Source organism: Homo sapiens, chromosome 3, assembly GCF_000001405.40.
Source record: "Homo sapiens chromosome 3, GRCh38.p14 Primary Assembly".
Classification (NCBI taxonomy): Eukaryota; Metazoa; Chordata; class Mammalia; order Primates; family Hominidae; genus Homo; species Homo sapiens.
The window spans coordinates 148,776,955-148,898,850 of NC_000003.12; the positions used below are offsets into that span (position 1 = coordinate 148,776,955).

The 121,896-nt window shown below is 37.5% G+C and overlaps 2 protein-coding genes and 1 pseudogene across 2 annotated transcripts, besides 1 other annotated feature; 2 read left to right on the plus strand and 1 right to left on the minus strand.

Moving 5' to 3' along the window:
* Positions 3,968 to 4,118: a silencer, noted in NCBI's record as "fragment chr3:148498709-148498859 (GRCh37/hg19 assembly coordinates)". NCBI's record gives its function as "represses an EF-1alpha promoter that drives an FKBP-Casp9 reporter gene in an ReSE screen in phorbol 12-myristate 13-acetate-treated (for megakaryocytic differentiation) K562 erythroleukemia cells {active_cell/tissue: K562(+PMA)}" and the evidence as "EXISTENCE:reporter gene assay evidence [ECO:0000049][PMID:32094911]".
* HMGB1P30 (high mobility group box 1 pseudogene 30) lies at positions 47,828 to 48,433 on the minus strand (annotated as a pseudogene).
* CPB1 (carboxypeptidase B1) lies at positions 50,857 to 83,233 on the plus strand. Its single transcript, NM_001871.3, has 11 exons — positions 50,857 to 50,940; positions 51,048 to 51,123; positions 57,544 to 57,668; positions 63,732 to 63,831; positions 63,920 to 64,021; positions 64,869 to 64,970; positions 67,524 to 67,634; positions 67,723 to 67,813; positions 68,470 to 68,672; positions 80,503 to 80,587; positions 82,861 to 83,233. The coding sequence occupies exons 1-11, from the start codon at positions 50,870 to 50,872 to the stop codon at positions 83,046 to 83,048; spliced, it is 1,254 nt and encodes a 417-aa protein (NP_001862.2). The 5' UTR covers positions 50,857 to 50,869; the 3' UTR covers positions 83,049 to 83,233.
* Positions 83,234 to 88,341: 5,108 nt separating this feature from the next.
* CPA3 (carboxypeptidase A3) lies at positions 88,342 to 120,249 on the plus strand. Its single transcript, NM_001870.4, has 11 exons — positions 88,342 to 88,421; positions 88,519 to 88,594; positions 91,961 to 92,085; positions 101,487 to 101,589; positions 101,693 to 101,794; positions 102,834 to 102,935; positions 104,568 to 104,678; positions 105,551 to 105,641; positions 106,659 to 106,861; positions 109,139 to 109,223; positions 119,566 to 120,249. The coding sequence occupies exons 1-11, from the start codon at positions 88,354 to 88,356 to the stop codon at positions 119,751 to 119,753; spliced, it is 1,254 nt and encodes a 417-aa protein (NP_001861.2). The 5' UTR covers positions 88,342 to 88,353; the 3' UTR covers positions 119,754 to 120,249.
* Positions 120,250 to 121,896: the final 1,647 nt, after the last annotated feature.

Below are 121,896 nucleotides of genomic sequence, written 5' to 3' on the forward strand. Positions count from 1 at the left end.
CTATAGTAGGACTTCTCAGCCTCCATAATTGTGTGAGCCAATTCCTCTATAAATATACCATTGGTTCTGCTTCTCTGGAGAACCCTGACTAATATAGCAACTCACAAACAAGCATCCAGTTATCCCAGAAAAGCCATGCTCATTCATTTATAAACATTGATGAAGACAAATGTCACGTAGGGGATAACCATTTTTAAAAGCTAGATGCATTTGAGGGTTTGATTACTTAAACAATTTTATAAAATGTAAGCATTGATTCACTTAACCAAGAATTTTTAAAGCATTAATAAGGACAAAGATGGCTGAGGCCTATGGTAACTTTGAGACCCCATAGACAAAATCCTCATGAAATAGAGACAAGGTGTAATAACCCAAAGCTTCCCAATGTGCATGCTGTTGTATAGGTGTGTCAACAGGAGACAGGTGATCTGAGATAGTGTCTCCGCAGCCTTGGGGCTACTGGAGCAAGCAACCTGGCCTGTTTATCCACGTATAAAAATAGTGCCATTTTCTATGTGTAAAAAAAAGATAGGAAAGCACTAAAAGAGGCTATAAAATAATATTAGTAAAGATGGACAAAGAACGTTATTGATTTCAAACAGATAAGTGGAAAAGTCTTGAAAAACCATTTCAAATTATTATGGAGATGTAGTCAATTCAAAATAACATAATATTAAAAATATGAGTTATAGTTGTGTGCATTTCTGGACAAGATAATGGAGTTAAGAGTTAAATAGTGAAATAAATACATTAAATGCTCTAGTGATGGTAAAGTGTCAGAAATACTATTTTATTATAAAATATGCTTCTGGGATACATGCACAGAAAAATAACTAAATGCTCTGTTTTCATTTTGTTTTCTTTTGTCTGATTTTCTTAAAGCTGTACAACTCAAAATTGCACTCTCTTCAGTGTAGTCTAAGATTTTATCATTAACTAGACATAGTTATTCAGCTTTCAATTACACAGCCAGATTTTAAAAGGCATTATTTCTTATTGGTTAACTATAAGAATTTGCTTAAATGCAAATATATATGTTTTTCCAGGTACTGATAATTAGTAGTATTTCTTCTTTCAGGAGGTATAAAATTTGAAATTTAGTCCTTAGGGCACAAAGGAAAATAAGTGATTGTCAAAGTTACAGAGAATTTTATTTAAACTTAATTCAGATAATTATGTGAAGGTTGCTTGGTATTAATACTCAAAGTGATAAAAATCCTTTTGAGAATGCTCATAATGGCTTGAAATCAAAGTACCTTTTTCATTTTCAGGAAATTTTATTCAATCTCAAATATAGGGAAAAAAAAGTTACAATTTAATCTCCTAGAAACTGCTTTTACTTTTAAGGCCCAGTCAATCAAGAGGTAAAGTCTTCACAGTTCTTGAACACTCTATGCATTTCCTTCATTGTTTGTTTTAAAACAACATCAAAACTGAAAGAATGAGTTAGTTCTCAAATCACAATTTTAAATGCTTAGTTTTCCCTAATACCCAACTTTCAAGTATTTTATTTCAACCAATATCCAGATAATTAGCTAATATTAGACTTACAAACCACCACTGGGATTGTTATTGTTATTATTTGGGGAACGCTATGATTTATAAATGTTTGTTAAAGTTATTTTTCTTTTATCTCTACCAATAATGAAATTAACTCAATAATAATCCCATAACCCAAAGAGAGCTACTCTTAATATTATAGTATATTCTTATAGACACTTTTCTATATACATGCTATTTTCATTTTTTTACATAATTAACATTCTATAATTTTGTATCATGCTTTCTAACCTAATATGTCACAAGCATATACTATCTACTTTATTATATTTCAACTACATTTTTATAATAATTACATATTATTTCACCCTACAACTACGTTATAATTTATTTCAGCAGTCAACTATTGTTAAACATTTTAATTACTTGCAGTGTTTCATTACTAGAAACAATATACTTCTCTGGTCAAAACATTAAAATGTGCTCTGAAGTACAACTAAAAAATCAAAATTTAAAAAGAAAACTGTTTTAATACATAGTCCAGTGCAAAACACATTAGGGAAGTTTCTAGGTGCCAGAACAAAGAGAAAATGAAAAGTCTTAAGTAGAAGTAGAAGATGAAACCTTTCACCAGGGGTGTTAAAGTCAAATATATGCTGTAAGGGCTGGAGGCTGAGAATAACAGAAGTTGGAAGATGGAGAAGTCATGCCTATGAGTCAGAACTAAACTGCACAAAACAAGGAGACACAAAAGGGTCTGCATTCTAATCTGCAGGCTCTGCTTGCTATCCTGGAAAAGCTGCAAGGAAGCTAGCCACGCGCGTACAGAAGGTGAAAACAAGTCACCTGTAAAGCAGAATGCTAAGCCTGTGCCACTCGTCCTTCTAAGGGTCATATTCCCTGGGTGTGGACATCTCAACATGAGAAGCTAACAGAATAGCTTTCCAAATCAGTAAAACTCACAAATACTTGGCTGAGGCAAATACAAAATTATTCTATAGGAGTGACTCCACAGGGACCAGTCTACAACCCAAGACACTGGGATTTCTCTGGTAAACAATCCCTCTTGAAAAATTACCCACAGTAAAAAAATTATAAGCCCTACATAGAAATGAGCCACGTTGAAGCACAGTGAGTGGATGCAACTAATGGGATCTTTTGAACCCCAAGAACTGAAGATGGTAGAGCGGTCTAAAAAAATACTTGCAAATATAAGAGTTTAAATTGATTAAAGAAATGGGAAAAGAGTAGAAACTGTGTCAAGAACAGAAAATTAAATTAAAATGTGTTTTTGTTAAAAGAGAAAGAAATTTTTGAAATAAATATATGATCAATGTAATTTTTAAAAACTCGAATGTTTCAGTTCAAAAGTCATTAGGTAGAGTTGAGCAAGGTGATTGTCTGGTCAAGGTCAGGGAAGAGGAAGTATAGCTACAATGAGAAATGGGGTACATCCAGGTGGGACTAATGCAATAAATAAATATACTGAGGATAATGAGAGCCAGTTTCCCCACTGTTTGAGAAAACAGTGGCAAATATGAAAAGAGAAAAAATAAAATAGATTAGAACTGTGGAACTCATGGTAGTCAATATAGACAAATCTGGAAGTAAATATAAAAATATATATGTATATATTTATGTATATGTAGATAGATGATAGATACATGCCTTGGTGCAATAGTAATGATTACATTCAACACCCAGATCTTAATTTCTAAATAACCCCTCACCACTAAAAGGAACCAGTGTTCCTTGGTGAAATGGCTGCTTCCAGGGCTGGGGCAGGAAAAGCATAAGGTGACCCTAGAACATCTTTGGGACAGAAAGTAAGAAAATACTCAAAGAATTGTGGGAATGTGTCAAAGACACTATTGTAAAGAAACTTCTAGCCAAATTTTGGACAATTTGAGCATCAAAATAATTATAGCAACAAATTATAATCTGTTGAATAAAAATGTGTAAGTCTATAATGATATAAATAAATTATTATCTAAATCTAGAAAAAGGAAAGCTTTTTCTTACAGTTAACTGCCAAATGATAAATGTAAACAGAATAAAGCAGTTAGAAAATCACAATATGACAACCATCTGAGTAGTAATTAATTCAGCCACCAAACATGAAGGGATACTAAAGCTACTTAGGAAAGGTTTAATGAAGAATGTTGATATTTACATAGTTTCTTTTTTATTATTATTATTATACTTTAAGTTCTAGGGTACATGTGCACAACTGTGCAGGTTTGTTACATATGTATACATGTGTCTTGTTGGTGTGCTGCACACATTAACTCGTCATTCACATTAGGTATATCTCCTAATGCTATCGCTCCCCACTCCCCCAACCCCATGACAGGCCCCTGTGTGTGATGTTCCCCTTCCTGTGTCCAAGTGTTCTCATTGTTCAATTCCCACCTGTAAGTGAGAACATGCGGTGTTTGGTTTTCTGTCCTTGTGATAGTTGGCTGAGAATGATGGTTTCCAGCTTCATCCATGTCCCTACAAAGGACATGAACTCATCATTTTTTATGGCTGCATAGTATTCCATGGTGTATATGTGCCACATTTTCTTAATCCAGTCTATTATTGATGGATGTTTGGGTTGATTCCAAGTCTTTGCTATTGTGAATAGTGCCACAATAAACATATGTGTGCATGTGTCTTTATAGCAGCATGATTTATAATCCTTTGGGTATATACCTAGTGATGGGATGGCTGGGTCAAATGATATTTCCAGTTCTAGATCCTTGAGGAATCGCCACACTGTCTTCCACAATGGTTGAACTAGTTTACAGTCCCACCAACAGTGTAAAAGTGTTCCTATTTCTCCACATCCTCTCCAGCACCTGTTGTTTCCTGACTTTTTAATGATCACCATTCTAACTGGTGTGAGATGGTATCTCATTGTGGTTTTTATTTGCATTTCTCTGATGGCCAGAGATGATGAGCGTTTTCTCATGTGTCTGTTGGCCGCATAAATGTCTTCTTTTGAGAAGTGTCTGTTCACATCATTTGCCCATTTTTTGATGGGGTCGTTTGATTTTTGTTGTAAATTTGTTTGAGTTCTTTGTAGATTCTAGATATTAGCCCTGTGTCAGATGGGTAGATTGTAAACATTTTCTCCCATTCTGTAGGTTGCCTGTTCACTCTGATGACAGTTTCTTTTGCTGTGCTCTTTAGTTTAATTAGATCCCATTTGTCAATTTTGGCTTTTGTTGCCATTGCTTTTGGTGTTTTAGTCATGAAGTCCTTGCCCATGCCTATGTCCTGAGTGGTATTGCCTAGGTTTTCTTCTAGGGTTTTTATGGTTTTAGGTCTTACATTTAAGTCTTTAATCCATCTTGAATTAATTTTTGTATAAGGTGTAAGGAAGGGATCCAGTTTCAGCTTTATACATATGGCTAGCCAGTTTTCCCGGCACCATTTATTAAATAGGGAATCCTTTCCCCATTTCTTGTCTTTGTCAGGTTTGTCAAAGATCAGATGGCCGTAGATGTGTGGTATTATTTCTGAGGGCTCTGTTCTATTCCATTGGTCTACTTCTCTGTTTTGGTACCAGTACTATGCTGTTTTGGTTACTATAGCCTTGTAGTATAGATTGAAGTCAGGTAGCATGATGCCTCCAGCTTTGTTCTTTTGGCTTAGGGTTGTCTTGGCAATGCAGCCTCTTTTTTGGTTCCATATGAACTTTAAAGTAGTTTTTTCCAATTCTGTGAAGAAAGTCATTGGTAGCTTCATGGGGATGGCATTGAATCTATAAATTACCTTGGGCAGTATGGCCATTTTCACGATATTGATTCTTCCTATCCATGAGCATGGAAAGTTCTTCCATTTGTTTGTGTCTTCTTTTATTTTGTTAAGCAGTGGTTTGTAGTTCTCCTTGAAGAGGTCCTTCACATCCTTTGTAAGTTGGATTCCTAGGTATTTTATTCTCTTTGAAGCAATGTGAATGGGAGTTCACTCATGATTTGGCTCTCTGTTTGTCTGTTATTTGTGTATAGGAATGCTTGTGATTTTTGCACATTGATTTTGTATCCTGAGACTTTGCTGAAGTTGTTTATCAGCTTAAGGAGATTTTGGGCTGAGACAATGGGGTTTCCTAAATACACAATCATGTCATCTGCAAACAGGGACAATTTGACTTCCCCTTTTCCTAATTGAATACTTTATTTCTTTCTCCTGCCTGATTGTCCTGGCCAGAACTTCCAACACTATGTTGAATAGGACTGGTGAGAGAGGGCATCCCTGTCTTGTGCCAGTTTTCAAAGGGAATGCTTCCAGTTTTTGCCCATTCAGTATGATATTGGCTGTAGGTTTGTCATAAATAGCTCTTATTATTTTGAGACACATACCATCAGTACCTAGTTTATTGAGAGTTTTTAGCATGAAGGGCTGTTGCATTTTGTCAAAGGCCTTTTCTGCATCTATTGAGATAATCATGTGATTTTTGTCTTTGGTTCTGTTTATATGATGGATTATGTTTATTGATTTGCATATATTGAACCAGTCTTGCACCCCAGGGATGAAGCCAACTTGATCGTGGTGGATAAGCTTTTTGATGTGCTGCTGGATTCGGTTTGCCAGTATTTTATTGAGGATTTTTGTGTCCATGTTCATCAGGGATATTAGTCTAAAATTCTCTTTTATTGTTGTGTCTCTGCCAGGCTTTGGTATCAGGATGATGCTGGCCTCATAAAATGAGTTAGGGAGGATTCCCTCTTTTTCTGTTGATTGGAATAGTTTCAGAAGGAATGCTACCAGCTCCTCGTTGTACCTCTGGTAGAATTCAGCTGTGAATCTATCTGGTCCTGGACTTTTTTTGGTTGGTAGGCTATTAATTATTGCCTCAATTTCAGAACCTGTTATTGGTCTATCCAGCGATTCAACTTCTTCCTGGTTTAGTCTTGGGAGGGTGTATGTGTCGAGGAATTTATCCATTTCTTCCAGATTTTCTAGTTTATTTGCATAGAGGTGTTTATAGTATTCTCTGATGGTAATTAGTATTTCTGTGGGATCGGTGGTGATATCCCCATTATCATTTTTTATGGAATCTATTTGATTCTTCTGTCTTTTCTTCTTTATTAGTCTTGCTAGTGGTCTATCAATTTTGTTGATCTTTTCAAAAACCACCTCCAGGATTCATTGATTTTTTGAAGGGATTTTTGTGTCTCTGTCTCCTTCAGTTCTGCTCTGATTTTAGTTATTTCTTGCCTTCTGCTAGCTTTTGAATGTGTTTGCTCTTGCTTCTCTAGTTCTTTTAATTGTGATGTTAGGACATCAATTTTAGATCTTTCCTGCTTTCTCTTGTGGGCATTCAGTGCTATAAATTTCCCTCTACACACTGCTTTAAATGTGTCCCAGAGATTCTGTTATGTTGTGTCTTTGTTCTCATTGGTTTCAAAGAACATCTTTATTTCTGCCTTCATTTCATTATGTGCCCAGTAGTCATTCAGAAGCAGGTTGTTCAGTTTCCATGTAGTTGAGCGGTTTTGAGTGAGTTTCTTAATCCTGAGTTCTAGTTTGATTGCACTGTGGTCTGAGAGACAGTTTGTTGTAATTTCTGTTCTTTTACATTTGCTGAGGAGTGCTTTACTTCCAACTATGTGGTCAATTTTGGAATAAGAGTGATGTGGTGCTGAGAAGAATGCATATTCTGTTGATTTGGGGTGGAGAGTTCTGTAGATGTCTATTAGGTCCACCTGGTGCAGAGCTGAGTTCAATTCCTGGATATCCTTGTTAACATTCTATCTCACTGATCTGTCTAATGTTGACAGTGGGGTGTTAAAGTCTCCCATTATTATGGTGTGGGAGTCTAAGTCTTTTGTAGGTCTCTAAGGACTTGCTTTATGAATCTGGGTGCTCCTGTATTGGGTGCATATATATTTAGGATAGTTAGCTCTTCTTGTTGAATTGATCCCTTTACCATTATGTAATCGCCTTCTTAGTCTCCTTTGATCTTTGTTGGTTTAAAGTCTGTTTTATCAGAGAGTAGGATTGCAACCCCTGCTTTTTTTTGTTTTCCATTTGCTTGGTAGATCTTCCTCCATCCCTTTATTTTGAGCCTATGTGTGTCTCTGCACATGAGATGCGTCTCCTGAATACAGCACACTGATGGGTCTTCACTCTTTATCCAATTTGCCAGTCTGTGTCTTTTAATTGGAACATTAGGCCCATTTACATTTAAGGTTAATATTGTTATGTGTGAATTTGATCCTGTCATTATGCTTTTAGCTAGTTATTTTGCTCATTAGTTGATGCAGTTTCTTCCTAGCATCAATGGTCTTTACAATTTGGCATGTTTTTGCAGTGGCTGGTACCAGTTGTTCCTTTCCATGTTTTAGTGCCTCCTTCAGGAGCTCTTGTAAGGCAGGCCTGGTGGTGACAAAATCTCTCAGCATTTGCTTGTCTGTAAAGGATTTTATTTCTCCTTCACTTATGAAGCTTAGTTTGGCTGGATATGAAATTCTGGGTTGAAAATTCTTGTCTTTAAAAATGTTGAATATTGGCCCCCTCTCTCTTCTGGCTTGTAGAATTTCTGCCAAGAGATCAGCTGTTAGTCTAATGGGCTTCCCTTTGTGGGTAACCGACCTTTGTCTCTGGCTGCCCTTAACATTTTTTCCTTCATTTCAACTTTGGTGAATCTGACAATTATGTATCTTGGAGTTGCTCTTCTCAAGGAGTATCTTTGTGGCTTTCTCTGTATTTCCTGAATTTCAATGTTGGCCTGCCTTGCTAAGTTGGGGAAGTTCTCCTAGATAATACCCTTGAAGAGTGTTTTGCAACTTGGTTTCATTCTCCCCGTCACTTTCAGTTACGCCAATCAGACGTAGATTTGGTCTTTTCACATAGTTCCATATTTCTTGGAGGCTTTGTTCGTTTCTTTTTACTCTTTTTTCTCCAAATTTCTCTTCTCGCTTCATTTCATTCATTTGATCTTCAATCACTAATACCCTTTCTTCCACTTGATTGAATTGGCTACTGAAGCTTGTGCATGTGTCACGTAGTTCTTGTGCCATGGTTTTCAGCTCCATCAGGTCATTTAAGGTCTTCTCTATGCCGTTTATTCTAGTTAGCCATTCATCTAATCTTTTTTCAAGGTTTTTAGCTTCTTTGCAATGGGTTCAAACATCCTCCTTTAGCTTGGAGAAGTTTGTTATTACCAATCGTCTGAAGCCTTCTTCTCTCAACTCGTCAAAGTCATTCTCTGTCCAGCTTTGTTCCGTTGCTGGCAAGGAGCTGCTTTCCTTTGGAGGAGAAGAGGCACTCTGATTTTTAGAATTTTCAGCTTTTCTGCTCTGGTTTCTCCCCATCTTTGTGGTTTTATCTACCTTTGGTCTTTGATGATTGTGACGTACAGAGGGGTTTTTGATGTGGATGTCCTTTCTGTTTGTTAGTTTTCCTTCTAACAGTCAGGACCCTCAGCTGCAGGTCTGTTGGAGTTTGCTGGAGGTCCACTCCAGACGCTGTTTGCCTGGGTATTACCAGCAGAGGCTGCAGAACAGCAAATATTGCAGAACAGCAAATGCTGCTGCCTGATCCTTCCTCTGGAAGCTTCGTCTCAGAGGGGCACCCGGCTGTATGAGGTGTCAGTCGGCCCCTACTGGGAGGTGTCTCCCACTTAGGCTACTCGGGGGTCAGGGACCCACTTGAGGAGGCAGTCTGTCCATACTCAGATCTCAATCTCTGTGCTGAGAGAACCACTACTCTCTTCAAAGCTGTCAGAGAGGGATGTTTAAGTCTACAGAAGTTTCTGCTGCCTTTTGTTCAGCTATGCCCTGCCCCCAGAGGTGGAGTCTACAGAGGCAGGCAGGCCTCCTTGAGCTATGGTGGGCTCCATTCAGTTCGAGCTTCCCAGCTGCTTTGTTTACCTACTCAAGCCTCAGCAATTGCGGGCACCCCTCCCCCAGCCTCGCTGCCACCTTGCAGTTCGATCTCAGACTGCTATGCTAGCAATGAGCAAGGCTCCATGGGCGTGGGACCCTCCGAGCCATGCACGGGATATAATCTCCTGGTGTGCCATTTGCTAAGACTGTTGGAAAAGCGCAGTATTAGGGTGAGAGTGTCCCGATTTTCCAGGTACCATCTGTCATGGCTTCCCTTGGCTAGGAAAGGGAATTCCCTGACCCCTTGCATTCCCAGGTGAGGCAATGCCCTGCCCTGCTTTGGCTCACACTCCATGGGCTGCACCCACTGTCCGACAAGCCCCAGTGGGATGAACCTGGTACCTCAGTTGGAAATGCAGAAATTATCCATCTTCTGCATCGCTCATGCTGGGGGATATAGACTGGAGCTGTTCCTATTCAGCCATCCTGGAACTTCCCCCCACCAAATATTTATATAATTTCAATACATAAGGATTTTATCCCTACAAAATCCTTATTAATTACAAAGGGATAAAGAGAATCTTCACAGTGGAAAAACCTGACTGTACCACTTTAATAATGGTCATGATTACCAGTAGTGGGACAAATCAACACTGAGTCCCACCTGATAGGATTCAATGAGAATACGGTATCACTTCTATAATACTCCTATCAAAATGCATAATCTGAATCAAACCATAAGAAAATATCAAAGATACAAAAAGTAAGGAACATTCAAGAAAATAACTGGTCTGTCATCTTTAAAAGTCGCAACATGAAAGTCAAGGAAGACTGAGGAACATTCCAAGCTGAGGGAGACGGCAGAGACATGACAGCTACAGGTGATGTATGATCCTTTGCTAGATCCTTTTCTCTAAAGGACATGATTGAGACAATTGGCCAAACTGAAATTGAGCCTGATGAGATGATAGTAATTTATCAGTGTTGACTTCCTAGTTTAGATGTTGGAGAATTTCCTTGTCTGTAAGAATTACACACTGAAATAGTTGGAAGTGACAGGGATTTACATCAGCTACTTATTCTTAAGTGTGTCAAGGGAAAAAAAAAGCTTTTTATGCTACTCTGCAGTCTTTCTCCTGGTTTGAAATTATTTCATATTAAAAAATAAAACTCATGTACCAAACAGTAGTGCAGACACAGTTGAGTGAATTATTTGGAACCTAGAACAGAAACTGTTTTAAAACAAATGGAGTTAAAATATTGGACAAAGACAAAGAAAGTGAGTGGAGGACTTCGGAGTTAAGGATTCCAAAGGGCCTTACACTGTTTCAGAGCAAGATAGATGTGATATTTAACTTCACAATTTAAGAAGTCACATAAAAATTTAAAGGTAATATAGAGCAGAAAAAGAATGAAAAACTTTCAGGCTCATAGAGGAGAAAATGAGTAATAACAAAAATATGATCCATGTTCTAGAAAGCTGCATGGAAGAAGAAAGCCACAGAAACTGAATAAGTATGTAAGTGTGATTAAAAAAATAAAAGTTGGCAACACTATAATAAACATCCTTGGATATAAACCTCTCTCTCTCTCTGTCTCTCTGTCTCTCTCTCCTTCTCTCTCTCTCTCTCTATATATATATATTTAATGTACTTAAAATTATATAATATTTGATATTAATATAGTTTCAAAGTACTTTCCTAAAAAATCTGTATTAATTACAAAGGGATAAAGAGTATCTTTACAGTGGAAAAACCTGACAGTGCCATTTTAACTGATCACCAAAAATGGGACAAGTTAACAACAAGTGCTACCTGATAGGATATTATATAAATGTCCTTAGACATTATATGACATGAGTGTTCTATGTTTTACAAAATGTCCTCAGAATCCCTGGAAATAGAATTGCTATGTTAAAACTACAGACACATTAATGTCTCAATTCATTAACAAGTAAACAAAGGTTTTACTTAACAAACTATAACTTTTCTATTCAAAAAAATGTAACTACATTTACTGTGCTCCACCCTATCAATGAGGCTCCACCACACTATCCATCTACCTACTCTCACAACAGGCCAACCTTTTTCTTGCCCTAGGGCCTTTGTAAATGCTGTTCCTTGTGCCTGGATTGGTCTCCCATTTTCCCCCATCCTTCCTTCATAAACTCACTCCTTTTCATCTTCCCATAATTGCCACCTCCGCGGTGAAGTCCTCGCTGACATTCCTGGGAGATCACCTCCTATGCACCCCATAGCCACACTTTGTGCAAAAAAACGTTCAACAATTCTCTCCTAAAATTGAGGAGTTTAGTGTCACCTTCTTATGTTAATTTTTATAGAGCAGTCTTTCTCCTGTGACACACTATATTCAATTTTTTTCTTTCATAAGTCAAGCTGCTAAGTGCTAATAAAACACGTAATAAAAAGGTAAATGGCCTCTGTATTAATCTTAAGTACTGCTGCCTGTAATATGATTTTTAAAGCTATATTCTCAAATTACATAAACCCCATGGGACTGATTGTCAATGTCTTTCATATATAAGAAAGCCTCACTGTGGCTGTCATATAACTTATGCCAAATCTGTTTTCTTCTCCTTAAAAAAATATGTTTTCAAAAACTTTTTCTAAATATTTTCATGAAGTTAGTGCTGGTCAATGGAGCCACACTAAAGCACTCATAACCTCAGCTTAACCACGGGAAAAGCACTTTGTTATAGCATTGATCGACCTCACATTTATTTCAGAAAATCCACAGTTTTCTTATAAACAAGCATCTAATGCTGGTGAAAATTGTTGCCATTTCCAGCAGGAAGTGACCTAGGACTCCTAGAAAGCAACTGATTTTAAGGGTCTGGTGATGACCACTGGGCATGAGCTGGTGAGTGATTAACATTGTTAGATTTGTCCGTAGTATTTAAGATGTTCAGAGTGTTTTACAATCCCTTTTCTTAGTCACAACTCATAGGCTTGTGAAGGAGGCAGCTCCTGTCATTATTGCTTTGCTATTTGGATGCTGATCCACAGAAAGGTTAAATACCGTTTCCAAGGTCACGGAGCGTTTTCCTGACAGAGCCTACTTAAGCATTCATTGCCGCTGACACAGGGCTCTAGGGAAAAGGAAACAGAGGAGGCGAGGAAAAGCCCTAGGCTACAATGAGAACACAACATCATAAGCACATCACTGGGGATAGTCTTTCTCATGTGCTACTAAAGACCACTATGTCAGCAAACATCCAATTATGTCTGATTCTTGCTAATATTAAATAACATTCTCAGGATTCCTGGGAAACAGCAAAACTATACACTGACATAGAATGGGAGGGGGATGAAATTACATTGACTTTTTCATACCTACCCAGATGTACTGTTTATTTTCTATTTATAGTATGCTAATACTAACACATGTAAGCTTATATTTTAAAATGCTAATGGAATCCTATCATATGTGCTGAAAACAGTAGGCATCGTTTAGTTTTTCTATCTAAGGGTCACAAGTAGGCTTTTATTATCAAAGGAAGACTCTCACTTTTCAGAGTACAAGTTGAATATCCCTTCTTTGAAATTCTTGGGACCAGAACTTTTTCAGGTTTCAATTTTTTTTTAAATTTTGGAATACTTGCATATACATAGTGAGATATCTTGGGGTGTCTAAAGTCAAAACACAAAATTCATTTATGTATCATATACACCTTATATACATATCCTGAAGGTAATTTTACACAGTATTTTTGATAATTTTATGCATGAAACAAAGTTTTGACTGCATTTTGGCTGATATCCGTCACATGAGGTCAGGTGTGGAAATTTCCACTTGTGACATCATGTCAATGCTCAAAGTTTCAGATTTTGGAGCATTTCACATTTCAGATTTTTTGATGAGAGATGCTCAACCTTTAGCACACTATGTTCAGAAAGGTTAACATCACACAGTTACTCAGTGCACCTTTCCACCAGCTCAGCACTCCTCTGTCCCAAGTGGTGTGTCTCCCTGTGGCCATCCCCTGCTGGGCAGTACTGATACGTGTACATATATGAAAAACAACATCCATAAGGAAAGGTTAATTTGGAGAAAAGCCTAAGTGGAGGAATCGATCAGCAACAAGAGTTAATAATCAATTGCAGGTGATTTGGGTAAATGTGAAAATACCCTGAGATCACATAGTCTTTATCACATCACCTTTAAGGAGAGGAACTCATCATTGCTCAGTAGTCACCAATCTCAGTTTACTTCTTATCCTAAAAACATGGACAAAGGGGAGATTGGAAACCCAGATTGGCCCTGGAGGCCGGCCAGCTGTGAATCCCATTCTAGGCTCTTAGTCCTTATAATCATTTGTTTAATCAGACTGCCTTCTGCACATGGAAGGGGGAGTAATGGCTATTTCTCACTTAGAAAGCAAAGTAATAGTGTACAGATCAGATCTCTAGTCTTTGTTCCAGATACTGACTTATTTTCAGTACATTGTGGTTCAAGAACACATCGATCATAAAAACGTGGCAGCTTTAATGAGCTAATGTTGTCTAAACTGGAGAAGAAAGAATGCCAAGACAGAGCCTAGGGCTTCTGAGTAGATTTGGACCTTCAATAAATTTCTTTCAGTCACCCCATACTCTAGACAGAGGCCAAGAATGACCCTTTGATTCCTGTCTTCAGCAGCAAACCAAAGACTTTTTCACTGTGGGGTTTTGGGGTTTGGTTTGTTTTCCCTAAACCCTGTGACCATGACTTTCCTAGCATGTGATAGAGCTCATTGTCTTTCTGCTGAGCTCTCCAATTCGTCCCCACAGAACACATTTGGCACCCACAGCAACACAGGCAGACCACAAAGTCTCCAGAATGAGGAAATGTTGGAAGCAAATAATATATTCAGCTGAGCATTCTTCCTGGCAGTGGGAGCAGGAGCCTGATTTGGACCTTAAAAGCTTAGTGGCAACAACAAATAAGCATTGGCCTGGAAAATCCACATCCCAACAGGCTAAACAAGGCAGGTAATATGAAAATAAGTTTGATGTATTTACAAAATCTCTCTAAATTTTCTTTTTACTGGTCACACTCTCAGGCCACTTTCATGGAATCATTCAGTTCTGCATCCCTTGTGTGGGATCCAGAGCTCTTTGTATCTTTGACTGCCTCCCAGCACCTGAGGGTCAAGTATCCCACTGAGAGCTTGGAAAGAGAAGCCAAGAAGATTTGGAGCTGGTGCGGGTGACTGTCAAGCGCAGATGGCCAGTTACCGACGTAATCTGTGTATCTGGGAGGCATGTGCTATAAGAAGGCAGCTGCTAAAACAAATGAATCAAGCCACAGTTTTTAAGAAGGAAAAGTGTAGATTGGAAAAGGATAAAAGTTTTGAATGCATGCAGCTGTGCAGGGCTATGATCAATGCTTTAAAAATTAGGATTATATGCACTGATGGAGGGTTTTCCCAAAGTGCAACCCTATGTGAGGTCAGAGCGATAATCCATTTCATTTCACTGGCAGAGTTGGGAGAGGGCATTTAACAAGGTCAGCTTTAACACTGTTTTCCTGGGATGCTGAATGTGGTTTGTTACTGTTGATGCTCTGTGTTTTGGAATAAGGTTGTAAGACTAGGTTTAAAAGAAGGTATTGACCTGTCATTTTCCTATAAAAGTGGAGCAGAGATGGCTTTTATTCCATTTATTGATCACTTAGATGTGTGACTTAATCTGTATGGCTGGATAAATTCTGGATTTTCTGTCTATCCATGGTTTAACCCATAATGTTACTGGAAAATGAGCCAACATTACTTTGTTCTGGCTGTGTGCACAGCAGTGAATTCTAATTGTGTTTCTCAATCTAAGCCCCAGAATGAAAACTGCCAAGATCAATTCATTTTGATAAATTAACTGTTTCTGATGGCTATCTACACTGAACTGCAGCTGCTGTGTTTTTTTCTTCCTTAACAAAATGATTATGAAGTAAATGTGCTCCAACTATTGCTCACATTGTTTTATTGAACTAATGAATTGCTCTGGGAAGCTCTATGAAGACTTTTGATCAATTATTGTGCGCAAATTGTTTAAAAGGAAATACATCATAATTAGGCTAACAAATCTGCTGTGATGCTGCCTCTCCTGATGAATAAATTTTGTGTAGATAGAGGGGTAGATACATAGGGGTACTTTGCATTTTTCTCTTCATTGATTTTCATACATCATAATACGATGGATTAACCAACATTGGCTCACAATTGCTCTTTGTCCGAAGTTTAATGGAGGAAAAAATACCTTTTAATCCCTTTTAAAAATCTCCTATAAGTGTGAGACAGATAAGCATATGGTCATCAAGCAATACTACTGAGAACATTCACCTAGATCAAAATGAGGAAATGTATTTCAGCTGTCACTGCCATGTCATTATAGCCCCCCCTTAACTGCATTTATGTTGCCAAGAGGAATCCTCACCAGATCAAACTGACTGGAATGAGGCCCAAGACAGCTGTGGCCCAGATAAAGAAAACCAAATGATTTTCAGTCTCCTGAATACCAAGAAACAGGATATGTCATTGATGTCCAGTTAGTGATCTTGTTCTACACTCAGTACTGCTCATCTGAGTGTGACACTTTCTGTATCGTCATTGGACTACTGTCACTCATTACAGTTTAAAGAGAAAATTATTCCATTTTCTTTAAAGACTTCTACTGCAAAGTTTGGGACTCAGACACCAAGTAATACAGTCAGAGAAGACTTCAGGAGTCTATACAAAGCATCCTTAATTCAATCAATGACAATGCCCATTGTTCTAATAATTTCATTGTTCAAAAACTAAAGATAAATTGGCATGGAAACACATACCAGACTAGAGACTACCAAATAATATAGAGAGTATGTATGGATGGATATATATATAGAGAGAGAGAGAGACAGAGAGTATGGATTTATTAAAATTTGACCTTATATAAGAGGGGGAAAATGACTACATGAAGATAAAGGTTTTAGTCAAGCCTCTCACAGGAAGTTTTGGGCATTGATAAGAAATTAGCCCTTTTTAGCTACCTATCTTTAAAAACACTGTTAGTGTTATGCTCTATGAGATGAAACTTCATGAATTAAAAAATATGTGGTGCCAGCCACAGTGGCTCACACCTGTAATCCCAAAACTTTGGGATGGTGAGGCAGGCGTATCACTTGAGGCCAGGAGTTCCAGACCAGCCTGGCCAACATGGTGAAATCCCATCTCTACTAAAATATATATATATACATACATATATATGTATGTATGTGTATATACATATACACATACACAAAAATTAGCCAGAGTTGGGGGTGCATGCCTGTAATCCCAGCTACTCAGGAGGCTGAGGCACAAAACTGCTTGAACCTGGGAGGCAAAAGTTGCAATGAGCCAAGATCACACCACTGCACTCCAGCTTGGGCGACAGAGCAAGACTCTGTCTCCAAAAAAAACAAACAAAAACAAACAAACAAACAAACAAACAATGTGGCTTTGATGAATGTTGGCATGATCAAAGTCATTGGGACTCTATGTCCAAACAAATAAAAGGGAGTCTCTGAGACCTGGGGATAGTATGTTTCTTAGGAAAAATCTGTGTAACATCATCTCCTGTCCCCCCCCAAAAAAAAAGGGGGGGTGCTGGGCACGGTGGTTCACACCTGTAATCCCAACATTTTAGGCGGCCAAGATGGAAGGATTGCTTGAGGCCAGGAGTTCAAGAGCAGCCTGGGCAACATAATGAGACTCCATCTCTATAAAAATATATATTTTTTAAATTAGCCAGACGTGGTGGTGCACAACTGTAGTCCCAGCTACTTGGGAGGCTGAGGTGGGAGGATCACTTGAGCCCTGGAGATTTATGCTACAGTGAGTTATAATCACACCACTGCTCTCCAGCCTGGGTGACAGAGGGAGATCCTGTCTCAAACAAAAAAAGCCAAAAAGAGTTCCTTTAAGTGAACTTCATTTTCCCTGGCCAGTGAGTGATCTTGTTCTTTTCAAAGGGGCTTTCCCTAAGGAACTCTCAAGCCTCCTAGAGTTTCCTATTCCTCTAAGTTCTTGTCCTTCTCTGTAATAAAGCTTCTCTCTCCCTAAAAGATAATAACATCATATATGCAATAATTTTTTTAATGTGGTGTCTTTAGAAGAGCAATATTTTAAAAGTCAAACCACTAGTAACCTAACAGTTTGCCTAAACTTCCTTTGTCATAGAACACATGAAGTTTATGTTTGCACAGACAAGTCGGCTAGAGGTCAGGGCCTCAGGGCCTCCCCCACTGAGGACCGAGAGCATAAATACCTCAGACACACTGTAAGCCATTCATGTGGGAAGGGTTGCTGTCCAGTAGAGGTTGCTAACTTTTTTGTCATGCTATCTGTTGACATCTATTAACCCCTTCTCAGAATATTTTTAAATGCATGAAATAAAATTTATAGGATTGGAAAGGAAACTGATTATATTGAAATACAGTTAGCAAATACTTTAAAACAAATGTATGATATAATAATATAGGTACTTCTTTTTGAAGTATCAATTAAGATCAGTGGCAACTTCAAAGTAATTGTAAGTATAAGTAATTTTCAAGGTATTTGCAACCATTACATTGTAATATGAAAATATTTTTTGTTTCTATTAGAGACCTAGTCATGGATGTTGCTAATAATACAGAAGTTTGTAGCCTATATTTATAGTTGAGGGAGATGACAAATTTTGAGAGAAAGTAAGGATGCAATTTTTTCAAATGCCAACTCATGGACCCCTAAGATTTTTTTCCCCTAAGAAAACCCTGCTTTAGAAGAGGAAAGCTACAGGAAAATGTTTCTATTGCACTCTCTTCTTCCCTGTCCCCAGACTTTTCCTGAATCACTCATAATCCCTTTACCTATATTCTTTTTTCCTTCAGTTTTATCTATATTTGTTCTCTTTGAATTAGTCTTTTTTCATTATTATCTTGCAAATTCTTTCCCTTCTTTTCCTTCACTTCATTTCCTTTCCTCCCTTTCCATAATTCATTTCTCAATACACTTAGCACATGAGCAGCTCCATCAGGGCAAGCCCTTGAATGAGTCTGTCCATAGCACACAGTAGAAGTTTGAGCAAAGAGGGAAATGCACCAAGAAATGCAGCCAAGGTATAGGAGGGATTCACCTTGCTCCAAGCCAGGCCCTTTGTCATTAGAAGCAGTTTTTACAGCTCAGGATAAAAGTGGGCAATTGTCTGTTTACCTTAGTCAATATAATACAGTCAGTAAAATTACCTAATCATCAAAGTAGAATATTTGCAGTCATTTTTATCACATAAATATCAAGTTCTTCCTGTAGATTAAGGTTCCATTAGTTAATCTCGTATCTTAATAGAAGTGATTATCATTAACGAAACCCTAAAAATATTTATAGACAGTCAAGATTATATGAAATTGCAAGCATTTAAAATTGTTCTCCACATACCTCAAATACACAACCATACATTGGCATTGAAAAATGTCATAACACCACACTCATTTACCACCCTCCTGCTCAAATAATATTCTAGATAAAACTTGTATGATTAGGCAGGGCAGGGTGGCTCATGCCTGTAAATCCCAGCACTTTGGGAGGCCGAGGTGGGTGGATCACGAGGTCAGGAGTTCGAGACCAGCCTGGCCAAGATGGTGAAACCCCGTTTCTATTAAAAATTTTAAAAAATTAGCCAGGTGTGGTGGCAGGTGCCTGTAATCCCAGTTACTCAGGAGGCTGAGGCAGGAGAATCACTTGAACCTGGGAGGCGGAGGTTGCAGTGAGCCAAGATCGTGCCACTGCACTCCAGCCTGGGCGAAAGAGTGAGACTCCGTCTCAAAAAACAAACAAACAAACAAACAAACAAAAAAACTTGTATGATTATGCTCTTAGAAGCCATGAATTATCTGCTTGATCTCTTGGGGCTGCCACTGAGTAATCCAGAAGACCATTAAATTCCCCAGTAAGGGCCAGGCACAGTGGCTCACACCTGTAATCCCAGCACTTTGGGAGGCCAAGGCGGGCGGATTGCCTGAGGTCGGGAGTTCAAGACCAGTCTGGCCAACATGGTGAAACCCCGCCACTACTAAAAATACAAAAAAAATTAGCCAGGCATGGTGGCGTGCACCTGTAATCCCAGCTACTGGGGAGGCTGAGGCAGGGGAATTGCTTAAACCAGGCAGGCGGAGTTTGCAGTGAGCCAAGATCATGCCACTGCACTCCAGCCTGGGTGACAGAGCAAGACTCCGTCTCAAAAACATAAAAATAAAAATAAATTTCCCAGTAAGTAGATGAAGAAAAACACTAAATAAATATGGAAACAATAGGAAAACAAGAGACTCATAAATGAAATTTATTTTTAAATTGTGCTGGATTAGGCTTACCAATAAGGAAAGGGAATTCATTAAATGTTAAGTCTTTCATTTCAGTAAAGCACATGTAACAACATCTAATATAATTGTGTGTACGACCATGTGAGCTAATTTTGCCACAAAAAAACAGCCACCTGGGTAATAAACTGTCTGAAAAAATAATGATAATTTATAAAAATGCCAATTGGGGAAAAGCACTTAATATTATGCTGTCTAGCCAAAGAAAATGAGATCCACTCCAATTATTTCAATACTCTGACATGAAGCATTTTGTGTTACTTTGATAGTCATAATTTATCGTGAGGAAGGGCTGATCAGGAAGTGGACAGAAGCATCTGTATGGAAGCCACACCTCAGTCCACAGGCTTTTTCAGGTGACTCACCTATTTCCAAGCTACCTAGCTCTCCCTGCTGATTGTTTCAAGTGCAAATAAACATGCTGTATGATGCAAATCTTGGCTTTGCTAACCAAATGTGTGACCATAAGCAGTCATTATATTTTTCTCTAAGCCTCAGTTTCTTCAAATGTAATATGGGGTAATTCATAGAGCAATCATGAAAACCAAGTTAGACAACACATGTTAAGTTGCTAGTACTGAGCCTGACACAGAGTAAGTTCTCAATCAATAATATGGTGATGTCCTTTAGCTGATCCAAGCAACTGGCCAGATAATACTTAGAACTCTAAGAAGAAAATATGGTTGAATTTTATATGATGTGTAATGCCTTTTACCTGTTTAGAAATCTATTTTATTATTCTTCTATTTGGTGCAATACATACCAATGGTGATCTAATGCTGTGGTATTTTTCACACACCATAGTGGAAGTATTACTTTAATGTCAAGTGTAAGCAGCTCATATTATGCTTAAGACCATGATATCTGCCTTGAAATAGCATAAAGAAAAATCACATCCACCTGGAGAACATGAAGATAGCTATAACATTGTTTCTATAGGGGGAATAAATTAAAATTTTGTGATTTCTTTACATTAAAATTTGAAGTACATTGACTTAGCCTGGGGATTTCCAAAATAACTTTTTAAGAAGTAATAGGGATCTTTAAAATAAAATGATTAAAAATCCATCTATTTTATTTGGCTCATTCAAATATAATATCTATAAAAGCTTTGTGTTGTGGTAATAATCCCTTACTATTTCCTCTCTCTCCTTGGTCTTTTCATTTATTCATTTCCCATTAATCGTAAAACTGAAATAAAAAGAGAATGAATTTTTTAAAGTCACTTTCCATTCTAAAGCTTTGTTAATTTCTTCTAAGTGCACTTTAGTGCTGTTTAATTTGTATCTAGGGGTAGCGCATTGTTGCTGCACTATTTGCTTATTCCTCCAGATAGAAGCAATTCACTGGGCTAGCCAAATCCTCCACCTGGCCACCATCAGCATATGCACATCACCAGGAGGAAACAGGCAGCTGAGTGTACCTTTGGGCCTGTTTCCTTTGGTATTCAAATTCTCCACTTTCTCCAGTGGGCCCACAGTAGTGGGGGCATATTTATGGAACTCAGATCATCTCTGATCCTAATCCTGGCAGACAATGAACATAGCTGTGTTTCCATTCTGATATTTTAGTACTAAACAAAGCTCTATCTATTTAAAAGCTATTGCGCTGACAAATAAGGAGTCTCCAATGTGCACTTCCGAATTTAACATTAGTTGTTACTGGAACTCACTGTTTTGTTAATGTTATATAAGAAAAGTCTAGAAAGAAACAGGAGTGATCTTGTTGTAGCTCAACCAGGATTATGGATGTCCACACTTTGGAAAATGTATAGATGTTAGACTGTGGTGATATGTTTTTTAGGGTCACTGGGCAACTCCATACCCCTTAGAGCTAGAATTTGGTATGTTAAGTGTAACTTGGTAATACATATGTTAAAAATGGCTTTTATCTTGGATGATAACATCACTAGTTTCTAGGCATAGCATTTTTTCTAATGTGTAAGAAGTTTTACTCCATGGATGTCACCTGATGATTGATCATTTTGATGTAGACGAGTTTGAATTTAAACATCAAATCATGCTTTATCTGAGACTCTGTTATCCAAGAGAGCAGATATTTTTAACTAAGGATGTATCATGCCACATTGAACTGAAACAAACACTAAGCATGTTGAACAAGATCAGTAGTGGCAGTAAATGTGCACGATTGACTAGGACACAGCACAGTATTTTTATTCCAAATGAAGTACTTGTAATTAGCTTTGTATTTTTTGAACTATATTTATATAGATTTCTTTATGTTAAATTTCAACAAAACATGTAGGATCCAGAAGACCTCATCTTGGAGGTCTTGGGATTTTCACCTTACAGAATGATTCTTCTTGTCCTTGGTCATATTTTTCTTGGTCTTAGAACCTGCTAAATACCAAACCTTCAGAAAAAAAAAAAAAAAAGAAAAGAAATGCCAACCAAGCTATTCTACCAAAGAGCTGAAGAAAAGCCCTAATGATCTTTAAATCCAGTAACCAAAAGTTGCCAGCTATTTCTTCTAAAACAAATTAAATTTTTTTTTTAATTAGTTGGGAAAACCATCTGCTACATAGCTTCTTTCTTTGCTGTGTACAACTTGAACTGCTGTTCACATCCATAATCTACATGCCTAGCTTAGTGCCTGGCACATGAAAGGTATCACATAAATATATTTAGAATTCATAAGAATCTAGTTCAGTGAATTGAATGAATGAATGAAGACCATATTCTAAGTCTTAATCCTTATCACTACTAATTTAGCAGAAATGTCCTGAGAAGTGCTGATTTTCACATTCCTCCTCATCACATTTTTCCTATTGATACTGTTAAAAGTGGCAAATGTAGAACTCCACTCCAGATTTCTCCAGTGTAGGAAACCAGGGAGCAAATCAAAGCAAGGGAAGTCTTTCAATCTTTTAGCATCTCTGGTAAATTAGTAAGGTATCCTCCTGCACGTTGCTCTGGGTTTGAAAAGATTTTAAAACAAATTACTTTTTTCTCTTGGCCTGTCTCAGGAGCAACCTAAATTCTACTTTTCAAATGCTGAAATGCCCTTAAAAGGGAGGGGTTGAAATGATATATTCAAAGAATCAGTTTTAAAGAATTAGATTGCTAGCTCTCCTCACAGCAGATAGTCTGGAAATGACAATTGCTAGGCTTTTTGGTGGTATTAGCAGAGTAGTAAATATAATGTATATGTCATTTTTATTCCAGATGGAAAGACCAGTAGTTACTAGTGAATGACAGTAAATTGTACCAGATACCAAGTAAATTTTAACAATTTTATAGATGCTTTTCTCATATTCATATATTCATTAGTATTTCAATGTTTAGGTACATAACTCAAGGTTTCAATATTACACCATGTAAAAAGAAAATTACAAAAGTGTCTACAGAACAACATTCCACTCTTGAGACAAAAATCCATAGTTTGGTCAAGAAATTATTCTATATCAACCCAAAAGAAATGAAAATATATATCCCACAAATATCTATATGTGAATGCTCATAACAGCGGTATTCATAATAACCAAAATGTAAAAATTATCCAGAGGCATGTGAACTGGTAAATGGGTTAAAAAAATGTGGTTGCTCCACACAATGGAATATTATTAAGCAATAAAAAGGAATGAACTACTCATAAATGCTACAATATGGAAGAACCTCAAAAACATTGTGCTAAATGAAATAAGCCACGTGCAAAAGATCACACATTATATTATTCCACATATATGAAATGTCCAGAAAATAAAAATCTATAGAAATAAAAAGCAGGTCTGGAGCTCAGAATGGGAGCAGGAATTGTCTGCAAAGAAGCATGAGGAATATTTTCAGGGTGAGAGGAAGAGTCTAAAATTGGATTTTGGTGACAGTTACACATCTTGTAAATTTACTTAAAAACTAATAAACTGTATACTTAAAGTGAGTAAATTTTATGATATATAAACAATAAAGCTGTTAATAAAAATGAGACCAAACACTTTTGTTACAGATGAAAAGCTTGATTAAAATGCTTACCTGTACAAAAAAAATCACCTGTGAAATATAAAATACTTTTACTAATATGTAAAGCAATTGTCAATGAGAAGTGGTTTTTTTCTCTAAACAATATGATAGAAATATGAGAACAGACATTCCCTAAATTGCCCTACCTTCCAATATGTTCTCTCAACAATGTCACTGAGTAGATACTTACTGGGCGCCTCCTGTGTGTCAAGTATCATGTTAAGTTCTTAAAAAGTGAAAAGATTGAGACAACTTTAATCAAGGCCTCCTTTTTTTAAATTTATTTATTTATTTATTTATTTTTGGCTTTCCAGTCATAGACCTTCTTTACCCTCACTGATCTAGAGACTGTCTCAAAAGGCATAGACAAGCACACTTGTAGATTTATCGTTCCGAATCCAACATCGGCTGAGCCATCTATGTGAATCAGTGTATGCCCTAACCCCTTCCCCAGATTTCGCTTTCCTCACACTCCCTTCCAGCCACATCGCTCCATTGTCTGCAAATAACCTTGCCTTTTACTTCAAAGAGAAAATTGAAGCCACCCTGCAGAAAATGCCTCTTTCCACTCACCCACTGACAATTCCTCACACCTACCAACCCTTCAGCCCCTCCTATTCCCTCAGGGGTCAATATTCAACTCTCTCTAGTATATTTAACCTCTTCTTAATTGGTACTTTTACCTTAAGTTACAAACGTGTTCAAGATCTTTCACTATTTTAAAAGTATTCTTAAAACTTACAAACTCCTCTAGCAACTTTCCTCTTTCCCTCTATCCCTTCATTTCCTTGAAAGATCTGGCTAAATTTCCTGCTTCCTCTTCTTGAGCCCTGTCTAAGATCAGCAATGATGCGCCAGTTGCTATATCACTGTTTCCTCATCAATATTTAGTTGACTTGCTGTTTCGGTAGTATGCTTTTGGGCCTTAGAGTTGATTCTGGAAAGGATCGAGACTTTGGAGAATGCTGGAACAGAGTGAATATATTTTATACCTTCACCTCTCCAAAGACCCAGATCATCATTTCCAACTGCTTATTGTACATTTCCACTTGGATAACACATTGACTGTGCAGATTCATATACTGTATTTCATCAGATCTAAATTTTCATCAATTATAACATAACCCATTATTTTATATACCGCTAAGAAAAAAATGCCACTAATTTGTTGATGCTATGCTATTCATTGTGAGAATCATAGCAAATTGAGAGATGTTAAAAATTGGGATCTAATTAAACTAAAGAGCTTCTGCACAGCAAAAAAAAAAAACTACCATCAGAGTGAACAGGCAACCTACAGAATGGGAAAAAATTTTTGCAATCTACTCATCTGACAAAGGGCTAATAGAATCTACAAAGAACTCAAACAAATTTACAAGAAAAAAACAACCCCATCAAAAAGTGAGTGAAGGATATGGACACTTCTCAAAAGAAGACATTTATGCAGCCAACAGACACGTGAAAAAATGCTCATCATCTCTGGCCATCAGAGAAATGCAAATAAAAACCACAATGAGATACCATCTCACACCAGTTAGAATGGTGATCATTAAAAAGTCAGGAAACAACAGGTGCTGGAGAGGATGTGGAGAAATAGGAACACTTTTACACTGTTGGTGGGACTGTAAACTAGTTCAACCATTGTGGAAGACAGTGTGGCGATTCCTCAAGGATCTAGAACTAGAAATACCATTTGACCCAGCCATCCCATTACTGGGTACATACCCAAAGGATTATAAATCATGCTGCTATAAAGACACATGCACACATATGTTTATTGTGGCACTATTCACAATAGCAAAGACTTGGAACCAACCCAAATGTCCACCAGTGATAGACTGGATTAAGAAAATGTGGCATTATATACATCATGGAATACTATGCAGCCATAAAAAAGAATGAGTTCACGTCCTTTGTGAGGACATGGATGAAACTGGAAACCATCAATCTCAGCAAACTATCGCAAGGACAAAAAACAAAACACCGCATGTTCTCACTCACAGGTGGGAATTGAACAATGAGAACACTTGGACACAGGAAGGGGAACATCACGCACGGGGGCCTGTCGTGGGGTGGGGGTAGAGGGGAGGGATAGCATTAGGAGATATACCTAATGTAAATGACGAGTTAATGTGTGCAGCACACCAACATGGCACATGTACACATATGTAACAAACCTGCACGTTGTGCACGTGTACCCTAGAACTTAAAGTATAATAAATTTAAAAAAATTGGCGGGGGGTAGGGGGAGACAGGGACCAATGAAGTGAAGGAAGGATTCAGTGAAGTGAAGGATTCAAGGAAGTGAAGAATTTAATCAGCAAGGAAGTGGAGGATTCATCTTCAGAAAGAAAGATGTTTCAAGCAGCTGGCAGAGCATGAGCAAAGTCACGGCTGTTTAAAAATGCCTGGTCTATTTGGAAAACTATGGCATCTGGAAAGACCAAGGCCAACTTGTGACAGTCTGTTATCAAAAATATCTCAGTAATTAAGCAGATTTTAAACTGTAGGGAAAGGAATAATAACCCCCATACATTCTTAGTTGGAACAGACTCATTACAACAGACAGATTAACAAGAGAAAAACAAACAGAAGTTTGTTAACATGTATATTTCATATATAAATGGGCGACACCCAGGGAATAAGTTCTCAAAGACGTAGCTTTGAATTCCAGCTTATATAACATCTTCAACAAAGAACAGTAAATTTTTAGAGAAGTAAAAAGACAAAGAAAAAGGACTTGGAGTCTCTAGGGACAGCAACTTCGGGAAGACTAACAGAAAAAGTTTAGTTAGTAAAGCTTGTTAATGTGGATTTCTCTGGCATCACCCCAAGCCTATAAATTGTGTGTATTAGAGGGAAAATCACACCTTTTGTCTTCGTAAATCTATGTCCTGCTTTTGAGCAAATAGAGAGAAGACAGAGAGCTTTCCTGTATCTCCTTCTTAATTGCCTTCAGGTCAACAATTCTTTATATTTTGGGGTGGTATATTCTGGTCTTTCATAGTCCCACCATTGAAACTTTATTTATATAAAATTTCGCAAAATAAAAGTAGGGTTGGTAGCTATGGAAAGATTTGGGTTGCAAGTTGCAAGATCAAAGATGGGCAAAAGACAGAAAAACATAAATTGAAACAAGCAGAAAAAAAAAATACATTGGAGTACATTGTCCCATACCTTATTGAATCAGTCACTTAGTACTAAGAATAAGTCAGTTCAGTTAAACTGAACTGAACTGAACTGAACTGAACTAAGTCAGTTCACTTCAGCGTCTCATTTCAGGAGGTGGTATTACAAGTGGGCTCCCACCAAAGTTAGGCCTATATGGTGCAAGCATACAGTTATTTAATAAGAGGTATTTATATGAAAACAAGAGAAAAACAAAGATTAATCATTAGAGCAAATTTTAAACCAGTTACTGAATTCAGAGGGTGGCTGGTCAGAAAGAATTCTAAATGTTGGGCTCAAGCATCTTTTGCAGTTTTAATGACTCCAGTGATGTCTGAGTGGCCCACAGGCAAGAGGCATGAAGGAAGTCCACATGTGAGCTATTGTGGTTATTTCTCCTAAGTTTATGTTAAGTTGTCCAGTATCAACTTGCAGGGTTTTGGGGAAAGGGTAGATTTTGTTCTTAGTGATGCCAAGTCAGAAAGGTGAGAGAATATTGGAAATCTTAATTTGGAGACCCACAGCCAAATATTGGAGGAAACTAGAAAAATTCAGAATCCAGTTCAGTTCACAGGTAGATAATAAAACCTCAAAAACAATGAATAGGACTAGAATCTAACAATAGGTGCACTGTACTTTTATTCTGAAATTTTTTTTTCTCTGTAATCACCCCTATTTCTACCAAAGAAAATCACAGTAAGGCTAATTTATTTTCAAAATAAGTCTAGTGTTATTAAACTTCAATTGATTATTTATATAAGTGCAGCAAAAACAGTGATTGATCACATAGGCTCTTTTTAAGTCTGCTTTGCTGGAACTTTTGATAAGAAATTTCAGATTAGATTTTTAAAAGGCTTTGACTCAAGGCCAAGGATTTGCTAGAAGACTTTGACCACAATACCTATAGATTTGATTAAATTCTTCTCTTCTTAAGGTTCCTGAAATATTTTGAGGTTCCTGATTCTGCCAGGAAGTGACATTCCGTACTCACCTATAAGGTTTGCAACACTTTTAATTAGGTACTAGGCCAGGTTTTTTGAAGGGGGGGGGGGGCTTTATTGGTTCCATAAAGCCAACCTTAGTTTCTTAAAACTACAGACAGCTTGTCACCCAGGCTGGTGTACAGTGGCCCAATAACAGCTCACTACAGCCTCGAACCCCTAGAGGGGATCCTCTCACTTCAGCCTCCCAAGTAGATAGGACTACAGGCACATGCCACCGCATCTGGCTAATTTTTATTTTTCATTTTTTGTAGAGACGGGGTCTTACTATGTTGCTCAGGCTGGCCTTGAATTTCTGGCCTAAAGTGATCCTCCTGCCTTGGCCTCCCCAAGTTCTGGGATTATAGACATGAGCTGCACCCAGCCCATTTCTTATTTGACAATGCTTCCTATGCAGATTTAGCATATCAAATAAGCTTAATTAATTTAATATGTCTCGTTATAAAGAGAGAGAGTAAATTTTTTGAGATAGTCAAGGGGCTTATCTGAAAAATCCCGAAGTGAATTCTAGGTTTAAAAGAATTTGATTTAGGGCGTTGTTAAAAATGCCAAAATCTTTAAGTCACTTGAATCCATAGGATCACAGATCACTGTGAAATAATAGTCATTCAATTAACCAGAATGAGAATTAAAAGACTTCAAAGGTGGGCCGGGCACGATGGCTCACGCCTATAATCCCAGCACTTTGGGAGGCCGAGGTGGGCGGATCACGAGGTCAGGAGATTGAGACCATCCTGGCTAACACATCTCTACCACAAAAAATTAGCCGGGCGTGGCGGCGGGCGCCTACAGTCCCAGCTACTCGGGAGGCTGAGGCAGGAGAACGGCGTGAACCCAGGAGGCGGAGCTTGCAGTGAGCCAAGATCACGCCACTGCACTCCAGCCTGGGCGACAGAGCGAGACTCCTACTCAAAAAAAAAAAGACTTCAAAGCAAATACAGAAAGTTACATAGTTGCAGGAAACAACAACAACAACAACAACTTTGCTCTTTTAATACAAAGGACTCAGTTGTCTTAAGTAATCAAAGACCTAATAATAGAAAACATAAAGCACAGAAAATTATTTTGATAAGACACAAAATCTTTGTTTTCTAGTCAGAGCCCTCTAAAGGTAAAACTCTTTCAGTGTCTCTTATCAAGAGCAGATTTAATGTTCCAAGAACACTTTGCTTTTTTAACAGAGAGAAAAACAGCTTCTAGTTTTACACTAATAACTTGTTGATAGTAAGACTCATTTTTAAAACCCGTATAATACATTTATTCAATTTTAGCCAGCTTCAGCACAAAAGATAGTCTCTCTCTCTTTGACCCCTCTTCTCTTCCCCCACATAACTTTCTATATCCTTTCAGTTTTCTCCTTCATTTTCCTTTTTTATTCTAAAATAACCATTCTTTTCACTTTAGTACAGAATTAATTACTCTTTTTCCTTTAACAAAACAGATCCTCATACCTTATAACTTTCCTTACCAAAAGCACATCTTATTTTCCTTGTATACTTTGCACTCAGAGTTGTTTCCCTTATTATTTCTAGTAGTTTTAATTATATATGTTAATCCAAATTTTTAACTCGAAGTAACTTTAATTTCTAGAAACATGTGCTTCCTCATAGTATAATTTTTTAATGTGACACATGTTTAACAGACCCAAATATCTTCAGCTTCTCTATACTATATGAAAACAAAATGCCAAAAGTATACAAACTTAAACTTATGCTTAGTAATTAGTGCATCAGTATTTTATCTTATTTGGAAATGATCTAGATATTGAATAAGTATCTATTTTTTAACTTAACTTAGCAAAACTTAAGGGTGTAAGTTACCAAAGAGATTTACAAAACTGTTTTTAAGTAGATATATTATAAAACATAATTATTGTTTGAAAGCATATTCATAAATTCTTACCCCACTTACACCTATTTAATTCACTTATTCTTCACAATTGTGCTTGGATTACCCGTGAAATTTTCAGGGACCTCAGACAAAGCTAAGCATCATTTCAAGTTATTTCTCCATTAAGTATTTTCACTGCACATGCATGTTAGGCAGACGTCACCAAAACAACAACTTAAAAGTTAAATACATCGGATTTTTGTTATTATTAAACTAACAATATTAAAGTAGTCTTATCTACCAAAGGTTTATCCAAGTCATGTGAACTTGAAAAGCATTTGGGTTAGTTCCTATACTTCTGGCAGTTTTAGGGATAATTTATATAAGCACTCATTTTTCTTTAAGCCAATTAAATAGAGCTCTTTTACGTATTAATTTTGGCAATGCCATCCAGAGTTAGGAAAATATCACATATGCTAACATACATACAAAGACATATATAGACATGTAGACAGTAGCAGATCTTATCGCTTTCATTCTAAAACTTCAGCCATGTTCCAGGTACTATAATACAAAACTCACTAGTTTATAAAAGAATAAGCAGAATCCAAATTGTTTCTGACAAATGGGACAAGCCAGGGTTACCTACTCAGATGGCCAAACCTTTCTACCACTATTTTTGGAAAAGACTTAGATTTTTTTATTTGCCCAACTTCCAAATAGCTTTTTTTTCCTTCTGATAATCATCTCCCTGAAGTTCGCATTTCAAAAGGGATGGTTCTCAGGTAAGACAGGGTAGAACATTTATATCTCAAAGGTACAGAAAAAGAATGTAAGTTTCAATCCAAGAAGGAGCCTTGGGGCACATTTTTCTATCATCAGAGCTCAATCCTGTGGAGGCTGTTGACTAAATTTTAAGTGCCAGTATATTTCCAATTAACCTTTGTAGTCTCGGATATATGCTTTGGGGGAATCCTGAGATCCATGAGAGCAGGACTCCAAAGCTCAAGTGACTGAGAGGCTAGAGTGGGAGGGAAAAGGTCCGTCAAAGAAGGACAGAGGGACGGAGGAGGCAGAGGCTGGAAGGAGGCATATCAACAATGTAAGGGAACTGATGGAAGATTTAAGGCAACAAAAGAAAAAAGGAGAAACAGAAGCAATGAGAAGGAAGAAGCCAACTTGGGGAGATCTTAAGTTCTTAAAGAAGCTAATGAAGTTCCATATTACCCTTAACAAAATTTATGCCAATGAGAAAGAAACCTTAAAGTGGCGGCAGAACCTACAGTTAGCAAGGGTTTGAGAAGGGCTTCCCATGGAGGAATTCCTATGGGAGGAGCAGGATCAAATGGAGAGAACAGAGTGGACTTTAAAAAGTTGCTCCTATCAGGCTATGAATATCAGAAACCAAACTTTTTTAACCGAAGGTATTATCTACTAAGCAACTCAGGATCAAAACCAATAAACCTTTTATGGCTTAACCACAGATACACTAGTCATCTCCAGAGGTGCAAAGATACTGCCTCCATGATTTCAAAGTTCACTTTCAGAGATAGCCAAAAAAAATCAAAGATCTTTGTTGCCACAGGCGGTTAAGGATAGTGTTTGTGCAAAAATGTGTCCCAGAGAACGTGGGATGCCTCCAATCACAGCCCTGCTAATTTGAAATACCATGCATGCATTTTACTGGGATAGATTTTCCCTGCACTAACCAAAAGCAAAGAAGGTTGAGACGATGAAAGCCCCCTGTGGACTGGGATCTATTATTAAGACAAACTCCCCTGAGAGTTGGCACAAAGAACACTTAGTTTCTCAGATTCCCAACCCGACTAGCTTCCAGACACAAGTTGACACCTGCAACCCCACCCCAACACCAGCAAGGACCAGAGAAAATATTTTTACCAGTCATAAAGCCAAGCTCTCAGGACATAAACAAGACAAACAGGAAAACGATGGTTGTCCATTGAATGAAAATGATCAATAACAAGTGGGTACCCCAAGATAGAGAATCACATTTCAAACTAAATCATACAAATGTTTTCCTGCAGCTAAAATGAATTTGGAAAGGAAGGGACAAGGAGAAATTTTTACTTTGCTCTCTTAAATGGGCACTATAGATAGAGATCAGGAAGAGCTGACTTTGATGTAAATTCTTACCCTTTTGCCTGCTTCTGCCATTTCCCCAGGATCCCATCTGTGGGCTCTGAAGCAAGTGAATGTCCCAGAAAAATCCCACATCCTCGTCACCAGAAATTCAGCGAAAGGAATAAGAACCTCCCTAGGTTCTTAGTTGGAACAGACCCATTACAAAAGACAGGTTAACAAGAGAGAAACAAACAGAAGTTTGTTAACAGGTTTATTTCACATATACATGGGAGACACCCAGGGAATGAGTAGCTGAGTAGCTCTCAAAGATGTGGCTTTGAATTTCAGCTTATATCGCAGATTTAACAAAGAAAAGTAAATTTTTAGAGAAGTGACATGACAAAGGAAAAGGACTGGGACTCTCTAGGGACAGCAACTTGGGAAAGACAACCAACAAAAAAATGGTTAAGTAAGTAAAGCTTGTTAACTGTAGATTCCTCCAGCATTGCCCCCAGGACTATACGTGTTTAAAGCTGCCGTCAGTGGTTGTTGTTCTTGGTAGAGCAGGGGCAAGATACCTTTTGTCTTTGTAAATCTTCGTTCTGCTTGTAGGCAAGTAGAGGGAGGGTAGAGAGTTTTCCTGTATCTATTTATTCTTAATTGCCTTCAGCTCAACAATTCTTTATATTTTGGAGTGGCATATTCTGGTCCCCCACACAATAATAGTCTATAATTCCTTGCCTCTGAAATTTATTTCAGCCCCATATTCAAACTCTCAGAGAAGTTCTGTCTCATTTTAAATAAAGATGCATCATTCACTTCAGTCTTGAAACTACCCTCTTTTAAATCACACAGTGAGGATTTACACATTTTTAAGAATTCTGTAACTTAGAAATCAGCTAATGATATTTGCTCTTAAGAATGAGAAAGAAACAATTTTCTTTGAAATGTGTGTTAAACATGAAAGAAAAGAAAATGTAAGTAAGGAAGAATGTTTAGTGCTTGCCCAGATTTTTCCTACTTTTATTAGGTAGTCCAAAGTCCACAATGTGTTAAGGTGTATGGGAAAATGTCAAGTATACCAAGAAAACATTTAATTAGATCATAGACAATAACCAGCAAGAAACAGTTTCCCTCTTCATCACTTCTCTTTGAGGATATAACTAAAACAGGAAGAAAACAGAAATAAGTTCATAGCACCTAGTTGCCCCTGCCCAGCATGTCTTCACCTGGAAAGAACAGAGAGAATTGAGCCAAAGAGAGGTAAGAAATAGTAAGAAAGCATCCAGTCCCATTAACTATGGTCACAGCTTCTAGGCCCAGCTGGACTGTGCAGGGAACTGTTTTCCTGGGAGACTGGCAGCGCTTGCAGATGTCAGAAGGAACAAGTGCCAAGGAACTTTAAAGAAATCAAGTTACCTCCATTCAAGAAAAGCCTCCTACTCAGTAATTGCTGCCCTTTTAATAGGCCAACTGCTGTTGCCTTCCAGCTTGCCACATCTCAACCTCAACTCCTCAGATCGTGCTTCAGGGCTCTTTTTTTGCCCTGGGTACCGTTGTTCCACTTCATCTCACAAATCCGTAGCTGCCTCCAAGGCCACCAACCTCTGCTTTGCACAGTTCCAGAGAAGAATCTATTGCAGCAAGCAATGTGTTCATGCTGGCATTTAAGTGCCTCAGTGTCTCTGGTATTGTCCTGTTATTTAATGCCTTAATAGGTTCTTACAGATGCTGCTGGAGCCATTCAAAAGCCATGGACAATGTCTAAGCTAAACTTTCTACATATATACCTTTCTCCCTGATTTGTGTCTCCATCTGTGTCCACAATCATACTGAAGTTCATGTAAGCCATAGCTGGATTTGGAAACAGATAATCATGTCAGTAAACCAGTGGACCAGTGATTCTCAATAGGGAGAATAGGATTTAGCCCTGAGGGAACATTTGGCAATGTCTGAAGGCATTATTGGATATCACAGTGATATCACAATGATATGGTTTGGCTGTGTCCCCTCTGAGAAGAGGGCTACCATCTTCCAGTTAAATTGGACTTTAACTAGAAGTCCAATTAAACCTCTTTTTGTTCCTAGTTTCAGGTATGTCTTTATTGGCAGCATGAAAATGAACTAATATGGTAAATTGGTACCAGTAGGGTGGGGCATTGCCGAAAAGATACCCCAAAATGTGAAAGCGACTTTGGAACTGGGTAACAGGCAGAGAGGTTGGAACAGTTTGGAGGGCTCAGAAGAAGATAGGAAAATGTGGAAGAGTTTGGAACCTCCTAGAGACTTGTTGAATGGCTTTGACAAACATGCTGATAGTGATATGAACAATAAGGTTCAGGCTGAGGTGGTCTCAGATGGAGATGAGGAACTTGTTAGGAACTGAAGCAAAAGTGACTCTTTTTATGTTTTACCAAAGAGACTAGCAGCATTTTGCTCCTGTCCTAGAGATTTGTGGAATTTTGAACTTGAGAGAGATGATTTAGTGTATCTGGTGAAGAAATTTTTAAGCAGCAAAGCATTCAAAAGGTGACTTGGGTGCTGTTAAAAGCATTCCATTTTAAAAGGGAAACAGAGCACAAAAGTTCAGAAAATTTGCAGCCTGAAGATGCAGTAGAAAACAAAAACCCATTTTTGAAGAGAAATTCAAGTCAGCTGCAGAAATTTGCATATGTAGCAAGAAGCCTAACGTTAATCCCCAAGGCCATGGGGAAAATGTCTCCAGGCCATGTCACAGACCTTCACAGCAGCCCCTCCCATTACAGGCCCAGAAGCCCAGGAGGAAAAAGTGGTTTTGTGGGCCGGGCCCAGGGTCCCTGTGCTGTGTGCAGCCTAGGGACTTGGTGCCCTGTGTCCCAGCTGCTCCAGTCATGGCTGAAAGGGGCCAACATAGAGCTTGGGCTGTAGCTTCAGAGGGTGGAAGCCTCAAGCCTGGCAGCTTCTGTGTGGTGTTAAGCCTGTGGGTGTGCAGAAGTCAAGAGCTGAGGTTTCGGAACCTCCGCCTAGATTTCAGAAGATGTATTGAAATGCCTGGATGCCCAGGCCAAAGTTTGCTTCAGGGGTGGAGCCCTCATGGAGAACCTCTGCTAGGGCAGTGCTGAAGAGAAATGTGGGGTCAGAGCCCCCACACAGAATCCCTACTGAGGCACTGCCTAGGGGAGCTGTGAGAAGAGGGCTGCCATCCTCCAGACCCCAGAAGGGTAGATCCACTGACAGGTTGCACCGTGAGCCTGGAAAAGCCACAGACACTCAAAGCCAACCCATGAAAACAGCCAGGAGGGAGGCTGTACCCTGCAAAGCCACAGGGGTGGGGCTGCCCAAGACCATAGGAACCCACCTCTTGCATTAGTGTGACCTGGATGTGAGACATAGAGTCAAAGGAGATCATTTTGGAGCTTTAAAATTTGACTGCCCAACTGGATTTTGGACTTGCATGGGCCCTGTAACCCCTTTGTTTTGGCCAATTTCTCCCATTTGGAACAGGAGTATTTACCCAATACCTGTACCCACATTGTATCTAGGAAGTAACTAACTTGCTTTTGATTTTACAGGCTCATAGGTGGAAGGAACTTGCCTTGTCTCAGGTGAGACTTTGGACTGTGGACTTTTTGGTTAATGCTGAAATAAGACTTTGGGGGATTGTTAGGAAGGCATGGTTGGTTTTGAAATGTGAGGACATGAGATTTGGAGGGGCCGGGGTGGAATGATAGGGTTTGGCTGTGTCCCCACCCAAACCTCAGTTTGAATCGTATCTCCCAGAATTCCCACATGTTGTGGGAGGGACCCAGGGGTAGGTAATTGAATCATGGGGACCGATCTTTCCCAGGCTATTCCCATGATAGTGAATAAGTCTCACGAGATCTGATGGGTTTATCAGGGGTTTCTGCTTTTGCTTCTTCCTCATTTTTCTCTTGCCTCTGCCACGTAAGAAGTACCTTTCACCTCCTGCCATGATTATGAGGCCTCCCCAGCCTTGTGGAACTGTAAGTCCAATTAAACCTCTTTCTGTTCCCAGTTTCTGGTATGTCTTTATCATCAGCATGAAAATGAACTAATACATACAACTTGAGCAGGTGGTTGGGTTGTGCTATTGGCATCTAACTGGCCTAGTCCAAGAATGCTCCAAAATATCCTACAATGCACAGGGCAGTCCCCAACAACAAAGAATGATCCAGCCCAAAATGTCAACAGTGCTAAGATTGAGAAACCCTGTAGTAATCTAACAAAATATTACTTATTCAGTAATTATGATCTCATTTCTCATGTCATACATTCTTGGTGAATAGAATTGCAGCACCTAACTTCAAAGATTTATCAATGAAAAGAACCAGAATATGAGCCTGTTCTGCATACCTGCCATGAATACATTTAAAGCATATACAGAGTTCAGCAGTATCAGAGAAACAAAATGTCAAAAACATTGTCTAATCATTTTTTTGTTTGTTTGTTTGTTTTGAGACAGAGTCTCTCTCTGTCACCCAGGCTGGAGTGCAGTGGCGCAATCTCGGCTCACTGCAACCTCTGCCTCCCAGGTTCAAGCGATTCTCCTGCCTCAGCCTCCTGAGTAGCTGGGATTATGGGCGCCCACCACCATGCCCGGCTAATTTTCATATTTTTAGTAGATATGGGGTATCACCATGTTGGCTAGGCTGGTCTCAAACTCCTGACCTCAGGTGATCCACCCACCTCGGCCTCCCAAAGTGCTGGGATTACAGGCGTGAGCCACAACGCCTGGCCTGACTCATATTTTGTTTAATTTCCAAAATACATGTAAGCTGTTGATATGCATAAATCATTAACAATTCATTTCATAAATGCATAAAAGAGTAAAGTCACTAACAGTTGCTATCCATCTGTCTCGAGAGTGGTTTCTCAGCCTCACTAAAACCTTTCCTTCATTGAACATCATATCCCTCACTGTAACTAGGGAGAATGTATGAAGTCCCTCTTTCACATCAGGAGATCTGAGCTACACACCTGACCCTGTGTGGCCAGAATGGACAATATTCTGGATCATCCTGGTATCATTTATGATGCTCCTACACTGAAGGATTGATTTTTGTGAATATTTATTAGAAAAAAAATGCTAAGAGGAAATACGAGCAAACAAATAGTTTCAAAAATGGGTATAATGCAGGAGTGAGCAAGTGGAGAAGGAAGAAGACTGGGAGCACAAAGAGAGGGAGAGGCATTTTTTTAATCCTTTTTTTAATGCTTGTGCAAGAGATGTTGGGGGTAATTGCTTCAGCTGTGTTCTTCACACTGCCTCTGAAGCCCTGCCATGGCCAACAATTTGTGACTTGGTCCGTATTTCTCTTGATCAACCTGTCACTCTGTCAGTTAAAATTTGCCATCAAATACAACTTTTACCAACTGCTACCCTTATGCCCATTGGACTTACACCAGCTATACTTCCCAACATTTTACACTCTGAACTAAATTGTGTGTGAAAATTACCTTTTATTGACTTTAGTGAGTGCCTTATACAAACAACTGAGGGCTGATTTCAACTGCCCACTGCCAAAATAGCCCTCTGTCCCATCTGTTGGATGCACATACCATTAAGACTTTTATTAGCCTCAGAAATAGAGAACTCATTTTATGGTGTTAGCTAAAAAACCTGCAAAAGTCCTTGAAATGCAGCACTACTAGTCCCTGGTAACCACTGTGAGCAAATGATGTTAAAAAAACCAGGTTGGCATCAATATTAAAAGATAAAACCGCCTCCAAACGAGAGCACCAAAACGTAATTTTATGTCTGTAAATTCATACTTTACATTGGACTACTCAAGGAAAATATACCTATTGCCCTTCCAAGAAATGAAGAGTTTTAAAAATACAGGTGTTGAAAAGAATAAGAAAATGTCTTATTCTATTTATACTGATTTGGTAAGAAAAATGACACAAAATTTCAGTTAGAAAAAAATAAGTTTGAGAGATCTGTTGTACATCATGATGATTACAGTTAATAACAATATATTGAATATTTGAAAATTGTTAAGAATACATTTTTAATGTTTTCATCACCAAAAAAAAGACTAGTATGTGAGGTAATGCCTGTGTTAAACATCTTAGCCATTCCACAATGTACATACTATATCAAAACAAGTAATACACCATAAATATATTTAATTTTTACTTGTAAAGTTATTTCTAATTTACAAATAAAAATTACATAAAAGAAATAAAGGGAAATTTCCTCAGAAGCACTAAGAAAATATAAATTCTTAATGAAACCACTGGGGAATAAAGACATGGCATAACAGTTACCATCAGAAGAAATCAAGAACTTTCTTAGAAAAGTAGTAAGAGGTTTAACCATTAGGGGCCCAGGGAGAAGTAATGATCTTTTACCAGAAGAAGAGAATAAAATCATGGAAGCCTAATATGGCTTTTTACAGTTCTGCTTACAATTACGCATTAAACAATTTACCCCTTGCAGATGAGTTCCTAAAGCCTGCTGAGATGTTGCACTCGGAGAAAATAGTACATGCTGTTTTTTCTTCTGTTGTGGTTTATTTTTATTAAAACAAAAAACTTACAACAACTAAAAAAAAAATTCACTTTTGCTGAATTTTACTCTTTCCAAGAAGACCAACAGCTTGGATGAACATTTGTCCAATGTTTGTAGTAAATCTGACCATAAAAGACAATGGCTTAGACATTCATGCCCAGTCAATGTCCTATGGGCTGGAATTCATAAAATAAAGGCAGCAGATGGCATACCTAAATTTAATTTGCTATTTGATTTATCCTTGTGTTACCACTCTGAAATGCAGATACCGAATGTTTATCTAATAACGCTGTTAGAAAACACAAGACCATGCTTCAAGCAAGTTTATCATGGAATCTGATGCTAGACCATCAGTCCTGAGAATGAAAACTGTAGCCCATCCACAGAGGCACTCTCCTCTGACTAAGTAGGACCTGTCAACAGCCAATACTCCATGGATCAGGGAAAGCATTTCATGTGGTTTAGAATCACTCTTCTGGCTGTAATGCAATACCGGAGACCATCAAGAGGAAGAATACGCCTTTGATTCTTTTATTCCCATTTGAAATTCGAGGGGATATTTTTGTGTGCTTGGGTTTATCTCCTATTGTTCACTGAGAAAACTGATGCTTTGTTTAATTGTTGTGATCACTTTTCCTTGTGAGTTCTCTTGAACGTTATGCTACTGTCTGATTGTCCGTTGGCATGTATACATCACACCAATATTCTGGAACACCACATACTAAAATGAAAACTTTTTGAGTCTGTGTTACTGCGCTGGCAGCTGTCAAAATAATTCTTGCTGACATCATGTTGAACAGACTTGCCTCCGAGTCAGATCAACGTTGGGGAGCATCATGCAGTGCGGCAAAATTAGGTCATTAATTGTGAAGCCAGCACAACCCTTCTTGCATTTGGAGATCAAAATTCTGACATAAAAGAAAATTGAACAATCAAAAACTCTGGAATCATCTTTTAAATCTCAAAACAAGTTGTCAATTTAGCCATTTAATTCTCAGAGTTCTTTGGAAGGATTTTTATTACATAAAAGTATGGTAATATAATACCTAGTTTTCCAAAGGAACTATGAAATATCCCAACATGAAAATATTTCACTCTTAAAGGGTAAAAATCCATGTCTAACATCCATTACACTGATCATATTTCTGAGCACTCAAATGCCAACTTTTTCAAATGACTCCAGGAGAACTTATTGTCAACCTGTTTCTCTCAAGTATCACCATGCTGATTATAGGTTTGCTTATAAAATTACCTTTTGGTAATATAGTAGGAAGAAACTAGAGTCTCAATGATTAAGAATCGGAAACAGAAAAAAAAAAAAAGAAAGAAAGAAACCAATCTGGTGGTTAGAACTGGATTGCCAAATGACAGCATCACCGGCATTATCTGTGTGCCTGGGGCTTGCCCTTCCAAACTAATTTTTAAAATAAATTGAAATTGAACTGGAGCCATGCAAAGTAGAACAAAGACCTTTTTGAAGATTCATATCAGGTAAACAGTAAACAGGTTGTCAGAAAATATTGACATTTGAATTGACTTTATGCTTTTATTTCCTACCCAATATGGCATTTTATATTATTAACATTTATTTATTAAAACCCTGCCCTTTCCTCAAAAGGTTTTAAAGAGCTTTAATGTTCTGTTACAGTATTTTAAGAATAAAAATAGTTTCCTCTTACCTTATAAACTGGAATAAAACAAATATTTCTCATATTTGAATTAAAAGTAGAAATGTACCTCTTCTTATAAGTTTGTTTCCAAGAAATATTAATATGAAAATATAACATGTAATTTATTTAATAATTCAAAATACCTAGGAATTTTTTTCTAAAATTTATTACCTGTTACATGAATCAAAGATCAGACTCTTAAGATGGCCTATGAGAATTAACAAAGATAAATGTAGGAACAAAAACAGGTTGATTTATTTGGCAGCATTCCAGTTTACCTCCCGACTCTTCTGTCCTGATTAATTGCCCTCAGCGAGGAGCTGGAGCCTAGTTATGCTGTTTTCTTAATTCCTGTTGATGGAGTGTTGATATAAGAATAGAAAGAGAACCAACTGCCTTTTAACTAGTCCATTCTTCATGCACTAATCAATCATAACTTGTCCATTTTAATTATCTCCCAAATTCCAAATAGAGATACGCTTGGAGTTTCCAAATATTTGCATGATTAAATATGTTTTCCTTATTTCAATAAGGAACCTCAAATTGATGACTCAGGTGGTAAGATTTATGGAATGAAGCAATTGTGTTTATCTCCCAGCTTTCAAAATACTGGTCTGCAATTCAGTAACAAACAACATTCCCACCAGAGATGTGCAGACTATGCCCATTAATGATGATGATCATGTTTGGAAATAAAAATAAAACCATATACCAACATTAGTAGATGCCAAAAAGGAAACCCAGCCAAGAAAATGTTTACTAGCCTCTCTTTTCATAACCATAAAAAGACAGTTTATTCAAATATTAAGTATAATTATACAAAACTAACTGGCCATAGGTGCACCTGTACAACATTTTCGGGTTGTTTTTGCCCTCCTCGGAGAAATACCAGCAGATCAGGTCATCAATCAGTTATACCCATCAAGTTACAGGGTAATTCTGGCTGCCTCACAAACAACTGGACAGTTCAGTTAAGAAAGGTGCATAAAAGGAGAATTTTTACTGAACTGACTGAATGAATCAGTTGTTTTGATTGGATGCAAACAAACAAAAGCTAACTCTTTTCTGAAATAACTCCCCATTTAGGAGCTTGCCTCTTCTATAATATAAAATCCTATTGCCTTTTTAACATCAGAATTGAAGCAACAAAGTTCTATTTTCATAGTAAGTGGTCTAGGAATTGATGACAGAATATGATGATGAAAAGAAGGAGGAGGAGGAAATAATGACAATAATAATATGAGAGGAAAAATAATTTTTCCTCTTTCAATTGGGATGGATCCCTGTAACAAAAGATAGATTAACAAGAGAAAAACAAGCAGAAGTTTATTAACATGTATACGTCATGTATACATGGGAGCTACCCAAAGCAAAATGAGCAAATATCAAGAATATACATCTAAGAAGGTAGAGTAAATACCATCATCCACTGAAACAGAGAGAGGTTTACTATGCAGGTTTCAGTCAATATTCTCTATTAATAATACTTCCTAGTGATTTAGAGTCATCCTTCTCTTCCTGGAACAAAGCGGAGATACTCATACAAAAGGAACATTTTTTAAAAGATGTAACTTTTTTACAAATGGTAACTTCTACTCTATTTTTAAAGTTTCTCCTGTGTCTCTCGTTTCCCGTAATAATCAACTCAAAATAATCCTTAAGCTTAAGAGGCATATTTTGAGGTGGCATATTTTGTTCTTCTAAAGTCATATTTTGGAGTAGCATTTTCTGAACTTCATCAATGATAATGATAAAATGCAGGATTTCTTTTTTCAATTCTAGATTCTGAGTGTACATGTGCAGGTTTGTTACACAGGTGTAGAGCATGATGCTGAGGTTTGGGCTTCTGATGATCTTGTCACTCAAGTAGTGAACATAGTACCCAATAGGTAACTTTTCAACCGTTGTCCCCCTCTACCTTTCCCTTTTTGGAGTCCTCAGTGTTTATTGTTCCCATCTTTGTGCCCATGTGTACCCAATGTTTAGCTCCCACTTGTAAGTGCCAACATGCAGTATTTGGCTTTCTGTTACTGCATTAATTCACTTAGAATAATGACCTACAGTTGCAAAGAAATTTGCTGCAAAAGACATAATTTCATTCTTTTTTATGGCTGTGTAGTATTGCGTGGTGTGTATATACAACATTTTCTTTATCCAATCCACCACTGATGGACACTTGGGTTGAGCTCATGATTTTGCTATTCTGAATAGTGCTGCAACACACATACAAATGCAGGTGTCTTTCATTAGAATGATTTATTTCCCTTTGGGTATATCCCCAGTAAGGGGATTGCTGGGTCAAATGGTAGTTCTATTTTTAGTTCTTCAGGAAATCTCCAAACTGCTTTCCACAAGGGCTGAATTAGTTTGTATTCCCACCAACAGTGTATAAGCATCCCTTTTTCTCTACAACATCCCCAACATCTGTCATTTCTTGACTTTTTAACAGTAGTCATTCAGACTTGTGTGAGATGGTATCTTATTGTGATTTTAATTTGCAAATGATGCAGGATTTCTGAAAGAATAATTTTCAGATAAAAATGTTCCTAGTTGTTTATAGACAAATTAAATTTAACAGAGTTTAATTGAGCAAAGAACAATTCATAAATCGGGCAGTCTCCTGAGCCAGAGTAGGCTCAGAGACTCCAGCGCAGCCACATGGTAGATTTATGGACAGAAAAAGAAAAGTGGCATATAGAAAATGGAGGTGAGGTACAGAAACAGCCAGACTGGTTACAGCTCAGCATTTACCCTATTTGAACATGGTTTGAACAGTTAGCCCCCTTTGATTGGCCAAAACTCAGTTATTGGCACAAGTGTAGGTTACATCTGTATACAACTCTGTTTAGTTTGTACTTCAGTATGTACAGGGAAACCTGTAGGCCAAACTTAAAATATGTAAGTAGTCAGCTTTAGGCTTAACTTGATTTAGCATACTCAATATCTAACAGACACAAATACATGTACAAAGTACTTGAACTTCTCCAGGTAATTAGAACTGTTTCCTCTGACTTAACAGGAATTACTCATTCTCTGATTTCTCTCTCTTCCCTGGTATCATCTGGCCATTTTAACAGAGAGGAAGACAGCCTTCTGTTTACTCCTTACTCATCAGTTCTAGGTAGCACTCAGGTTGAGAGAATGGTTTTTCCAGAATCATCGTTTGGCCCAGTTGTTAAACTCACACCTCAAAAGAAAAAAAAAGCGTCAAGAGAACTACTCCTTTAGTTTTTGTGCCTGTTCGCCTGCCTGGCACTATAGGTCTCAAAGAACACAATTAAGCCCTTTTCATCACTGAATACCCCATAACACTTAGCTCAAGAACGTTAACATTGAAATCACAATAAATTCTTCGGTTTTGAACAAAAGAGACCATGAATCCACAGGGCCAGATGTTTTAAGTTTACGTAATTGTAATTATGTACTCTGTCTAAAGATCCCAAAATGTATTCTCAAAATAACTGGTCTGAATTGATGCTTTTGAAGAAAATATTCCACAGTCAAATGCACTGAAATCACAGGAGTGGTCGTAAGTCTTCTAATTTTAGCTGGACTTGGTTATCCCAACCCTCTACTGTGAGACATGCTTGGGAAATAGCTGTATGGCAGAGTCCCCTTTTGATGATTTGTAATGCATATTAAAGACTCCAAGAAACCTTACACTAAAGGAGCTTGTTTGTTTTAGTTTAAAGCAAACATATTTGACCTCAGAACCCTTTTCTACTTAATATTATGGAATGCTTGGGGAAATCCTTTTCCAGAAATTGAGACATCACATGGGATAAATTATCACACCATGGACAGTTTGGAGAGTCTCCAAAATCTCACACTGTTACATGAAACACAAACAGACACAAAGGTGCCACTTTCCTTATTAATCACCAAAGCTTTAAGTAAAAAAGAAATTTAAAACATGTACGTGAGACGGAAAGCAGAAATTTCAAAATCTACGGAAAAATTATTGTGTGCCTGTAGAGGCCAAGGAAAAACTTTCCCTTTGCCCTCCGAAGTTTCGCTGAAAAATCAACTCACAAAATGCAGATTACCTGGAGAAAAGATAAACAAATGTATTAATGTGCACACAGGGAAGAACTACAGACTGATTACTCTCCACCTTCCAATGGGGTTCAGAAGGTCAAATGCCATCTCGAGGTTACAGAAAGAATGAGGGCTTGGACTATGACAAAACAGGTTATGGGAGGGGAAGAAGAAGAGGCAAGGCTAGCAAAAGTGGCCTTGTTATGCAGATGAAACCTCACAGGTAGCAGCCCTCAGAGGGAAGAGATAGTAAATGTTTTTTTCAGACCTTTAAAGGGGTCAGACTCTTCAATTAATCTTTCCTAGATCTAGATAGATGAGAGAAGGAAGTCCTCATAGAAAAACTGGCTGCATCAATGTGGATTCTCCACAGATGCAAACCTCCCCCATGAAAGACTTTGCAGGGCTACTTCTGTTTGCAGGCCTTCTGAACAGACAACTCAAAATATGTCAAAGAAGTATATTTGGGGGAAAGATATTTTGATTTCCCTCACACCTAAAAAAAAAAATTTAATTACTAACTGAAAATCTTAATTGCCCTCCACTTGGAACCACAGTGTATGGATTGAGATAAACTTTCCAGTGTGTTTACAGTTCCAATTACAGCACACCACAAGCCATCCACAAATAATTATGTCCTCCTTTAGTGGATATTGGTCACTCTTTTTAGCTGTCCAGATCTGAACCCCACACCCTAAGACTGGGGAAGGCTCTAGCTAAGGAGCCATAGGAGGCAGACACTTCCTACCATCAAAGTTAAAGTCAGACTCTCACTTTCCCAGCCTCCTAGTAGCAAGGGCACTAACCTATGACTTTGGAAGCTGGTGACAAATGGAAGTGAGGATTGCTCAAGATCTCTTCTGGAAAGGGTGGCAACAGCAGCAGCAGTAGTAGCTGCATTAAGTATTTTGTATGGAGTTTATGCCAGAGTTCTAGGGATGATCCCGTTACCCTGGCCTGGCAAACCAGCACATCCCACCATCCTGACCACAAGAACTGGTTTCAGAGAGAGAGGCACATGTCTCAAGTTGGTCCACTGAGAATCAATCTAAATATTTGGTTTAGAATTTGGGGGAAAAGACCGGGCGCGGTGGCTCACGCCTGTAATCCCAGCACTTTGGGAGGCCGAGGCAGGCGGATCACAAAGTCAGGAGCTCGAGACCATCCTGGCTAACACAGTGAAACCCCATCTCTACTAAAACTACAAAAAAAAAAAAAAAAAAAGTAGCCGGGTGTGGTGGCAGGCGCCTGTAGTCCCCGCTACTCGGGAGGCTGAGGCAAGAAAATGGCATGAACCCAGGAGGTGGAGCTTGCAGTAAGCAGAGATTGTGCCACTGCACTCCAGCCTGGGCAGCAGAGCAAGACTTGGTCTCAAAAAAAAAAAAAAAAAAAGTGGAATTTGGGGGAAAAAGAAATTATCTTTTCAATAGGGTTACCAATCCACTAGGATGCAAAACTGTACTTATTAGTGGCCATCCTGTAACTACATGACACAGGTGACCAAAAATAGAGGCCTAGGCTTAACAAACATTGTAACTGCCCAATGGGTTCATTTTGCTCACTGCCCAGATAGAGTCAATTTATCAAGACAGAGGAATTGCAATAGAGAAAGAGTTTAATTCACCCAGAGCTGGCTGAATGGGAGACCAGAGTTTTACTATTACTCAAATCAATCTCCCTGAAAATTTGGAGACTGGATGTTTTTTTTAAGGATAATTTGTTGGGTAGGGGGGTCAGGAAGCAGAGAGTGCTGATTGGTCGGGTCAGAGATGAAATCATAGGGAGTCAAAACTATTTTCCTATGCTGAATCAATTCCTGGAGAGGGCCACAGAATCAGATGAGCCAGTTTATTGATCTGGGTGGCACTAGCTGATCCATTGATTACACGGTCTGAAAAATATCTTAAGCAACAATCTTAGGTTTTACAATAGTCATATTATCCCCAGTAGCAATTGAAGTGGTTTAGAATCTTGTGGCCTCTAGCTGTTTGGTTCCTAAGCCATAATTTCTAATCTTGTGACAAATTTGTTAGTCCTACAAAGGCAGTCTGGTCCCCAGGCAAGGAGGGGGTTTATTTCGGGAAAGGGATATTATCATATTTGTTTCAAATTTCAATTATAAACTAAAGTTAATTCACCCCACACTCAGGAATCAGGAATAAACAAGAACAGCTTGGAGGTCAGATGCAAAATGGAGTTGGTTAGGTCAGATTTTTTTTCACTGTCATAATTTTCTTGCTGGTATAATTTTTGCAAAGGCAGTTTCAATATCACCAACTAAACCTGTGATGTCAACACTATTGCTAAACGTTTTAGTTATATTAATAACAAGTTCTGTCATTTAGCTAGTTTACTTTTAGTTTTGGTTGCAAACAAGGGGAAATTAGGGATAGGAAGTGAAGAAAGAACCCAAATTGGGGTTGATGGATTTCAAAAGTTGAAGCTAGAAAGACATTAACAAAAGCCAAATCCAAAAGGCAAGGTCAGTGGGGAGGAAAATACACAAAGCAGAACAGTGAGCAATGAGGTTAGAATCTGGAAGAATCAGCAACAGAATAAAATGTGGTGTACAAAGCAGATTACATTAGGATAATTTAGAACAAATCCATGAATAATAAGCAAATGTTGTGATGTATCATTTTTGTGGTACCCAAAGCATAATATAAAAAAGACATCCCATGTGTCCATGACCACACCACCCTGAATGCACCCAGTCAACTGATCTCGGGAAAAAACATTTTATATGTACACCACTCAATCATTAATTCTGAAAATACAGAAGATTCTAAGACACTAAAAGGAAACTGTCAATTCTAAGAATATACACATGGGTCAGAGTAAGATGATTTTATGACTTCAGATAAGTTTATAATTTTTATTTATGTAAATTTTCATAACCAAAAGGGAATTCTGGAAGGTATGTTTGCTATTAACCTAAGGGAAGAATAAAATTTGACCTTCCTAGGAAAGCAATATTTGTCTTAATATTTTTCTCCCTATAATGTTACTATTGAACAATGTCAAAATAATTTGACTTTCTTGTGAAAATGTCATATTGTCATTATTTCTATATCCTTCCACTCAACAAAGTACCTTGTGCTTGCTAAAAAACAAATTAAAATGAATGAGACAGTTTGATATCTCAAGGAGCTTGTAATCTCAGGGAAAGGAGAAGGCTTCACAAATATTCAACTAGAATACAAAAATAAATAAACAATATGAAGAAATAAAAGCAAAACACTATGAGACTATATAGAAAAGGAAATAATTAACACCCACAAAAGAAGCAGACTTGTCAAAGTCAATGAATTGCCTAAATTTTCAACTTTTTAATCAGTTGTGTTGATAGAGTATCAATATATAGACCATTTATATCCTTTATATCCAGAAGGTTATGTAAGTGGGCTTTAATTTGTTTAATAAAAACATTCAGAACATCAACAAAACAGCTGTAACTTTTTTTTTTTTTTTGCAATTACAGTGTGGTATTCAGTTAACTAAACAACAATTATTTTTTATAAACTGCATCAGAGACAACTGAAGATGAAAAAACTACCATCCTCATATACAACTAATTTGGGCTGTGCACTGACAAGAACCTACTTTAAATTTCCACACCCATTTACAACCCCAGTACTGTAGCAGGCAACGTTAGTGTCTTATTGAAAATACCACCAGGACAGGACAATCAGAAGATACATTTAGTAGTGTGTTAACCATACCGAAAAAGATAGTATACAGTTTAAAAACTTATCTTAGGCAGCCTTACCTTTCAATTTTTTCTTTAAAAGGAGTGAGGGTTTACAGGGGATTTAAATGCTTTATAGACTAGGGGAACAACTTGTACTAGAGCCAACTTATTTATCATTATCTTCTTCATCTTCAATTTTTCATCTTTCTCCTCCTCATCTTTTTCATCTTCTTCATCTTCCTCTTCCTTCTTTTTCTTGCTTTTTTCAGACTTAATGACCCCTTTTTTTGCTACATCAGGCTTTCCTTAGCCCAGAGTGCAACAATATCCTTTTCATATTATTCTTTCAGCTTCACGGCCTTCTTTTCGTAAGTCTGCTTGTCATCTGCAGCAGTGTTATTTCCTATCTCTCCGAGTTTCTTTACAACATCACTGATGGATAGGCCGAGATGTTCTGCTTTGATTTGGGGGCAAAATCAGGAAAAAGGCTGAAAGTGGCCTCTTGGGCACATTAGGATCCTTGAACTTTTTTTCCCCCTCTTAGGAAGGATATAGGTTTTCATTTCCTTTTCACAACAGGCCCTGTCTGCCGTTGCCATGTATTGAAATTTTCCTTTCTCTTTAGCAGAGAGGGTCTTCCACTTCTCTGAGTGCTTCTTAGAAAACTCTGAGAAATCGACTGAAGCATCTGTGTGCTCCTCCTGGCAAATTTGCACAAAGAATGCATATGATGACATTTTGTCTCTTGGCTTCTGAGGTTTTCCTTTGCCTATGTTTGGTTATTTTTCCTCAGTGAGGCATGGAGTCATCTAGTGCCTGACCAGCTCTCACTTGTTCTAGCACTTTCTCTATGGATCTCAAATTATGGTAATGGCTCTTTAACTTTTAAAAAAAATTTGTTGTACGCAGATTATTGCCTCAGGTGAAGTGGAACAGTCAATACTGAAACTTAAGGAAAAAGTTGCCTGTCTGTCTAAGGCAGACATTGATGGTTAACTATTGTTAACAATATTGACTATTGCACAGAATCTACCATGGCCTGCAAGGAGGAAGTCTAAGGTAATTCTACCATCCATGACAACCCTGGCCAGTGAGTTGGGGCCGCCCTTAATGCCTCCCAGGGCTAACGTGGTGTTTAGTGCATTTTGTGTGTGTGTATGACTTAGGATCCAATCTAGGATGTCTCTTTAGTCTTCTTTAATCTGGACTAGTTCTTCAGCCTTTATCCTTCATAATATTGACATTTCTAGAGGGTAAATGTCAGTTTTTGTGAAGGATGTCCCTCATTTTGGTTTGTCTCCTTGTTTCTCATGAGAAACAAATTATCTTAAAGGTTAAAGAGCCATTACCATACATTGAGATCCATAGAGAAAGTGCTAGAACATGTGAGAAAAGCCTTTTCAACAAATAATAGTGGATCTACTGAATATCCATATTTTAAAAATGAATGATTCATATCTTACACTAAAGACTCATATCTTACATAAAGACCCCAAACTACAAATCTCTTATAAGAAAAAAAATAAGTGAATGTGTTTGAGACCTTGAGATAGGAAAAATTCCTTTGAAAAAATGTAAAGACACTAATTATAAAAGAAAAATGTTGGTAAACAAACTTTATCAAAATTAAAAACATCTGTTCATCAAAACATAACATTAAGAAAATAAAAATGCAAGCCACATACTGGGAAAAATATTTGGAACATATATTTCTAACACAGGTCTTGTATCCATGCTATATAAAGAACGGCTACAACACAAGAATTAAAAGACAACCAATTTCTTTAAAAAGGCAAAAGACTTCAATAGATGCTTCACAAAAGAAGATTTACAAATGATCAATAAACACATGAAAAGATGTTCACCACTACTAATCATCAGGGAAATACAAGTTAAAATTAGAATTAGATACCACTTTATACTCATTAGAAACACCAAAATTAAATACTAAAAATAACAAGGTGTTGGAGAGAACATAAAGCCACTAGATACTGATGGAAGCTTAAAATGGTACAAACCACTATGGAAAAATTGTTTAGCAGAATCTTATTGTGTTAAACCTAGATTTACACTATTACTTAACAATTCCACTCACATGTCCACCCCCTTAAATGAAAACATATGCCAAGAAAAGAACTTGTACAAAAATATTTATTGCAGCCTTATTAACAATAACACAAAATTGGAAACAATATAAATATATATCAACAGTAAATAGCTAAACAAATTATGACATATCCATACAATGGAATATCACTTATTAATAAAAAGGAATAAACCAATAATACCAACAAAGCCGAGCACAGTGGCTCATGCCTGTAATCCCAGCACTCTGGGAGGCCAAGGCAGGCAGATCGCTTGATGCCAGGAGTTCAAGGCCAGCCTGGCCAACACAGCGAAACTGCACCTCTACTAAAAATACAAAAATTAGCCAAGCATGATGGTGCATTTCAGTAATCCCAGCTACTCAGGAGTCTGAGGCACAAGAATCACTTGAACCCAGGAGGTAGAGGTTGCAGTGAGCTGAGATCACACGCCACTGTACTCCCACCTGAGTGACAGAGCGAGACTCTGTCTCAAAAATAATATCAATAGTAATAATGGTAATACAAACAAAAATACTGATAAATCTCAAAAACATTATCTTGAATGAAAGAAGCCAGAAACAAAGGAATATATATTGTATAATCTCATTTACATTAAGTTTAATACAGGCAAAATTAATGTATAAAGCCAGAAATCAGAGTAACATTTGCCTGAGAGGAGTACAGAAGTAGACTGGAAAAGTGCTCAAGGGAACTTGTTAGGGTGATGAAAATGTGCTATATCTTGTTTGGGATGTTTATTACATGGGTTTACACATTTGTCAAAACTCATCAAACTTTACACTAAAATCTGTAGAACTTATTGTATGTAATTCTCAATTCAAAACAGAAAAAAATACAAAATAGATTTTATTTAAATCTAATTTACTCTCAGACTATTCAAGTTCTGATCCAAATTAAATAAGTTGAATTTGAGAGTATTTACTCTATTTCCACAGGTGTTGAGAGAGATACCCTCTCAGACTTTACACAGCTACCAAGGCAACAATGCCAGGAAAACTATTAATCAAGATATGATAGTTCCTGTTTGCAATCAGGAGAAGAAAGCAAAGAACACTCAGGATTATAAAAGCAGATGAGACCTACCCACTAGACCTGGTCAGACACAATGTTGGCACTCTTGGTTCTGGTGACTGTGGCCCTGGCATCTGCTCATCATGGTGGTGAGCACTTTGAAGGGTAAGTAAGCCATCTTTAAGGAGCAAGTCCTTCTTCCTTGCTAGCCCCCAAATTTGGACACATTACTCATTTCCAATTCTCTGTGCTTCTATTATCTCATTATTCAGCGAGAAGGTGTTCCGTGTTAACGTTGAAGATGAAAATCACATTAACATAATCCGCGAGTTGGCCAGCACGACCCAGGTAAGTAACAATTTTGATTTACTTCACATCTAATTTAAAATCTTAGATCGCACTGTGATTCCGACAATGGAAAAAAAAACATGAAATATTAACTATAGCATTTTGGTAGCAAGAAATAAAAACTTGGAAAACATTTAGTGCCATAATGTCTTCTTTTTCTGCCTAAATTAGATTGCCATAAGCCCTGTAGTATTATAAATCCATGGTAACTTTTAAAAGAGCTGACAGTGTGACAACTGGATGAGTTGCAACTGTCACGAAGGTCACAGAACATCTAATGTACAGTCACTTTCCTTCTAAGGCAAAAGAGAAAAATGATCAACTTGGATATTACTGAAAAACTGGGCTTTTGTCCAACTTCAAATTCATTTCCACATCCCATGTATCATCTGTCCTCTTTGATTTTCTTTCATTCCAAATCAAACAGCTTGGGTTTTCATGACCTTGATTCAGGTCCCCTTAATGATATGACGTGAGGGGGAAAAAGAGGGTAAAAAGCCATGAGTGATTTTCATACTTTTCTTTTGCTTTCAAAAAACTGACATCTCTGTGCTAATTTTTTAATCCACTATATATGAGGTGAGAACTGACATTTTAAACTGCGTATACAATGTGGCAGGAAGCTATTGCTGACCACAAATACAGTAGTTCCACTTGGGCCAATGCCGTTTCTTCATAAATATATAAACTAAAATAATCTGCTAGCTTATACACACACACACACATATACATACATAAACATATATAGTCATTTTGTAGCTTTTAAGGCATAGAGGAAGGAAGAAGAAGGTGGAGAGTGTCATAATCACAGGCTCAGAAGTTCAGAATTGAAAGAAATATAAACTCATCTATTCCAGCAATCCACTCAAATCTGGAATTTCCTTCTGGGAAACAGCATCCCCAGTTACTACTCCTGGTAAAACCTGTTTGAGTACTTCCAGGAATAGTTTGTATACTACTTTTTGGAATAGCCCACTTGCCTTACAAATCATTCCAACTGTTTTCTTCCTTATTCTGAGCTGAAAGCTTCCTTCTCTAACTTTGACCTGTTGGGCTTAGCTGAGTCAAATATCATGTTACCTCTAAGATTTATCTTTTTCAAGCTTTCCGTAATTTTTCTTAGCACTGGTATACAGACTCTTGATCATTCTGCTCAGATCTAGATACAGCTCAGTCTTTCTGTCTATATTTCTTTTTTTAAATGTAGTTACCAGAATTGACTATGGACCTCCAGGTGTGTTCTGATTAATGTATACTACAGGGCCATTGCTTGCCTTCATTTGTAAAGCAGACATTTATTAATGGTGCCTAAGATTCTTTTTAGCATCTTAAACAGTCATAGAACACTATGAGCTTATATTAACCTGTGTTCAGTCAAAACCATTAGGTAATTTTTTTTCCTCACATGAATCACCCTCAAACAGGATGTCCCTCCTTTTGTGCTTACCTAATTGACTTTTTTCACCTAAATGTAGGATTTTAGATTTACACTTTTAAGATTTATCTTGACAGCCTGTTTTCAGCATGTTGAGATCTTTTAGAAAACTAATTCAGTCATCCAGGGCAATAACTCTTCCCCTAACTTTGTCTCTCCAACAAGTTTGATAATCATGTCTTTTTGACTTTTATCCTTGTCACTGATAAAAGAAAACATTAAATAGGTCAGGAGTCACAGAATTAGAGGCCTTCTTTACGTTTCACTCATTCAGTACATATTTATCATGAATCTCCAATGTGCCAGACATAGTGTTAAGCACTGAAGAGATTCATTAACCTATTCTGCTTGCATAAGTTTACTCAACTACCCAAGCTAGGGGGGTGTTACCTAGGGGTAACTCTGCCTGGTGCTTTCTGGTTTATAAAGAAAGATATCAATGCAGAGACTTCATCAAATGCTTTACTAAGATCAAGATTCAACATTCTACCAGGTTAGTGCTCTCATCCAAAACTAAGGTGAATTTAATTGGGCCTGACTTATTCTTGCTTTAAACCATACTGGCTCCCAGAGACCACAGCTTCCTTTCCTCAGCATTCACAATCCATCTGCTTCCAGTTCACTCTGCAGCTTTGCCAGAATCCATGCCAGGCCCCAGCAGCTCCTGCTTCTGGGCTTCACCTGTTTTCGTGTTTATAAAATCTAAAACTTGCCCCCTCTACTCGCCAGTGAGCCCTTCGAGCTCTGATTCTTCCAAGATTGCTGAGAAAGTTCTGCAATCACATCTGCAGTATTTTTTTAGTTATCTAAAATTCAGCATTTCATAGTGGTCAAGAGCAGAGAGTCTGGACTTAGACTGCCTGGGTTCAATTCCTAGCCTTTCTACTTGTTAGTCAAACTTGGACACCTCTCTGGGTCTCAACTTCCTCATTTGTAAAATGAAGATGATAATACTATTTACATAGGAGATTGTTGTGAGAGGTAAATGAATTAATATAGGTAAAGCAATTAGAAAGAACTTAAATAGTAAGAATTATATGTGTTTGCTGTTACTACTATCATTAGGTCTGGGATTTTGAATACAATTTATATGGCTAGTATAATCAATCACCTATGTCCTCATCTACCTTGGGCCTCAATGTTCTCTTTCCAAAGAAGGTATTTCTGTTTAAATCATAACATGAAAAAATCTTTACTTATCCTTGTGGTAATTTCATCTCTCAGTAGTAATAGAATAAACAAGGAATAGTGTAACTCTCTCTTGGAAAAGACAGAAGCCAAAAAACAGTTAAATAGGGCTTCTTTCTTTCCTCTGGCTGCAAACATCATGCTTTAGCTCCAAGCAGTGGGACACATATTTCTTCTTTATTCTTTTATTTTCAACATGATTGAAATGAGATTTTCATTCTCCTTAGCAGTTACGGGAACAGCATATTCTGGGCTGTAGCCTTCCTGATAAGATCATTACAAGGGCATCCAGTCTTTGTATTCATCCTTGGCCATGTGTCCTTCCTCTCAGCTTTTGAACATGTCCTTTTAAATGCTGAATATATTGGGCAGATCCGTGACCACACTGTACTCCAGCAGCCCTTCTTTTGTCATCTATAATTGAATATTAAGGATTTTATTTTATCTCCTCACAATCAGGGTTGTGCTTGTTCCTTTATTGAAGGCATTCACCATAAAACCTATTCACTTTTCTCTGGACTGTCTTGAAGTCTGTGTTTCTCAAATTTAAGGTGCATTTTTCTCTATGCCTGGAGTAACATGGTTACTGTCTTCCAATGTTCTTATCATTCCTACTGTACCAGTAAGTTCCTCACTGCTGTCTGGAATTGGGCCTTGAGTAGAAGTTGTTTTCTTTTCCAACAAAAAAGGAAAATTTCACCAAGATAAATGAAAAGTCTATCAGATGTTTGACTTACAGTCAAATGCAATGTGAAGAAACAAATTCATGCAAATTTTTGAAGAAAAAAAGATCCCCAACACCAATATTTATTTTTTTATTGGCCAATCTTATTCCTGGAAAAATTTCAGGTTGGCATGCTACTTTATCTTGCTTTTAGGCTAGTTTTCTGAGATATTTTAGGAAGGATTCTTTAGTTGTTAGGCAGCCGGCTGATTAAATTGATATTCTTATAATGCTATCATTTAAAGATATCTCTTGATCATCCAATAAGTGTTCTATATGGTTCTTTGTCACATTTATAATTTTATAACTTCAGTTTTCTAACTTCATAATGTATAGTTTAATTCCCTACATCTACATCCTATATTTCACTCCATGTTTATATTTCAGACATACATCTCATTCACAAGGTCCTGGTAATTTCTGAAATTTATATTTATCACCTTATGTTATTACTTTGACTTTATTACCTATATTCATATTTGGTGCATTGGTAAACAGCTGTGAGGCTATAGCATTGCTCCTGATTTCCAGCCATGTTTCTCCTAGGAAGTATCAGAGACTAACTCCAGTATAGTGGGTCTGTGTCACACATGCAACACTCCAGAGTGTTGTATGTATGTTGATAGGTTTGCTAACTGGTTTTCTCCATGTCAAACTGAAATTTTTAAGCAACCTCAGGTTAGTTCTGTAAGTTTCTGTCAAACATATTTATGAGATTTATTTGCCCCATCTTAAAGAATCCATAATTCTTGCACTGAAATCTTAAAAGTAACACTTTCTCTAAATATATAGACTCTTCTAATATTTGGCAGAGCTAGGACCAATGGGTAAGAGCTGAGGAGGATACAGATGACAATTTTCAGTTTAATATTAGAAAGAAAACCATTTATAAGCAATTAAGCTGTTCTGAAGTGGCACTAGATATACACAAGGTTCTGCTAGAACCACCACCAAGAACATCATGCAAGCATTTAATGCTTTGAGTGGAAAGCTAGCATCTTAATACAGGCTCTTCCAAAGCAGACCCTGAGACAAAGATTCAAGGGAAAGAATTTTATCTGGGAAGTGCAGGGAGCCCTGGTGAAGAAGTGGGGAGTGCTAAATAGAAGTAAAGGCAGCCAACAAAGGAAACAGTGTTAAGCCAGCTACCACAGAGGACAACTGGCGGTAAACCCACAGGGAAACTCTAGGAATGTGTGCAAACAACACACTTCAGAATTATCCCACCTGAGAGGTGAAGGAGTTGGAGTAATTCATCATTCGCTTTTCAGGATTCTTGGTTGAACCACAAAGAATAATTTCCTTGGTACCGCCTGTCTACCTGGAGCTGATAACTTGGCTTTTCCCAGTTCTACAGGAAAGAGCCCTCAGGTACAGAGAGGCAGATCTTAGCAAGGGGAGTACACTGAGCACACTAAAAGGTCCCAGCAATTATGTGCCAGCGGGACACTGTCTGGTCAGCTACAGATACATGGAGGACTTTATGTGCTTTGCCAATTCTCAACCTTGTCGTCTATAATAAAGACATATCTCTCTCTCCCACCACACCATAGAATGACAGGTGTTTATTAGGAACACAAATTCAGAGCTAAGTTTCAAAAATATGCTTTCTCTTATAATGTGCTTATCTTCAATTGCCCTTCTCTCCACAATGTTGGCTAACTAGAAGTTGTCACCAGCCCCTTGCTTTCTCTGTCCTTATCTTAGCATGTCTTTATACTTCCTCACTTCATTTAACCTCTCATCCTTGACTCACTAGGTCACCTTCTACAGCCAATCCTTATCCAAACATTGATACTCTATCCTTTCAATCCCTTTGTGACAACCTCACTCATGCTTTTTTCTTCTGGAACACCAGTATCCCTGCCTCCCATTGCCCTGACATTCCTTATGGGCCTGATTCGTGACTCACCACCTCTAGATTTCTACAGTGGTTTGAAGCTTACCAGGACAGAATATAGGTTACTGGGAGCCCCACAAGTGTATCTGAAACTGAGATGCCTTACAGTATTACCTTGTCAGTTTCTGCTGCATAACCTCTAAGTCTGCCCAAACTCCCTTCCAAGTTTCCAATCAGTGGTCCTAAATATCACCATCAGACATATCTCTAGCCCCAAAGCAGTGCGCAAACATCCGAACAGAGATTGGCTGAGACACAGGGAGAAAGAAAGACCCAATGTCAGGCTGACCTCAGACTTCTAGGCTTCCACTCGGCACAAGCAAGGAAGAGAATAACAGACACCTACAAGACACAGTATGTTTTAGTTAATATTTTTCCACTGAAAGGTGTTACTTAAAACCACACATCCACAGATTAAAAAAAAAAAAACAGCTATTTGGGGCTTCATCTTCTCTAATGTCTCCCCCATAAAGACAAAGGCCATGTTTGATTTGCCCACTAATGTATTCCTAGTCTCAGACACAGAGCCTAGCATATCGTAGGTTCTCACAATAGTTGATGAGTAACTGAATAAATGAAAATGTCAGTACATGACTGGATCCCCAAGAGCAATTTGTCTCCAGCCACAGTGTCAATATACCCATTGTGAAAAGATGCCATTTTTCTTCCTGATGTATCCACCACAGGTCAGGGATCCTCCTGGTTCCACATATTACTGTGACTTCCAAGATAAACTCATAAAATAAGTCCATTAAAAAGTAAAACAGCTTCATATTTCTCCATTAAATTTTGTAATTCTAGTTAATTCATCATTCATCTGGCACATAGATCCATTACCACATAGCATCTATTCCAACAAGTTAGTGATCCAGAAAATCAATAAATAGAAAAGAACAGTTACAGAATACAACCAACTAGCATTATGGGAAATGATTCTATGTTTTTTCATGTTCATTGATAATCAATCAAGGTTATGTATATATTTGTTAACACTTTTATCAACATCTAACTGCTTGGTTCCAACCCTTGTTCACTCAAAGGAAATATTTTCAACAGATTTCATGGATGATTTGATTTTGAAAATAACTCAATTCAGTAGAGCAATAATGTGCTCGCAGATTATCCTTCATCCATTGAATTATAGGTATCCAATATATCTTGTCCTTTATTCAGATTGACTTCTGGAAGCCAGATTCTGTCACACAAATCAAACCTCACAGTACAGTTGACTTCCGTGTTAAAGCAGAAGATACTGTCACTGTGGAGAATGTTCTAAAGCAGAATGAACTACAATACAAGTAAGTTTATGTTTTATAAATATTAAAATTCTCTCCCATGCATGCTTTCATCTGAGCCTTTGAATAACTCTGGGAAGGAAGAAATGAGACCAAGACCAATGCCTTCCCCAGGACCCCACAAATAGGTAATGGCAGAGCTGGCCCTGGATTCCAAGTCTTAAGACTTCAGTTCTGATGGATTTTGTGTTTAGTTATTGCTCTAATTAAAATGGTTTTTATTCTTGACCCCAAGTCTTCTGCCAGATATCTGACTTGGTCCATTTTACAAGCAATGTATAGAGTACAGGCCTAGCCAATGGATACTCTATTCTCAGCTAGACATAGTTTTAACCCCAAATCTTATCAGCTCTTCTTTCCAGGGGATCAGCGAGACCTATTGTGAGTTATGAGGGCTATTTGTGCTTTTTTTAGCAGAAGGATAAGTCTAGAGTCAGTCTGAATGGCCCTTCTGTCCTTTTTTCTCTAAAGTCCCACCACTATCTCTAATGGTAGGAGAAGGCATGGAGAGAAAGACGCAAAGAAAGGACTAGAGTAGTTGGCTAAGCTGATCCTGTCTCCCTCACTGAATACCACTTTCGTTCATCTAGGTCTTTCATGACAAGAATGTCTTCCTAAGTAAAGGCAATTGTCCATTTGCTGATCCAACAAATCAATATTGAATGTCTACATGTATCAAGTTCCAATAAGGACAGATATGACCTCACATCCTTTAGGGGAAAACAGACTTTAAATAAGGAATTGCAGTAGTATTTAACAGATGGAAAGAAGAGTAAAGTGCTGGAGTTCAGAAGAATAGAGCAAGTCTAGGGGTCAGGGAGGGCTGTCCTAGGAAATGATTCTTCAGCTGAGAACTGAAAGATGAGTAGGAGTTGATTAGCCAGAAAAAGACAAGGAAAAACCATACTTTAGGAAGAGAACAGACCATATGCTGAGGCTTAGAAGTGGGAGAGACCATGCTAACCCAGGACACTTGCATAAGAGGGAAGGAGGAAATAAAGTCTCTAGTACAAAGCAGAGGTCCTCCTCCAGGGGGTAGATTAGGGAGGAACAAAGACAAAGTCTTGGGCTCCGGTCCTGAACATTCAAATGTTTATCCGGCAATCCCCCATCACAAGCTCAAGTCTTCATTATGTTTTGGAAGAATGTAGCCTATATAATTTTAACAGAAATTTCTCTTGTTTTTCACGTCTTAAAAATGTAAAAGAATAGTATCTGTGCCAGTGAAGATGTCAGAATTGTCACCTATAAAATCTGTACCTCCATCAGGAGAAGTGGGTAGCATAGTGCAACAAGTAAAGGCTTTGGGAAAAAAACAGATTAGATTCTAATCCTGGCTTTGCACATTGCTGTGTGATTGTGGGTAATTTGCTCAACCTTTCTGAGCTTCAGCTTTCTTATCCATAAAATGAAGATACAATGCCTCTCTCAAAGGGCTGTTGTAAAAATAAAAATATATATATAAATAAATTACAACTGGTATTATATTGCTGAGAATGCTGCTATGGTTTACTGTTGTACAAAGAAGGAGATTATACGTTTTTTTTTTTAAGAGTCAACAGTAACTGCTATGTTTAACCCCATTATCATGCCTCACAAAGCTTAGCTATGTGCTTTCTGCCTGAAGGAAGTGTCAAAATGTGACCTTAAGAATTGACTGTCTTTTTAAAACAAAGATATAACCTGGTAAGTCTCAAAATGTGATTAAGATTCATGTCTATAACATTTTGCTCTTTTTATTATACTGAAAAGGACAGCTAAAATTCTAGTCCTTGGAGCCTTCAGTAGCATTCAAAAAGATGAGTTTCTTTGTAATTCTTTAAGAAAAACAAAGATCAGCGACCATAGATTAACCCTAGCTACCTGAATGATGTCTTAATTCTACCCTTATCACAAAACAGTAAAATGGTTTCTGATAGAATTTCAATCTCTATTTATAATCAGATAGAAAGTTCACTTTCTTTTTTAGTGGTGAACTTTTTGGGAATTGTGTATGAATGTTGTCTCATCTAGAACATAGGACATCCCCTGAGGGCTAAGAGCTTGTTAATTTTTGCTTCGCTGTTCACTGCTTAGCACATTTGTAGCATATAATTTTCTAAATATTAAATAATAATAAGTCCCTGGAAATCCTGGAGAAGCATACCAGCAATATCCTTGCTGGGGTTGCAAGCAGTCCCTGTGCATCCCATTATTACCTCATATGGTAACTAGTATTTAGACGATTTCCTGCTGGCAAAAATTTGCAGTAGTGTTTGTATATAACAAGAGCCATCCACTGCACACAAGTTCTACCAAAATAACTTTTCAGATTTTTTCAGTGTTTCCAACCCTCTTCACCAAGACCTGTATTATTTGGCAGCTTTAATCAGATCCTGAATTATCATAGGAAAAAAATCAAAATGTGTGCAAAAAGAAAGATAACTGTAATTTTCAATGACAAAGTTTCACTCTTAGTAACAGAAAGACTAGGAATCAGATAGTGTAAATCTCCAACTTATGGTTATGAAGCTAAGTTGACAGAACCTTTAGGTGGCCTGCCCTCCATGGAATTCCTTGCTACAGACTGTAGAAAGATTGCTTTGCCCTACTTGATTCAGGGAGACTGATTGTTGCTCACACGTATATCAGCATTTTTCTGCATATTTCAGAGGCGTACAGGAAGGTGTCCCAGGACAGCAATAGGCACATAGCAATGTTCTTCAATAACAGTGGGCGCAAAGTCCAGGTACTGATCAAATATTCTATTTTCCAGAAATCTGAAAGGGGGATAAAACTGAGTCATGTCTTTCTTTACTTCTCAGACATTGTGTTCCTTACTTTTTTGGGAGTCCCAGTTATCTAATTTGCTTGTGTGTTAGAAAAAAAAAAAAAAAAAGGAGAAGTTGGATGGCACTATAAAACGAGCATATAAAAGTATAAAATACTATACATGCTTCTCTATTTTGGAGCTGTGAGGCATTGTTTTAATCTTCTAGAATGGAAGCTCATTATTTAGTAATAATATTTTGTAATATAGCTAAAGTAGTACTTTGTCCTAAATCTAATAAAATCAAATAACCACAGGGCTGGGAAGGATCATTTGAGGTCAGTCCCCCGCCTTCAAGCAGAAGTCAGCAACACATTTCAACCTCACTCTGATGCTCTTTTGCAAGTTACTAGAGGATATTTTTACTCTTGGGTGTCATCTTCAATTTAACTAACTGGTTTTTTATGCTTCTTTGTCCTGGATATTGATGAAAATGTTTAATATTTAAAGTAGTAATAACTCTAACAGAATGTCTCTTAGTACCAAACAAAATGCCAGCCCCCACACAGTCACTGATCCTCCTAAATAATTTAAACTCGGCCAGGCGAGGTGGCTCACACCTATAATCCCAGCACCTTGGGAGGCCTAGGCAGGTGGATCACGAGGTCAGGAGATCGAGACCATCCTAGCTAACACGGTCAAACCCCGTCTCTACTAAAAATACAAAAAATTAGCCGGGCGTGGTGGCGGGCACCTATAGTCCCAGCTACTCGGGAGGCTGAGGCAGGAGAATGGAGTGAACTCAGGAGGCGGAGCTTGCAGTGAGCCGAGATCGCACCACTGCACTCCAGCCTGGGCGACAGAGCGAGACTCTGTCTCAAAAATAAACAAATTAACAAAAATAATAATGATAATTTCAACTCAAGGGTTGGGTGCAGGTAAGAGGATAGCAATATGTTCTGGAAGCTTTGAAATGAAAGAGGATGTCATTTTCTGGTCCTCTTGGGTTTTTTTTTTTCGTTCCGAGAAGCTCATCCTTATTAGGTAAGATTTGTTCTTTCACATTATGATATCGAGACATAATTGTCCTCTTAGCAGTTTCTGTCGGTTGATTTTTTTGTTTGTTTCCAGGTTTTTGTCTTACTTGGCTTGCTTTGTTTTGGTTTGGTTAGTCTGTTTTTAGTTTTTTGTTATCCTTGAATATCATTTTCCTGAACTATTTTTTAGTTTTCCTCCACGTTTTCCTGAGTTATGACAGTGGTAACTGGGAAATTTTTATTTTTTTCATAAACTTGGAAGACATGTATGTAAATGACTAAGGCTTATAGATTGGAATCAAGTCACTGCATTTTAGAATTGAAAAGGATGTTGGATATTTACTAATCAAATGACCCCCTTCTAAAACTTATGACATTAAGGTCCAGGGATTAGATGACTTTTCTAAAGCCAATTTATGAGTTAGGCAAAACTATGACCTTGATCTTTTGATTCCTCATTCATGATTCCTTCTACTTCCACCCTATTCCTTAACAATTCAACTGGGATAGTAAATATAATTATAGTGCTGACTAAAATCATTGTTCCTAACTATAAGAGACAGACTGATGGTCCCCAAAAAACTCTACAGAACATGTGAATATGTCATGTTTATCACAAAAAGGAATTTAGGTTATAGATGGAATTAAGGTTCCTAATCAGCTGATGTTAAAATAGGGAGATTATTCTGGATTGTCCTATATGTCCACTGTAATCATGAGTCTTTAAAGTGAAAGAGAGAGGGAGAAGAGGTCACAGTGATTGGATGTGAGGACTTTATCCCCTGTTGAAGCCTTGAAGGTGGAGAAAAAGGGTATGGCCAAGGAATGCAGGCGACCTCTCAGAACTAGAAAGGGCAAGGAATTAGATTCTCCCCTAGAGCTTCCCTGTTGATAACTCTTTTTTGGCCACACCTCATTTTTATCCCAGTGAGACTTGTGTTGGAATGCTAACCTACAGAACTATAAAATAAAAAATTCACGTTGTTTTAAGCCACTAAGTCTGTGGCAACTGACAAGAGCCATAGAAAACTAATACACTCACAAAGCATTGGCAGCTGCTCAATAGAAAATATTTCTCCATGGAATAACTTTTAAAATCTGCATTTTTTCCTTTTTAAATACTACCTTAAGATAGTTAAGACCTTAAGAAAGTGTTTATCTTTTGCTAGGAAACAGATTCCAGTTAGTATTAATTTATTACACTTTCCAAAAACAGACACAAGTTCGTACCCAAGTTCACCAATTGAAGGAGTGACCAGGAGGAAGGTTCAGAGGATGTCCCTGACATACTTCATCAGAATGTCCTTGGGGCAGCCAGAGGAGAAGCAGACTTTTGATGTGTGTCTGAAATTCTCTGTATGTCAGATAAAATCATTTCAAGGTTTAACTGTGGATAATAGAAATTTCTGCAAAGTGGCCTCTGTCTGTAATATTCACTGTACTGTGATCAAGGATACTAATGATCATAAACTTTTCTCTCTTCCAAGCATACTTTTCACTCAAAGTAGAAAGGGAAGTGAAGTCACACACACATACACACACACACACACACCTTCAGACTGGCCTCATAATAGAAACTATCACCTGGACAATTCATTTCTCTAAATAGTAGGCCTCAAAGATTTCTGTTACCACTTTTCATATTACCTTGCTACAGAACTATTATTAGATTACTTAACCCACCCAAAAGACAAGCAAATAGAAACTAGTTTTTTAAACCCATTCTTCTTTTACCAAGTAAATCTTCAGCTTGTTAATATTTCTGAATTTCCAGACAAGATATTTTTCTCAGAACCTAGAGACAGGTCCAAAGTGACAACTCCTCCCATTTACCCAGGACTGAGTAGCTTCCTGAAACGCAAGACTTTTAGTTCTAAATTCAGAAAAGTCCTGAGGAAGAAAGACCAAAGATAGGTTTTGAGTACATAGTGTTGTGTGGAAGCCCAAGGCCCTGACCCAAAATGTCCCAGGTACCAGGAGCAACCATTTTCCAAGTTTAAGGTTCACAGATAGTCAAATACCTGAGGTTTGGGCTGTGGAAGATCCTACCTTGCTTGCATTCTCCAGTATCCTTCTTAGTGACTTACTCACTCTTTATGGTCAGTAACAGAATCTCTCTGGAGCAGCTGAAGGTCATCAGGAAGAACCAGAGGACAACATGAGAATTTATGGAGAGTGCAATGTGCCATCTACTAAAGCAGTGGCTCTGGGGTTTTATGTGTGTTCACTGGAGAAAAATACACTTATGTTCATAGGAACACCCACTTTGGTTCGTTGCAGGGTACTGATAAGCAACCTGAGAAATGTGGTGGAGGCTCAGTTTGATAGCCGGGTTCGTGCAACAGGACACAGTTATGAGAAGTACAACAAGTGGGAAACGGTATGATGTGCACATGATTTAGACAGATATTACTTTGGGAATTGAACCAAGAATGCCACATTGATCTACAAATGATTCCATTTGGTAGATAGAGGCTTGGACTCAACAAGTCGCCACTGAGAATCCAGCCCTCATCTCTCGCAGTGTTATCGGAACCACATTTGAGGGACGCGCTATTTACCTCCTGAAGGTAATCATTTTTAACCATGACCTTGCCATGTCTGAGGGCTTTAAATCAATGAATTCTAACACATGAACATCTGTTTCACAGACACGCTTATCCCAAACATTGTTATAACTCTTTCCTGCCTACATCCCCGAGGGAACCAGATTCCCCAGCTTCTTTTATCATATGTGGATTTTTAAATCATTATTTTGATTTATTCAAAAGGAAAAATGCAATAAAATAAGAGAAGACCTATAAATTTAACCACATTCTTGTAAGCAACGTAAATGATTATCTACCTTGATGAAATTCTTCTTTCCCAGCTGTGGTTTGCAAATCCATTTTTAAAGAGGTTCATAAACTTCATGTCTATCAGACAACATTACAAAGCACATCAACAATTTGTTTCTGTCATTTTCTAACACCATTTTTGTCACGTAATTCTAATGAAGGAAATAAAAAGACAGGGAATAAGTGAGAGAGTAGTAAAAATTCTTACAAGATTAGCGACAATCATGATTACTTCTAATTACTCATCCAGTTGTCTTGGTCATGTCACCTAATAACAGCAGCTGAAAATAACCTCCACATGAGTACAATTAAGCAGGGTAATCAAGCATCATCTGAAAATATGAGCTTGTCAAGCTTAATAAAAATAATAAACAGCCATATAAGCTTTCAGCTCAAACATTGTGAGTCTAGAAGCGAGAACATACTGTGTTAGTATTATATTTTAATTTAATCATGGGATCCAGCTCTTGCTGCTGTCGGGTTTCACTTGTTGAGTCTCAAGCCCAGATGGGTAGTGGAGGTTAACCCCTGAATGTCCTATGATGAATCATGGTTTCCCTTTTCCTTTTGTTTGCAATAGGTTGGCAAAGCTGGACAAAATAAGCCTGCCATTTTCATGGACTGTGGTTTCCATGCCAGAGAGTGGATTTCTCCTGCATTCTGCCAGTGGTTTGTAAGAGAGGTCAGTGTGTAGAGTGGTTTTTGGCAAAGAGAAATGTATGTTTTAATTTTCAATTAATTCCTTAAAACCTAGAGAGAATAATAACACAGAAAAAAATACACAATTACAAGTGCCCAATTTTGGAAATTAGTTTCAACTTCCACCAACAGACCTTTATAAGGCAGAAAATTCTATTTATGGGCCAGGTGCAGTGGCTCATGCCTATAATCCTAGCACTTTGGGAGGCCAAAACAGGTGAATTGCTTGGGCCCAGGAATTGGAGACCAGCCTGGGCAACACGGTGGAACCTCATCTCTTTAAAAAAAAAAATTGTATTTATTTGAATTTCACTCATCTGAACTTTCTCACCCACATTTGGTAGAGAGTCCAACAACTAGCATAGTGATTGGTCATGTAAAAGCTAATGGTTGTGGTTAAACCAATTTGATCATTATCTCTTGGCTAATAATCATTGTACACTTCAGATTAAAAGAAAAGAGTGCATAGTAGTCCTTACTCTAAATGACACTGTTTTTCATTCCTTATCATTCTAATAATAAGATGAATGTAAAGGCCTTTTAAAAACAAGTTTTAAAATATGCATGAGTCTATACTGATATGCATAGATGATGCAATAAATAAAAGAGAGGCAAAGAACAACTCCTTCTTGCAGAAGAATTACAACTAATATATGTACAAAGAATGAGCAAAACATAAAATCATCACTAGAACATCACAGCAATAATCATGTCAGGCAAATCCACAGATGGATGTAAAATTAGTGGGTAAAAGTTTAGGGAGAAACAGGATATTTACAGAGTCTAAAAGTTATCTCCTCGCAAAAAGTATTAATTATAAAGGGAAAACTTAGAGTGGATAAACCTAGCAGAAGGAACTACCTTAACTAAGTGATCAAGGTTAACATCACCAATAATAAATAAGACATATCAATATAACGTAGCTTCAGATATGCTGTGAAAAGACATATCACCTTTGTGATATTCTTCCTTAAAATAAATGACCTCCCTTTAATCATAAACAAAATTTAATTTTGAAAAATAATTTAGACAAACTCAAAGTAAGGGACATTCTGCAAAATAAACTGACCAGCACTCTTCAACAGTGTTAAAGTCATAAAACACAAAAAGACTGAAGACCTGTCACAGATCAGAGAAGACTACGGAGACGTGACAAATAAAGGCAATGTAGGATCCTAGATTGTAACCTAGAATGGAAAAAGGACATTAGTGGATAAACTTGTGAAATCTGAATAAAGTCTACAGTTTAGTTTATAGTATTGTATCCATGCTAATTTATTCACTTTAATAATTATACCATGGTTGTGTAAGATGGTAACATTCAGGAAGCTGGATGACGGGTATGTGGGAACTACTTTTGCAATTCTTCTGTACGTCTAAAATTATTTCAAATTTAAAAGTTGAAAACATTGAAGTGCTTTAAATATATAATAATATTATTATATACAACATAATTTTTGTGTGAAGCACTTCCGTACATATTTGTTATGTAGTCTTGGTTTCTAGACATTATGTATCAGATTGGCATCACTTAGCTTCACTATGTAGCTCACCATCTGCCTTTCAGAAGAGGATAACTGGATGTTAGAATTAAATTTTACTATTTTTCCAATTTGTAGACCATTAAAAGAACATGATTGCATAGCTCCTCCAACCCAAAAAGCACATGCTTTATCATGTAATATTGTAATTAATTTATATATATAATTACAAACAGTATATAAAAACTGTTCACACATAGAAGTCTAATCTACTTTAAAGTTTATTCAAGCAAGCCTAGGGAAGGGTTGAATTTAAGTTTAATATGATGCTGGAGCAGAGGGACTGTGACTACGAGAACATATTAAATGGGCATGATGTCCCTCATTCATAGATAAGTATCTACATTATTTAACAGGGACAACAGGATTGTCCCTTCTTGAGAAAGACAACAAAGGAAACTCCCATCACTATGCAGCTTGGAGTGTTGGTGAGAGCCTCCCCAAAATCCATGAGTGTGAGCTTATTTTGAGAGGCATTCTCATTACCTTGTTATATTGGACATTCCCTCTAGTGAGATCATCTACAGGAGGTTTTATAGAAAAGAAATACATTTCTAAATGACATTATTAGGAACATGCACAGCTATCCACAGACACGTCTTACTTACTAGAACTAGTAAGTTCTATACCTTACTTACACTTATACCCTACTAACTTTGTAAAAAGCTATTGTAGTTGTTATCTTAAAAGAAATGAGTATATATGTTCTTTAGAAGTCTTTAATTAAATAAGTTTCTCATTAAAGTAAAAAGTTAAAATAAGAAGGATGCAATAGAAATATCCTGGAAGCAGAGAAGAATTAGAAATAACAATTATAAATAAAAATATCAAGTATTGGTAGTAATTTGCTGATTGCTTTTTAAATATTAATATTGTCCACCTCAATAGGAAATGCTGCTCTTATTACCAAAGTTAACATTCAACAGTCTTTGTAAATTTTAACAGCATCATAATTCCATTTTTCCATGAAATTCCTCTTCATAATTCACATACAGGCTGTTCGTACCTATGGACGTGAGATCCAAGTGACAGAGCTTCTCGACAAGTTAGACTTTTATGTCCTGCCTGTGCTCAATATTGATGGCTACATCTACACCTGGACCAAGGTATATGCACCAATACTGAGAGAGGCTGATGAAATTAAAACCAACGCCTCTCTATTATATTTGTCCTAACTATGTAGTCCACTTTCAGAGCCGATTTTGGAGAAAGACTCGCTCCACCCATACTGGATCTAGCTGCATTGGCACAGACCCCAACAGAAATTTTGATGCTGGTTGGTGTGGTAAGTATCTGGCTAGCCATTTTGCATGTATCCATTGAAAAACATAAGAGGAAAAATATGAAAACACAACAGTATCTAAAATAAAAAAAGCAAGTTTTATATTTTAAAGTTCTAACCTTCTAAAAGCACCAAAAAAAAAAAAACCAGTTTAATTCATTTGACCAAAACATATTGAGAACTCTGTTGCGTTCCCAGCTGTGCTAGATGCTGAAAATATAAGGCTGAACAAACCAGACATAATCCTACTACTCATGGAATGTATAGTCTAGAGGGGGAGACAGCTATTAAATAAATAATTATTTACATAAAATCGTAATGCAATTAAGAATGATCATAGTAATAATTTTTTCATGGATATTAGTTTGTCCCTTACTTATTAATTTTCTTGCACTATATTGATATCATTGTGTAATACTACACGGAGACACATTGGTGATTCCATATGCAACTTCTTACCAGGTTAGCTTAAAAACATACCATCCTAATCCTGTGATTAAATGGATATTTTACTATATAATATATACATAATAGGGACAACTTTAAGGACTCCTTGATAAGGACTCCTATGAAAACAACTCCCTAATTTGAAAGTTTAAAACATCCCCACAAGAACTTCACTAGGTGATCCTTGCCATTAACATCATATGTTTTTCCAGAAATTGGAGCCTCTCGAAACCCCTGTGATGAAACTTACTGTGGACCTGCCGCAGAGTCTGAAAAGGAGACCAAGGCCCTGGCTGATTTCATCCGCAACAAACTCTCTTCCATCAAGGCATATCTGACAATCCACTCGTACTCCCAAATGATGATCTACCCTTACTCATATGCTTACAAACTCGGTGAGAACAATGCTGAGTTGGTAAGTAGCAAAGTAGTAGGTATGACATTTTACTATTGAGATTTTTTAAATTCTAATCCTGAAAAAAAAATCATTATAAGAACACTTTCTGGAAGTCCCTTTATTGATTTTTTTGGTAGTAGAATTGAAAAACTTATTACAGATTTATAAGGAATCTGGAGTTGGCTAAAAGAAATACAATTTTCACGCAGGAAATTGTTCCCCACATGCGATTTATTGACTAATCTTCAAAATGACAATAGTTCCATTTCCTCTGGCTTCACCACAATGCTGACTTACATGATGATTTCAGATGCATATGAGATAATCAACAAAGTTGCTTGATCACATACATATTTTTTTTTCAGTCAGTTTTGTGAAGCTGCCCTGAGCTGAATTTGACACAGATCCAGAGCATAGCAGAGCACAGCAGATGTCATTAGGAATTTGTCACATTTGGGTGATATCAAGTTTAGTCATTAAATACTAAAATTGTTTATTTCACTTTTTGATTGGGTGAGACTCAAAAGTAAATCAATCAATGAACAAATAATGTGAATGAGTCTTTACCACATACAGGGAATAAAGCAAAGAAATGTAAGAATCTCTGACATCAAAAAAAGCTAGCAATCTTATTGAACAATCAAGACATAATCACTTGAGCAGCTAAATAATGAGTTTTCTCATAGAAATATCACATGTCAATGAATAATTTTTTAAATAAGCATGTTTGAACCTTTCAAACAATATTTCTTTAATTTATGAAACATCTGGCTGCCAGAAATTGGCACCAATAAACTAAAAGAGCAAATATAAGATTTAAAGCATTTGAGTTATGCCAAAAAAAAAAATGTATTCCATTTAGACAATGACATGGATATTTGGCTTACCTAAATGCATAAATTTGAAGACCTAGTAACTTTAAAACTGAAAATTGTTGTTTTATACTTTCAGATTCAGTCTTTCGGAGACCAAATAAAATATGTAATGCCGTAAATATTTTGAGAACAAATCAGAAAAATAACCCAGTCTCCTAGAAAATTGATAGCTAATAGTTGGATGGGCCCTTTTCTTTAAAAAACAATACAATTTTTCAAAAAGCTTTTCATTTTTCCCCATCCATGGCCAAAAATATATATATATATATATACATATATATATATATACACATATATATGTGTGTGTGCGTGTGTATATATATATATATATATATATATATATATATATATATATATATGTTAGCACCGCCAAGCATTTCAGTTTTTCACTTAAGCTTGGTCTGTATGTGTTCCCAATGGGTGCTCACAGTATTGCTCTCCCAGAGATGGGTGTGGTTGGCTCTCATTTCTGTCCAAAATTTCTGGCCACCAGAAAAGAGGAGGTGGGGGTATGTAGTTTGTATAACTCATGTAAATATATTTAAGTTGTGCCATATCAGAAGAGAAAAAGTCAAAGTCATAACTACATACTAATGAGTTAATTAAAATAAAAAAATTACAAAACACATTAAGGGTAGCAATAACATATATATATCCAGTTTGCTTCAATATCAACTAGTTTTAGACATAACTACTAAAAGACTAACACTAAAGAATAAAGTTTAAAGTGTTCCTGGAAGCTGAGCTACCAAAGTTTTCTTATTCAATACATTTTCTTATTGGAGGAATAAGTTTAAGCCCTTTTAGTGATGAGACAGCTTTGTTGCCACTAGTTGTATACAATAACAACCAGAACCTGGGCTACTCTAAAAGTCTCCAAATCATTCTTAAAAAAAAAAAAAAAAAAAAAAAAGACAAGTAAGTCCTGCCTTTAGAATATTATGAATAATTTTTGCTACTTCCTAAGGAAATTTTCTCCAGTAAAAGAACCAAGCCTCAGAGTTAGCAAGTTTAATGGGCCAATTCACATGTGTGCCAAATGGTGTAAAAATGTTCCAACAGAACATGAGTCACTGATACTCTTCCCTAAGAGTCACTTCTTTGTTTAAAGTCAAGGAGAGGTAATAGTAAAAGAGATACTATTCAAAATCCTGTCCTCCAAAATTGTTAAATTCTAATTGCCAAAGAAGTAGAGTAAGTAGAATTCTACCGAAGTAAAATGTTCATAATCTATTCTCAAAAGGAGAAAAAGCACAAGCCACAAAATAATCTTATCTTGGATGTTTGTTTCTACACATACAAAACTAAAAAGTTCAAATAAAAATACATGCCACTTTTATCTTTACCAGAGTACAAGACAGGTAACTAAAATGCAAAAATTTAATTTGATGTATCATACTCATTGATTTAAAAGTTATTTTTAATTTCCAATAATTTTCTCTATTGATTAAGCTTTTCTCTAGTATCTTAAAAGAAATATTTAAATGCCACTAGTAAGTGGCATGCTACTTAAGGTGACTGTTATTTGATTATCTGATTCATTTGGTGTCTGAATTTAGTTTAGCACGCCAAAGCAACTTTAATATTTTGAGTAGCTGGAGATCCTTCCAACTTTTTCTTATATTGTAGAATTCTAGTTTACTTACTTCCAGAGCACATTTTGCTAAAACAAGCTCATTAACTATAGTGCAATTACAAATATATGTATAGACAAAAAAGAATATGAGTCTCTCAAAAATAACAGTATTAACAGTTTTACAGTTTTTATTTACAATGAGGATTTCAAGGGGAAAAAAATGTCTTGGTCTAGAAAAGTTAATTTTGCACCCAAATCTAGTGCCTCCATATTAATTCTTACATAGAGAAATGTGACTCTGCTGCAGAAAACAAAAGGTAGTAAAACATTAGGAACATGATTTCTTGCATCATACCACATTAAAATTTAAAGGAAACAATGAGGACTTACAGCGTTCTGCCAAGTCATTGGTGTACAAGAGATTTCTATTTTTCTTTATACCTATAAAATTATTATTTTATTTATAGCAAAAAAATATATATGTTTCAAGGAGAATAAGACTAGACTAAAGGAAATTATTTTGTGCTTATGTTAGCATTTTCAGCCCAAACTTAGGACATCCTATAAACAGCAGTCCTTTGATATCTGAGTCATGATAAAAATGTATGTGCCTTCATTTCTGAATGATTTTACATGTAGCTTGCCTAATAATTGCTCATATCATGAGACAACCTTCAGAAGAAAGAAAGGCAGAGATAAGAATGCAAAAGACCAATGAAGTAAAGAACAGGAAAAGTATTATATGGATTGCAGAGAAGACTACAATGTTTCTCTAAGATATGTTTAGCAGAGCAGTAGAAAGTAGATGGAATAACAAGAATATCTTACACATATAATGCTTTCCCATTTGCAAACTGCTTTTACTCATACTATATTGTTTAAAGCAAGAATACAAAGTGCACTCTGAGCTTCTAATGGCCTCATAAACTGTCCAGTCTCTCAGTGTAGACCTCTTTTTTTTTTTTTTTTTTTTTTTTGAGACGGAGTCTCGCTCTGTCGCCCAGGCCGGACTGCGGACTGCAGTGGCGCAATCTCGGCTCACTGCAAGCTCGCTTCCCGGGTTCAAGCCATTCTCCTGCCTCAGCCTCCCGAGTAGCTGGGACTACAGGCACCCACCACCGCGCCCGGCTAATTTTTTGTATTTTTAGTAGAGACGGGGTTTCACCTTGTTAGCCAGGATGGTCTCGATCTCCTGACCTCATGATCCACCCGCCTCGGCCTCCCAAAGTGCTGGGATTACAGGCGTGAGCCACCGCGCCCGGCCAGACCTCTTTAATATAAAGTTGCCACTACCGTCAAAGGAAGTTTTGAGACTTAAAAGAAAAACAATGAATTTAGATTTCCAAAATTCTAAAGGACAATGAAATATTGAATTCTGTGACCTTGTTATTGTCAGAGAAATTAAAACTGGGAGAAAAGGCTCTCAAACCTAGCCATATGGCTGCACTTATTGGGCAGGAAGAAGCTCCCAATCTTTGGTGCACCTCCCCTGCAAAGATGTCTACATGACACTGTTAATAATAATAATAATACAACTTCAAAGTGAAAAATGGGAAGCCAGAAGAATATCCAGCCAACAAGTATCTTGTCCCTCTCCACAGATTAACAAAATGGAAAGCAGAGCGCACTACACAAAGGTGCCAATCCAGGGCATGTGTCTTGCACCATTTCTCTGCATTAGAAGCACAGAATGTTATGCCTAGAAAAGTCTTAGAAATTCTCTGGTCTGTTTCTCATTTTCCAGCTGAGGCATGGAATGCTTGGCGAAGCCAACACTAGTAGTCAGGGTAGCCCTGGGTCTAAGGCTACTGGCTCCTGAGGAATCTTCTAGGCTGCCTCAATTTCCAAAGACACACAGACACATATTTAAGTGGCCACATGCTATGGTGGTACCCCATATAACTGCTTTGCAGAATAACATTCATCAGAAAGTCTTTAATCCCACACAGTACATCATAATTACCTCTGCCTCTGGACATTAATAAAGATGTACTCTGGTTAGCTAAGATGACTAACTTCTCATGGCCTAGTCTTTATGATTCTGGCCCATTCTTTTGAGAGATATATATTCATTAACGAGGAAAAAGATAACAGTAACCAGAAGAAGAAATATGACAGACTTTCTGAAAAATTATTAAATGTGAACAAAAGATAGAAAGCTACTTCCAAATTCTAACACCTTCCAGTCCAGTGGCAACTCAGTCACTGCCTCTTAATTGAAGTTTTTTTTGTTTGTTTGTTTGTTTGTCTGTTTGTTTTTGAGACGGAGTCTCGCTCTATCACCCAGGCTGGAGTGCAGTGGTGCAATCTCGGCTCACTGCAAGCTCCACCTCCCGGGTTCATGCCATTCTCCTGCCTCAGCCTCCCGAGTAGCTGGGACTACAGGCACCTGCCACCACACCCGGCTAATTTTTTTGTATTTTTAGTAGAGATGGGGTTTCACCGTGTTAGCCAGGGTGGTCTCGATCTCCTGACCTTGTGATCCGCCTGCCTCAGCCTCCCGAAGTGCTGGGAGCCACCGCGCCCGTCTTAATTGAAGTTTTAATTAAGGCATTACTAAGATAGAAGTCCACTGCTCTCCTCAAGAATTTGAGTATAATGCAAGATTATAACTAAAGATAAACGTAAAAATCAGAGGGAAGAAATATTGTGATTAGAAGGCAGACAGTTGCAGGGCCATGCACACACCCATGCACATCACTCATCACAGCTGTACCATGTCCCTGCCTAATAGCAAGAGTAGCAAGCCACAATTCTGCTTCCAGGCAGGCTTAGGTGAACAGGGCTTTAGGCACAAAACATCTGCTGCAGGAATTGTCTCCAACTTTATACTCTCATTTAAAAGACAAAAATTTTAAATGACAAACTCAGAATTCATTTAATAAACTAGTCATTTATTCAACATTATGCTCTTTAAGTGACTTCTTGGCCTGATAAAATTCTCCTACCAGGCTTGCTCAGTACATGGCTTATCAATCATCGAAAATTTCATGGCCAAGCCTGGTGGCTCATGCCTGTAATCCCAGCTCTTTGGGAGGCCGAGGCAGGAGGATCACTATGGTCAGGAGTTTGAGACCAGCCTGGCCAACATGGTGAAACCTCTTCCCTACTAAAAATACAAAAATTTGGCTGGATGTGGTGGCACACGCCTGTAGTCCCAGCTCCTCGGGAGGCTGAGGCATGAGAATCCATTTGAACCCAGGAGGCAGAGGTTGCAGTGAGCCAAGATCATGCCACTGCACTCCAGCCTGGGTGACAGAGCAAGACCCTGTCTCAAAAAAAAAAAAAAAAAAAAAAGAAAGAGAAAGAGAGAAAAAAAGAAAGAAAGAAAGAAAGAAAAAGAGAAAGAAAGAAATTTCATTGAGCACCTATTAAGTGTTCATTATAAAGTATGTTTCCTGCCACTGAGAATTTACAATCCTACTGAAATGATAAGACTTGGGTACCAGAAACCATACAAAAGGAGAACAGAATTGGGAGTTTCCAGTTAGTGCAATAGTAAGAATTCAGGAAAGGAAAATAGCAATGTTTGCTGAAGCTGCTCAGTGAAGATTATAGAGAGGGGATGCAATTTGTTCTGAGCTTTGAAGTCTGGGCAGGATTTGAGTGGCAGAGAAAGGAATAGGGTGTTTTAGGCAGAGAAAAGAGCCAACAAATGAACAATGGAGAAACTGAAAGATGAAGTTGAGGAAGAAAGTAGAAGAGGGTCATCCTGTATCGAGTGTTCTCCTTAGGGAAGAGTCGGGGCAAGGGCCAATCAATGAGGTAACCAGGTTGTGTAGGCACTTGAATGCCAGGATGAATCCTGTGTCACAGTGGGCCCTGGAGCCAGGGACCTGGAAAATAGGATTGCAGGTCCATTACAGGACTTCCAGTAGAATCTGGAATTCAAACAACAAACAATTTTTATTGTAACCATGTCCAAATATTTCATGGGACAGACTTATACTGAAAAATTATTGTTCCTCTGAAATTTAAATTTAACTGGTCAGTCTGTATTTTTTGCTAAGCCTGAACGTTCTGGGAATAAAGTGATGTTTTAGCAACAGTGACCTAGCAGAGGTGTTTAAAAGATAGCTGTAATGTCATCAACGAGAAAAAGGCATTCTCATAGCACCTTTAAAATCAGTTGTCTTTCTTTTTAATCTTTTTCCTAAAATAAATTCTAGTTTACCATAACTAAATATTTTATATGACTTCCATTTCAACTAATTTTGCCCCCCACTCCCACTCCCACCCCCAGATGACATTTGGCAATGTTTGGGAGACATCTTTGGTTGTCATAACTGTCGAGCTCTACTGGCATCTAGTGAGTAGAGGCCAAGGGATGCTGATAAACATCCTACAATGCACAGAACAGCCCTCCCATCCCCAACAAATTATCCAGCCCAAAACGTCAAGAGTGCCAAGGTTGAGAAACTTGCTTTAAATAAATATAAGAACAAAGTCACATTCCTGGACAAAGGCTCTCGCCTTTCACAGGATCTTATACTTTCTTCACAAAACTTTACAATGTTCTGCAAATTACAAGTGCAAGAGAACCTACAAATCCCCCATTAGACAGTATTTATTTATTTGGGAGAAACTCCACTTCCACCAGAAAAATAAATAAATAGGTAAATAAATAAATACATTCTCTAGACTTTGCAATTTCAGCTGACTCACACTTCACATTTCCCTTGAATTTCAAAGAGCTTAAAAATATGTATGCAGATCAGCCAAATAAAAAGTTTGGTTTTCATCAGTGAAAGCGTTCCCACACTCCCCGTGGGCTCTGTGGAAATCGGCAGGCCTGGTTCTCCTAAGCCAAACTTTTTCCTAACTCCTTGCCCTTCTCTAATCTCAGGGCCTCCTTTTTCTCAAAACATATTTGCTTTTTCAGGTCTCAAATGCTTTCTCCTTGGTTCCTGCTTATAGACCGTAAGGGCTTCTTCTTTTGCACCAAAATTATAAAAGTTAAGTTTCTTATTGGTCCCTTGGTGTAATTTACCCATTATCGCAGGACAGAAGGAAGGAAACTGCAGTTAAGGATTATTTTGATGTTTCTCTTATCACAAATATTCACCCATAGGGATGGCTAAACTCAGAACTTTCAGTTAGAAACAAAGTTCTACAGAAAATTTTCTTTAAATTGTTTTATACCTTATAGTTGGTTTGGAGCTTTTGTTTTCTTATGCTGTAATAATGGGTCACTGGAAGATTAGAAGAGGCAGCCCCCTGTCATGATGCTGGCTGTGTACAAGAGATTGGAACAAGGGCTATGTGCACAGTCACGAAAGGGGAGTTTCTTTATCATATATTCGATGGGAATGCAGGTCAGTGGAAAAGAATATCCTCTCCTTATTCATCTCACCAGGTCCTTGGAACTCAATGCCTGGAGAAACATTACACTAAGCTTTTACTTTGTCTCTTGGGCTACGAGCTAGATGTGACATTTTAGACTCTCTCTGTCTTTTGCTCTAGGACCAAGGCCTCATTTTGAGGAAACAGATGACAAAAGAGAACATGCATAAGATGTGAAAATTCATAGCTAAGGATTAATAAAGGCTGACCATGTTTGGCCTTGACTGAAAGCAAAGTTTTCTCTCAGGCTGGTTTATATTTAGCTTCCTTCTGTTCTTTACAATTGGTAAAACCAGCTCCAGCAACACTTCTTTTGAAGTATTCCAAGGCCACAAGGAGAAGTGAAAAAGAGCAGAGGATTTAAAGAAAGAAGAACCTAGCTCAAGTCAGCCACTTATGGGGCTGTGTGCCCTTGAGCAAGTTCTTTTATCCTCTGTGAGTGTTAGTTCTTTTATCTGTAAAATGGGGATAAAAATATCTAGCTCTTATCAAGAGCTCTTTGTAAAGCTTAAGTTTTTATGTAAATGTTAGTTCTGATTTTGAATCCACTGAGAAACAATGTAAGATGTCCCTCAAAAGGCAAGTTTTATAGAAATCATCACTAATTGGAGTTTCAAGATATGGACCGAGTTCTCTGCTGTGTCGTTGCTTCTTGGTTCTTCCATCATCTGCCCTCATCTCTTTTTACAGAAACATGAAGGGAAAAGAGTTACCACTCTAAATTGTAGCAAATGCAAGAATTACCTTTCTCTCTACCATTCTTAGCAGGGGTCAGTCATCTGGGTTGATTGGAACATTCCCACTGAGCTTGCTGCCCCAGGTGGAATTCCATTCTGCTAGAAAATTCTGTGTTGGTGAAATATGGACAGATAATGTTGAGAAGATAAATGAGTAACATTTGTGAAATTATTTGAACTCTTCTAAAGAAAAGACCCACACTGATTCCAGGGATTTTTGTTAAGATAATTGGAATTTAAAATATGATATTTTACTTGATTAATGTCTGTTCTGACTTTTTTTGTCTTTTGGCCTTGGAGGGGCTAAGAGAAAGGATTCATAGACTTTTTTTTTTAATTAATAGAAATAAGTAAAATGCACAGAAGATGTCAATGTCTAAATGTGGCATCCTATCAACCATCAATAAATGGTACCACTGCCCTCCCCCAGAAGCATCCCCAATCTCCACTCAGGTGGGTTCAGCCTCTGCAAAGCTCAGCACTCTGTACCTCCACCCAAATCTTGATTATTCATAATGCCCCTAAGCCAGAGTGTTAGACTCAGTCAACTAATCATGTGCTAGGTGCTGTGCAATCTGCTGAGGATACAAAATGAATAGCCAACAATTCCTTCCTTCAAGGAGCTCACCTGGTGAGGAAATAGATGCAAAAACAACTGATTATAGCATACAGTGAACCCTGATAAAAGTGTGGGCCCCCAAAAAGGAGAGGGGCTCAATGCTTCCTAAGAGAGTAGAGGCAGCTTCACAAAGAAGATAACACTAAAACTGAATCTGGAAAAACAATAGCAATTATCCATATTAGTAAAGAGAGAAAGAGGATTCCAGTGAAGAGAAAAGGGTACCCACAGTCATGGAGGTCAGGAGAAGCAGGAAAGGGTGTACAGGGAAGTAATTCAGGAAAATCTACCTCAGAAGGAACACGGGAATGCACAACAAATAATGTAGCCTGAGAGACAAGGCCGGACCTGGTTTGCAACAACTGTTTTTGCCAAAAGAGGTTTGACATGATAGAGCCATCGAAGACGTGGTGATGAGGTGATCTTCAGAAGATGAGAGATGAGGTGGATATCAAAATGAGAGAGCAACTGAGGACAAGAGCTGAGAACTTAGGCATAAACTAAATGTTCCTCCAGTGTGCACCTGTGACAGGAATAAAATAACAACCTTTTTAAGCTCACATCAACCTCAGATATTGCTTCAGCATCAAAAAAAAAATAGAGCAACTGTTGCCAAAAGATGCCGATGACGGTGTAGAGAGAACTTGGATGTCACTTCACATGCCCAGAGTGTGGTTTGAGGAAAGGACAACTAAACATTTTTCTGTGGCCTTAATGGAAATCATGTCTAAATTGATATAATAAGTCAAAAGAGATAACAGATCACAAGTAGCCCCCTTTGGTTTTGTCTGAAAACTGTATTACTACATTGCACCAGTAAATATATTGAGAGACTTGAAAGACAATCAATCAACACACGAGTCCAATAGATAATGACAATGACTATTAAATCTTCTCTAGTCTTCGTAACTTTATATGTTTGGAACTAATATTGAAGAATCATATTTCTACTAACTAAAAATAATAATTCAAGGCTTAAGGAAAAATTGAAGTAAAGCCTGAAGAAGGCAACCAGGGAAGGAATAAGAATTCTTTAAGATCAGAGGTTCTGCCTTTCAGATAAATAACTAACTGGAGATTTCCTTTGATAAATGGCAAGATAAAGAAATTGTAGAATGGTAGAAAATATCATGTTTACCTACAAAAAGAACTATTGCCTCACCATGTTTCACATCTCTAGAAGATGGTTTTAAATCTATTATGAGCATTATGTAATGTTTAACTGGTTCTGGTTTCAATTGGCAGTGGAACCTAAGGGTTTAAACAAAGGGTTAAAAAAATCTAAATCTAGTGTCTTCGTTACAATAAGATTAAACAAGAGGAGCAATATATTTAGGCCACAACAGTAAAGATTTCATGCAGTTAGAGAAAGCATGTCTTAGTTTATCAGTTTAGAAATAGGAAAATGGAACCCTAAAATTTGCAAGTACCGACCCAAAACTCTGAGAATAATGTTAGTTCCAGGAAGCTGATTGCATCATTTCAGTGGACCAGAACAGAAAATAATGAGTTACATTTAATAACTCTTTTTAAGTTTTCTAATTTACCACCTGGCTGATAAAGTATTAATGCTATAGGAATTGGAATCCTTGAAGTCTTACGGCCACGCCCTCATCAGTTTGACATAAGATTCTACTAAACTAGTTTCAACATTAGAATAAGGAAAGGAAAATTCCTACTTTGTAAAAATCATATTATTCTGATTTCATCACCAACCTCACAGTTTTCCAGGCATATGTAGAAGAAGTAATTATAATGCCAAAGTATGAAATATAGCCGGTTTCATAACCGGAATGAATTATGGCTAATTCTCCTGCAGTAAATAATTTGTTTTTCAAATCTGTATTCCCCAGACAGCTGAGCCAGGCCTTGCTTCTCAAGTGTTTTATTTAAATAGGCAGTATGTCAGTGGAGTTTTACCACAGAGTTTCTGAGCGCAGAGAGCCTTTCCCTAGGAGTGGGGTGCAGGGAACTGGAGGGCAATGGTTCTTATGAGAAGGTGATGATGCTTCTAAGAAAAAAGATTACACGTAAGTTAATACCTAACAATTTTTTTTAATTCTGAAATTCAAATGTTCTGCATTTTGAAATAGAATGAATATTCTCTAACTTTTTAGTCTAAAAAATTTCCAAGCTGGAGCTACCACTCATCCTTGGAACTGCCAATTCCTAAGCATTTTCATGCTGGCACTGAATGTTGCATTGACTAGCCATTCCTATGTGCAGTTTCTAATGCTCCTGCCCTAACTCACACAACCCTATTGTAACTTAATCTGGCTTTATAAACTGCCACATTGCCAAGTGTTTTTTTTTTTTTTTTTTTTTTGCTTTGTTTTCTTTGCGTTTTTGCATGCGTGTGTTTTGGTTTGTTTGCCTGCAAACAGGTAAACAACTTCTTTGCACAACCATAAAGACTTCCTTGTCTCCTGCTTTTCTGTTACAAACTCTTACAAGACAAGATAAATAGAGGCTCAGAGTGAATGCTTGGGGAGGGTATTAGGGAAGACATTCTTGCACAAGAATTACTTGGATCATATCACTAGGTTAAGTAGAAAAATGAAAATGGGTCCTGAATAAGCATATAATACGATCCAAATTGTTACTTACATGCTTTGAATGCCTTAAAAATAATGTACAGGGCATTTGTTTGGCAGTGTGCTTTTATTTATTTCCTTACTTATTCCTGTTTCTTTTGCAGAATGCCCTGGCTAAAGCTACTGTGAAAGAACTTGCCTCACTGCACGGCACCAAGTACACATATGGCCCGGGAGCTACAACAATCTGTGAGTCTTGGCTTCAGAACTGTGCAAAGAACCATGTGCCTAAAAAGCCAACGAAAGGTTCCTGGGGCCTTTCTTTTCTGATAGTTTAAAGCATGTGGCTTTTGCCTCACAGCAAATTTTTCTAAAATATGTAATCAGTTTTCTGTTCAAAAAAAAAAAAAGGAGGGAAAGCCTGGACAACATAGCAAACTTTTCTCTAAAAAAAATTAAAAAATTAGCTGGTCATGCACACCTGTAATCCCAGCTACTCAGGAGGCTGAAGCGGGAGAGTCACTTGAGCCCAGGAGTTCTAGGTTACAGTGAGCTATAATTGCACCATTGCACTCCAGCCCGGGTGACAGAGCAGGACCCTATCTCAAAATAAAAAGGGAGGAGGAGAAAAATATCCTTTTCAACCCACAGAGACATTTCCTCCCTGTAAGCATCTACTGAGCACTTACTATGTGCCAGGGCCTTACTAGGCACTAAGAGAACAAGAAAGTAAGAATAGAGAGAAGAAAAGATGAAAAGAGAAAAGGAAGGAGGGAGATCAGGGCAATCTTTAAAGAACTAGCAGTAGGGAAGCAGCAAAAATAAGCAGTCTTTTGTGATACAGGTGCTAAGTGCTGTGACATTAGGATGCACAAGGAAAGAACACACCCAAAGACCAACCAACCCCACAGTATCAGAATTAACTTCCCAAGATGATGACACAAAAGTTTTATCTGAAAGGATTGTTGCTGGAGGAAAATATAAGACAGAGTGTTTTCAGCCGGGTGCAGTGGCTCATGCCTATAATCCCAGCACTTTGGGAGGCCGAGGCAGGCAGATCCCGAGATCAGGAGCTCGAGACCAGCCTGCCCAACATGGTGAAACCCCACCTCTACTAAAAATACAAAAAATTAGCCAGGCGTGGTGGCGGGCACCTGTAATCCCAGCTGCTCGGGAGGCTGAGGCAGGAGAATCGTTTGAACCTGGGAGGCGGAGGTTGCAGTGATCTGAGATCCTGCCACTGCACTCTAGCCTGGGCGACGAGAGCAAAACTCCATCTCAAAAAAAAAAAGACAGAGTGTTTTTTTGGCTAAACAGACGACAAACAAGTACCAGGGCTACCTGAGGCACAAGTCACCTTCAAGAGGTAGACACCAGTCCCTCTAATTAGACACTCAGTGTATGCAAGCAAGTGGCTAGAGTGGTAGGGGCTAGACCCAAGAGCTGTGGGTGCTGCAGCTTAGATTTATCTGGAAGGCACATTCCACAGGCCTCATTTTCAATTTCTACGTATATCTTCCTTTGCCTTCAAATGGTTTCTTTCTGCCTGAGGTTGGAAAGAAATTGAAACACACACATGACAAAAGACCCAGTCTCATCATCAAGTGGCCTCCAGTGCAGTTGGAGAGGCTCCAGTCCTGAGTTGTTGGGATTTATTTTAAGCCTTTATGCAAAATACAATTTTCTTTATTTTTATTATTTTTAAAAAACTGCTCTGAATCATATGAGGCATACTGTTTTCTTAAGGGGTTTCTAGCAGAGATAGCCCACCTATTTATATATGGTGAACTTGGTGCATGTTTTATTCAGTTCAACTAGGCTTCTTTTTCCATTACACTGTAAGACTTTGGAGGGCAGAGCCAACATCTCTCCTTTGTTCTGGCATCTTCAGAGTTGAGCCCATAGCCTGCTGTTCAGTGGGGGCTATACAATTGTTGATTGAAAAAACAGATGAGTGAATAAATGAACAAATGAATTAATTAGTACATATTCTATGTGTTAGTGACAACATGATTGTTATTGAATAAATTAATAACATATACCTTATCTACACCAGGCCCTATGCTAGATAAACACTAAAAATATGAAAATGAAGGCATAGCCCTGCCCTCAGCTTCTTCAATCTTATCGTTTGGCACAGTTTCAGCCGGGTTTAGAGTTTTCTCCTCTTGCCAATCATCATACGGCTTTCCTTATTTTCCTGAGAGATACACATCCTTTCACATATAAAGTGTAGTTTACCATAGCATACAAGCACACTGGGAATTTTGCATTACAGATTACGTACTTTCTGAAGTATTAAACACATCATTTCTACAAAGTGAAGTGGTGATACGTTTAATAAGGTTGGAGTAATTTTTTAAAACAGCCCCCATAACATTTATGATCCAGTTTACTAGAAAATTGGCCTACTCAAAATATTTTGCACAGTGAAACATTTGTAATGAAAAAAGAAACTGGCAATTTTTTAAAGCTCCTTCCTAGATTTAAAGTTTTTTTTCACTGCTGTTTGCACATTTCAGATCCTGCTGCTGGGGGCTCTGACGACTGGGCTTATGACCAAGGAATCAGATATTCCTTCACCTTTGAACTTCGAGATACAGGCAGATATGGCTTTCTCCTTCCAGAATCCCAGATCCGGGCTACCTGCGAGGAGACCTTCCTGGCAATCAAGTATGTTGCCAGCTACGTCCTGGAACACCTGTACTAGTTGAGAAAGCTGATGGCCTTGTTTCAAAATTCTCATTTTTCATTTCTTTTCTTTCTTGAATTCTTATTTTGGTTTGCCTGGATGTTTTGCAGATCCCAATCTTTCTTTTAAGCTTCTGGGTCTATTAAACTAGGTAGATCTTTTCGTATTGATCATAATAAAAGTGAATCATTACTATTGGAAAACTTGACATATGGTCTACTTCTTTGGGGAAACACTGATGTGAATGAATGACTAAGCAAGCCGTGCACAGTGAGGATCCGGTCAGCTGTATAGGAGTTAACATCCTGGGGTGCTGGCTGAGACCATCAGGGTGTAGATGCACTGATTATAGTGGGAGGCTTGTGAGCTAAGAAGAAATGTAAAGGGAAATTTAGGACTGTTAAACCTGGCATACATGAAAAGACACCATCTTTCTTGGTCTAGCTTTCATCTCAGCTCATTAAAGTTATTTTATCGGCTGTCTACTACATGCCATGCACTTTGCTAAGCAATTGAAGATGGAACAATGAAAAAGAAAGATAACATTTCTGCCCTTAATGGGTGTATAGGCCCTTTGGAAAGACAGACATTACACAAATAATTAACTCATTAATTAACAATTTATTAATTAGTAATCTAATTTACATTAATCAAATAAGTGCTGGATGAACTACACAAAAAGAACATACAAAAAGTCTACCTGCTTGATGTACGGGAGAAGCCTCCCTCAGAAACTGCTGTAACCTGAGAAATAAGTCACAGTTAGCTAGACAAAGGGAGCACCGCTTCCAGGCCTGTGGCTATCCCAAAAGTATAAGAAGAAAGCCAGTGAGGGTGAAATTTGGAGAGCTGAGGAAAGAGGAGCATGTGTACAGGCTGGGGAGGGTGGTAGGAACCATGTCAGGCAGAGCTTAGAGGTCACGTTAAGGACTGGGGACACTGGTCTAAGAACAATGAAAATCCATTGAAGATATTAAGTCATCAATGACATGGTTACAGTGTTTTTGGAACACCAACTAGGCTAGGGTGTGGAAAGCAGATCAGAAGTGAGACAAGAGGATACCAGGGACCCTGACTGGACCACTTGGACCAATGAAAGTGGCAAAAATCACTCCAGAACTTGATGTTTTCCGGGATTGGAATTGGACATGCTGTGTTGGGAAGTATTGTGCCAAGTTCAAATTTTAAAATAGAATGAGATGTATTAAAGTTACGATTTGGGGGCATCTCTTACTTAAAAATGATAGACTATTAACTCATTACTTTCTATAGACTTTCTGTAGTCTACTTTCATAGACTCTTAACTTATTACTTTCTATATGGCTTCAAGAAAAATGAGACTCCATATAGGGAGGGCATGATGTGCTAAAATATCTATAACAGTGTTCTATTCATAAAGAGAATCCATTGAAGTAACAACGGTTTGTGAAAGTTGTCAAGCCAAAGAATAATTAATTGCATTAATTGTCCACTAGGTGGTAGCAGTGCAGCTGCTACAATGTGTCACACACTCATCTTCAAACTCATTTAGTAATACATCATTTAAATAGACAGAGAACCATATGTGAAAAAAAAAAATCCCATTAATTTGTCAGCAACATTGGTGGTAATTTAAAAATAGATGTAATTTAGCTAAATATTCTTCCTCCTACTCTTTAAGTTATATCCACTTTGTGTATTGGAGGGCTAACATAGCCATAGTTACCTGAGTGAGGTAATCTTGCTGGAGGTGTATCATTAAACTCCTGTTCCACAGGATACTCCCTTGCTATCTCTGGCAAGTAACACCAACCCCTGACTAAGGGAAGCTGTGGCCCAAAGTATGGAAATCTTGGCAAACCACAAAGAACTCTCCTAATTCCCTAAATTGAATGCTTTAAAATAGAAATTAGGAATAATATATGTGGACTGCTTTTTTAAAATTCCAAGGAATTTTTAAGGGTAAGAACAAAGAATAGGAAAGCAAATATGCAAATATTCTTATTTGAAATCCCATGTATCTGAGATGTCCTGCACCTGAGAAATTTTTACTATGACCACTGTCTACTGAAAGTTAACAGGAAGCTGGGTAGAATTTCCACTTGCCTGGGCAAAACCAAGAAAAACAGAAAGAGAAATCTGCCTTAGTCTTCACTGTAGTAGTATCTGACCAGCTAATCAGAGACTGCTGTGAGTCCACCCAGCCTTGCCCACCTGAGAGCCCCAGGTTGGGGGGATACCTCTTCTTCTCCCTCTTTTATCCCACTCCCACCCTGAGATCCCAGAGCAGGCTCTGAGCCTTTCCTTCAGCTCCAAGCTCTCAGCTCCCAAAGCAACAGTGAACCAACAGCACAAGAGTAGCCCCTGAATCTTTCTTTCTCAAGTGGTGTGGGTAGAAAATAGCAAGACTGATTTTCTCATCTGGATTATGGAATTCCTACATACCTAGAATCATATGCCATTTGTTCATCTTATTCTGCAAGCTGACCTATATGAATTGGTCAAAGAGAGAATTTCTAGAAGGAAAAGAAGGCAGACCATAGCAAGTTAACATGTTAATTTGGGGGCAAAAAGGGTTCTGCTGAGTGATAATGATTAAAAATATATAGAGAAAAGCATAGCTAAACTATATGGTGATATTTTAAATCATGGCTAGACGTGCACTACTACAAATACCATAGAAAGTGCAGAGCTCAAGAAAGATGGAAAATTATGGCTGCATGAAGTATTCACCTCTAAGTCACTTTTTAAAGAGGTTGATTTAATCTGTGAAACATCACAGTCTTACATAGTCAATCCTAAAATGATACGGGGTTTGACAATTATTCATCCTACCCACACATATGCCAAGACCTTTTATAAATCTTGATGCAGTAATATAAGGCAGCACTGATCTATGCTTGCCAAGAAATAGCGCTTGTTCTGAGAAAAAGCTCTAGAACATTATTGAAATCCATCTATTGTATTTTTCTTCAGAGGCTAAATAGATTGGAGAGGCAGTGGGAGTCTCAAACACATCACATGTTTATATCATATTCCAGAAAGAAGAAATTGCCAATATGTAATCTATTAAGAAGCCAAAGATGTACTTTTATTTATTAACAAAGTCTTATCCTGAGAAATACCAAAGTCCTCAAAGCACTCACCTAGATTCCCCAAATAAAATAAAAGTGTTCTTCCTACTTGACCTGAAAAACAGACATAGAAGCTTTCTCCACACAATTTTAAAACCAGTCACAGAGGAAACAGCTTCAAGAAAATATAACAGAATTCTAAAATTAAGAGGATTTCTATTTTTCCTCTTTCACCTTTCCTGTATTTTCCAGAATCATTTTCAATGGGCATTTATAATTTTTAGAATCAGAAAATAAAACTCTAAAAAGCAAAGCTATAACATTAAAAAAAATTATTGAAGTAGTCCACATGAAAACAAATACAGAGACATATTTTATCCCTAAAGGTCACGGCCACCACTTTAATCTACCACATGATCTATTTTGATACCGGTTCTGCAGGCTGGCAGTGGCCCACTGGAAGTCTCTGTTGACAGCACATGAACATTTTATCAACTGTCTAGAGAGCATGGACGTGTTTTTTAGCACCTACCACGAAGTCCCTAACATATCCTGTCTCACTAAGCCTCACAGCCACTTGTTAGAGTCACATTAGCATTCCCATTTTACAAATGAGGAAACCAAGGCCCAGAATAACTAGGCAGCCTGCTCAAGGGGATGTAGCTAGCGTGTGGGAGCCACATTGAAGTGATGTCTGTCGAAACCCAAAGTCAAGGTCTTTCTTTTTCACTGTTCCCTGGTCAAAAGTATCTTTAGTCAAAAGCAATGGAGCAAGCATTTGCTTTGGGAGTTCTCAGTGCTGGTGAGCTTGCCCAGTGTCAAGAACATGAAGGCATTTGTAAAACCCTCCTCTTCCTTACCTGCAAGGCTGGAGCCGGAAAATCCATTTGGGGAAATAAAAAAAAGTCCCGAGTTCTACCACACACCCATCAGATAGAGAAGAATGGAATTACTGCTGCTGTATATATAACAGGGGCGTGTCTCCAACCACACTATTTTGATAGTACATAAGCGTGACTCTGAGAAGTTTTATCTACAGTCAGCTATACGTTTGTCAATGTGAAGAGGTGGTTTTCAAAAAGGAAATTCTAATAAGTTAACTGATTAGATAAATTCACTTACTCTTTTAGGTTACCTATGATTCTAGGTAAAGGTGTTATTCTCCCATAATTAACCAAGTTGTGTTCAAGACTAAACATCCCTCCAGAGATGGTTGTGAATGGTCTATAGGTGGCTTTCATTAATTCAACTCTCAAAAGGCATTATTTGGCAATTACAGCATCCAGGCTCTGAAGACAGTGTCCAATTAATAAACATTACAGCATTGATATTTTCTTGCTGTCAGGTAGTTCTCAAGTTGCCTTAGAAATAGGGGTCACCTCTGAGGACAGAGAGAAGAGAAGGGCAAAGAGTTAGGGCAGTGCTTTAGGTCTTTAGTGTTTATTTCTTTACCCAGAGAAGTACAGGAAAAATATAACAAAAATGTTATCATTGTAAAATCTAAATGGTGAACATTTCAATGTTCGCCATAGTACTTACAGCATTTTTAGTACATTTATATTTTGTAATTTAAATTTTTGGGGTTTTTTTTGCCTCCCAAGTAGCTGGGATTAAGGCACCTGCCGCCACGCCCGGCTAATTTTTGTATTTTTTAGTAGAGACAGGGTTTCACCACGTTGGCCAGGCTGGTCTTGAACTCCTGACCTCAGATGATCCACCCGCCGCGGCCTCCCAAACTGCTGGGATTACAGGCGTGAGCCACCGTGCCCAGTCAATTTAAATGTTTTTAATTTCACAACTTACATTCTAGCTTCAAAAATATATTTTACATTATTACGAACCACTCACCAAGATTTTATGGCCAGATACCCAAATTCATCTCAGTCTCCAAGTGCAAATTTTAAAACTAATTTCTTCCATCATTCAATTCAAGCAGAATGGTAGAGTAGTATTTTAGAACAGATAGAACTAGTAAATCCCAGCTCTGTGAACATACTTTCTCTGTTACCTTGGCCAAGTTATTTGCTAAAGGCATTTGCTTCCCATCCTGTATCTGTAAAATGGGTATTTCCTATTGCAAAAGGTAGATAAGTAGCATGTGCTTGGTGGGTTAGTGTTTTTCCCTCTCCAGCTGGAAAAAAAAAACCTGGTGTGGGGGAAGAAGGGGAACAGTTTGTGCAACAGAACCCTAAGAGGAAATCAGCTGCTCATCAAGATAAGGGCTGAGGCATAAAACTGCCAGAGGGTCTCAAGGCAGGCAAAGAAGAACCATGAGGCTCATCCTGCCTGTGGGTTTGATTGCTACCACTCTTGCAATTGCTCCTGTCCGCTTTGACAGGTAAATCTTACTTCCTGTGTTCCAGTCTCTGTGTAGAAGAGAATTAAAGGTTGTTTCCTTACAGTTCACTTTTTTTTTTTCATTTGCCTCCACAAAGGGAGAAGGTGTTCCGCGTGAAGCCCCAGGATGAAAAACAAGCAGACATCATAAAGGACTTGGCCAAAACCAATGAGGTAAGCATTTAGAGGGATATTTTATCTTTTCTTACTGTTCTCTAAAAGATGCTTCTTCTTATTTTACTGTCAATGCCCATGGGACTACAAAAGACTATTGAACATAAGGGGAAAGCAGGAGCTATCTGGATAATTCAGCCAATGGCCAATACTTCACCTGTTCTGGTTTTGGTCTTGGTTTCCAAGACTACCACTTCTGTTTTTCCTCCCAAAAGCTTTTCAAACACCAGCTTTTTCAAGGTAAAACTATGAAATCAGGAGCTGTTCTTGGCCTCCTTATCAGGGCATCTTTCTCTTGCCTACGGGTGCCATTCCCTCTCCATTCTCCCCACTCCGACCCTCATCTCCTCTGGTGCCATAATTTCTCTTGAGTACTAACTGAAAACGTTGAGGCACTGGCTAATATCAAGATGTGACCCTTTCCAAGAGCAGGTACATTTTCAAATAAGACTTTTAAAGTTAGATCAATCCTTTAAAATCCAACAGCCTAATATAATTTTATCATGTATTCAGCTGCTCCTATTTATGTTGCACCAGCCACCTTATATATGCCATTTCAAATTCTCCAGCAGATTCTCAATGTCAGGGTTATAATGTAACTCATTTGAAACAGAAGAGCTAAAGTGCAAAGACAATAAATTAAATGACCAAGATTACACATCAAATTTAAACCCAGAACTGGGTCTGGGATTTATTCCAGTCAAACATACAGTTACCTCTACATCAAATCAATCAAAGGCCCTGCCTATTCTAACTCCCAAATGTTTCTCAAATCCACACATTGCCCTCCATTCCACTGCCACTGCCAAGTTCATGTTCACTCTACCTCTTGCAAGGAGAATTTCCATAGTCCCTTAACTAGCAATCAGGGCTCTAGTCTTGACTCCCACAAAGCCAACTCTGCATTGCAACCTGATTGCTCACTCTAAAACTTGACAATTGCATTCCTCCGTTTGAGGGTCATTACTAAGAAGCAGCCTAGTACGGAAAAAGCATTTTCTTCAAAGTCAAACGCTTACATTCAAATCCAAGCTCTACGCTAGCTCTGTAGCCTTAGGCAACTTACTCAACATCTCTGGGTCTCAATTTCTTCTGCTATAAAATGGGGATAATAGTCATAGCTACTTCCTAGGGTTGCTACAAAGACTAAGTAAGCGTTTGATAGCACTTAGAAGCAGGCCTGCCATATTAAGCACCATAGAAGCGTTTTTTGTTTGTTATTGTTTTTGTTTTGAGACAGAGTCTCACTCTGTCACCCAGGCTGGAGTGCAGTGGCACAATCTCTGCAGCCTCCGACTCCCAGGTTCAAGCGATTCACCTGCCTCAGCCTCCCTATTAGCTGGGATTACAGGTGCCCACCACCATCCCCGGCTAATTTTTGTGTTTTTAGTGAAGACGGGGTTTTGCCATGTTGCCCAGCTGGTCTCAAACTCCTGACCTCAAGTGATCCACCCGCCTCAGCCTCCCAAAATGCTGGGATTACAGGCATGAGCCACCATGCCCAGTCAGAAGCATTTTCTTTTGGTATTGGTATAGCATTCAAAGCGTTTTATGATCTGCCAAACTACCAGCCTCTTCAATATCCTGCTCCTCCACCTTCTTCCACACCCTTCAAGCCCCATAAACACCAAAATCTCACCCACCTTGGCCCTGTACATCTTTTCTCATGAAAATGTGTTTCTCTCCCTTTTGACCTGGGTAAGTCCTACTTATTTCTCAAGATCCAACTCAGGCAGTGTCTCCTGCAGGACGTCTCTTCTGTTCATCAACTCTCGTGACTCAGTTTTGGCTGCTCCTTGTGCTCCTGGAATACCCGGTTCCTTCCTCTGGCATTGGTTAACATGTGGGAAACATGCATGTATGACTCTGTGTTCCACACCAAACCTTTCACATCTCATAAGTCCCTTATTAGTCTCTACAACTGTGGCACCCAGCTCTTTGCCTCCTGCTTAATACATGAAAGTTCACTAAGCTCTAAGCTCCTGCTGCACATTACCCTGCTAGAACACAGAAATGTCTATTGTGATAAGATGGCTCTGCCTAACTTGCCTTTGCATCACACTACATCTCTCATATGTCCAACTCATGATGTAGCTTTTTGATCAAAATAAACATTGGTTGGTTCATAGCAGCCTCATATTGTCACTTGATTGACCTCGAGGTAGAGGGGGACTCAACCAAGAAACAGCCAGGCAGACCTGAACACATACACAAGCAGGGGTGGAAATTGAGCTTTTCCTTCACATTTCCCAGGCTGGGGACTTGTACTTCATTTAGTTTCACAATTGAGTATGATTTTGAAGAACCACAAGAACTGGAATCTTTTCAATGTTTGCTTTTGTTTTTGTTTTTTGTGTTTTTTCTGAGACAGAGTTTTGCTCTTGTTGCCCAGGCTGGAGTGCAATAGCGAGATCTCGGCTCACTGCAACCTCCACCTCCCAGGTTCAAGCAATTCTCCTGCATCAGCCTCCCGAGTAGCTGAGATTACAGGCATGTGCCACCATGCCTGGCTAATTCTCTATTTTTAATAGAAGTGGGGTTTCTCCATGTTGGTCAGGCTGGTCTCGAACTCCCGACCTCAGGTGATCCGCACCTCAGCCTTCCAAAGTGCTGGGATTACAGTCGTGAGCCACAACACCCAGCCTCGAAATTATTTTGATCTGAATGCTATACTTCTGAGCTCATATACCAAATTTTTGAAATTGTCAGCTAGAGGAAGAGAAAGGAAAAAAAAATCTGCACCTGTTAACTGTCTTCATGCCCCAGACCTCAGACCTATTTCACAATCTTCACAACACTTCCCAGTGGACCCTCATTTGCCCCATTATTTCAGGAGAGAGGAGTAAAATTTAAAGAGTCCTAGTAACTTGCCCAAGGACATATTGCTAGAAAAATGACTTTGCTGGGGGTCTATGCCAACTGTTTGATACAATATCTTGTATCAGGATTTCCAGAGTTTATAGGGACATCAGGTTTTGAGGACTAACTAACCAGATATTTAACTTAAATTTCCAATTAGAGGCAGATTCTGTGGCTAGATGAATTGTGATCCCATTCAATCCCAAAATTGTGGAAGAAAAAAATTAACCAAAAGATCTGCCCATCCTTTTTAACTTGATAGACCTGAAGTCCTTAAAAAAAAAAAAAGTGATCAGGCACTAGGAAGGTTTCTTTCCTCCTCCCTAATATTCAACAGTTCTTAAATATATTTGCAAAAATCCCATAAACTTATTAAAAGAAGGGTCTGTATCTTAGTTATGCTGAGCCCCAAATTCCTTTCATGGTGTATGAGACATGATCATTTCTTAATCAATAAGTGTTGGGTAAGCAAATAAACTCTGACTAACATTGAGCTTATCTCTGCAGCTTGACTTCTGGTATCCAGGTGCCACCCACCACGTAGCTGCTAATATGATGGTGGATTTCCGAGTTAGTGAGAAGGAATCCCAAGCCATCCAGTCTGCCTTGGATCAAAATAAAATGCACTATGAGTAAGTCCTTGGCAAATATTGAAATTTGTTGGATATTCAAAGTTTTGGGAGCCTTGAAGTAGAGGAAAGTATTACAATGGACCTATTTTTAATTGGGCCCCCCAGAACGAAAGCTCTTTCTGTAAGATACAGATCACAGTTACTTCCAAACACATTATCGAAGCCTGTTTACAGAGGTGATAGAATCAAACTTGGCAGTTCAACATCTACCTTACATTTGCTCTTAGCTATAAGAATAACAATTACCTATATCTACCATCTCCAAAACCAGCCCCTCATAAGCACAGAGCCCACATGAGCAGGCATGAATGGTTTAGCCACATGTCATCACTACTGACAGGTAATCGGCCCAGATCTCATGAGCTACTGGCGCTGGCCTCCTTTTATATATTTGAATTTTCCTGATACATAAAAGGAGACCAAAAAAAAAAGTCATTGGTATGTCAGAAATACAGCAATTGGTATGTCATTGGTATGTCAGAAGTACAGCAATTAAAAATATACAATAAATAATTCTTTATGAAAAAAATTCTTCCTCAGAGAAAGCACAAGCAGAGCAGTAGAATACAGTTTAAATCAAAGAGAAAAGAATCTCAAATAGCCAAAGATGCAGAAATGAGTCATTCTGGCCCCACAGAGAAGTAAGAGAAAATCTGAATATATTGAGCAGCAACCATGGGCCATGCCCAGTCTGGGCCCTGGGCAGTGAATGAGAAGGAAGCCCAGCAATGAATATCATAAATCAATGTGTAATTTAGAAAATAAAATGTGTTGGCCATGCGCAGTGGCTCACGCCTGTAATCCCAGCACTTTGGGAGGCCAAGGCAGGTGGCTCATGAGGTCAGGAGTTAGAGACCAGCCTGGCCAATATGGTGACAACCCATCTCTACTAAAAATACAAAAATTACCTGGGCGTGGTGGCGTGTGCCTGTAGTCCCAGCTACTCGGGAGGCTGAGGCAGAAGACTCACTTGAACCTGGGAGGCAGAGGTTGCAGTGAGCCGAGATCGCGCCACTGCACTCCAGCATGGGTGACAGAGCAAGACTCCATCTCAAAAAAAAAAAAAAAAAAAAAAAAGAAAATGTGTTTTTATACTTTCAAACATTTCATAGTTTGATGTACAGAGGGATCCCATTTTAACTTCCCCAGGCCATGTTATGCCAGGATTCCCCTTTGTTGAGACCCTCATTGTCAAAACACTGCTAAACACTAGTTCATTTTTTTTTTTTGAACTTGCCATTTTATACCTCCATTACCTGACTTGGTACTTTAACTCAAAAGGTCTGCTTCTGGCTGAGATAAAGAAAGAGCCTGTTGATGTCAGTGATGTTATATTGCAGAGCAGGATTTACTACTGCTCACCATAAACTTGATTTTATTTATGATATTGCCACAATATCTCAAATAAACTCCATTGAAATTTAAAAATCACGTACATAAGTGAGCAAAAAACATTCTTATTCACGGCTTTAAAGATAACATTCTATTATTTGTGATGGTTATTGATGACTTTTTCGGTTTTGTTACTGTTTCAAGAAGGTTGTGGCAGAAATGTAAAAGTTAACAAATTGAAAATATATAATTCACGCTGTGCACATGTACCCTAGAACTTAAAGTATAAAAATATATATTTATAAAAAAAACTAATTGATACCAGCTTTTAACCCTTTTAACTTAATATACTAAGTTTTTCTGTTTTTATAAATCACATCATTAAAATTAGACACTTCAAAAATGTAACTACAAGACTGCAGAAATTTGTATTACATTATCTGTTTACATTAAGGTTCAGATAATGTATTGACTCTTTCATCTAAAAGAAATCAACCCTCTATCTTAAATAACCCCTGGTTACTGTGTCTCTTGTTTTGTTTTTTGAGATGAAGTCTCGCTCTGTCACCCAGACTGGAGTGCAGTGGCGCAATCTGGGTTCACTGCAAGCTCCGCCTCCCGGGTTCACGCCATTCTCCTGCTTCAGCCTCCCGAGTAGCTTATACTACAGGCACCTGCCACCATGCCTGGCTTTTTTTTGTATTTTTAGTAAAGACGGGGTTTCACCATGTTAGCCAGGATAGTCTTGATCTCCTGACCTTGTGATCCACTCACCTCGGCCTAGCCACCGCACCAGGCCTACTGTGTCTCTTGATTCACTTCATTGCCAGCTTTCTAGTATATGTGCCTAAATTATTACACTCTTCACTTTACTTCAATAATATAGACCTGGTCTGGATTCCTATGATAAACTAATTCTTACAAAGCATTCAGCCCAAGGTAAAATAAAGTAGTGGTGTGGCCAAATTTTATATAATTTGGCTTGAACAGCAAGGTAAAGAATTAGGTATTATGTTTTCCTTAATAGCCCTATAACGCAGTTACAATGTAGAAAATGTATCTAGAAAAGCTAGTTGCTTGGCATGAGCATGAATAGTGGAGTAAATCACTGTAAGACACCTAGGCAGGCAGCTAGCATCCTTCCAATTTATCAAATAGCTCACATCAGCCTTTTTTCTCCTTTGGTCCTCTAGGCCTCTTCTATCCTGAAATGATTCTGATTCAACTAGATGTCTAAATCCAGATCCTCAAATTAGTGTGTTTTTCACTCTGTCTTATGACAAAGGAGTTTCTTGCTTTCTACGTCAAGTACCAAAGTGTTAAATTACCTACAAAAATTGGTTTTATCAAATTAAAACATGAATTCTACAAAGTGGCCCAAATCAGCCACAGTTATGGGAAAGCCAAATAATTAGATAGTTACCTCCCTCAGAAATATAAATATGTAAAGTGATAAGTGCAGACAAGAACTACTTAAAATCTTGTCTCCAAGTACTAATTATATAGATAATTTTATTTGCATATTAATTATATGCATTACTTGGTGTCAGTCAGTAACAGAAAAGAGTTCTAAGAACAGAAACATCTGGTCGGACCCAGGCACCAGGCTGAATTAAACCATATTAAAAGGCTGGTTTGACACAAAGATTTACTTACACACCCTTCATTAGACAGGGTATATCAACTACTATTTAGTTTAAAGCATCTGTGTGGTTTTTCTTTAATTTTTAGAAAATTAAGTTAGTAAGCCAGATTTTATTTTAAAGTAGCATACTTGTTTCTTTTTTTACTTATTTACAAAATCATAAAAGGCCAAGTTCAAAAAACAAACAACATGGATATACTAACAAACCCAAACAGACTGGCAAACAAATATCAAAGGGAAGGCACGTCCATCGGACTGAGCCTCTGGGGCAGACACTATACTTGGACTCAGCAGTTAAAAATCCTAGTGTTTTTAACATTGTTCACATTTTAGACAGTCAATTTTTAACATTGTCTTTTCTTTGATCAAAGGTTAAAATTAGAAAATAAAGAGTTGTTAATGAAAGGTAACTCAGAAAACAACTATTAATATAATAAGAAAACTCAAATGGTACAATTAAGTAAAATCTTACGAGGATCCATATAAGATTATGTGAGAAATGCAAAAGAGATCTATGCCAAACTGACACAGTGATAATCAACACCTAATATTAATGTCTAACTGCCTAATAATAATGTTCAGTCAGATACAAATTCATATTCCAGGGATATACACAGTCCTATCCAGTGTTTCAATCAAATCATTCTAATGTGTCATTCCATTCATTTTTTTCTTCTGCTTCACATTTTTACGTATTACTTACCTAAGAGTATAACATGCATGTTATACTACAACATGCTACATGGTACAAATGTTGAAGTTACAATTGGTCATGTGACAAACAGGAGTGTGGAAGGTAGGAAAGTGGGTTCTGAAGCAACGCTGTCTGGGTCCAGTCCCACTGAAGCCATGCATTAGATACTCAACATTGGCAATTTATTTAACTTTGCTTTACCTCATACCTCATCTATAAAATGGGAATAATAATGGAATCTATTTCATAGGGGTTTCATGAAGATTGACTGGGATCGTAAAGTTGCTGTCTGCCTGGTCCTTTACTTCTATGAATACACACACACACACACACACACACACACACACACACTCACACAGAAACAGGGAATAACTAGAGGCTATCACCAGATGTTCCATTTTCCTCCCAGTGAATAAATGAGTAGTATTCCTCAAACTTTGAGAAATCCATGTCAGTAAGTGTAGAATTTGATGTGTGGTAACCAAATTAGGGAGTTACCAGGGGGATATTGAATCTTAGGGAAACCTGAAACCATGCTTTTTGAATAGCACCATATCCTGATGTAATGTGGGCATCAGGAGAATCCAGTCCCATTTATAAGTCACCCTGACAGTGACTCTGCCTTCCTGAAACATCTTTCCCCAGTGCATGCACGCGCGCACACGCGCACACACACACACACACACACACCCCAGAGCCTACGATAGTCACATATATTGGCCCATAGTTCTCCAGTCCTTTGTTGCTTTCTAAAAGCAGCAAAGGATGGGAGCCTTGAAACTGTCAAAGTAGAATTTATCTCATCTCTTCTCTGAACCTCTTACTTGCTCCCTGACCTTGGGACACAGACTTCCATGAGAGTTGGTTGATTGGGCCAACTGTGCACCAACCTCCGAAGACTAAGGAGAGTGCAGATCTGACGGCAATACCCAAGGATTTCACTCTCATGATGAAGGCACTATTGTACAATGGCTCACAGCTACGGTGCTGATGTCAGACCCTCCAGGTTCAAATTCCAACTTCTGTATTTTAACAGTTGTGTCCATTTTGGAAACTGGCCAAACCTTCATAAAAACAAGAGCTGATAATGGTACCCAGTTAATCATGTTGAGTGATAAAATGTAAATACAGTGCTGAGAAAAGTGCCTGGCACATAAGAAAGGTTCAGTAAACATTAAACATTTGTATTATTCAATACTCAGTGATAATTATTTATCCTTTCACCTATATTTAGGAATTTTCTTAAACAAATTAAGCAAATTTTGGAGCTCAAAATAATATTTGAGAAAAAGTAATTTGGTTTCATTTGTTTATGCCTGGCTGCTGGTTAGTAGAAGGGCTTGTGAAAATAACATCTGGCCCCAGTTCTTAATTTCCAGCCTTAGGCTTAATTTCTAGTCCCTATCAGCAACAATCTGGCACCGTTCTGATGTTCTCATGCAGCTACATCATTTGTGGAAAGGTTGTACTTCAACTCACACTGTTTTTTTTGCTTTGTTTTGTTTGGTTTTGTTTTGCTGCTGTTATCATAAGAGCTAAATTGATATGTGTAAGTCTAAAAATATTCTTAGATACAAGCTTCCTGTGACTAATTAATACTGCCTTATGTTACAAATCAACCTCTGGGACCATAAAATTTCTCTTCTGCCTGGTTTCTCCACTTCTATTAATGCAGGTGGAGCAAAAGCCACGTGCCCTTTTTAGAGCTTAAAGCAATTAGTTATGTCTGTAATGACCACCCAAAATATAATTTCAAACCTTCCCGGGTTTTGTGTGAGTTTCAGTGCAACATGCTCCACCTGATTCCAAAATTGCTGTCACAAGTTTATTTTCTCAGAAATCCTAGGTTCATCATAAGTCAAAAGCAAAGCATACAGTGAGTTAGATATGATGTACATAATGATGTGCTTGTCAGTGCTGCTAATAGGAATCAATATTCATGAGCAGTACTTGGTCCCATGTGCTAAATAAACTCTAATTAAGGGAATACAGCGTTTGTGTTCCACATCAGAACTCAGATCAGTCAGTCAATCAGCAAGGAGAAACCAACAAGTAGAGTGGAGCTCAGCAGTGTCAGTGTCATAGCTCATTATTATAAGAAATTGAAGAAATCAAAGAGTCAAACATCTACATACCATCAAAGCCTGCTTTAAAAACATGTTATGACTGTAAAATGGTTGTCGATTTTATGACCCAACTTCACTATTATTCTGAAGTTCAATGGGAGCCTGAGGCCACCAAGCACTTAGGTTTTACTTCATTTCATCCTCACCACAAGCCTGGTCACCACAATTGTAAAAGTTGGAAAACTGAGGTTCAGAGGGTAACTAAGCCACCCAAGATCACATGTTCGTATTATGTAGCTGAACTGGGGTTGGAACCCAAGAAGGTCTGAACACAGGTCACTCACTGCTTCCTTATTTGATAAGATTTATAGTGACGGAAAGAGTACATGATATTGTCCCAAAGACTAGAGTGAATGTTAAAAAATAGACTTCTTCCTGCACCCAGGACTCACTGCTAACAGCAGAAAAAAAAATACATGTGCATTTCATTACCAAAAGGTGAGTAATTCCTTTATTTATATAGAGTCAATGAGAAATGAGATAAGCCAAATAAGAAAATTGTTCAGATAAGTACGACTTCAAGAAATCCTTTCTTTTTAATATTTTTATTGAAACATTTCCATTATAACGATAATTTTCTGCCCTACAAAATAGAGTATATTGAATATGGTTTACCTTTGGGTAAAGAATTATCATTATCAATATGAATTTTCATACTGTGCTATGAGACCACTGACCCATGTTTTCTAAGTCCTTCTGTCTAGGGAGTTTTTTAACTTTTCTCTTTTTTTTTCTTTTTGCTGTCAGCTATCACCTACTGATAACAGTGTGTTCGCTGCTTGCTTTCAGCAAGTCATTTTCCCTAGATCCAATGCATTCCTTCTGGGTTAAACAAGATTTTTAGAACAGTATCTAAAATAAGACAGACAAGATTTTTTGTGAGGGTATTTGTAAATCTCCTACAGCTGTAAAATAATATTTAACAAAATAAGGAATCTAATAATAGGTTTTAATGCAACCATACATCAACGGACAATAATTTGATCATATAAATTGATACTGCCATATTAATCTCAAAGTGGCATTCAACATCATTCTTAACAGTGAAAGATAAGTTTTCCTGTAAAAAGCAGAAAAAAAGAATGCCGTCTATGGCTACTATTATTTATCATAGTTCAGAGAGTTTTCCAATGCAAAACAGCAAGGAAAAAAAGAAATAGTTATTAAGAAAATTAGAAAGTATAGATATTGGCAGAAGAAATAACACAGAAAATACCCTAAAAACATAACTAAAATTCTTAAAAGTATAAAGATAGTTTTTTAATCTAATAAAATAGCTAAGTGTAATCAAAGTAAATGGTTTTTTAATATATGAATACTGTAATAACCAAAAATGTAGTGAGAAAAAAAGTCAAAAAACTGGTAAAATATATATATATATAAATAGATGATCAAAATACTTAACATTTTACTGAAGAATCAAAGATACAATTATGTTATGATCCATTATTAATAAAATTCTTATATTTATTTATAATTTAATGTCTATCAAAAAATCCCATTTTTTCTGATCATTCTAATTCCTAAAATGATTCTGATAAGACATTTTTTTTTTTTTTGAGACAGAGTCTCCTCTGTCACCCAGGCTGGAGTGCAGTGGCACAATCTCAGCTCACTGCAACCTCCACCTCCTGGGTTCAAGCAATTTTTATGCCTCAGTCACCCGAGTAGCTGAGACTACAGGTGCCCACTACCACACCTGGCTAACTTTTGTATTTTTAGTAGAGATGGGGTTTCACCATGTTGCCCAGGCTGGTCTCAAACTTCTGGCCTCATGTGATCCAACTGCCTCAGCTTCCCAAAGTGCTGGGATTACAGGTGTGAACCACCATGCCCAGCCAAGACATTTATTTAAAATAGGTGAAATTACTCAAAATTTTTGGAAAAAAAGAATAAGATACATTATCCAGTATTAAATTTTACTGTAATTAAATATGATTTGGTTTCTATTAAGGCATAAGAAAAAAGATTAATGAAGCAAATAGAAAATTCCCAGACAAAATAAATAAAATACTTGCATATATGATGATGACATTTTTTAAAAATAAATCTTGAAATGAGGCAGTTTGTATTCAAATTCCCAACTCCATCTCATACACTGTGAGTATTTAAACCTTCTGAGCACTAACTTCCCCATCTGTAAAGTGATAATACTGACAAGATTAATTAAATAATGTGTATAAAGCAGTACCTGGCCTGTATTACACATATGGATATCTGAATCCAAGTGAAAACGTCATGTAGGCAGTTGGATGTGTAAGCCTAGAGTTCAGAGGAGAGTCAAGTATAAGTGACCATCAGGTGACCATTACAGCCACTGGACTCCATAAAATGATGACATGAGATGGCTCAGAAAGAGATGAAAATAGGAAGATGAGGCCGGGAGCAATGGCTCACGCCTGTAATCCCAGCACTTCAGGAGGCTGAGGTGGGCAGATCACCTGAGGTCAGGAGTTCGAGGCCAGCCTGATCAACATGGAGAAACCCCGTCTCTACTCAAAATACAAAATTAGCTGGCGTAGTGGCACATGCCTGTAATTCCAGCTGCTCAGGAGACCAAAGCAGGAGAATCACTTGAACCCGGGAGGTGGAGGTTGTGGTGAGCCGAGATCACACCATTGCACTCCAGCCTGGGCAACAAGAGTGAAACTCCATCTAAAAAAAAAAGAAAGAAAGAAAGAAAAAGGAAATAGGAAGATAAGGTGTAAGCCGTAAGCCTCTTGACCCTCAACATTAGTCTCCTAGTGATTTTTCCCACCTCTTATTTCACCCCCTTCAAATCATGTTAGCCATTTTCTAGATCCATCACTATAGGCACGTTGTTTCAACACTTTGTACCTCATTTTTCTCATCTGTACAATAAGCATAATAATCTAATGTGAAGATTAAATGAATTAATAATGTACATATGGAGGTCAGAGCGATGCCTGGCACAAGGTAGTGCTAAGTACCTGCTTACTATTATAATTATCATTATTATTCAAGTTTCTCCCAGCTCAGAAGGTGTGAAATTATAAGGTATGATCTGTAGATGTGTGCATGAAAGAATCCCTTGTTGCCTGTGTTTATGTGGATGTAGATGTGTGTGTGTTTTGGAGAAGGATGGGGAGTACTATAGCAGTACAATACGAGCCACATGCATAATTTTAAAATTGTGGTAACCACATTAAAAAAGTAAAAAGCAACAGGTAAAATTAACTGTAGCAATACATTTTATTTAGCCCAATATATCTGAAATTTTTATTCTACACAACATAAAACTTATTAGTGAGATAGTTTATATCATTTTTATACTATCTTCAAAATCTGGTGTATATTTTACACATACAGCAATCTACTCTTGGACAAGCCCCACTTCACATGTCCTGTATGCACTTGGGGCTAGAGACTATCACACTGGACAGCACAGCTCTAGATAAATGGGGAGATCAGAAGCCAGACACATGATATGTCTAAAGGAGATAGCTAGAGGAGAATAATGAAGAAACAGAGCAAACTTGATTAAAGATAAAGGAGAAGGAAGAGAAATTTCTGCAAATGAAAGATAACTGTGTTTTCCTTTCTCATGATAAAACATGTATTTTATCATTCCCCTGTCAAACAGAATCTTGATTCATGATCTACAAGAAGAGATTGAGAAACAGTTTGATGTTAAAGAAGATATCCCAGGCAGGCACAGCTACGCAAAATACAATAATTGGGAAAAGGTACAGTAAAAAATGCCTGTACTTTTTTTTAAGTTACCCTTAATATTTATTGTCATTTTGTTTTCTTTTATTCTAATTTCTCAAAATTGATTTTGCTCTTAAGATTGTGGCTTGGACTGAAAAGATGATGGATAAGTATCCTGAAATGGTCTCTCGTATTAAAATTGGATCTACTGTTGAAGATAATCCACTATATGTTCTGAAGGTAAAAATAACTCAAGAACCACTAATTCTTATTACTGTTGAAAAACATGAATTTAAAAGTTACTTTGTAACACAACTAAGCTAATTCTGAGCTAATACATATTATCTCTGAAAGAATATTTAAGCTCTAGACATCCATTAAAGAATAGAAATGACAAGCGGTTTTGGTGGAACCAAGAAAGTGTCTGGATAAACATTTGTCAGAGATTGCACAGTGGACAAACCCAAACAAATATTTCATCCCACAGCTTTATTACAAGAGTCCATGATGTCTCTGGTATAAAAAAAACCCTCATCCCTTAAAATGCAGTGAAACTGATGAATGAATGTCATGAAGGGAATTTAAATATCATAGCATCATAGGACTGTAGAACAGTGTGTTAGGCATTTCAACCATGGATTGCTTGAGGGTTCCCTATATCAGAGCCAACAATTTCCACTCCATTGCTGCTGGATTTTTGCACATCCAAAGATACTGCTCCCTGAAGCAGCCACTTAACAAGTGAGAAGCCCATCCACATCCCAAACCCCCATTCATTCATTATCTCCAACCACTCAAAACAAACCTGCACTCTCTTCAAAATGACAGCCATTCAAGTATCCAGTACTATTTCCCTTCCCCACTCCAACACAACACAAGATCTTCTCCATTCCAGGGTAAATATCCCCAGTTTACACAACCAGAAAAACAAAAGGAAGTGGCAGAAACAAAAGTGACTTTATAATAAATTTCTCAGAACACAGGATGTTAGTAATAAAATAAAAACAATGGACTACAAATTTTTTTCAAAATCCTACCAGCTGCCCTGACACTAGAAAAATTTTTTGAAAAATATGCATTGTAATAGATTATGAATTATGTATAGACATTTAAGGATATGTCCCATGGTCCCTTCTGAGAACAATATGTGCATACATGGTTCTCATTCAACAATAGACAGGGGAAATAATTGCTTTGAGAATATGAATGAGTTATTGGTCAACAAGGGATCAATGTGTGAGTTTGTTCAAAACAATATCTCAAGTTTACTTTTAAATAGATTGGGGAAAAGAATGAAAGAAGAAAGGCTATTTTTACGGATTGTGGCATTCACGCACGAGAATGGGTCTCCCCAGCATTCTGCCAGTGGTTTGTCTATCAGGTAAGTGAATCAGAAGACTCCCAATTCTCCTTTGACTGCCAAGTCTCCAGCACTTCACTAAGTGGCGACATCTTTCCAAACACGCAATTCCACTTAGCTAGAAGAGCCCATACTTGGTGCTGTCAGGGAAGAAACGCTCTGAATTTTACTCATCATTACAGTTTTTATGAAATTGACAACTTCCCTCCAAACAATTCTTAAACTCAAGCTAAGAGTTTATGAAACTCACACTTTTCTTGGGCTATCACATGAAAGTTTTTACTGTAGTCAAGTATGGAAAATCTGAAACAACCTTCACATAACCTACAAATGTAACTTTTCTTCAATGAGCTCAAAACATAGATATTTAATTTTAATTCCTCTTTAGATAATACATTGGCCGCACATGTACTTGGAATTTTAATATTTAAGTTTCCTTTCTGAGTGAAAAATAACTCACTTTTTTCTTTTTTTTTTTTTTGAGATGGAGTCTCACTCTGTCACCCAGGCTGGAATGCAGTGGTGCAATCTCGTCTCACTGCAACCTCCGCCTCCTGGGTTCAAGCAATTCTACTACCTCAGTCTCCAAAGTAGCTGGAACTACAGGCATGCGCCACCATGCCTGGCTAATTTTTGTATTTTTAGTAGAGACTGGATTTTGCCATGTTGGCCAGGCTGTTATCAAACTCCTGATCCCAAGTAATCTGTCCCCCTCGGCCTCCCAAAGTGCTGGGATAACAGGTATGAGCCACCACACTGGGCCTACAATTCACTTTTTTAAAAGGTTTATCTAGTTTATATATTCAATATTCCTCTCACTCTATTGCCAATGTATTTTGACTCCTACCATATTTTAATTTTCTCTTTCTGTCAGCTTTTGCACATGGCACAGTGGTGAAATATGTGTAACAATGGTTTTCTGGGCATAGATATTTTTCTAGAAAAGAATCCACCAGGAAGTGACCTGTAGTTACTTTTGCTCTCCCAACTGAGGGCCAAGAGCTCCCCCTACTCAACACATAAAGGAATGCACATCACAGGTCTACAAAAAATCTTGTCTCCAATTCAGATGTACCTAGAAGGACTTCCCAAGAGTGGTGAGAGAGATTTTAGGTAGCTACAGAAAGTGCATGTGATTAGAGAAATTTCAGTCAGATATAGAAAAAAAAAAGTTGTTCAATCTCTGAATTCTTGGGTATTTTATTAATACAATTTTTTATTTAATCCTGCTTATAACTATCTCACAAATTCTCTCCAATATTTTCATATTCCTGTGCTTACAGACTCTATCTATATTTATGTAAAAGATGTGAGAGAATCAATTAAAAATAAGTTGTATTACAAATTTTCCATTTGGCTTCCAATCTTTCTATGAAACATATCTCTCATGCTACATTTGGAATGCTATAAGTCTCGATAATTAAATGCTCCTTTAAAGACTATTCATTTCCATTAATGTCACTAGTCTAAATAAGTTAGGTTTTTTTCCCCTTTAAACTATATGGATTGTTTATTTTTGTTCATTTTAGGGAAAATATGCTTGAAAACATGTGACCTTGGGAAGTGACTCAAGTTATTACTATTATAACCACAGCTTTCCACATAATAGCTAAACTTCATACCAATAGCTTAATTTTTTTTCACCTCCGACAGGCAACCAAAACTTATGGGAGAAACAAAATTATGACCAAACTCTTGGACCGAATGAATTTTTACATTCTTCCTGTGTTCAATGTTGATGGATATATTTGGTCATGGACAAAGGTACTGCTCTCTACTCTCTTGTTTGCATTTAGATATTATTTGCTGGCTTTAATACACAATGTTATGCATTCAGCTTAGGGTTTAGGTAACTAGTTAATTCTAATTCAGAAAAGTATATTTTTTAAAATCTCAGTTTCAAATTAAGTATGATTTCTTGGTTGCATAGGTATCCTTGAAATAATATAAAATTTTTGCTGCTGAAGCTAGTTATGTGGGAAAATGAAATAAAGTAGTAATTACAGAGGAAATGTATGATTGCATTATATGATATGGCATATCTAGCTAAGAATAAAGCCAATTAATTGATTTTAAAACAAAAACCTTTGTATTTCATCAATTTTGAATAGAATTTGAGGTAGAATCATTGTATCAAAAAAAATAAAAGAGAGGTACAGATACCTATTTGTCTTTTTACAGTATATTTTATTATCCTGCTTTTGCTAAATAAGAACTCTCAGGCAGACACTGTCACATCAAATTATTTTCTGCAAATAATGCTCCAACAGTAAAAATTTGACCTGCATTATATCTGAATCTATATATGGTGAACAAGCTAATGAAGTTATAATTTAAATTATGGTTAATTTCAGAACACCGTTAGTCATCTTCTAATACTGTGAACTAATCAACAGTGTTTAAAATTAACTGAATTATTTCATCAAAGCCTAAGGATATAATATTAAAAACCATGATTCTGAAAATACTACAAATTATAAGAAAACAATATTTTTTTCTTTTTATAATAAAGGGCCTCAAGTTAACTAGATAGATTTCAAATAAAGTTGCAGACACCTGCAGAGAGAATTTGAAATGATCAAATTGAAAAATGCAAACTGATCTTGTGTAAACACTTACGTCATTCAATCTGGCAGAACCGCATGTGGAGAAAAAATCGTTCCAAGAACCAAAACTCCAAATGCATCGGCACTGACCTCAACAGGAATTTTAATGCTTCATGGAACTGTGAGTAGCAGACTTGCTATCAAGGAAAATTGCTATAAGGAATATTTAGGTCCCAAACTTAACTAAAACACCTACTTGTTCAGTAAAAATAGTTATGCTTTGAGTGAGTGTTAACTTTTGTATCTATAACATGAAAGACAATCATCACTACCATTGAGGGATGTCTTGCTGTGTGGAAGGAAATGAGGAGGAAGGGACTGTTTATCAAACCATCTCTTACTTACTATATCTAGTTTGCTAAAAATTAAGCACAATCCAAATGTATAAAAATTCAGATAATCTGAATAAAGACCTCAGATTCCTCTGCTTCCTGATGTGAGAAATGTCAGTGGCTAAAAGCAACATACAGACAGTTTTTCAGATATTTAGTGAAAAGAGTCATCTGGAGCAAAGAAAGTGAAAAAGTTTAACAGAAATACGATGATAAGCAGAGGCCTGCTACATCAGACGATGCTTTAGTTGCTATACAACTATGACTTCATCACTGCACACTTTCAAGGAGAAATTACCATTGCCCCAATTTATATATTTCTTCTGTGCCTAATTTTGTTGAAAACATCACCTGAGCTTTTAACTGTATTCTACCATAATGAACATAGAAGAGCAGCAGCTATCTCTAATTGAGAGCTTTCTGCTGAAAAAGGCTGAAGAAACTTGTGCCCAGGGAAGGTAATTCACACCAGCCCCCAGCGCATTAGAGCTGGGGTTGAATTAGAACTGGAGTGTATCTGGCTCCAAGTCATGGCTGCTTCTGATTTATTACTCCTGTGGCCTTGGGAAAGGACAAGGAAGTAAACAAGGCTTAGAATATTCCAGTGGGCTAAGTCTGTTACAATCTGGCATGTGTGTGCAATGTTAATCTGTAGTGACTATGATACAAGAGACATTGAAGCAGCCCTGTAAACATGAGAGGCAAAAACATTTAAAACATTCTGTGAATCTATAATACATTAGAAGAGGCAGGAGCTATATGGATGGGGAGCAGACTGTGGTCTCATCCACCTATGTCTTCTGCAGCCATTCCTAACACCAATGACCCATGTGCAGATAACTATCGGGGCTCTGCACCAGAGTCCGAGAAAGAGACGAAAGCTGTCACTAATTTCATTAGAAGCCACCTGAATGAAATCAAGGTTTACATCACCTTCCATTCCTACTCCCAGATGCTATTGTTTCCCTATGGATATACATCAAAACTGCCACCTAACCATGAGGACTTGGTACGTAGACAAAAGTTTGCACTTCATGCATCGACAATACCATTGACTTTCAGTCTGTTCTTCATTAACTTGGGTATGTTGAAAGAATTTCACATTTTAATGTCAAAGAAAAGAACTAATGAAATTTGCCTTGAAGTTAAAATCATGATCTTTAGATTGATTTTTCATTGATAAAAGTATATAGATAATAAATTCCTTTAATGTGATTCTCAGGAGGAAAAAAAAATCAGGAAGAAATGTCTAGGAAAGGCATAATAGAAGTCTATTACAACACAGCTCATTGTGGGGTTTAACATTTACCATGGGTTGTACGGTAAAACCATGCACGGAAAAAGCCCAATAGAATAGCAAAGACATTTACTAGTCCTGCCCCCCAGATATCAGATTTAAGAAGATACATTGTATTTTTATCCTGATCAACTTGGAAATTATATTCTTTTACAATCCAAAGAAGATTATAAATGTTTGTGAAGCTTCTTCACTAAGAATATGTTATCTTTCCAAAACTATGATCCATTAAGCACCATTTTGTTTATAAAAACTGATTTGATAATGTGAGCTTTAAAAAAAAAGTCTGCATATGGGTTCCAATGAATCACAGGAAGTGACAGAGTGAATGGGTGCATAGAGGGATAAATATTTTGAATTGCTATAGAAGAAAATAAATAAAACAGAAAAAGTTTAGTGGCCCAGATCCCATGGTGATTGGCAAATATAGCACTTTCAGTAATAGCTGTGGTCCAAATACTGCCTCATAAAATATTTTAAAATTTTTAAGAGGTTACAATTTTCATTCTGACCTCAGTCCATTGTATTTAGCACAACAGCATTTAATGTTAATTGGAGCAGAGACCTGAATCAGTCATTAAAATCATCTCCATATATACAACAAAGAAGACATACCAGCAATATATGGCCCATAGTCATTTATTATCCAATGTAGGTGATAATCTGAGGGCGTGAGTTCAATTAATGCATACCAATGTACAGCACTGTGATTTCAATCCACTGTTAGGAAAATGATATTATGGGTTAAAAAAAATACATATCCACAAAAAAAAAAACCACTTTGAGTAAAATGAGAGTTCTTGCATAGCAACTAAATTGATTAAGAAAAAAATTATTTATTGGTTATATACGTTATATGTATAGTCTTTTAAAAATCTTTGTGAGTGCAAATATGTTAGTAACTATATTCCATTAAAATTCATTCTGACAATCACTCTCATAGCACAAAACACTAACGTGTATTAAAAGGTCATGACAAAATGCCACTCTGAAAGAGACACCCTAATTAACAACTATTTTAAAAAGCGGTCAACCACCCTTCTTCCCTTGGTATGCTGAAGTCAGATGAGTAGAGAAGATCCTGTAGCAATATGAGCCTGTTAGGGACCAAGGAATGTAAAACATGGAAGAAAATGGAGAAACTGTCAGAAGAGACAATTATCTGAAGCCAAAAAAATTGACAGGAAAAATAATGTATATTTTATATTTTAGAAGAAAGGAATGAGGAGAGAGAGAGAAAGAAGAGTAGAAACACAAAATGAGATATGGCATTACTGTATATAATCGACTGCATATTTAAGTCTTTTTTTTTTTTTTTTTTTTTTTTAGACGGAGTCTCGCTCTGTCACCAGGCTGGAGTGCAGTGGCGCAATCTTGGCTCACTACAACCTCCGACTCCCTGGTTCAAGCGATTCTCCTGCCTCAGCCTCCCAAGTAGCTGAGACTACAGGCACATGGCACCACCCCCAGCTAATTTTTTGTATTTTTAGTAGAGACGGGGTTTCACCATGCTAGCCAGGATGGTCTCCATCTCCTGACCTCATGATCTGCCCACCTCAGCCTCCGCAAGTGCTGGGATTACAGGCGTGAGCCACCGTGCCCGGCCAAGTCTTTATACTTACCACATATATTACTGAAAATAAGTTTCTCGTTTAACCATTTATTTTATTTTGATCTTCAAATGCCAAATACCTGGTAAATTTGACTTTTTTCATCCCTAGTAATTTACATATTTACATATATATATGTATGGGCTTTGGTTTTGTTAAAACCAGGAACTGAATTCCGGCTTCACCAGTTGCAACTAACCAGGAAATAGTACTGTCCATCTCATAGGGTTGTTATGAGTCTTGAAACTAAAGATCAAGGGATAAGCACAGTGCCTAACCTGTAAGACTCCATTAAAAAATTGCATACATACATAATTACATATTCCTTGGTATTTACACAGTATCCTATTATTTCACTCTAACTTTCCTTTCTCTCCAGGCCAAAGTTGCAAAGATTGGCACTGATGTTCTATCAACTCGATATGAAACCCGCTACATCTATGGCCCAATAGAATCAACAATTTGTAAGTCATTCCTCTTATTTACTGAGCCCTTTTCCCTAATTATTTTTTACAAATATTAAAGAAAATTATGGAATTTGCAATTTAGGTTAGAGCATCTGGAATTGCTAATTTAAATTCTACTTTTTACAGGATATTCTGAATTATACGTGAATCTAGGGGATAGATTCTGACCTTTTCTTGGGATAAGATTTTTCTAGAAACAAATTATACTGAACTTTTACAGGGTTACAAGGTCAACGGAAGCTATTAAGTCAAGACAGATTTACAGTTTACTTTATCTACCTTCCTGTTTCCCACCTGTACCACCAACAATGTTGTATCCTTCCAGGAACTAATGAGAATTCACTGGAGTGAGAAAAAAAAAAAAATTAGCCAGGCATGGTGACCTATGCCTGTAGTCCCAGTTTCTCTGGAGGCTGGGGTGGGAAGATCATTTGGGCCTGGGAGGTCAAGACTGCCATGAGCTGTGATCGTGCCACGGCACTCCAGCCTGGGCAACAGAGCAAGACCTCATCTAAAAAAAATCACATAAAAGAAATTAGATGGAGTAGAGTCTACATTTTTTTTAACCATTTAACTTTAACTGGACTCTTTCTTACTTGCCTTGTCTACATGTAAGTATGGTCTTTTCCCTAGCTGAAAAACAGCTAGGATAGGAAAACAGATAGAAAATCAGTTTCAGCTCCTCTGGTCGTGTAAAACAAGTTATCTCTCCTTCTCACTTGCTCCTTCTCACTATGTTCAGCCGAAATCTGTATGGTGAACTAGAAGGGAGATCACAAGACTCTAGTTCTGTCACTTTTGTTTCATACTCTCAGCACCATTTCTTACTCTTCCCTATTTTTAAATTTATGTTGTCTTTGTGTGTTTTTAAGTTATTGACTTGGATTTCTTGGCCTTGATTTTCTTGTCTCTTATTCTATATAAAAGAAATCAGTAATTTTTTTTTCTGTAAAGGGCCAGATAGTAAATAGCTTTGGCTTTGTGGAGGTACAGTTTCTGTTGCAGGTACTCAACCGGAGAATCATAGCTCAAAAACGGCCATAGACAATAAGTCAGCAAATGGGTGACTATGTGCCAATAAAACCTCATTCACAGAAACAGGAGGCTGACCAGGATTTGCCAACTCCCATACTTTATACTAAATAATATCTGCAAATTTTTATGGAGTCTTTACAAGTTAGGCACTGTGCTTACCCCTTGATTTTCACAATCTCAAGCTTCACAACAACCCTATGAGGTGGGGAGTAGTATTTCCCAGTTATTAGTAACCGGCGAAGCTGGAACTCAATCTCAGATTTTAACAAACAAAAGCCCTGATCCTGACCACTGCACATACTGTTTGTGCATTTGGATTTTGTAGCTGAAATATCCAGGATTTTCTATTTGCAATGAACAGCCAAAAAATCCATTTGAGTATCACCGAAGACAATTAACTCAGATCCTGGGAAGTGAGACCACTTTCTGCTCTTACAGCAACTCCCACTAAGCTTAGTTTGGGAATTATTTAGTAAAAACTACCTTTTCTCCAAACCAAGTTCAAGCTTCAGTTCTTAGTCTCAAAATTTATACAAAATTCCCCATGAAACTTCTCAAAAGCAAGAATTATGCTTCAGATTTCCTCTTAGACCCTGTAACATATAGTACAGTGCACGGCATGGAACAACAGCAGAATTAGTTCCCATAAACTTGCTCAATGATAATGGTGTCCTGGCTTATTCAAAAGAAGTGAATGTGAGTTGAAACCACAACAGTACTGGACTTGATTAAGCCTGCATCACTCTCTAGACCAAATATCCAACAGTGTTTAGCATTAAGACTACCATTTAACTTTTAAAAATTTCATGAACAACCCTTCCACCACCAAAGATACACTCATATTTTTATTACACTTTTAGAATCTGTGCATTAAAAAATACATATGTGCATATGAATTCAGGATTCCTTGCAACAATTTTACCTGACCACAGTTTTTAAGTCACTTTCGTATTCCAAGCTGAAAGTATAAACTTTGAACTGAAAGTCTACATCCTCAGCAATTGCGATGGAATTTGAAAATGCCGGAATCAACATATACAGTTTCTAGGACTTACTTATTAGATGCTTCTTTGGCAGAACTGGAAAATGACTAAAAAATGGACAAGTCCCTTTCCTCGAGCACATTCATTAACAATCACCTATCAACCAGTCACTGTTAAGGTGCTGAAGAAAAAGTGTAGTGATACAGATGATCCCCAGCATCCACATAGATCTTGCTACAACCTAGCCATGCTGGGGACTCATTACACATACAGGTGGATGACCACAAGATTTCAAAATACATGTTATGTACCCAGCTATGTGAGTGGACAAAAAGTAAGCAAAGTAAAGAACAAGAAGACAGACTAGAAGATCAGTTTAAAATGGCAGCCCACTTAGTAGATACTAATAAATAGCAGGGCCAGATTGGCCACCCAGACACCACATGAGAGCAATTCCTCTAAGCAAGAAAAACCCACAGATAGTCTTAGAGGCAAAGAACAAAGCATTCCAAACAGGAACAAACTTTGCAAAAGGCAATTAAAGCATCAAATAATTATCCGTGTGTGTGTATCCACAAAAGTATGAGAATACAGAGCTGTGCATAGCATTGCATTAAGACCTCTTAATGAACAAAAATATATGGTGTACCTAGCTAGCAGGCTAGCACTTTGGAGCTTTCAGAGATAAATGAGAGGACTTAGGACACAATAAACTACTCTTAAGGAAGTCACATTCTAAGTGGAAGGAGCGGAGAGCCAAAACTACCATAGCTCCATGCCATCATGTGTCACTTTCAAAATGGAAAGATACAGTCAAGAGGGATTACTATTCTGTTTAACTGTGCAGCATTATTTAAAATTTTTATTACATTATACTACAACATTTTAAAGGCATTGAGATTTAGAAAGAATTGCCTTTGTCACGCAGTGCTGCAGCAGCTTGATAAACGATCAAGATTTCTAGAACAGACTGCTTTAATAAAGCATCTGATAGAATGTTAATCAAACATGCATGAGAAACAGGGTAGCAAAGCAGTTGACTTGGTAAGAATAAAAAATAAAAATGTGATTAAAGTTTAGTCATTCCAATAACCTGATTGTCACTTAACATGTCCCCAGATTTAGGAACAGCATCTAGCATTTGTCAGTGATTTCCTGTCTTCGACTTGATGAAGACAGAAAAAAAAGGACTGGGGGAGCATTTTTTAAACTCAACTTATGGAGGATCTCTGGCCTTTAGAAAAAAATATATATATGTTTGCTCTTTGAACATGAGAGGCAAACATATCAGATAAGTTAAAATCATAAATTTTGAAACCAGGGAGAAACATAGGCAATGATCTATTCCATGGTTCTCAAGCCTGACTTCCCATTAGAATCATCAGGAAGCTGGCCAGGCCTGGTGGCTCACTTTTGTAATCCTAGCACTTTGGGAGGCTGAGGAGGGCGGATCACAAGGTGAGGAGTTTGAGACCAGTCTGGCCAACATGGTGAAACCCCATCTCTACTAAAAATACAAAAATTAGCTGGGCGTAATGGTGGGCACCTGTAATCCCAGCTACTCAGAAGGCTGAGGCAGGAGAATCACTTGAAACCAGAAGGCGGAGGTTGCAGTGAGCCAAGATCACGCCACTGCACTTCAGCCTGGGTGAAAGAGCAAAACTCCATCTCAAAAAAAAAAAAAAAAAAGAATCATCAGGAAGCTTTTAAAATACATGAATGATTATACCCCCAGCCCCCAGAGATTCTGATTTCATCAGTCTGAGGAGGAGCTCGGCACTCAATTTTTTTTTAAGTACCTTAAGTGATTCTAAGATGAAACTAGGGTTGAGAATCGCTGATCTAAGCAAAACTTCTCATTTATAGACTGAAATTCAGATACAGAAATATTTCATCACTTTAGGGCAGAAGAAAAACAAAAATCAGCATTCAACACCAGAGTTAAAATGGTATACCTACCACTTTGCCCCAAAGCAGCAATATTGAGATGGCACAAAAAAGTAAATAGTAATGTTTAATGTGAAATGATTATATTTGCATATAAACAGCATATCCAATCCTTCATCATCTTAGAAATAACTAAACATAGTACCTAGTGAGCAAGAATAGTTATTTGAGTTGATAAGAACCAAGATTGCATTAGTAATAAAATTCATCTGTGAGTCACATCATGAATTAAAAAGTTAATTTCAAAGTACATTTCTTGTAGCTTCCTTTGTGTACCAAAATTGCTAGATCTACCACTGATTCTCAACCCAGTGCTCTTTTTCCATATTCTACATATTCTACTTTTTCAAAATTTACATTCTGAAAAAGAAAAGTTAAGACTTGTAGTTCATAACACCAGATCTCTACTTACTAAGAGACATTCAAACTGATATTACAGAGAAAATATTTCAGTGTATGCCCATGTATCTCTGGCTTCAGCTCTTGCTTCTAATATAATTTTCACTTAGTATTAATATAAAAGTACAGGTTATTATATTGAATACATTTAAATAATATTTTTTAAAACGATACAATTTTTCAGAAAACACTGTATCAAGTAAGCAATAAATGCAGCACACATTAAGTCACCAACGTCACTTTATATGGATCCCTTTGGGCTGAAATCAGATTTCTAGTTTGGTACGGTTTCATTTTGATTTGTTCTCATTGAATTTGTTGCAACCAATATTGTGCCTTGAAATAAGTAGGAAATATTTTCTTAATGTTGAACATACTCAGAATATGCTGTCAACAAAAACAAAATTATCTTATAGAACTGAGTAAAGACTTGGTATTGGCTAGTATATAGAGTGGCACATAGGTAGCACAGTACAATGATTAACAACATGAACTCTGAAGACACCACCTGGGCTTGAATCCTGATTCGACCATCTACTAGCTATGTGTTTTTCAGCAAGTTGCTTAATCTCTCTGAGCCTAGGTTTCTTCTTCGGTAAAATGGTAATTGTTACTTACATTTGGGATAGGAATTAATTAAATGAGTTAACATGCATAAAGCACATAGAAGGGTACTTGGTATTTAGCAAGTGATTATTACTGTATTTTATAAATGCATACACATGTTTTAGTAGGTACACATGGAGATAAAGAAAAGGCTAAGTATCATGTTAAACAAATTAAGTTCTGGCCAGGCACAGTGATGCACACCTGTAGTCCCAGCTACTCAGGAGGCTGAGGTGGAAGTATCACTTCAGCCTGGGACGTCGAGGATACAGTGAGCCATGATCATGCCACCGCACTCCAGCCAAGGTAACAGAGCAAGACCCTGTCACATACACACACACACACACACACACACACACACATACACACACACACACACACAAATTCTATATTTTTTTCTCAAAGTAAAAACTTGCAATGTTGTATTTACTTTATGACTTGATATAGTTTTGTTTGCAAATTTAAGATCTAGAAGATATGAAATGTATTCTACTTCATAGCATCACATAATTATGAAAAATCAAATTCCATATATTCTCAATCACCACTATTAATCTTAATGACAAACTCCACATAAAGTAAATCTCTCAAAATAGAATAGCCATGCCCTTTAACCCTTGGAAATCACAGCAGTTTACTCGACTGCAAATAGAGAGCTACTGCAACTAGGAACTGGCCAAGTTTATTAAAATGTCTAACATATCCTAAATTACAAGACATAATTCCTATTTACTTTACCTCCTTTGCTACCAAGCTTGCATCTTAGTGTGATTTCTTTCTCATGAACTTAAATCCAACTAGCTAAAAGTGGCAATCTGTTTGATCACTGAAGCCAGTCTCTATATTTCAGCTCACGTGCTCCATAAATTACATGCAATATTTGACCCTGTTAATAACTTCTTGCCATTCCTTTGGCTTCCTTGACTTTGAACTCTACTGGTTCTCTTCTTCCTCCTCCTCCTTTTTTTCTACTCTCCCACTGACTGCTTCTAAAAGTAGACATTTTCCAAAAAATAGGGTACAATATATGGATACTTCCTCAGGTTCTCTCCTCAGGTCCCTCCTCTTACTTCTGACTCTCCTCATCAAGAAATAACCTCTATCCCCACAGGCTGGAATCCCTCATTTGTTACCTAGGGCACCAGGCAATCACCTTTTACCCACTAAGTGAACCAACCAGACCAAAATAGCAATGCAAAGGCTTTGAAAACTATATTGTCAGCTGAGCACGGTGGCTCATGCCTGTAATCTTAGCACTTTGGGAGGCCAAGGTGGGAGGATCACCTGAGAACAGGAGTCCGAGACCAGCCTGGCCAACATGGTGAAACCCGGTCTCTACTAAAAATACAAAAATTAGCTAGGTGTGGTGGTACGCACCTGTAGTCCCAGCTACTCAAGAGGCCGAGGCAGGAGAATTGCTTGAACCTGGAAGGCAGAGGTTGCAGTGAGCTGAAATCGTACCACTCCACTTCAGTCTGGGCAACAAAGTGAGACTCTATCTCAAAAACAACAACAACAACAACAACAAAAAACCAAAGCAAAACTGTCTGGGTGTGGTGGCACATGCCTGTAATCCCAGCACTTTGGGAGGCCGAGGTAGGCAGATTGCCTGAGGTCAGGAGTTCAAGACCAGCCTGACCAATATGGTGAAACCCTGTCTCTACTAAAAATACAAAAGTTAGCCAGGTGTGGTGGCAGGCGCCTGTAGAGAGGAGAAGCACTTGGACCTGGGAGGCAGAGGTTGCAGTGAGCCAAGATTGTGTCATTGCATTCTCGCCTGGGTGACAGAGTGAGACTCCATCTCAAAAGAAAAAAAAAAATACTATATTGTCATCAGTATCACAAGACACAAAAGTAGGCCAGGGCCTGTTTACTAAACCTGAACAGGGTGATTACCTGCTAAATTGAAGATTTAAGTTACAATTTATTATTTAATGTAATAGCTAAAATGTCCAGAATATAATCAAAAATCGCTTGTAATACTAAAAACAAGAAAAATTACAGCTTGAATACAAAAAGATAATCCACAGATGCCAACACTGAGATGATTGCAGTTTCAAACATTGGAAAAGAATTTCAAAGTTGCCATCATTAAAAAAAAAATGCCTCAACAAACAATTACAGATGGCCTTGAAACAAATGAAGAAATGGAAACTATCATCAAAGAAATAAATATAAGATACAAAAAGGAACCAAATGGAAACCATAGAACTAGAAAATGTAATAACTTGAACAACAAAAAAACTGGAAGGGCTTAATAGCAGAATAAATATGACAGAGGGAAGAATCAGTGAACTTAAAGACAGAGCAATATAATTCACTCGCTCTGAAGACAGAAAATAAACAAAAATAAATAACTAAACAAAGCCTCAGGAACAAATGGCATAATAAAATATCCAACATTCATGTCATCGGTCCAAGGAAAAGATAAATAAAGGGAACAGGAGCTGGAAAAAAAATGTTTGAAGAAATAAAAGCTGAAATATCCTACATTTGACAAAGACATAAACTAACATAGTCAAGTAGCTGAGTGAAACCCAAACAGGAATAACCCAGAGAAACTCACATCAAAGTACATCATAATTAAACTTCTGAAAACTAGACAAAGAAACAAGTCGTAAAAGGAATCAGACAGAAATGATCTAGAGTTAAAAACAGTTCCAGTGACAGCAGATTTTTCATGTGAAACCATGGAAGTCAAAAGGAAGTGACATTTTCTCAAGTGCTGAATGAAAACACCTATCAACCCTAAATTCAATAAATTCAATGTATTGCAAAAATATTCAGAAATGAAGGAGGGAATAAGACATTCTCATACAAAGGGAAATCAGCAGATGTGTGCCCCGCACACCTACTCTTAATGGCTAAAAGAACCCTCTGAACAAGAAGGAAATAATCACAGCAAAAGGCTTGGAACTGCAGAGAGGAAGGAAGAAAAATGGATTCAGTATAAATAAATAAATTAAATAATAGACTATCTTTCTCCACATGATGATTGAATCAAAAATTGTAAGTCTGTTTGATGTGATGTTCAATGTATGTAGAGAAGTACTCAAGACAATTGTACTTTAAAAGTGGGAAGGGAAAAAGGATCTGAAAGGAAGTAAAGTTTCTACACCTCACTTGACATAGTAAAATGTCAATACCATTAGACTGTGGTAAGTTATGTATGTGTATTATAGTACCTGGAGCAACCATTAAGAAAACTAAGCAAGTGAGACTATAAATCAATCAAATGGAATCCTAAAAATGTCATGTAACCAAGAGGAAGGTGTAAAGCAAGAAAAAAAAGATAAAGGGATAAAAACAGAAAGAACAAAAAAAAAAAAAGAAATAATGGCATGTTTAAGTCATATCAATAATTTACCTACACGCACTAATTAAAGACACATGGGCAGAATGAATTTTTTAAATTATAATTCAACAATATGCTGTTTATAAGAAACTCATTTCCAATATAACAACACAGATAAGTTGAAATGAGAATGATGGAAAAGATATACTATGCCATAGGAAGAATAGCTACATTAAGTATCAGATAAAGTGAATTTCAGAGCAAAGAAATTTGCTAGTGACAGAGACATTAACAATGATAAAAGGATCCATCCCACCAAGAAAATAATGATCCTAAATGTGTGCACACCAATTTCACCTATGATGTCTATGCCAATAATTTAAACATTCATTTTTCCAAGCTCTTTCTTGAATGTCTGATTGATGTTAAACGTATCACTTTGTCTTCCTTTGCCTTTTCTTTTTCCCATCCCAATGCTCTCTGAGTTCCCATTTAACAGTATGTTTTTTCCAGCTACCCAGATTGAAACATCAATCATTTTTATGAAATCCCAATGTTTCTTATGTAGAATCCCTCAGTTGTTTCTAATGTGGTGACTCTACCCTAGTCAGGCTTTCATTTCACACTACTTCATAACTGGTTTCTATTCTTTTCAATCCAGATTAACAAACCTAAAGTACTAGAAGGCCTCCAAAAGAAAATCTAAACACCTAGTCCCGATTCACAAGGTTTTCCAAGCTTTACTCACAAACTCTCACTGCTCCCTTTGCTCTGGTCCAGCTGGATCTCGTTGGTTTCTAACAATGCCTCCATGCTTTTCTATCCTTGTAGTTCACTGGCTAGAATTCCTTTCTTCCATCTCCAGCTGAAAACACACTAGCCTTTCTTCAAGGCTCTCCTCCAATACCATCTCCTCCATCATGAAGGCAGTATTTGAGCTGGCACTGGGCATGAAAGGCCATACTCCTCATCAAGAATAATCTCTTTTTTCTTTTAAATCTTGGTAAAATATTGTACCTTTTCTATGGTACTTAGCATATTCTGCTCTGCCTCTATTGACTTATACCTTGACTTCTGCCTCCTAAATTGTAAGTTACTGAAGACACCAGTGGCATCTTCTGCATTTTTGTACCCTGCAACAATTACTCTCCCCAGTGCCAAGAAATGTGTCTTGTAAATATTAAAGGTTTAATAAATATTTGGTGACCAATTTAAGAGCCAACACTATCTCTTCATCAAAATATCCCTTCTCTCTTTCATCGCAGCTTTGAATTCTTATCTTTCAAATTTTTCAGATCTTTCAAACTGTTATTATTAGTTAAACTCATTACTTGTCCTAGAACATAAATGCCTTCACATACAAAAAAAACCTTTTATATCACATAAAGCAAAATGTGAGCACATAAATGCAATTATGATATGTATATGCACTTGTATATGTATATAGCCTCTAGATGTGAGTTATATGTATATAACCTTTAGATGTGTGTTTATATTTCCAATGTTTTTACCAAAAAATAGAACCTTGAGTTAAATTTCATAAAAGTTGACATGGAAATTTTGAATTAGGAGATTAAATATGTCTTTAAAATAACTAAATTACATTTTCTTGGTCTTTTGACTATGAAATAGTTTACCCTAGCAACATGAAAAACAAGAGACCTAAGCTATTAGAAGAAATGCAATTCTATGTATCTTGTGTGTATAGTTTTTCCCTGGTGGTTTTCAACGACCAGTGACTCCTTAGCTGGTTTCCTCAGCTGCTAGCACTTGCTCTGGGTACTTGTCCTCAACACGTCCATCTGCAACAATGTGTGCCTAGGAAATAAACTCAACTTACTACTCACCCAACCAAAATGTAATTTTTTAAACGCAGCACACACTGGGTGGATTCCAAAGTCATGATTATGCTTTACTATGCACTCTGTACTATTCAGACCACTACTCTCATTCATTACTGCAATTAACTGCACACATAACTATTTTTTATTGCTAATTATACACCACTGATTTCCACTTTAAAAAAACATTAGCATTTGTCTCTAATTAAATATTTACTGCTTGTGTTTTACAGACCCGATATCAGGTTCTTCTTTAGACTGGGCTTATGACCTGGGCATCAAACACACATTTGCCTTTGAGCTCCGAGATAAAGGCAAATTTGGTTTTCTCCTTCCAGAATCCCGGATAAAGCCAACGTGCAGAGAGACCATGCTAGCTGTCAAATTTATTGCCAAGTATATCCTCAAGCATACTTCCTAAAGAACTGCCCTCTGTTTGGAATAAGCCAATTAATCCTTTTTTGTGCCTTTCATCAGAAAGTCAATCTTCAGTTATCCCCAAATGCAGCTTCTATTTCACCTGAATCCTTCTCTTGCTCATTTAAGTCCCATGTTACTGCTGTTTGCTTTTACTTACTTTCAGTAGCACCATAACGAAGTAGCTTTAAGTGAAACCTTTTAACTACCTTTCTTTGCTCCAAGTGAAGTTTGGACCCAGCAGAAAGCATTATTTTGAAAGGTGATATACAGTGGGGCACAGAAAACAAATGAAAACCTTCAGTTTCTCACAGATTTTCACCATGTGGCTTCATCAATTTATGTGCTAATACAATAAAATAAAATGCACTTAATGCTTTAAAATTCATCTTTTTATGATAAACTATATTCTCTGTATTTCTCTATAGCATTAATAATCAATATTAATGCCATTCATTCAGTCTGTTAATAAGAAATAATATCTTCAATTTTCAAAAACATAATTTGTCTATCTTTTTCTGATAGAAGTAGACATTGTTTATATCTTCAAAAAAGCAAAAGGATGTCCTAGCAGGAAATAAAGTGGTTCATATAGAGATGAATCTCAGTCCTTTAAATAACCGATCCAGTTCTCATCAGCATAATGTACATTAAATTCAAAATAGTTTAATTTAACCTGCCATAATCAGAAGAAACCACCTGCTAAAACATCTGTTTGCCGGTACAGACACAGACAAGACAGTCTGGTCAGCTGTGACCCCTGCCCTCCTAATGGATAGAAAGGAAACCTGGAAACATACTGTAAGTTGAGGACGGAAAGTCATGTTGACCAAAGGCAATCAGGGTAACTTGCTGCATTTGTACCATTTATACTCCTATTATTTAAGATAGTATTATTGGATAGCTTCTCCCCAACACCAATACCTCAATGTGTGATCAAGTGGCAACAGTGGCAGTGTCTACATTCCCAGAATCCAGACACAGATGCCCACCACAGGACTGACTATAATTTGAGGGACAAGTAGAGAGTTCCTTGACTTCCAGTAAACTTACTTCTCAGAACACCCCAGACAGTTTTCAACGACTGGGAAAGGTCCTGAGAAGTCAAGTCAATAAACAATCTGGGACATGCCTCATGAATCCTTTAGGGACACATAAAAGAAAGGATGGCATCAAAGCTACAAGATGATGGTGTGTTCTGATAGTCATGAGGTAGATAAAAGTTTCCCATGCAAAATTGTCCAGGAAAAGCAAATGTAAACTAACAAAATTGCTTTACAAGGGGAGAAGGGGAAGGTGACAGAGTCAAGAAACTAAAAGAGAAAAATGTGGCTATGAGATTATATTGTCTGATTAAAAATATGGTATCTATGTCTAAATATTTAGCATTCCAAACTAGCTTCAGAACGTGGGAATGTAAATTTGTTTCATTATACATGCCATATTGGAATTATATACTCATTCACACTTACTTACTCAAATGAGAAAGGACTGAAATATATTCTAACCCTAAAATTCATATAAATACCTCTAATTCCATTGAGCCTTTAGATGGAGGAGATAAAAGAGATAATCCCAATTGCAGAATATTATCCCATGTCCATCCATTATTCAGTTTATAAAGACACAAAAGTTGAACACACTATTTGAATTATTATGCAGCTTAATATTTTTTCTCAATCAGAAAAAAAATTAGCCTGAGTGGCTAAAAATAAAAAATCCTAACAAGATCTCATCCTAATTAAATAGTTTTTGAATGGCATCTGAGGGCATTTACTTCTTTCACTGCATATGAATTGTGAAAATAAATATGTGAAGACAAATATCTACATTAAAGTTAAAAAACTAAAATTTTACCTTATTTATGAGAAAGTTTGAGTGGCAAGTGCTGTGATTCTTCCCTTTTCATTTCTCATCTATCAGTAAAAGGGCTTTGTACCCAAGTTACAAGTTGTGCTATCACATAACAATATTCTTGACAGAGGCCAGGCACGGTGGCTCATACCTGTAATCCCAACATTTTGGGAGGCCAAGGTGGGAGGATCACTTGAGCCCAGGAGTTCAAGACAAGTCTGGGTGATAAAGTGAGACCTTATCTCTACAAAAAAATAAAAATAAAAAATTAGCCAGCTGTGATGGCACATACC

What these genes read in the sequence shown, in the direction of transcription:
- CPB1 (NM_001871.3), top strand. Translation starts at nt 50,870, where the DNA reads ATGTTGGCACTCTTGGTTCTGGTGACTGTGGCCCTGGCATCTGCTCAT. An exon ending in CAGAATGAACTACAATACAA is followed by an intron (nt 57,669 to 63,731) that starts GTAAGTTTATGT and finishes GGTTCGTTGCAG; the next exon opens with GGTACTGATAAGCAACCTGA. An exon ending in GCCAGTGGTTTGTAAGAGAG is followed by an intron (nt 64,971 to 67,523) that starts GTCAGTGTGTAG and finishes ATTCACATACAG; the next exon opens with GCTGTTCGTACCTATGGACG.
- CPA3 (NM_001870.4), top strand. Translation starts at nt 88,354, where the DNA reads ATGAGGCTCATCCTGCCTGTGGGTTTGATTGCTACCACTCTTGCAATT. An exon ending in ACTTGGCCAAAACCAATGAG is followed by an intron (nt 88,595 to 91,960) that starts GTAAGCATTTAG and finishes TTATCTCTGCAG; the next exon opens with CTTGACTTCTGGTATCCAGG. An exon ending in GCCAGTGGTTTGTCTATCAG is followed by an intron (nt 102,936 to 104,567) that starts GTAAGTGAATCA and finishes CACCTCCGACAG; the next exon opens with GCAACCAAAACTTATGGGAG.